Below are 144,179 nucleotides of genomic sequence, written 5' to 3'. Positions count from 1 at the left end.
TTGTCTCAATGAGCCCTCAATGTTTTAAAGATATTGTTGGTGATGTCTCGTGGGATCATCTTGACATAAATGCCGAGCATCACTCCTCCTACCTCCCGCTGACCTTTACTCTATGAAGAGTTGACCGGTTTGTGTGCATTGAATCATTAACTGGACATTCATTCAACAACTTACACTTTTCAGACCGTGCAGGGGGTTTGCGCGGCTGTGCTGTGTTTGCACCACGTGGTGTGCAACGCTCGACACAATGCGCACGGTGGTACATCCGCGACGCACATCGGACATCTCAATGACCTCCGCATCATCGAGATTAAATTAGAATTGCCATAAAAAAAGACTCCTTTGTCAAAACCAGCATTTTTTCAGCAAGCAAAATAAATCAAGAAAATCATGTTTTCAAATAATGTTGTTTTTCATCATGTTCACCATGATTGCATTTTTCTTGTTAAAACCAATACCATTTTTCAATGGAATTCAACAACAGAAAAGCGTAATTAAATTTTTTAAGCAAAAAAAATTTACTTAACGTTGACAGCTGCTACACCGCTCCACGACCGTGTCATCTCATCTGTGTCATTGCCTATATCACTGGGCCAATGCCTGGCAGTGTTGTTCCCTCAGCGGCGAACCCCAAAAACAGGGGCTCGCGGTCATGTGAGGCACAGCTGGGGTCCGTTGGTGAGAGAGGGCCCTGTCGTCACTCGTTCAGGCACCCCTCTCGCCACTCTCTCGCAAATCTGGCCCAAGCCAGGATCGCCACTCATTGATGGACGCAGCCGCTGTGGGTGTCGCGGGTATCCAGACACCCCGCATATGTTTAGATGCCATTCAGAAGACGCTCACAATATTCTTTGGATAATTTATTTTTCGATCTTTTTGAGCGCGCGTATTTCATCCTTCCACTTGGTGACATAAATGCGATTTTGGTCATGGGACCTTTAAATACACAGAAACGCTAGGACGGGAGGCTCGCTGTTGAGTCAGTAGCCAGTGGCTGCGTAGATTTATGGTGCAGTAAAACTCCACCTAACTGTGAAGTAGGGAGGAAACTTTTCAGATTCTATCTCGAATGAAACTGCTATCCCTCTTGGAACCATTTGGATAGTGTACCGATGGCTTATGTACTGATGGAGAGTGTACCGATGCACATTATAACATTGTGATGTAATTTTGTGGTCTTCTGCAAACTAAGCCATTATGTACCGCCGTCATGGTTCACATTTGTAAAATTTGTGCCATTAACTCGGAAATCACTCAATTGAGATGTTTTATATGTTTAAAAAAAACTTGGCAGGACCCTGCTGAATAAGAGTCTTGAGGCTAAGTGAAGCTTACCGGGGTAAGAAAGTATTATACAAAAAAAAACTATGCCGCTTCGAAAACTGACTTTGAGTGTTCTTGGGTCTTTCGGTAAAGTCACGTAGTTTGGTTCAAAGAAAATTACAAAAAATCATCAAAAACGACGTTTCGATTGCAACACAAGCGGTCATCTTCAGGAAAAGGGGGGTTAGCTCCCAAGGCAAACTGTTTATAAGAGGTGTGCCGACGCACACTTTGGATACATGTTTTCCAGCAGCGTTTATTTATGCTGCTACAAACGTTAGAATGGTTTTGACTTTGAGAGTCTCGTCAGCATAGTGCAGCCTTTTAATAAAAAATAATTGGCCATATATCTCCTGAAAAAGGTTTCGACACTCGCAATGAAGTCTTATTGGATACGTAGAGTTGGGAGAAGGGACGCAGTAGTTATCATACCGCTTTATGAACTGGGTTACCTGACATTGATTGCTGACCACGTGCTCTTATCAGAGGCAAGTGATCTCTGGGCCAGGCCTGGGCCCCCTACCCCTTTACGAAGACAAAACAAAGAGAAAGCGTGCTTCAAAAAATGTTAACACTTACATGAGACTATCGTTTTTAATTTAAAAAAAACGGATAATGCACTGTAACATGATAACAGATGTATGTTAATAGCTTCAAAATGTTAAAAAGTCTTTATTTGTTCGCCATCATTGTCAACACGTGCCTGGAATCTTCTCCAGGTGGTCTCCAGAGCCGGGAGGCACATTTTTTGCGGTATTGTTGCAAATTCTCAGAAGTGTTAACATTTGGTTGAAGCACCATGTATATTATTACTATCATCATCATCATAATTTATTTGTATTATTATTCTTATGCGTATTTATCCAGGAAAGCCTCGATCATCACTCAAATTCAGGTGGCCCTGTCAAGTAATCGCTCTGTCAATTGCAATTAAGAGATTTGTGTGATGAATATTCATTTATTAACGCATAACATTTATCAAAATTAAATGGCGGTTGACAGCTGATAATGTAAACGCGATCTTAAACTGTGAAATGCCGTGGCTACAGTGTGTACTTACCAGAAAGATCTGCCGTATAGCCTAAACAGTCTCTTTGTGAACATGCTGTTAGCGGGTAGCACCTATGAAGGCTGGAACGGTACACGAGGGGATGGGTGACTAGCACCACGCCGGGCCGCCTTTGTCTCCCCAGTAGCGATCTTTACACACTGCACCAGGTACGCATTTGAAGCTGAGTCGACCTAGGAATGACCCAAGACCGGTTCAGATAATCGCCACTGGTGTTGACCGTGAGCAGGAATCGAACTCGGGTCGCCGGGCTCGTAGTGCAGTGCGGCTCTTCTGCTCATAAATTCCCTCGGACAGGCACACACCTAGAAAGCCACACCTCACCACACGCCGCTCATCTCCACCAAATGGTGTCACTGAGGGCCTTGGAGGGAACCTGAGCTCGGGGCTGCCCAATAAATAAGAAAGAAAGTGATTGATGCGACCTGCTTACACCTCCTAACACCACTGTTGTCCCCTGGTGAACACACACACACACACTCGCATGCTGCGCACGCATATCCACACACCCACGCACGCACGCGTGTGGATCACTGACAAATGAACGGCTCACGAAAATGTAAAAATAACCTCTGCGACATCCAAAGCTGAGACGGGCAATTTGCTGGCACCCCTCATGCCCTTCCAATGCCTCTCCTGTGTGCGCGAGCACCTGAGCATATTGTCCGCTGGACCTTGACCTCCCACCGGTTGACCCCAGTATTCACGCTTCGCCAGTCTCAGACACATGTGGCTGGGTGACGCCATGACAAAGTGGTCGTCAAACAATCCGGTGAGCTCGAAATCAATTTCCGCCTCCGGATCTCGATGCAGCCCATCGCCTTGCTTGGGCCAGTGAAATATTTACCGAGATTACAACAAACAAAAAGGCTTTAGCTATTCGGGCAATACTGGCAGGAGGGTGTTAAGATCTTCGAACACCAAATAGACACATTTCAAGGCGTCAAGTTTGCACTAACCACACAGACTTTGTGGTAGAACATCCAAACAAAATATGATTCGATAATGTATGCATTGTCCTTGAACCTGATTGGCCTACGCCAGAGACAGCCTAATTTATGGCGTTGTCTCAACTGTGATATAGAGCACAGGATGCCAAAAGGTGTGCAGTACAAGGACGATGCAAAGCCAATTAATTAATATCTCGAGTTAAGCAATTTTATACATTTCGATTTAAAGCTTTCGTGACTGCAGGGATTCATATTCTTGGTTCTTTCGGTAAAGTCACGTAGAAGGGAAATAATAAAATAATATTAATATAAAACAATACAAATTATCACGACGTTTCGACTGCAACACAAACAATCATCATCAGGTGTGAAATATGTGGATTTAAATAAAAATTCTCACGACGTTTCGACTGAAATACAAGCAATCATCATCAGGTGTGAAATCTGTGGATTTATTGTTCATGAAACATTGATCAAAAGGGTAAAACATTTACTACACTACTTTATCTGAACACTATAAAAACACACCTGATGATGATTGCTTGTGTTGCAGTCGAAACGTCGTGAGAATTGTATTGTTTTATATTTTTATTATTGTATCATTTCCCTTCTACGTGACTTTATCGAAAGAACCAAGAATATTAATTGTATACATGTAAAATAAATGCACAGCTTTTGTGGAAAGTCATCCGTAGTTTTGCGTAACGGCAACGTTTCACCTGGCCCCGAGGTTGCCAGTGGCAACTTGAGCAAGTGCGTGCCCGTCGTTGCATCGAGCGCAGGGCCCCGTCCGCAGGGTGCCGGTTCCTCGCGACGCAGGCGACAATCGACGGCGGCGCGCCGACGTCTCGCCGCTGCGCGCGCGCGTGGGTGGCTGCACGAGCCGAGCTGCAGATATTGACCGACGCCCCTAATGGGGGGGGGGGGGGGTGGTCCCGCCGGGCGCGCGGGAGCCTGCCGCCTTCGCGCACGGATCGCTGCGTCTCTCGCCCCCTCTGGAGGCCGCTGGGAACTGTGGGCAGGAGCGAACTGCCCAAGGTCATGACCTTGAAAATGGGGGAGAGTCGTAACATTATTTTTGTTCTAATTACTTTTCAAAGACATCGATGCGTGCCCGTAAGTCGTCTCTTTAAGTGAACGCCCGTAAAGCAGTGGCATTCTTTGTTAATGAAACAAAAAGGTAAGAGCACAATGAGGTGCGTTTTTTCAAGAGATATAATGTTTGCCATGGATATGTAGAGACACGTTGTTACAATGATAGTTGTGGACTATTTTGCGCTTGGACTGAGACGTTTGCAGACGACCACATGCCCTGAGATATGTCGTGACTGCAGGAATTCATGTTCTTTGGATCTTTCGGTAAAGTCACGAAGATAGGTTCAAATTAATAAAAATGTAATCAACAAAAACCACGTTTCGATCACAACACAAGCGATCGTCATCAGGACGATCGCAAGCGATGACGATCGCTTGTGCTGTGGTTTTTGTTTATTTTATTTTTTTATTAATTGGAACCTATCTACGTAACTTTACCGAAAGACCCAAATAATATCTAATTTATACTTTGGAAGAATTTAAATAAAGCCCAGCTCTGCATTTATTGTTCATTTTAACTCATTACTTTTGTTGCCAGTGTTGGAACTTTTACCAAAAAAATAATTAAGGCTTCCATTTGCCGGCTCGTATTATTAGCGTTTCTGGCTTTGAATCTGGGGTTGAGACACCTTGGGAATAAAACCGGCTTCTCAAGTGTAGTGAGCTCTGATGTTCAACTCTCTGATCACCAATGATCGTGAAAAAACTGTATATGTATATTTTTCTACGACTAATTCCGCAACATTTCAGCTCTGAGAACTGAAATTATCCGTTTGCGGGAGACCTTTCTCTGCACCGGAGTTTGTGGCAAAGTGCACCCTCTATTGGGGAAATGAGAAATGTCTTGGGAAGGGTTTCTCGAAAGCTGTTCTGTGTGATGGCACATTTCATACACTGGATGATGCACGATTTAGTGAGGGCTCAGAATCGAGGCTGTTTTAATTTTTTTGCGTGACTAAACTTGGAAGAAATACAAGGCAGAGTGTGCCATTAACTGTTGCTCAGGAGTTCTTCATCACGAGTTTGTCAACCATATCGAGATAAATGCTTATTCTACTCTGATTTCCACACACTCCACTTATCGTGGCCGGTCGAAAACTAACAAAACAAAGGCGCTGTGTTACAATTTCTCGGGATAATTTGATACGGGTCACTTCTAAATGCGCCATTCCACCAGAGATGCCTTGAGAATGAGGTTTTGTTGTTGTTGTTTTGATCGCTCTAAATTGCTACATTCTTGCCCGCAAAAATGTATTCCGAACACAAAATAAAAATCCTATCAGGCTGTATTGATCGCAGCACTTTCCGTGAGTCCGCCATCGATGGTGGCGTGCAGCGCGTGCGCTCGCGAGTGAACGGGCCAGCGGCAGACACCTCGCACCTGATGCACAGGAGACCCCCCTCCTCCCCCCCTGCGAATGTCTGATCTGAAGTCTGTGCACCGCGGTGTCTTCTGGGGAAGCGGTTGTTAACCTCTGGGTGACCGCGGCTGCGAGCAGATTTGCACGGTCGGCTACGTGCGATAGGGAAGAAGTTGAACACACGTCCGTACGTACATACAGAGCGAAGAGTGTTGCTTTTGTGCGGTCATCAGTGTGGAAGCGGGGCTGTGCACCAATGTTTTCGAGCCGTTTCACCACCAAAGGCCCTAACTTTTTTTCACTGTGGACACACCAACTCTCTCAATCGATCACTCAATCGCAGATTAGTAACACGTCACATCTCACGCTAAAAGCTGGGACGGCAGCGTTGATGGCACAGAGAGAATGTAACTCAGTGATGTTGGACAGAACATAATAAGAAATGTGTTCAGTCCGATCTTGAAAGCACCGATTGTCACGGATTAGGGGACTTCAGTTGGCAGACTCTTCTCAAACCAGGGGGGCTGCAGATGGGAAGCTCCGTTCTGCTGTCCATCAGCAGCTGCAGGACAATTCCGGATGAGCGTAAGGTTCGTGATGGTAAGTATGGGTGGGTGGAATCGCTCTGGTCAGATGGTTGCCCAGTTGTATTTGCTATATAGGCTTTTGTTTCCTCTCTATCTTAACCCAATGGGCACATGGGGAATTTGTGGCCCTCATTTAATTAATCCTCTAGATAAGCTTAATGTTTGTGTATCCCGAGATGATCTCCAATTCACTGAAGCCCCCAAATACTTCACAAACCCAGGGTTGAGAAGCTCCGGTCCAGTGGGAAATGAGCAAAATAAAGTTGGTGGTGGGGCTTGTTGGCGACTCATGGACCAGGCTGTTACAAACCTGATCGCATCGCATGTCATAATCTGGGCAGGTTTGGACCCATTCACAATTTCATAGAGAGACTGCCAACGGAAAGACATTCCGGTTGTTGCAGAATGTGGTGGTGGTTGCTCAGTTGAGATGATGTCTCACCTATGAACTTAACCCTGTGCTCCTTATGAAGAGCTGTCCTTTAAAGAGAATTTCAAATCGAGGTCCTGGCTGTGATGTGAATGTTAAAGTTCGTGTGGCAATTCGTTGATAGAGAGCAGAGGTCGTACCCTGGTGTCTTGTCTAAAGTCCCACAATAGAATCACCAGCCTGCCCAAAAGCATTCTCGCTTGATAATATTCCAGGCAAAGAACCAAGGGCACTTCCCCATGAGAGATGGACATGCCTGTGAAGTGGAAGCATTATTCCCACTGGCTTTTACAGCATTAATTAAATTTCAATATAAATATAATAAATATAACCTCAAATTAGAATAAAAACAATAAACAAAAAGATCAAAACTCAAATTAACGTCAAAATGCAGTTCCATGCAATATAAATCGACATTTTCCTATTTAATGTTTTGCATATTCTACCGATTATACTCCAATTGTACTATCTCGATTCTGCCCAGAAGGGTAGGAACTTCCACGTGGGAATCTTGCAGCGAGCAGTGAACTACCCTGTGTCAGACTTTTTAAGTCACTTCAAAGGGCCGCTTTAGCCACGCTGGGGACGTACTTTGCTTACATCCTGCAAATAATCTTTGTCACGTGTCAAATGTGGGTGCACATTTGAATTTTGAGTAAGCGGAAACCACTTTAAATGAACATATTAAATGCGGCTGCGCAGACACTGGTGACCAGGATGAGATCATCCACTCGGGGCACGTGAGAGTCTTGCGAAAGGCAGGCAGCCGTCCAGATTCTATCTCGGGATTTCGACGGTGCCAGCCTCGGGCGCTCTGCTCCCCACGGATTCGCACTTTGCGTGAACCCGTGCACCGACTGCGCTGAAAAATGCTCGCTCGTTGGATGATGTGGAGGGAGAAAAATAAAACTCGGACGAGTGTCTTGGAAGAGGGAAGGGTAAAAGCAAAAAAAAATGTGATTGCGGCCACACGTGGTAAATCAAATGCATCGTTGCAACTGAAATTGATATCGGGTGCTCTGTGTGATAGACACAGATTGAAACTCGATTGTAAATGAGACAATAAATAACGACATTATACATTGCAAAATATATACATTCCTTATCCAGTAAACAGAGCTCCATTGTTCGCACGACCGCTTAATAATACTTTCATTGGCCGCGTTACAAAAAAGCAACTTAGTTTAATTCCACTATTTTATTTATTTACGATTGTTATTTCAAACACGAGACGAAACGTGGCTGCCCCTGGAGCGGCTGCGTCGAGCGGAATCGATGTTGCGTCCGTACCAGGTCACTGCCATCACAAGGAGAACCCAGACTCACGCGAGCTCCGCAGAGGGAGCGCGAGAAACATTGGAAGAAGATCGATATTTTAATATTCGTCTCCAATGGCTGTGCGCGCGCGGCATCGCCAGAAAACTGGCACCGCACTTCACGAAATATCAGCTGTGCTGCTCTCGCTAGATTCATTTTTTTCCCCTGGCTACAGCCTGAAAATTCTGCCCGCGCGACGCTCTCTCTCTCTCACTGACGGCTGCTCTGTGCTGCTTCCAGTGTTCAGAGGCCTGCTTAAGGCGCGGCTCCGGCTGGAGCACGCCTACCACACACATGTCGGTGGTGTGCAGCGCGTCTTCTTCGAACGCTGGGGAGCCGGAAAAGCCCCTCTCTGTACCAGCGTGGACGGCACCCTCGTGTTCACATTCTGAAGCGCTGGCTCGTCACCGTGGCGTGCGCGATGAACACCACCACCACGTGACTTTTATTTTGTGTTGTGCGCGGTGCTTTTAGCGCCACAGCGCGTCGATTTGTAGCGTTTATTTTCATTTGTTTGCTGGTGACTTTGTGTGTTTCATATCGAAATCGCCTCCAGTGTTTTTGCTGCTGGCGGCAATAAAAGTTGTTAAAAAGTCAAAGTCTCCGACAAGGGAGTGCTGAATTCCACCCGCGATTTGCGTGCGCTCCAGCGTTCACATACTATGAAGGACAGAGTGATGGGTTGGCCACCATCGTATGATACATAATACACGACGTATATAACCACGATAAGTTACGCAGACTTTGGTATATAACGCACATGGCTGTTCATGTACGTTGACATAACTGAGAACCATGGACATACAAAATATAGTTGCAGTGGTAAGGTTTAATCTTTGCTGCACACGGCTTAATAACCTTACCCCTGCGACCACCAGTTGTAGGTTATTAAACCTTATTATTAATGTTCGCACCTCCGATTAGCACGGTTGGTTACGTACGTTGCGAAAATACATAAACGGTTCATAAACAAAGACGATGTGGCTGTCCTTCACAAGAGGAGGCCACTGTGGGCAGGTGTTGTGGTCCAAATGTGAAAGATCCCACCGCAAGTTAATCAACTGGTATTGCACAGAGCAATTATCACACTCTCCTCCAAATGATAAAGTGAATTGTATCTGTGCCTCGTGAGACCTTTGAAAGAACGCGTGTCTTTCGCAAGAGAGATGTGTAAGGAATGCAGACCCAGTGGTGTACGCTACATAATTAGTACAAAGCTAAGAATGTCATGACATAGTTTGGAGAATTAGACACGAATGAAATTTAAAACTACGTGTATTCAATTACTATCATCATTTCATGAACCGGAACAGCAGAGCTAATATTAAATGTAAAAAAACATCACGAAACGGAATATTTCTGTTAATCTGCGAATTCTGCACAGAAAGAGGAACACGTGGATCGGATTCAATACGATAGTTCAAGATAGCATTATTGACTCTGAATTAAAAAAAAACAATTAGTGGGGAAGCACGTAGCTAGCAGACATTGATGAGCAGTGGTGCTCGAGACTAACGACGGAGTGGCTGCCAAAGGCTGACTGTCAAACATTGCCCGACAGAGTCGTCGACCGCGGACACGAAGCGGAACCCCATGAACTCGTCCACTGGAGCTGAGCGGATTATACTGGTAGGAACCTCCTGGTTACACCAGCCCACAGGGGATTATTGTGTCCGTCCGTCCGTCGTGTAGGGAGGGGCTGGGTGGGGAGGGAGGGGCTGGGAGGGAAGTGGAGGGTGGGGGAGGGGCCGGGTGGGGAGGGTGGGGCTGGGTGGGGAGGGGAGGGTGGGGAGGTGCTGGGTGGGGAGGGGCTGGGTGGGGGGGCTGGGTGGGGAGGGGAGGGGCTGGTTACCCCGTGGTGCCCTTATAAAACGCAACGTTTAACCTACTCACGCCGACTTGTGCCCGCCCTCACAGTCAGGCATATTTGCCGAAAACACCACGCCGCCGTTGACCCTGGCCATTGACCGAGCAACCCAACGTTCCTACCAGCTCCCTCCGCAGGAATGTGTTTGCGGCGTTTCTCAACCACGTTCGTTCACACGAGTGAGCTGAGAGGGCCCGGGCGGTGCGGGAGCTCGCTCCGCCGCCGTGAGTCATGGAGAGGGGAGGTCGGCAAGTGGGGAGGGGAGGGGGGCGGGTATCGGATCGAACCGCAGAACGGCACGCGAGGCTCGGGTTCGTCTGCTCCAAGATACGAACAGTGAGGTTATTTGATACAATTCCCAAGGCACTGCGTCACACTGGTTGTCAAGTGCTGAGTATTGCACCACGTGATTGCTGTGAACGATGGATGCGGCATGGAGAGGCCTTCATGGAGCAGGAGGTCGATCATTGCGGATGATGATAGATGATGATGATGATGACTATTTAAACAGACGCTTGGTTTATGATGTTTGTTGTGATTGGCCCATGTGAGTCTTCGGGCTGTGAGTTTCCCAGGAGCAGCAGCGGCACCGCGAGCGAGCGGCTCGGCGTTCCGTGGACGACGCACAGCTGGCAACATCATTTGAGATGGGCACAGCTGGCAACAGTTGTTGTGCAGCTGGGCGTTTCTGAACCCTAATTAGCGCTCTCATCACACAGGCGGCTTCGAGTCCACGGTTTCACAAACTCCAATCCTCGCGACCCACCACGCAACGTCTTTCCGCATTCGCCGATGTCACGGAGTCAACTTCAGTGTCACTCGAAAGCCAAGCGACAGAGGTGGGGATTGGCGGGGGCTTTAAGTGTCTCTTAGAAGCACCGTACAACACCGTGTTCGAGTTGCAACCGCTTGCCGTTGCGTGATAACAACGCCGAAGAAACCCCTCCGCAAACAGCACGGCCGCTAAAAACCAACGCAGTGGCACTTAACAAACATTGCGAACAGCAGCCGAAGTTGTACTCGCGTGACAGATCCTTTAGCAGCGGCTCACGTGCGCTGCGAACCGGGATGCTCGCCGAAGGCCGCGAGCAGCAACAACGCAGGGCAGAGGCGAGAGAGGCTTACTAGCACCGCACGCGGTTCAAGCGGGAACGGGGGCAGCTGACACGCCACGAGCCAAATTAGCAGAGCAAGCACCGTGCCGACTCGCTCTCTCTCTCTCTTCGTCTCCACTCGAGTCACGTAAAGGAGCTCAGTTTTCGAGTGCTCGGAGAGACGGGAAAGTGAGTACAGACCCGAGTTTCAAAGAGACTTTGGGATGTGAAACTTCAACGATTGAATGCGCTAAATCGTCGAAGTGTGACAGAGAGGCGTGACAAAGAAAGAGAGAGGGAGGGAGGGAGGGCACGTGGAGAGCTACTGTATGTTGTACTTGCCCGGGCGGAGTTCTTAAAGCGAGAGTCTCTGGGCGCGTGCGCAAGAGTACAGAAGAGTGTTGCTCTTTAAATAACAAGTCAAAAAAATATATCTCTGTGATGCTATTTGCCCTCGAAGCAATGTGAAGTAAGATGCACCAATTTCAGTAATTCGATTTCACGAGCGTGGGAGGGGAGAATGAAGGACTCTTTTTATATCGATTATATCAGTGGAATTGCAATTACGCTATTTTTAGAGGCCAATTATATTTTATTCTCAGCGCAGGATCACGATATAGAGCGGTAAAGCAAAGCATTCCTTTATTAAGTCTCGTGGCGCAAAGCCTATTCTAAGGGCACCTTCATTCATAAAGCAGATAAGCCATCGGTCGGGAACTTCAGTGTTGCCTTTGTACTTTGGAGGAAAATAATAAACACTGAACATTAATCATGACCGGATGAGCACTTTGCTAAATTAAATCCCTTAACTCAATTTAGAGGTAGCATCAATAAAGCAATTTAATCCATGTTTTAGTTTTCATTGTGATGTTGCAGAATTTAAAGGGTAATCGTGACTCCTTTTGCTTTAACTCACAGTAAAACATAGGATTGTTTTCATTGCATGACCAGTCACCTTGCTGCAGATGATGAAGGAATTCGATTAGCTATAAAGCTCTTTTTCACAGAAGCCCAGTAGAGGCAGGTAAGAACGTTACAATACTCATGGTCAGACAGAAACGTGGAATTGCAGCAATGTTCAGTGCACGAGGGAGAACAGATTTACACCAGAGCCGTGCATTTCATGAGCAACATCATGTTGAGATTTAGATGACGCATTGGGGTGAATACTGTACATTTATCATATTTTACAATCCTGCCATTTCTTGTTAATGCGCACACGATTTGTGATCAGTAAATTTGTCACACCCAGAGTACAGAAATTGTGTAACTTATTTTGTTTTACAATCAACCCCGTTTCCCCAGACTTGTAAATATCTCATCCGTGGACAGTGTCCCATTTTATATGGCACGCAGCTACACCACGACATTCGGTTATATTTTACATCCCTTTATCAATCCGCTGCTCGATGGAGGCCCTCCCCGATGCTGTGTCCAGTTTTGGGGGCTTTTTGACCATGCTCCATCACACTGGTCGGTCTGGGTTTGTAAAAGTGGATGAGCCCAAGTCCGTCTCTCACTGATGTTAGCCATGGCCAGGACTCAAACCCAAATCATCAAAGTCATTACGCAGCCCACTAAACTATTTACTATATTAACTATTTTTTTTTTATTTTATCAGGTAAGGTCCACTGAGCTATATAGCTCTTTTTCAGAAGCGACCTGGCCACACGTTATAGTTCTACGAAGTGGCTTGTCATGTGGAAATGTATAAATGTATAGCAGCCAAATATGCTAAATGTGGAGGGGGAAACAACGGAATATCCGGAGAAAAATGCACGCAACCACGAGGAGAATATGCAAACTCCAAATATAGAGCAGCAGGCGTCAGGGTATGGATTGAACACACGACCTCCTGTATACCAGGCGAGATAGTGAACATCTCGCTACCATGGCACGAACCACCATCCCACTGCTTCGCCACAAATTAATCCTGCGACGGAAGGTTGAATTCACTGGACTTTCACTTCTCGCAACTTCGCCCGGCCACATCGACAGCGGACACCATTTAGATTTAAATGAAGGCAAAAAATTTGAATGCAGAATTGTCTCGCATTTTGGTGCCACAGAAACTGCGTTTCGTTGTGAGAGCTGCGACTTCCCGCCTGGACTCGACGCGGTGGCGCTCTGCGCTCACGACAAACGAAACGTTGCCGGGGTGAGACGAGTTCCCGCCACGTCGTTGGCTAACGGTGCGCTGACGCATCGCCGATCGGCACACTTTTTGCTTTTTTTTTTTGGGGCAAACAATGCCGATTTGGCCACTTTTCTCGCGCCTCCAGAGATACGGGGAAAGAGGGAGAGAGGCTCAGGGGTCACATTCATCACCGAGCCACAGTGGGAGGCGGCCGCTGGGGGGGGGGGTGGCGAGAACAAAACGCGAGCGCACGTTGTTGTTGTTGGTGAGACCTCCGAGCTCGATTCTGGCATGAGCGGCTTCTGCGAAATGTTGGCCACAGGCGACCCGCGGATTTCATAACCCACCCAAATCTTCTTGGTTCTTTCGGTAAAGTCACGTAGAAGGGAAATAATAAAATAATAAATAAATAAACATTTAAAAAAATATTTTATTATGTTTTACAAAATAATAAAAATAAAACATAATAAAATAAAAAAAATATTTTATTTTGTTTTATAATAAAAATAAAACATAATCAAATAAAAAATATTTTATTATGATGTTTTATTTTTATTATTTTATTATTTCCCTTCTACGTGACTTTACCGAAAGAACCAAGAAGATGAATCCCTGCAGTCACGAAAGCTTTAAATCGAGACCCACCCAAAGTTCAGTTCTACTCCCCGCATTCTCCATCCTGCAGAGCAACCAGCCCGTGACGTGGACTACAGACGTCCATTGATTCAATTAAGGGGTTTGGGTGATTGGAGGGTGTGAGGAATGGCGTTTAGCGCCGCTAATCTGAAGACGGCATCGATCAGATCGTGATTGCCAGCCTTATAACAAATCACTCACCACCCTCGGCGATTGTCACAATTTGCGATCGCAATTAGTTTCAGGATTTCTCCCTTGTCAAATGTGGTGTGTTTTTTGTAGTTTTTTGTTGTTTTAATAGCTTTGTCCGGATATAAGAACAACCCCACGTGACTGCCAGAGCGACGGGAGGCTTTCAGCCAGCAGTGGATCGACATTAAATCAATAAAACAAATCACAGCCATTCTCAATCCGCCAATGTATGAAGGCCTGCCCTCCGCCATGTCGCTCAATGGGTGGTTTTAACCATAATTCATCATGCTGGGCAGTGTGAGTTGGTGAAATGGTAGGAATGCAGGACTGGTCCTGATATCACTCATAGCGCAGTGTGCTAAACCATCGCACCACACGCATACACACGCACGCCTGCACATCTTTAAAATGACTTTACCTCAGCTGAATCAAACCCAAAAGTCAAAGCCAAACTATCATGTTCAAAATTAAAAACACACACCAAGACAAAGATTCCCCGTAGACTCTTCACAGACTGTTGGGGCCAATTATGCTGTGAAGGCCGGCACGGCACACGAGAGGGTGGTGTGGCCAGCACCACGCCCTGCCGCTTTTGTCTCCCCAGTGGCGATGTTTACACACCGCACCAGGTACTAATTCTAGGCTGAGTCGACCTAGGGGAGACCCGGGACCGGTTCAGATAATCGTCATCGGTGTTGGCGGCCGTGAGCGGCAATCAAACTCGGGTCGCCGGGTTCGTAGCGCGGCGCACTAACCACTACACTGCCGCTCCCCGTAAAACGCACACACGCACAGACGCACAGACACTTACACACGCACATCAGTCAAAGGTACGGCCAAGCGAGTTTGATTGAAAACTAGTCTTGAATTTGACACGTTCTTGACACGTTCACACCGGTCAGCCCAGCCAAGTTATTGTTCAATTTGCGGTGCTCACATCCCTGCCAATACGACTATATATATACACGGCCAGGAAGAATCCTGGCATCGAATCTACCATGTGTGCGTGTGCACGCTTTGCGTATGTGTGCCGGGGACATTCCCAGCGCTGCTTTGGCAGCAACATTGCAGGGAGTGGTTTGATCCCTGGCTCATCGAGGCATGTTTCCACTGGGCTCCCAGTTACTCTCCTTCCAGCCCAAGCTTCCACCCAGCAGCTTTTCCCGACTTTCTCCGTGAATAGAGGTTGCGGTTTTTTTGCGTGTGTTATGTTCATGTGAGTTTTTTTCTTTCTTTCTGTAGGGCCATTAAATATGTATAGCACGGCATATGGCAATGGATATCTCCCCAGCCTCTGATGCACTTGTGGGTGGGCGATGGGGGGACTGGGAGGTGGGGGCAATGATGGGGGGACGGGGAGGGGGGGCAACGAACACAAGGCTCCCGATCACAAGGTCACGAGTTCGAATTCCGGTCAGCCTTACCCCAGCTCATCATTCCTCTGGGGTTGATAAAATGAGAACCACATGGTGAAGCGAAATCACTTGGCAGGGAGTCATCTGTGGTTGTCCGTTTGATGACATCTGGCCCCAACATCCCAACCACTAGCTCAAGGCTGGCAAAGGGCATACGTATTGTCCAGGTAACATGGCGACACTTTGATTGTGATAACTGGAGATGTGTAACACCTGTGAAATAGTTATTGCTTTTTAAGAAAACTGTGACACGCGTTTATGAATGTATATTGAAACAAGCCTCATGCCCATAATAGAGGGTTGTTTTGGGTTAGATCGCGTAAATAGATGTGTCGTTAAATCCGCCACCACCCGATGCAGCGAATCAGTAAGGGTTGTCACGTAACAAAACATGCCAATTCGTTACTTGTTCAGTACACCGGTGTGTTGGAGAATACACCCACATTTACAATTGTATTAATTGGCTGTGTCGGGTGGTGGTGGGTTTAACGACACATCTATATTTACGCGATCTAACCCCCAAAATAACCTATCGTGGATAATATTGTTCGCGAAAGCCTACGTGTTAATCTAACCCCCATGACCGTCACGCCTTTGGGCGTGGAGGCCCGATATGCAATAGATTGACAATGGGCTTACATTGCGATTATTACGTTATTGTTTTATTTATATTCACACAGTTGTTTTAATCATAAGTGACTCGATGATGACGACGATTACTTGTGCTTCTCATTTGGAGCTCACACCATGGCTTTCTCACACTGGCGACTCTCTCTCCATGCCGTCACGATCCATTCGTTCACCGTACCGGAGATGCCCTCTGCTGTCCACTTCAGCACCCTGCAAGGCAAACGGGACGAAGACGCCCATGCAAGCAATGGGGGGGGGGGTCGGGGCGGGAGGGCTTCACACATGTTTTTGTGGAATAATATTCAACAGTGACGAAAGACAAGCAAGCGTGCAATGACGTGTGAGATTTCCCGAACGACCGGGAGAAATTAACATGAAATACGAGCCGGAAGGAGTCTGGGCAGGCACCACCCACACCCCCTTTGGGTGCCCAGGTGTCGATCACGTCAGTTACTTTTTTTGGGCTGAAGTGAAGGGCAGCGATCGTCTCCGTTGCAAGCTCCGAGGCAGTGGTGGGAATTCTACATTGCTGTGCAGAGGCAAGTCCATCTGTCGGACAAGCCACATGTCACAACATCGTCGGTTATTATTTTATGAACCACGGAGGGATGACGGGCTGTCAACTCCCAGACACGATTTGTCTCTGTGATCTGAATGCGAGCTACACACTCCTAACCACTGCATCAGACAGCCAGATATGGGTGTAATATTTTTTTTTTTATAAAAATTACAATAGTAAAGAAGCGTCTGTTCTTTTTGTGGTTTCAGTAAATTGTGAAGAAACGCAGCGAGATCCTCATCTCTGGCAAATATGTGGCAATGCTCCTTGGCTATAAACATATGGTAACTGCACTGGGCTGAAGGAAGATTAGAGCTCAAATAAGAGGATGAGACCTGTTAGGATTACACCGTGTTCGGAACATGGGTGAGAACAATTCACAGCCGTTTGCAAAATATGTGGCCATGATCATGGCTCTAATTTTCTCTCTTGCAAGGCAGCTGACTGTGCCGAGTTTTTACGTTTACTTTAGAATCCCCAGATCCTTCCTTGAGGGGGACTTGTGTCTTGTAGAATGAAGTGAGTGCACTTTTTGTCTGAGGTCTGCATCAAAGATGTTGTATTTCCACGAACATGTTTTTTTATGCAACTAATTAATGAATTGCATTCAAAAGTATTTTTTGCCGTAAAAAGCTGGAAAATCAGAATGAGTTATACGGTTCCGTGACTAATCGATACTGAGTTCTGTGTATACATGTGGCAATTGGCTGAATTTAATAGAAAATACTTCGTGCCTGTATGGGGATCGCGGTAGTGAAGCGGTTAGCACACTGCGCTACTAACCCGGTGATCTGAGTTCGATTTCCGCACACCACCAATGACAGTGGCGTCTATTCAAACCGATGCTATGCCTCCCATAGGTCGACTCAACCTTAAACAAGTACCTGGTGCGGTGTGACGTTTTCACTTGGGAGACAAAGGCGGCCAGGCATGCTGTTAGCAAGCACCTATGAAGATCAACCCAGCAGGGGGTGGAATGGACAATTTGACCCGCCTATGATAGACATCTGTGAAAAATAACATCATAGCTAATCGAATTCCTCCGGTCTAAACAACGACACTGATTCGGATATCACGGGCCAGCCGGCTTTAGTCTTCCAAGTGGCGATTCAGTATGTACACACTGTATCAGCTACTCAAATTTAAGGCTGAGTCGACCTTAGGGAGAACCAGGACTGGACCGGATATTCATCATTGATAATGGCCATGAGCGGGACTCGAGTCGGTGTAACTTTGTTAATATCGCAGTGCGCTAATCACTGTACCGCAGTTCACACAACAACAACAACAACCACCGTTCACCATCAAGTGGCGGTAATCTCACCGAGGCACTTGTGCCAGGCTAGGTGTACCTTGAGGCCACGTGAAGAGTTGAAGACTGCTGGCAGGAGGTGCCATGGGTTGACTCACTGAGATGAGTGGTAGACGCACCACCTGTGCTCCACACTGTGCGTTTTAGCCGCCCGGTCCGCGCTCCGCTCGTTGTCGCGAGCAGTCGCTCCTCCGCCTTCCGTCGTCGCTGGAGGGCGACTGCCTCCAACTGCCCAGCGGCAGCAGCAGCGTCCTTCACGAGCCTCCATCCTCCACAGAGGCCGATCTTGACAGCTCCACACGCACCCGCGCCGGACACGTCTCAGCCGTGCAGACATGCGTGAGCCCTCGGCATCGGAGGGAGCGATGGGGATACTGCAGCAAGGGGACATTGCAGCACCGCATGCCCCTCCAAGATCAGCTGGCACGGAGTGAGCTCCTCGCAGCCTGCCGCGGGCACTGAGCCTTGGCCACCGTCAGTGGGCGAGCCGTCAGTCACCCATCCATCCGCACCCAGCGGGTCACCTTCAAACGCCCTTGTGACTTGGCGAAGTTTCGTGGGTGCGGGCTACGTCTGCATGGCATCAAGTTGTGGACGAAGGCATTAAATTGCCGGCATGCTGCCGTGGGATTGGAGGAAATGTCGCTTTCTTTCAGGATGTTTTATATGCATATATGCCTGCAGCTGTGTGTAATGCTCCTTCTTTTGTAATCGTTGTATATGAACACTTCGTGTAGGAATGGAATGGAAGCCAGGTAGCCGGGAGTAGGAACAAGTATGATAAAGAGGACGCTCCAGGAGGAGACGGAGAGTGATGGAATCAGGGTGACGGTGTGGTAACTAGTCCAACAGTTAACTAATGCGCAACAACGCGCATTGGGCCATGGTGAGAGTGTGGAGAAAGGCTCGTGAAATATAACGCCACTTCACCCGGGGAGAAATCCCACTCGCTTTTAAAACGTATTAACACCTATCGCATTGTATTGGGACGTTTGACCAGTTCCCTGAACCAATGAGTGTTTTGCATGAGGCAGGAAACCCGAGTGGCTGGAGGAAACCCGCGCATTCTGGGAGAGAGCGAGCGGTGGTGATTCGCCGTGCACACATTCGATGAGCTATCAGGATTTCAAGGCGACTACTCAATTCGAGAATTTCGTCGTTTTGTGTAGGACTTTTTATCGTGCTGTTTGGATAGCATTTCTATATTTTCTCGATCTTTTTTTTTTATCATATTGCTTCACTCCGTTGGTCAAAATGTAAGACTGTAAATATAAATTGCACGTAGTTTATATCAACCGTTAAACGTGAGGTTAGTATGCACGCGCGTATCGCGAGCCTCACGAATCGATACGTACCGATGCACTGCTTGGGATGGCACTCCTAAAATACAAATCCGCACGGATGGGTCTCGCAAGCCTCTTGTCATCACGTGGTAACCTCAACCAGACATCAAGTTTCGCACCTCCGATTAGCACGGTTGGCAACGTGCGGTGCGAAAGAAGTCCAACGGGTGTTACGATGTTGAAAACATCATGCATGCTTTGCCGCAAGTATGTGTGGTTAATGCAAACGTTTTGCCTTGCAAAATGTATCTGTTTTGTGTTTGAACATCTTTCTTTATTAAAACCTATTCCTATTTTTAATACAGGCAAAATGGTCCCATATAATCTTCTTGGTTCTTTCGGTAAAGTCACGTAGAATGGAAATAATACAATAATAAAAATAAAGCATAATAAAATAATTCTCACGACGTTTCGGCCACAACGCAAGCAGCCGTCCTCAGGTGAAGAACAGGTTTGTCAGAAAGACCGTCCTCAGGTGAAGAACAGGTCTTTCTGACAGACCTGTTCTTCACCTGAGGACGGCTGCTTGCGTTGTGGCCGAAACGTCGTGAGAATTATTGTATTATGCTTTATTTTTTATTATTTTATTATTTCCATTCTACGTGACTATACCGAAAGAACCAAGAAGATGAATCCCTGCAATCACGAAAGCTTTAAATCGAAATTTGGTCCCATAGAAGTCCAACATACATTCATACACGAAGGGAGACACACTCCTGCGTGATCCACCAACCACATATCTAAAGCAGTGAACTCATAACACGGCGAATGTGAAGTTTATTGGGGCATCTCAGGGGATCGCCAGGTGGTGTGAATGCTCAAGAAACTAAAGAACTGAGAGAGACTTCACAAACACGGCTGTGCTGCTGTTGCTGCTGCTGCTGCTGGGAAGGTTTCTCAAATTGTAGGTCTTCATTAGCCAAGGGCAAATATGTCCGGTACAAAAGAGCATAACAACGATAGGAATTGACTTATATATAATGTTTCACACCAACATTGGTACAGAAGTCAAAGCATGTGACACATGTGCATTGAAGTCTGGCAGCATATTTTCAAGATATATTTTAATTCCCTCGCTAAATTAGCAGGATCTATATTCACATGAACTGCATAGTTATATATGACCTCGTAATGGCAACAGTGAAAGTATATTCACGTAAGAAGCCAAATGTCCTGGCCGAATACGGGTGTGATATCAAAGGCACCTGCGTTAAAGAATCCCGGGCAAACGGTACCTCTTACGACTGAGTGGTACATCTTTCCTCGGTACATCTTTCTTAAAAGCTCGCTTATTGCTCACGTGATATTCACTGCCCTCTTTTTACCATTAAACGAGGTCCCATTGGTGGAAGCTGAGTGAAATGTCATTTTGCATTCGCAGCAGTTCATTAGATATTCACATAAATAACGAAAGAATTTACGGCCCTTTGTCATTCACTGCTCACCATGCCGTGTTGGTAATGCGGGTTGTTTGACCATACTTCACCCGGCACGGAGGGGCCAAGGACCTATTTAGATAATAATTGCCACCGATGTAACCACGACCAGGAATTGAACTTAGGTAAGCGGGTTTGCAGCGCAATGCACTAAACCACTGTGTCACCGCTCCCCCAGAATGCAAAGCATTTCCTTATTTGCATGTATGTTGAACTTAGTTCATACCGTATAACAAACTAAACACATAAAGCAGTTCTAAGGAAATGCATTTACAATCTAGATGATGAATTTAAAAGTGCCATAGCTCCCAGTGCCTTCCTCATATCGGAAGGAAGAGCGTTCCAGACGGCCGCAGAAGCGCATTTGAAAGGGTCGCGCGATGCGGTGACCACCGTCTTCATATGTACCCTGTTACATGTGTGTTACATGTGTGGTGCCACATTCCACTCGTGGAAAATCCTTAAACCCGAAGTAAGAACATCACAATTTATTTCCAACAAGGGTAAAACCAAGAGAACACAAAGCAGTGGCAGACTTTAATGTGGGGCTTTGAGATATCAGGGGCACTTAAATACGTCGACATACTTTACGACAAAAAACGCGCCCTCTATCTGAGCGCACACCTTGTTAAACAGGAACGTGAGTATCGCGTGAAGCTAATCTCATGACGCTATTAAGATGGGCAATTTATTGGTTCCACGAGCATGTTTTTTTTTACATTCTAAGCAGTACCGAATGCGTGTTGCTCCTTCAGTGCACGTAAGACTTGTAGCCATTTCATGTGTGCGGTGCTGCAATTAATACGTTCTATCAATGTTGAAGATCAATTGAATGGTTACAAGTGTGGACGTGCCCTTCCAAATAACCTGTCCTCATAAAAATAGGAAACCTGGAACGTCCATTATACTTGCTCCAATAGATGCATTCATGATGTAGTGAGCACATTTTACATACATATTCTAAACGTGGCAGATTGCATCAAACCACAGACAGTAATAATCAGGACGCCACTGTAAAATTTGCAAGTTAATCACAGAACACGACGACAGTAGTGGCTCCTAAAGAGAGACAGATTCATTTTGGAAACCCGATAAATTACTCATCATATTCCAATGGAAACTGGGAAATTTTAAATCGAATTAGCAGGGTTTTATTTCTCCGACTTATAAAAAAAAAACACGATGATCGGGTCTTTAGACTTATTTTATACCGAGGATCCTGTTTACCCGAATGAGCTGTTGAAACAGAATAAGTTTTGTCAAGAGTAGGATATCATCGTTAGATCAGAACGAGTGATGTTGGAGCATGGGCGATGACTGTCTGAACAGGGATGAGTTTTGTTGGGACAGACCACGTGTGCTGTTGGATTAAGATGTCATTAAAAAAGGGAAGCTATATTTTTTTTAATCGGAAGAGCATGAGCAATGTTGGAACAGAGCGAGTGTTGTTAGAAGCGGGCATTTCCACAGTCACGAAGCGACGTTCAGTTGTCTCGCTCCGTTTATTACTTACACACCTTCGCTTGCCCTGAACGCTGCAGAACAAAGATTCTCGGGAGAGACCACATGTTTAGACCTCATGTATAGACCTCATGTAACATGAATTCGCTCAGGAATCATTTCGGCCCCGCAAAAATTTTTGTTGTTGTTGTTGTCGTCAGCGACAGATGTCGATCCTCGGCCGATGAACGAGGCTCAGCTGCTGCAAACACGGCACGGGCGGCGTTGGAAGGGACACGGAGCGCCCCGTTCATCGCCAATGACGCCACGTGGCTGCCTCGGCAGCGAGCGGTGGGCTTGTCGCCTGATGAAAGGGCAACACAATTGCAAGAGGTCGTGGACGGATTCTCGCTTGTACATGTGTATACAAGTACACACAGGCAACATTGTTTCGCGCCCGAGATACCACATCCACTACCGCTAAATCACGCGCCTACTGCAGCCTCCCAGCGAGATGGCAGACAAAACGATTTCAAGGCATCGTGCGTGAGTTTCTCAACTAAAAACATCAACAACAATCGCATGTTGTTTTATTTTTGTTTTCACAGGTGAAGTAGCTTCGGTAGGGGCAGCGACGGCGGCTTTTTATTGCGTGAGTTACGACCCAGAGCTGGCATACAAATGTTGACGCAGAGTCCCAGTGCCCGCACGTGTCGGCTCCCGGGTGCAGACGATATTTTCTTGACCTCTTGGCTGAGACGCCCCCTGTGTTTCAGAATCCCAACAAAAGCTCCGAGCAAAGCCCAGTGCGAAAACAACCGCACAGCCGTGTGATCTGCGATTTAGTTGAGGTTGCGCGAGCCGCGGTTATCATTGCCGCGCAGAATACAGTTGGCCATCGCAACCGTACAGACACACTTCGTCACTCAAGCTATATACTTTAACACAAAAATACGTTCGCATTTTTAATTTGTACATGATTAAGAATGTGTTCTACTTCATTGGTTTGTATTGTTTGTTGTTTTCACTTTGGGTCCTGTATTATCTTTGCACGAAGCAACGCCTTTGTTTTCAAAAGGTATGTATTACCCACCGTGACACATGGATCACAAAGCATGGGACGCTCATGAATGCAATGGAACAAAAGCTGGAAAGTACACGAAGAATCACGAAAGCGATGCATGCTCGGAGTTCTACTGAGAGACAGAAACTGGCACTTAGATCGCAGAACAAAGGCATGCTAGGGACATCGTACTGACTGTTACGAAGATATGTAAGTGGGCTCGGCAAAGGGCACATCGCTAGAAGAGATCATAATCGATAGGCAGACTGGTGAAAGGAGAAAACAGGAAAGGAGGAACCCCCGTGGAGATGGAGCGATTGTATCGTCGGGGTGCTGTTTTGGAATGGTCGGATCGCGGAACCGTGAGACACGGCGGAATGACGACAGTGCGGCCGAACCACCCCTACGCTTAACAGGCAACGCTGTCAACCCATACGGTTTAGCCCGTATTCTTGTACAGGGAAATTGAGTTCTCAGGTCCATACGGCGTAAAACCGTATCAATACGGGCAACATTTATTTTTGTCTATTTCTTTGTGGTTGTCCCACGTGATGGGACTTTGTAGGACGAACGTTGAGATTTATAAGGGGGGCACAGGATGACCATTAAGGTCTGAATTGGTCTGTAATAAGGGGTTGACAGGTATGGACATGGCGCACTGAGGCCTTCATCCAGCTGTGGATGGACAATGGATGATGATGATCTCACTGGCCTTACTTCTGACCCAGGTTTGTCTTTGGGGGAAAAAATAACCCATGTTAGTTGATTTGGGCTCTCGCCTAGGTTTAATGAATAATTAACCCAATAACACTGTGTAACCATTTTTTGTTCCTTTGTACTAAGTGTTATTTTCTAATCGCTTATGCCTCAAAAGTACACAAAATGGCTATTATTCCCCACAAACTTTGCTTTTGTGACCAGGACAGTGATATTTTTTTAAAATGTACATATTTTCAAAGAGAAAACGTGGTGTGCTTTTGTGTCTTTCGTTCACCTAAAGTCCTGGTCACAAAAGCAACGTTTGTGGAGAATAATAGCCATTTTCTATACTTTTTAGGCATAAGAAATAAAATAATAACACTTAGTACCCAGGGACAAAAATTGTGTTACACAGTGAATTAATCATTGCACTTCGCGTTGTGTCTAGATTGGTGTCAATTACAATACGTGTGGTGTCACTACAACACGTGGTGTAATCTACAGCCATTTGTCGTCACACTACCGGACGAGGGCCTCTGTATCTCAAGTCAGTCATCGGGGTTGTTTGACCAAACCTCACCACACTGGCCACTGTGGTTTGCGAATGTGGGTCGGATTGGTTGAGGTGTCGCACACCACTGATGTGAGCCATGACTGGGCATCGACTTTAAGGTTTTTTTTAAAATACAAAGACGAGCGGTAACCACTGCGCTACAATGCGTTACGCTTCCACATGCGCGGGTCACGTGACAGATCTGACGTCACAGCTCACTTGCCGTGCAAAAAATATATGCATTATTGAGCCCCCCCCCCAAAAAAAAGTGTATTTGTATCATTTTTGCATGGTGTACAGTCTGGAAAGTTCCCACATGGCAAATTTCCAGTTTGTTGCATGTCGGGAAGTACGCTAAACATTTTGAACAGACACACATATTCACATGGAGATATATATAGCTCCACAATTACCACCATATTTCAAAGCAGAACTGGGCCTACATATTAACTCTAAGTACCTGCGCTAATCTATAACTGAACGTAACAACCCGAAAACCCCGTGACCTGAATTTGAAGTCTAATCGACTCACTGCAACCCCCATCCTGCCACCTCCAACACGAACAGGGAGATAAGTCCGTTTGCTGGGTGTTGCGCATGTTGTTCTGAACGCATGGAACATTCGGATGCGTGGGCCCAATAATTGCTGGTGCAGTAATACGATAAAATGTAGCTGTGATGGAGAGATGAGAACTGCCTGCCAACAAAGCAGACCCTCTCCGGTTTAACTCAGGAAGTGTGAACGTTTCCATCAAGTAATAGTATTTTTTTATTATCAACAATTAGCGGAAGTTTAAATGTATAACCAGGAATAGTGTTTCATCTGTTCAAATATCAATTGCGATTTTATGTATATTGTCCTGTACATTGTAAAAAAAAAATGCTTTTAATTATTACAACTAGCTAATGTTGGCAAGTCAGTCCTAATATATATAATAATGCATATATTATCAGAGTATGTTTTTGTCTGCATTCTGACTAAAAGCATTGTGGTTAATGCAGACATGATTCCTTGTTAAAGGTTTCACTTTGTTGTTTTAAGATCTTAACACCTGTTTTGTTGCCAGAAAAAAAGGGGAAATCTATTATCAGCTTCAAACTTGTGACTGGCAACCTGGGAGACACCGTTTGGGTGTGTAGCTGCAAGATCAGAGTGATTTGTGTAGTAGATTGTATCCGTGAGCATGCGCATGAACGTACTTAAGCATATGACCAATGGAAGATTGTTACATTTATAAAGATTGTTAAACGGGGGGGGGGGAGGGGCGGTTAAAACTCGAAATTATTCTAAGGCCTACTACCATTGTCTGCCTTAACGTGGCCGATTAATGTGATTCTGCTCTGAGAAGCGTCATCGTATGCATCTTTACCATTGTCAAGCCAAAACACTCCATGGATTTAAAATTTCATACATTACGTTTCAATAAAGAATATGAAAAAAACTCAACTTATTTAAACCAAAATCGTTATGTTCATGAGTAACTCTTCCATTTTCCACAACGTACTTGTTGCCTCGACTAGCTTCAGTGAATGTAGAGAATAATATTTTAATTTTACAGTTGCCTACTTATCATGACTGTCGATATAGTAAGACGCCATTGATCACGTGTGGCTTATTTCAACGTCAAACTTCTTGGGTGCATCCTCAACGCATTCATTCATATTCGTGTTTAATTAATCCTGTTCGAGTACAGGATACCTTTTTTGGAAGGACATACGATTTCGTATCTGTCCTGCATACTTTCTAAATGACGTGTTTATTTTATTATCATAAACGACATTAACCCAGCAGTGGGTTGACCAATGACTGTAAAGCATCACTGTTGGTATACAACACAAACTCTTTTAATTTTCAATGAAAGAGCTACAATGAGTACAACTTGAATCATCACAGTCAGGACCACGGACAGCGCCCAGTGAAGCTTGCATAACAAAGTTCCCCGTATAACCTATAACAGACTATAGGGGCAAGTGCTGTTAGCGAGCACATATGACGGTAGGAATGGCACACGAGGGGGTGGGTGGCCAGAACAACGCACAACCGCCTTTGTCTCCCCAGTGTTGAGGTTTATACAACGCACAAGATACTCATTGGAGGCTGAGTCAACCTAGGTGGATCCAAGGTCGGTTCAGATAAGTAATCGTCACTGATGAAGGCCGTGAGAAACGACCTCTGGTCTCTTACGTTCGTAGAGCAGTGCGCTAACCACTCTACCACCGCTCCTCGCAGCAGACACGCACACAGCTACGACTGATATTCAATCCAGTTGAGACTCCAGTAATATTTTACAGAGGAGTTTAACGTAGTAATCGGCTTGGGCCGAATGCATTTGGTTCTTTTAAAGACGAGGCTTGTGCGTGGCAGTCAGGGCTTTAGTCTTGAAGAGCGAGCCGCAGATAGTTCACACAGCCGCTGGTGTCAAAGGTTCCCGGCCACGGGCTGCCTCCGTTAATCACACATCTCATTGTAAATTATTGTCCGCCAATGTGCTAACCAATATTTAATTTCCCGCTGCCACGTAACTCCAGCGTCGTAAAACAAGAAGAGTGACGGCCCAAAAGGGGGGATAAATCGCGCCCGTGGCGCATGATGTGTGTACGTGACCGGTGTCATCTTGTAAGAGCCGTAAAGGTGGTAGTAACGTGGTGGAATATTGAAAGGAGATTACAGATCAGAGCCCGCCCCGGCGTTTACGGACGGCGCGTGCCAGAACGTTGGACACGTGCCACGTTGTGCACCCCCGTGACCTTTAGCGCTACCGAGTCAGCGGAGTTGGTGAAGGCGGCAGCGGTGACAGGAGAGAAACGAGAGGCCACCAAAGCCCTCGTGAAGTCGGGGAGGAGCGGGCATGTGGGTGGAGGAAGACAGAAACGAATTGATAACCCCCTCCCCCCCTCGTCTTATGTTTAACTCAACCATTATACTTTTGCTAGGGGGGTTGAACTCGTGGCGCTGGCAGGGATGGTGGGGGGTATGAACAAGGTGGGATACAAAGGTTGCTTCTACCAAAATCTAATAAATAGCCCGTGATTGGAAACCTGCCCTGTCGTTGCACACTATGGCGAGAGCAGGAGGCTGTGGCGGCCCCCTGGGGCTCCGGGCCTCTCTGTGCGTCCTCCTACTGCTGTGCGCGGCCCTGGCTCAAGGGACCACATCGGCAAAGAAGAGTCGGCAGAGGAGAGACATCTCCAGCGACCAGTGAGGGCAACAGCTGATGTTACAACGAGGGGGGTAGAGGGGAAATGAACGTGCTCAGTGCTTGCGCTATCGCTGCTACAGCTGCTGCTGCTGCGTCGCCTGGAGTCTTTCTCTCTCTCTCTCTCTGTGGCCCTCTGCGCTGCTGAGACTCTCCCTCTCTTCACGTCCAGCCTCTCAATTATTCTTTCCTCTTCATTTCTGCAGACGACTCTCTCTCTGTCGACGAAATGTCTTCATACGCACTTGTATGCCTGTTGAACTTCTTTCGCGCCGTACGTCGCAGATGTTGCTATCTCCGCTGTTGAATAGGCTCTCTCGTATTTCCAATCATAAAGCAACACTTCCTCGAACCTATGCGCAAATCGTCTTGAGATGCAGGCGCATTTTGAACGCCTATGAATCTAAATTGTATTCGATAGTGCTGTGATGTATAAACTGTGAACATTATTGTGTCATGTGCAATACATTAGCCGTGACATGATTCACCCCCGACACAGCGGACTCGACGAATTCGAATATTTATTTTGACATTATTAGATTATTTTGACATTGTTCGATTATTTTGACATCATTAGATTATGTTGACATTATTAGATTCAGGATATTATTGTATCGATGAGCCGCTTGCTTCGTTTGCTCTGGTTGATCGTACTGCTTCCGTTGTCCAATTTGTTTGATCATCCTCAGTGAACATCAGCATGTCATTAATAATTTACATAACTTGAAAATAAGAGATTCGTGACTACTCAATTATTTGCATGTACCGTGATAGTGTAAGTGGAAGTAGCTGATAAGAAGGCTTCATTTGCTTCTTCACTAAGTCAGAGCAATTGACTCAGTATAGAACAAATGTGAGTTTCCTTTCTGATACCGATAAAACAGGCACTGCATTGTGGGAAGTCAACAGTCATCGTTGTCCTCCGCCATGGGAATGCGGAATTCTCATATTCTACGTGACTTACGGTGAAGTCACGTAGATAGAATTCTCCTCACTGGCTCAGAGTGGCAGATGCAAGTGAACGCCTCCTTGAGCAGGGAGACAGTCAGTATCTTCGCGGTGCTTTGTTTTATGTCTACATTCTAGAGTTCCTTTTGCACATTTAGTGATTTGTTTGGTTGTATACTATTGTGTTGTCGACTTCTGGTGGATCAAGGAGAGCCCGTATCAAGATTTATCAAGGATATCCAGGAGCAGCGCCTGGTGAAAATAATTGGGTTAAACATTCTGGCCGGCAGAATAAACAAAAAAAGTTTGCAAACTAAAACAAATCAAATGTTATTCGCAATACCGTAGTCGGCGCGGATAAGAATAACAGGTCATAGCTAGACTGGAACGGGTCAATATGTCAACGTCAGGATCAGCTGATAGCCCCAGTGGCAACAGATGCATTGTGCTCGGTATTTAAACAAACATCAACTACGATAATGATTATTACAGGAGTCACGGTGATGGTTAGAGCAGTGAAAATGGCGATGACAGCGGAAATAACGATAGCAGTGATAACTGCAGTGATGGAGGTTGCAATGCTGGCGATGATGTCCGCTGTTGATGGTGGAAATGAAAATTGTGAATTGGACGAGGAAGCTTGGATAATCGTAATCATTATTGAGGTGATATTGATGATGATGATGATGGTAATTATAACGTTGACAATGATGGAGTAATAACATTGATGATGGTGCTGATCGTGGATATAGTTACGGCATAATATTGATGGTGGCAATCAACATTGTGGTGGTGATGAAATTGATGATTACGTTAGTGATGGTGGTGATGGTGCTAATACCATTGATGATGGTTGTGATGCTAGTGATGATCATGATAATTTTGATGATAGTAGTGTAAATGGCAATGAGCATGATGATGATGATATTAGGAATGGCGATGCCAGAAATGAACATGAATTCCAGTGACAGTGGTTTAAATTATGTCCGTGTGAATGAAAATAGTGGTCTTGAAGGCGATAATTGTAATAATGCAGATACTAGTGGTACATATGATGATTAAGATGCTGGTGATGCAGCTTCTGTTGCTACTGCTGATGATGATGATGACGATGATTCAAATGATGGTGTAGATGACGCAATGCTGATCCGGCTGATGCTGATGAAACCTGCCGATTATACTGCTTCTGACGGTGTTGTAGGATGATGCCAGTGATGATGATGATGGCGATGCTGACGATGATGAACGTGCAATGCGTAGGCCTCGCGTCTCGACGGAGAGTGGGCAGCTCGTGTTCCACACGGGAAATGGCAAAGCCATCGAGTTCCGTACGGGGACCGGAGGAGAAGTGCGGATCGGGGATATCAGCCTCTCCGAGTCTCTGGCTCAGGTGACGACGCGACTTGGGTCAAGGGCTGGGCTCAGCGGTTGGGGTGGGGAAGGGCGCAGGGTTTTTTGGGGGCCCTTGCCCTCAGCAGCTTGTCAATACACTGCTGGATGAAGGCCTAACGACATAGTGTCGGCGGTTGTTTGCACGTATGCGGAACTTCTTTCGCGCCGTACGTAGCCAACCGTGCTAATCGGAGGTGCGGGGGAAGGACCATTACGTTGGTCAGTGCAAGTTGGTGAAGGTAGATGCCACAGAGCATAGAAGTACGGTACAGCAAGTGATGCTTCTGCACTGCCCACTGTCGCCGGCCACGTGTACCCGCAGCCCCTATGGCAACCTGATCGTGCGTGGTGGTCGCCCAGCCGAGCACCATGCTTGTTGATCCCCCGCGTGGCTTCTGAGATTTGACAAGATCGGGGCGCGTCGCGCGGGCATTCACTCCGTGCAAATCCCGTATGCTGAAGGGGTCACGTGCAACGCAAACCAGAGCGAGGTTTCATCAGCCGCGCGCCGTGTGGGCGTAATGCGGAGCGACTCAGGGAAGCCGGTAGACCTCGCGAAGCCATGGGGAAATAATGAGCTTCATGCTCAACGAGCTCTTTTGTCATGCCACTCGCCATCGATATTATAGAATCCGCGCGCTACGCAGATCGGAGCCGCTCATGATTGAGCTGAGATTCAAACCACGGTGGTGGGACAGCTGCCTTAAACCCACGTGGCATCCCGTAATCACATCTACATTGACAATTGTGTTACAAATAAATGTGTGTACAATGTTGGCACATAGAATATATACTGTACACCTATACTGTGTATAGAGTACATAAACAGACGAGCATCTGTTCCACCGTGTATGAAATAAAATACAAATTTAGTCTATCGGCCTTAAGGACCCTATAGCTTTTAAGTTCAGAAATTTCATCATGGGTGGGTTTTGACTTTCGGAGTCTCATCAGCAGATGGTGAGCATGTTAAACATTTTATTTCAGGCTCGCCAGATGTTTTAGATGAAAGGTCACGACGAACACCGCGGGGACCCCGCATGCCCTCCTTGCTTCCCGCAGTGTTCTCGGTCCTCTCAATCCCCCGTCTCGCTGACCATGCAAAATACAGGCAGCAAGAGAGAAGGATATCTCGATGGAATGTTTACTTTAAAGCAGCCGCAATAGGACACACTAAACGAAACTAAAACCTTTATTTTTTTTTACTCGGTAATAACTCCCACTTATATCGAGTTATATAGCTTTTTTCCCAGAAGCGACCTGGCCACAAATGATAGCTCAACGAAGTGGCTATTCACGTGGCCAATTAGAGCAGCCATATACTCTAAACGCACCTCGATTCTAAATGTGGGGTGAAAAACCGGAGGTGCCCGGAGAAAAATCCACGCGAACACGCAAACACGCAAACTCCAAATATATATCAAGCGCCAGGTTTGGGATTGAACACACGACCTCCTGTATATAGGCGAGGCAGTCAACATCTCACCACCGTGGCGCCTTCAGTGACGCATCTCCCCACTCCTCGTCGCCCGTTCTGGCAGGTGCGGACCAACCAGAAAGACATCGTCGACCTGAAGGCCGGAGCGACGGGAGTTAATGTGACGGCAGCGATCCACCAGCTGGACGTCAAGGTGAGTGAGAGAGAGAGGGAGCCACGCGCCCACACGTGACCACCGACGGAGCACGTGGCACACACGTCAATCATTAACAGCGATCACGTTGCCCCGGTGTATTCGGTTACATCCGACCCTGGCGACGGAGTGATCACGATGCTTGAATTTACATTCGAGTTCACATCTTAATCTAGATTTGGGGGTCAACTTAGACCTTCGTCCCTGATGAATTGGTAAAAAACAAAATTTAAGTCAACAGTTATTACCTCATGGATAGATTCATGCACACCAGAGGAGTGTGGAATTTACATCACTGGTTCAGAGCGGAAAATAGGAGCACCACACGATCTGTGTGTGTACGATTTATATTTTCGAATGTATTTGGTTACGTTTAAAAAAATTTGAATGTTATGAGTTGTAATCATCTTTATTCTTCAATACAATAATACCAAATTCACGATGGGATTGATCCTCAATTATTGTGACATGTATAACGTCAGCAGAATTGAAAAATACGTGTTTATCTGACAGCAGGAAATATTAAAGTACCGTAGTTAAACAATAATACATTGATAATCAGTTTTCTTTGGGTGAGATTGTATATATATATACAAAAGTGTCGCTAAACCCGCCACGACACGACGCAGCCAATTACTAAGGCTCGTCACGTAAACAGAACATTTGCAGTCTGAGTACCAGATTGTACACTGATTGTAAATGTTGTGGCTTTGCTCTCCAACACACCGGTCTGCTGTGCTAGTATTGAATTGGCACGTTCTGTTTGCGTGACAAACCTTACTAATTGGCTGTGTCGGGTGGTGACGGGTTTAACGACACATTTTAATATTTACGCAATCTAACCCAAAAAAACCTGTATTATGGATGATATTGGTCACCAAATCCTACGTGTTAAATAATACATTTGACTGAATACATATTTGCCCATTGATCTAACCAAATGCATTCATATCAAGGTGAACACAGCTGAAAGATATCACAGAGAAGGCACACAAATAACACAACATAATCAGAATCTTCATTTATCCTGGTAAAATCCGATGAGCTATGAAGCTCTTATTCACAGATGTTCAATAGGGGCGGGTCAGAAAATTTCAACAAACATTACAAAAACCCCTTTGAGTGCAAAATATAGAAAAAGTAATCAAATCACGATGAACGAATACATAAACTTACATTATTTTATAAGTTCCCATTGCATAAGTACATCAATTCATGTAGATTTTTCAACACTAAATGCAAGCTTGGGCAAGGCAGCAAATCAACAATAATAAAAACAGTCGCAGATCACACCAAGACAACACGCGTTCAAATTTAACTATTGACTCACGGGCACGAATAAAAGTTACAAATCACATTGGCAAATGTGGTCGTATCCAGCAGCAACCTTCTCCTCTCTGTTTTTAACCCACAGATACAAACCCTGGATGGCAAGGTGACCACGATTGAGCAGGTGAGAGTTCAGTCCCTCGCTCGTCGGAGACCTGGCACGTGGGTGATCCACCCTGGCTGCCGATTGCAGAATGGTGTTAGAGTTTAACTGATGTTACTCTGCTTCATGAGCTCAGACCAAGTATTTCACTTCTCCAGTACCGCAATAGGTGGCCTAGGTGTGGCCATTAACGGTGAATTATTACGTGTTAACCGTTTGAATCGATTTGAGGTCATCATATTAGCCGCACAAACGAATCCTCCACGACGATTGCCCAATATCCGCTCTGGCCAATGGGCTAGTCGCCCGTGGCACAAGTCCCTCACCCTGCGCTGTGCCCCACGCGCCCCACTCAACCCCGCAGGACATGGGCCTCACGGCGTGCGCCTCCAGCCCCTGCTTGAACGGGGCGCACTGCGTCAACCTGTACAAGTCCTTCTACTGCGTGTGCCCCAGCAACTGGAAGGTGGGATCGTGGAGTGCTCGCTTGGCTATCGAGCGCACGCGATATCGCGACACTGTGTGATTTAGGAGTGACAATGATGATGGACTTTTTAGTCAATCCACACTCTCTTTCAGGAAGGTCCTGCATTGCGACTGTTTGGGTTTAGTTTTTTTAAAGAGTGGCTTCCTGCTAGATTCAAAATAAGAGTATGTGGAAAAACCGCACCATGCGTACGAGAGGATTACACTCAAAGGTCCGCACATTTGGGTTCATGAACCCGTTTTGCGGCAGTGCCATCTGCTGGTCACCTGACAGCCCAGCGAATTTTAGTTTTTTTTTAATGAGGGCCACAATCCGTTGCGCCAAACGTGCCATGTTACACGCGTGTATGTGATTGGGTAAGGGCTGGTGGAACTTGGTTACAGCGCTTCACTTATAAGTAAACAAGTTCAAATGCGAGTCACGAGTCGACACTGCCTCGGGTTTATAAAATTAATATCAATTGGTGCAATGTCAACAGTGGATGTTTTCTAGATACAGTCTATTGGGCCCTGCCATATTAATGTGGAATTACCACAATTGGCTTATGGCCACCCATCGAGATGAGAAATAACCCATTGCTCAATTGAGTTGAGAGAGAGACTCTATAATGGTGTGTATCATATACGTAAGTTGCAGAGAGAGCGTGGAGACGATGTAATTAATTATTAATAATACAAACAGGAACTACGTTACACTTTAATTGTAATTATTAACATCGCTGTAAGTGGTGGCTCAGTCGCACATTTCTTCCATTTTCAAGGGAGACTTGTTATTAAAAATGAAGAAGATATTTTCTCAAAAACGACAAAAACGCTAATAATGATGGCGATGCTTCTGGCTCTGCCCAGAACCATGCTGTCATGTTCACATTCCAGCCAGAGAGCTTCTCGCGAACGACCGACAGCACTTCCTGCGATGCGTTTCTGCGGCCGTCTGGAACGCTCTTCCTTCCGATATTAGAGAAGCCACTGGAGCTACGCACTTTTAAATCCAGATAGAAAATTCATCTCTTTAGAACCGCTTTTCGTGTCTAGTTTGTTGTCCTTTCCCCACACCTCCGATTAGCACGGCTGGCTACGTACGGTGCAAAAGAAGTTCAATGTACATCGAATATATGTATACATGCGATGGTATAAGCAGGCTGTGAAGGCGCTTACCAATTGCGTTCACGCCGCAGGGCACGCGGTGCAATGAGGACGTGAACGAGTGTCAGATCTACGCCGGCACGCCCATGGGGTGTCAGAACGGAGGCACCTGTCACAACACCCCCGGGACCTACAGGTGATGTCTCACGCCACTCGATTATAATCCGTGCCTCGCAGCCTCTCCGGGGCTCGTATCTCCTCCAAACCGAGGCAGACGAATGGATGGCAGTGCAGAGAGATTCGTGGTACGATTGGAGTGCAATCGGGGTGATGCCGTTTGTTGCAGACGTTCGCGGGTTCGAATACGGCAGGCCGCCCTGGTTAATACTGCGGGTGTGCTCACCACAAATAAACGCCATCCGCTTGATTGAAGATGTTAGACATCCCTTGACGTGATTTAAAACCAGTGAGCCATTGCGCAACGGCGTGGTGGTCCAAATTTATCAGGTTTCAAAATGCAACCGAAAATGAATGGATTTGGATTACGCGTAAAATTCTTCACCAAACTATTGGCAGACTAATGTCAGTGCTGAGTTACCTTGTGCCACACAGGGATCAGCTGCCACTGGGAGTGCCCTTTGAATATTTGATATGTGAGGTCATTATGAGTTGCTTAAGCACATAAGCAAACGCCATGTTGAAAACTACTGGACATCTGTCAAAAAGAGAGCTTCATCGCTGATCGGATTCCTCCAGTAAAAACAAATATGCAGATTCTGAAAAATATATATTTCTATTCAGATTAAGAATAACCCCTGCCACGAGTCGAGAGGTAACACCCCCACTACCCATTGTCTGCTCTAAAGCCCATCACTGCTTCGTGGTGTGCGTTCAAACCTAAACCTGCTCTACACTCACCCCACCCCCCTTGCTCTACACTCACCCCCCCCCCCCTTGCTCGACACTCACCCCACCCCCCCCCCCTTGCTCTACACTCACCCCACCCCCCCTTGCTCTACACTCACCCCACCCCCCCCCCTTGCTCTACACTCACCCCACCCCCCCTTGCTCTACACTCACCCCACCCCCCCTTGCTCTACACTCACCCCACCCCCCCTTGCTCTACACTCACCCCACCCCCCTTGCTCTACACTCACCCCACCCCCCTTGCTCTACACTCACCCCACCCCCCCTTGCTCTACACTCACCCCACCCCCCCTTGCTCTACACTCACCTCACCTGGAACCATCACCGCAGCTGTTCCTGCATGCCCGAGTTCACGGGTCCTCACTGCGTCACCAAGTTCGACGACTGCCAGGCCGGCTCGCAGGCGCTGTGTGTGCACGGCGTGTGTGTAGATGGCGTCAGGATCAACCCCAATGAGGTAGCCACACGGACACACGCAACAACAACCGCCATTTTCCACTAAGTGGCGGGGACGTCACCACGACGCTTGTGCTACACGGACACACACATACAGACTCACACACGCACAGACTCACACACGCACAGACTCACACACGCACAGACTCAGACTCACACACAGACTCACACACAGACACAGACTCACACACAGACACAGACTCACACACAGACACAGACTCACACACAGACACAGACTCACACACGCACAGACTCACCCACACACACACAGACTCACACACACGCAGACGCACACACACATACACAGACGCACACACGCACAGACTCAGACTCACACACGCACAGACTCGCACACAGACTCACACACACACATACTCAGACTCACACACACAGACACACACACTCACACAGACGAAGATCCCCCCGTGTACCCTATAATAGGCTGTAGGGGCAAGTGCTGTTAGCGAGCGCCTATAAAAGCCGGCACGGCGCATGGGTGGGTGGCCGACACCACGCCCGGCCGCATTTGTCTCCCCAGTGGCGATGTTTACACACCGCACCGGTTACTCTTTTAAGGCTGAGTCGACCTAGGGGAGGCCCAGGTACCGCTTCAAATATTCGTCACTCGCGTCGGGGAACCCAAATCGGGTCGCCAGGTCCCCCGCGCAGCTCGCTGACCGTACACAGACAAAGATCCCCCGTCTAGCCTTAACAGACTGTTTGGGGCAAGAGCTGTGAGCGGCAAGGTCGGACTTGCCCCCCCCGCCGCCCCCCAAACCGCTCCGGCTCTGTTCACGCGCCTCTTACCCCCCCCTCTCCACGTCCCCCACCAACCCCTGGCGACCCCCCACCCCAGCCCCGGTTCGAGTGCATCTGCGAGGGCGGCTACACGCAGCCCGGCGCGGGGGGGAGTCCCGCGTGCAGCGCCGACCTGGACGAGTGCGCGCAGCCCATCCCGCCCTGCTCCGCCAACCCTCCCGTCAGCTGCTTCAACACCGTGGGCTCCTACTACTGCGGCGCCTGCCCCAGCGGTGTGCGACAAAACCCTGGCGCACACACACACACCAGCAATAACAACAACACACCAGCAACAACAACACACCAGCAACAACAACAACACACCAACAACAACAACACACCAACAACAACAAACGTCGTTCGCCCACTAAGTGGCGGTGACGTCGCCTCGGCGCTTGTGCCAGGCTAGGTGCACGTTGAGGTTCTGACACACACACAGATAAAGATCCCCCCGTATAGCCTTAACAGACTGTAGGGGCAAGCGCTGTTAGCGAGCACCTATGAAGGCCGGAACGGTACACGAGGGAGTGGGTGGCCAACACCACGCCCGATCGCCTTTGTCTCCCCAGTGGCGATGTTTACACACCACACCAGGTAATAATTTGAGGCTGAGTAGACCTAGGGGAGGCCCAGGACCGGTTCAGATAATCGTTACTGGTGTTGGCCGTGAGCGAGAATCGAACCCGGGTCGCCAGGTTCGTAGAGGAGCGTAGCGCTACCCAACCACCCCCACTGTACCTCGTAGGACAATACAATGCGTTACAGTATTAAACTATGATGAGGATAGACACATCTTAGTAGGTTACTACTTTATGGTTGCAAATGAAGTGCTTAATTCATTAATTTGCAAGGGTGAAATTACAATTATAGCAACATCAATCATCAACACCGCACAGCGTTCTTAAACATTTCGGCCTGCACCTCTCCCGGATATTTATATTGTGATGAGACGGAGTCATTCACACAGCACTCTATATATGTTTTACTCAGTAAAAACATAGATATTTTGACTTTCATACAAAAGTACATCCCGACAGATCCCAACAGGTGACACAAAACAGTAATTTATCAATTCACTGCAGCAGGCCCAGTGACACAGGGAGCCCCCTCTTGTGTTGATGAGAGGCAAGGAACATTTGTTCCCATGTTATTCCGAGATATTTACTTCGCACTGAAGCTAAACAAAACCTTTTGTTTATTTTACCAGGTAAGGCCCACTGAGCTATAGAGCTCTTTTTCAAAAGCAAGCTGGCCACAAATGACAGCTCAACGTAGACATTAATAGCATCCAAAGACTCCAGGGGAAAAAACGGAGAACCCGCGGAAAAATCCACGCGACCACGGGGAGAACATGCAAACTGCAAATATACAGCAGCAGGCATCAGAGTTGAGATCAAACCCACGGCCTCCTGTATACCAGGCGAGGTAGTTAACATCTCACCGCCGCGGCAGTGAGCGCGCTGCTGCTCTGCGATCCTTCCCAACGGGACTCTCCATCTCACCACACGACGCCCACGGCACAATTAGAATAAAAATGGGAACACGATAAAAAGTCGTTAGGGTGCCATCGTTGGCATGTGTGTTGATTTGTTTGCAACGTGACGGTCATTTGCCTCGTATTGCGAGGATGCAGGCTGGCAGGGAAACGGCTACAGCTGCACGGATGTGAATGAGTGCGCGATGGGAAACGGGGGGTGCTCCACTGTGCCGCCCGTGCAGTGTCTCAACACCATGGGCTCGTACCACTGTGGGCCCTGCCCCTCCGGTAGGTACACTCCACAGCGGCAACACACACACGCACACACAATAGAGTCTCGCGAACTGCTGGCGAAAAGTGCCATCGCCGACTATTGTACGTACTCAGGGTGGCATAATACGCAATAATTGGCGTGGCCGCAAACAGCACCCGGCAGCCTTTGTGTCCCAAGTGCGTCTATTTGCACACCTTGCCGAAATGTCATTGAAGGCTGAGCCAACTTAGAGGAGGTGCAACTGGTGTTAGCCGTGGCGAGGAATTCAAACCGAGTTGCCGAAAACCACCGCTCGCGCACACAAAGCCACTTCGCGTTAATCGATATTTAATTACGACGATTTAAACGGTCGCAATGGGAGCGCAAGACAGCTGGGGGCAGCGTTTTCTCGGGGTGCGTGCGGCATAATGCGACGGAGCGGCCGCGTGTGTGTGTGTGCGCGTGTGTGTGTGCGCGTGTGTGTGCGCGCTCGCGCGGGGGCGCAGGCTACGAGGGCGACGGGAGGACGTGCACGGCCGTGGAGGTGTGCTCCATCAACAACGGCGGCTGCCACTCGCTCGCCACCTGCACCGCCGTGCCAGGTGAGCCGCTCTCGCCGGCGCGAGGCGACGGGGAGGAGACGCGCGGTCTTCTGAGTTCGTTCATCGTTTCTCCCGTCGAGCTGTCTCGCCGCAGGCGACTCGACGGCGTCTGAAGATGTCCCGCACACTTGAATTACAAGCGGCCGCGGGGGAACCTAGAGTCTGAAGCGGTCGCAAGCGTGCGCTGGCACTGAAATTAAGCCAAGAAGCGCACGTGATTAAGCTGCAAAGGCCATTTAAAAAAATAACGCAGGATTCTCAAGTGCACTTTGAGCCGCGTGCGATTGGTTGCGCCTGTGGTCTGGCGCCTTCCGTAGCAGCGATTGGTGGATCATCGCGCCCACCGGAGTGCGATTGATTGTCGTTAAACAAGATCGCGTTTTTTTTTCGATTTCGTTCCGGAATCGATCGGCCGCGGGGACGACGTGAACCCATTAAGCACAACGCGTACGACTAAACAACGCATTGATTCTTCCGCGTGCAATTTGACGCAGTTCTCGCGTGCCTAAAGAGTCGACGCCAATCGAGGGATCGATGCCCGATTCATTCCGGCGACAGAGTGCGAGCACTCGAGCGGATCGCTTTACTTTCAATCAAACACCAAAAGTCCGGCGATTAACAAAAAGCGGCTCTCATTAAAGCGCTCTCGAGTGGCACGCGTGCGCTTAAGAGCGCATTATCTGTTCCTCGGACGTACCGATACGCGAATTTGGATCTCGTCAGGATCAGCGGGTGACCGCTGCCAGGTCAGTGTGACTCTCAGTCAGCAGAGTGTCGCTTGAGTCAGCGGCGCATCAATAGGTAGCCGCGTGTGTGTAAATCAGCTTGAACAAAAACACCGCCGACGACGAAAAAAGATTGCTCACTTATGCAACCAAGAGCCCAGCGGAGACGTTACTTGCGATCTTGTCTCCTTTTCTCATGAGCACGTTGGTGGCAGAATCGTAGACACCCTGGCGGGCGTTAGGATGGGCTGGTAGGTGGGGGGGTGCAGGAGTTTTCATCAAAATGGCTTTGCATTTTACGACCCCCCAAAATGTTTGCTCGCTGGTGATGAGCTTCGCCGTGGGAGATGATTTACCACAATGGGGTTACTCATGAATCCGTCTGATGTCAGCTATTGCTGCGGACTTTGAAAAAATCCTGAATAGATGATGAGCGGGTAACTGGAAAAAAAACTGAGCTGTGCATTTTTAAAAGCAGCCAATCCACCGACTGATTTGACAATCGCACAAATGAAGAAGACATGTAAGGATTTAAATATAAATTGGTTTTCCTTCACGTTGCAAAAGTAGCAGCACATTACATTTGTGCCATTTGCTTAATGAGAGCACAGTCTGTGTGAAATGTACAAATATATCACCTGAAAACTGAAATTGGATCCCTGCAGTCACGAATACTTCAAATCTAGATTGAAATTGGTCTCGCACCGCATTCGAAAAAAAATGGCTCTAGTCAAGTTTTGTTGCTGACCCCTGGTCTAGCAAATGGAATGTGTGTCTCGTGTTCCCACTCAGTGGCTGGCATGAGTCAACTTTTGGCTAAACACTTGGGTCACCTGGGCCTATGCCCAGGTGTCGCACGCTCTCGGGCGAATACAGAACACGACGTGTCTGCCCTGGTGAGCGTGCCGCAGGGAGGGAAATGCTCGTAGACCATTCGCTGTGTTCAAATTAAGCCCAGAATGCATTGCAAAGGCAAAGACGCCTCATGTAGCCCCATCGAACGGTGGGGCAAGTGCTGCGAGCGAGAAGCTTGTGAAGGCTTGCACGACGGCCTACGAGGTGCCGGTGTGGTCAGCAGTAAACCCGGCTGCCTTTGTCTCTCTCGTCAGCGATTACTAAGGCCGAGTCAGCCTCGGTGGGGAGAGCCCACTATCGGTTCAGTTATGACTTGGGATGTCCCTCGCCACCGATGTTAGCCACGGCCGAGAATTGAAGTCAGGTCACCAGGTTTATAGCGCAATGTGCTCGGTAAGAATAATCATACTTTCATTTTATATAGTGTCATTCATGCTACGAGCCCGGTGCGTTACAAAACGCACACAAAGACGGACACTCGGATGACACACAAACACCGATATACAAAACGCACACACACACACGGACACACAGACACGGACACACACACACACACACGAACACACGGACACACAGACACGGACGCATAGAAACGGACACACACAAACACAGGCCCCTTGGATACGGGCCATCTGAGCGCTTTCAAAACATTCTCAAGCGCCCGCACAGAGCAAGACATTATTGACGGGAGCGACGCGATCTTGGCTAATGCCGACGACAACAACGCGATCAGCGCTCACTGACACGCACGCACCACACCGGTGAAGACCGTGCCATGGAATTCCAAATGAGAACGGGTAAAAAGGGTTTAAAGTGGCCTTTTTTCCATTCGTAACGTTCATTTTGGTGGTTGGTCATTTGCATGGCGCTTGCATGGGGAGAAGAATCTTGGAATCCACGTTGGTTAAAGATTTGCAAAGCATCGGACACTTTGAGCCAGTGTAACGCTTGTGCCGAGGGGTTCCGATGTTTTGTTTATTGTGACTCAGCATAATACGGGGGGGGGGGGGGTGAAGCTGTCCCCTTGATGTTGAGAGGTTTCATGCAGCGTTTCGTGAGCGCCACTCGCGGTTCATACAAAACTGCAGCTCAGCCGCAGCAAGGCGTGAACGCGAGCGGTGGGCGATTTAGACGATTACCAACGATGCACAGCTGTAAGGGTGGGGGGGGGGGGTGATGGGAGCGGGGGGGGGGCAAAAATAAATGAGGGCTGCAACTTTGCAGATAAGTACAAATACACGGACAAACACACACAGAGAGAGAGAGAGCGAGAAAGTTTAGAGAGACGCAGAGAGACAGAGACGTGGGGATAGAGAACGCGACCCCTTCACCGCCGATGACCGCTGTGATTACAACACGTTTTGTATGGATGGATGTTGAACTTTTTTCGCACCGTATGTAGCCAGCCATGATAATCGGGCACCCTATGTCGACCCCGTTCAGAACCGTTCACGCAATCGAGAACGCGCGCGCTATTCGCTTCCGTGGCTTAAACCAACTACGCTTCAACTTGACGCACCTCGATCCTTCATCTCGCGTGTCACCCCCCCCACCTCCCCATGCGCTGTCCCCATCACGATGCCGTTACAGGCAGCTCTCTGCCCATCTGCACGTGTCCGCCCGGCTACCTTGGGAACGGCTATGGCCCCAATGGCTGCGTGGCGAGCGGTGGCAACTGCAACCCCAACCCCTGCGTGCACGGCCACTGCATTGTGAGTTCCGCCTCGACCGTGGCGCTCGCGACGCACGGCACGACGCACGGCACGACGCACGGCACGTTCACGTTGTGAGAATTTTGTCGGTATTAGCCTCGCTAATGGGCCCCGTAATGTGGAAGTGGGAACTCCACATATTTGGTTCCCAGAGGCCAACTTTGCAGCTGTGAGCATTAGTGCCTCTAGTGTACTGATGAGTCCTAATGAGGACGAAACCTGTCCACAGTTGTCCACGTCTGTTTCACTGCTGCCTGTGAGTCGGACACATTTGCTCGAGTTTAATTTGAAGGCGATCTATAAGACGTGTGGAGCACGATGCACTCCTGTGGGACCTGCTGATGTTTTATTTTCTGCGTAATGCACAAAGGCTGAGTGCGATCGACACGTTTTTGAGTGGTGTTTGAAAGCGTCCGTGTCGCAGCGAGCGCTTGAGTGATTCCCATCGCAGAATCGAGTGAGGGATCGGGCTTTTCCGACACACTCCGGCTGAAACGTTTTGCCCACAGCATGTCAGATATTCGTTTTTTTTTACGTGGCCATGAGTTTGCAGTATGATAACAGATTACTGAATATGTGCGTAGCTTTGAGTGTTGCACCCTTCACGTGTGTGGATTTCTTGAGGAATTCCAGTTTCCTTTCACAGTGGACAAACATCCCAATGTTAAGATACAGCTCCTGAAAATTAATCTTGAAGCTCAGCAATGTTTTTCTGGGTAAATAAAAGTGTGTTCAGGCTTCCTGTAAAAAAACAAACACATCGGGCAGTGTTAATCTTTACTGGACTAAGACAATAGCGGAAGCTGCACATTCACCTGGCAGAATGCTCATGCAGTGTACCCTCCCTTTACCGTTGACAATTATCCAGTCTAAAACCTACTTGACGTACTGCTCCATTCTGGCCCTGCAGCGTGGGTGAACTCACCTTAATGGCTTCATCATTGCCTGAGTCACTAAAATCGTGCCACCGGGTCACTGGATTCCAGTCGAAGAGAAGTTTGATTTAATATAGCGTCTTAAGCGGAGGCATTGAGCTGCCCGGTGTGCGCATGCATGTTGAATTTCCCGTATCATACATGGGACGGATTAGCACCTCGGTATCTGTGACACGGGACAGAATAAGTGACAATAAAAACAGCGCACAGATCCGACCGCTTTCGAGACGCGTACGGAGAGCGGGACGTGCGGGAACATGCGCGAGGAGTTTGTAAGCCAGGTGCGACGACACACGGGCGTTCCACCACATTTGTTTTTTAATATATGTTTTTATATTTCAGTAGGAGCCGAGTACAGAGCACACATTCAAACGCTGTGCTCCTGAGTTTAGAAGAGAAAGAGATCGGGCTCGCTGCGTCCCACCTCTTCTTTAGGCGTTACAGCGTAATTTTCCGCCAGATCATAAGCGGCGTGCCGAAAGTTGCCGACATACGTGGGCCCACGTGTGGGTGTGAAGCTGCAGTTTTCGTCCGGAGTTTAGTGCCAGCCTTGCCCGGAGCCATGAGTGAACTATTTTTAATAGCTTACACACAGAGAGCCCAAGCCTTCAGACTCCCGCACAGCGGTGTATCAGATATGTTCTCTCCGTGGCAAATTGAATGATTGCTCGGCATAAAATGTTAAACTTTTCTTTTTTACCAGCCACCCGATGTTCTTTGACAGTATTTTTTACTTTTGAAATATTACTCAATTATTTATATAAATATGCGTACTCGGCATACCTGAAGTTTAGATACGGCTGCTACACAGCAGACTGCAACCAAGTCATCCTAAATGTGGCCCAATCTCGTCGGATCCTGGAAGCTAAGCAGTGGTGAGCCTGGTTAGTACTTGGATGGGTGACCCCCAGGGCTTGCCAAGTGTACTCTGGGCCTGCGACGTGGTCACGTGATGACAGTATTGACGATTAACCCCGCATATCTATTTGTTTGCCATAGCGATTCCAGTTACATTTACAGCTTTCGATAAACATCTGAAAACAGCACCCTTATTAAAGGAGTCTTGAGTAAATCATTTTCATCATGATTATACAGCTCTGCTGATGTCACGTGGCATAGATTCCACATTCCTATGGCGTGACCCACTACCAGTTTCTCCTCTATTTCATTGGAGTATCAGAACACTTCCAAAGGGTGCGCACGTTCACCGAGGGAGATGAAGCGACGAATTCAGCTCACGCGACGGATCGTTCCATCGCGTGACCGTGAGAGACAGCGACGGCTTCGGGCAAGGCCTTCACCCTGCAGCGGATTGACCACGGCTCACTGACGATGACGACGACGACCCAATCAAAAAACCCATCGTGCCGACACGCGTGCGGTGCGTCTCCTCCCCTCTCGCGCACACAGGAGCAGACCACGGGGTTCGTGTGCGTGTGCGAAGCGGGCTGGAGCGGCACCATCTGTAACCAGAACATCAACGAGTGTGCCAGCAGCCCCTGCCTCAACGGGGGGACCTGCGTGGACGGCACCGACTCCTACACCTGCACCTGCACCAGCAGCTGGACCGGCACCAACTGCCAGACGCCCACGCAGGGTACGGGGTGGGGGGGTCGGGGTCGGGGTGGCCGCGGTGAGGCTGACTGTGGAGCTTTAAAACTATAAACCAAGCTATTTTTTCATACTCTTTGGTTCTTTCGGTAAAGTCACGTAGGTATAAAATAAAGTTAATTAAATCACGACGTTTCGGGCGCAACAATTTATTTTATTTTATGCCTACGTGACTTTACCGAAAGAATCAAAGAGTATGGATCCCTGCAGTCACGAAAACTTCAAATCTAAGCTATTTTTTTCATTTTATTTTACCAGGTAAGGCCCTAATCATCCTCGTTGGTCCTGGAATGAATTACAAACGATATTTAAAACTGGAGAAGATGGGCATCACTGTCTGATTTCAAAACTCTGATAGAAGAAAATGTCATTGACCATTGGAATTGTTTTTAGCGTTCTGTATTGCACTATTTCGTATTGTGTATGTGTGTGTGTATGTGTGTGGTCATCTATTTTTGTTGACTTCTTGCCAGGCCCCCCTCGCAACAGAGATTTTAACCTCAAGGTTTTTTTACCTGGTTAAATAAAGGTTAAATAAAGAAACGGCTCTTTATCAAAAGCGAGCTGGCCACCAATGATAGCTCAACAAAGTAGCCTATCACGTGGACATTGATAGCAGCCAGCCACCCTAAATGCACGTTGATTCCATATGTGGAGGGAAAAACCGGAGGACCCAGAGAAAAATGTACACGATCACGGGGAGAGAGACACCACAAACTCCAAATAGACAACAGACGTCGGGATTGAACCCACGAACCTCCTGTATCGCAGGCGAGAGAGTTAACATCTCGCCACAGTGGTGCCCAGTTGGAATTACTGTCAACACAGCAAACCATCGCCCTCTCCTGCGAAAACCTTGGCAGGACCCTGCCGAAAAACAGGTTAACGGGTGCAATCATAGTAATAATAGTAATAATAATAGCGGGCCACGAGTGCTGACGGTGGGAGAGGTTTGACGTGCACGTGGCGACGCCTGCGCTGTGTGTGCAGTGTGCGGGGGGTGGCTGTCGGGCCCCGCCGGCTCGTTCAGCTACCCCAACACTCCGGGCTCCGAGAGCTACGACCACCAGGTCAGCTGCGCCTGGGTCATCGAGGTGGCATCCAATCAGGTGAGGCGCGCGGGCACCTGCGCGTGCGAAAGGCAAATGTAAACAACAACAACAACAAAGTGGGAACATTTTAATTTCGCCACGCTCTGAAAAAATCGCCCAAATTCCTCGCTTGGTACATACACAGTGGTCGGGACATGAGATGGCTTGTGATTTAATAATAATAATAATACATTTATTGATGTTTTCTTCTAGTGCTACCATTTATCATGTTTTGCCAGTCCTGCGAAATACATTGGCACTTTGAGAACATTGACAGATTTAGAGTGCCTGATTAGTTAAAAAGTGTACAATGATATAATGGTAGGTTTTTACCCTTTTAACTGGTACAAAACTGACACCTTTATTCAAGGCATCATGTTTGCAATGACCACAACACAAGTAGTCAATAAAGCAAACAAAAAGAAGCAACTCTGATAAGGATAATAATATGTACTGTCCTTGAAGTTGATTGGCCCACACCCGCGACGGCTTTCTTTAGAGCCTAGTCCCCATTGGTGTGGGCCAGATGACACCAGAAGGCGTAATCTGATAAGGATTATTATCCTTATCAGAGTTGCTTCTTTTTGTTTGCTTTATTGACTACTTGTGTTGTGGTCATTGCAAACATGATGCCTTGAATAAAGGTGTCAGTTTTGTACCAGTTAAAAGGGTAAAAACCTACCATTATATTTGCCACTGGTAAAAGAGATCTCATAGTGTACAATGATGGTGATGACCACTCAGCCATTCATCCCGTGGCAGTCACTCGAACGACGACCAACCTTGCAGGGAATCAGGTCGTCCTGGGGGCAATCTTGACGACCCTGCCATCCGAATGTTTTGTTCATTTCGATCCACACTCGCGCGCACCGCCGACGCCGGCAATCCCTTTTTCACGCTGACTGGGGGACACCGACCCCCACCCCCTCGAGCGGACGGCCCGCGCAGCGAGCACGGCGGTAGCGCTCAACTGCGGCGCTCACGGCCGCCCACACTTCTCCGTCTTTGCAGGTGGTGCGCATCACGTTCCCGTTCTTCCACCTGGAGGGGGGCTCCACCTGCCAGTTCGACTGGCTGCAGATCCACGACGGCAGCTCCGCGTCGACCCACATGCTGGGGAAGTTCTGCGGGACGACGGTGCCCAGCGAGCTCATCAGCTCGCACAACACCCTCTACTTCTGGTTCCGCTCCGATCACTCCGTCAACGCTGGCGGATTCACCGTCGTGTGGGAGTCCCGCGCGCCCCGTATGAGTCGCACACACGCACGTTCACACGCACGCACGTTCACACGCACGCACGTTCACACGCACGCCGGTTCACACGCACGTTCACACGCACGTTCACACGCACGCACGTAACCCACGCTTTCACGGGCATGCCCAAAAGGCCCCCGTGAGCCCTTGGGGCACCGAAGTGACGGCGCCGTGCGTCCGCCACAGTTTGCGGCGGTGAACTTTCGAACGACTACGGGGACTTCTCATCGCCGGGTTACCCTGGGAACTACCCGCCGAACCGCGACTGCTTCTGGACGGTGTCCGTCTCTCCCGGACGCCTCATCACCTTCGCGTTCGGCGCGCTGCACCTGGAGACCCACCCCGACTGCAACTACGACTTCCTGGAGGTGCGCAAAGCGCTCACGCACCTCGCCCGCGTTGTTGCCGTGGTCTCACGGCGCGAGCGGTCGAGCGTCTCGCGACAACAGACCAAGCAGGACCACCGCAAAAAAACAACAACAAACAAACAACAACAAACAAACAACAACAACAACCGCCGTTCGCCACTCAGTGGCACTGACGTCACCACGGCACTTGTGCCAAGCTATGTGCGCTTTGAGGCCACGTGAAATGTCGAACGCTCGCTGGCGACAGGTCACGGGACAGACGCATGTGCCGTGGAATGACTGACTTAGATGACTGGCAGGACCACACAACAGCCGTCACACACACACGTACCGTGCACGGCCATTTGGGGGCTGTGTTGCTGGGGTTGCGTTGCTGGGGTTGCGTTGCTGGGGTTGCGTTGCTGGGGTTGCGTTGCTGGGGTTGTGTTGCTGAATGGAAAGTGAAGAATGCGGCGTGGGGAGGCCCTCATCCAGCAGTGGATTGACAAAAAGAGCTCTACGTGTAATTCTACCACTACTACCCTATGCATTATCACCACTGTGCTTGTGCCTTGTGTTAGATCGACTCGGACACCCTGCTCCCGTGTCTCATGTCCCCGTGTCCCCGTGTCCCTGTGCGTCTCCCCGCTGCCCGGCGCTCCCCGCGTAGATCCGAGACGGCCTCCTGGAGCTGGACCCCGTGCTGGGCCGCTTCTGCAGCTCGGGGAACCCGCCGCCCGTGCAGAGCACGGGGCCCAGCGCCCTCGTGCACTTCCACTCGGACGCCAGCGTCAGCGACCGCGGCTTCCACGTCACCTACACCACCTCGCCGTGTATGCAGGCAGCGCGCACGTGCACGAGCGCGCAACAACAGGCGTTGTTCGCCCCGCTAAATTGACGGTAGTGTCAGCGCGGCGCTTGTGCCAGGCTAGGTGCACACTGAGGCGAAGGCTCGCTGGCAGGAGGTCACGTGGCAGGCCCAGGTGTTTTGGGTTGACTGCCCGAGATGGCAATTGCACCGCTTTTACTCCCGCCTGCTGTGCTAGCACATACACATACGTGCGCAAATATGCACACGTGTGCAAGCACACACGAGTCCACATGCACGCGAAATCACGTATTCACACACGAATACACCAATACAATTACACACACACACGCGTGTGCACACACTCACACACATGCAGACACGCACATGCACATATAATTCAAGAAAAGATCTCCAATTCAGTCTCACAGATCACAGGGAGCGAGTGTTGCTAGCAAGGATCGAATATTGTTGGCACAGCAGCACACAAGTGGGTGGTGTGGTCGCGAAGATGAGCTCAAAATACAACGTATTATATAAGAAGTGAATATTAGTCTGGGAAAGCCTGTTGGAAGAGATGGGGCTTTAAATGGCATCTTAAAATAGCGATTCAACATATCCATTCGCACACTGCATCAATTGTCATTCAACACGAAGCTCGCCTAGAGCAGGTCATAGACATGTCTGCATACTTACCACTCATATGCATGGCAAGGAATCAAACCCAGGTTGTTTATTCAAATTTAACAAGCACGTCTGTTTTTTTTTGTAGAATAAGCTTTATTTTATCGTATTCTTTGGGTCTTTCGGTAAAGTCACGTAGATAGGTTCAAAGACAAAATAACAAAACTACGACGTTTCGATCACGACACAAGCGATCGTCATCGTGATCGAAACGTTGTAGTTTTTTGTTATTTTTGTTATTTTTTCTTTAAACCTAACTACGTGACTTTACCGAAAGACCCAAAGAATATGAATTCCTGCAGTCACGAAAGCTTTAAGCCAAGATTTATTCAATCGTGTTCGGAAAGCAGACAAAATAATTTCCACCTGATGTCGATAACTGCTCTACCAGGACAAGCCAATTTTAAAACACAAACTGAACAGCAGGCCAATGGCTCCACCCTGTGGCTACTGGGAGTGGGGAATTTTAGTAACTAATCTGTGGATACAATAAAAATCGTCTAAAATATTTGGGATGGATTAATTTGGTTTACATGGATGAAAAAAAAGTAAGGAAGTAAGGGAAATGTCCAGTTAATGAAGATTAAGTAGAAATAAAATAGTACGTAATTTAAATTTATACTTCCACTAAATGTCGTGGGTAACAACTATAGCACAGTTTAAATCACAAAAGAAATTCAATAATCAACATCCATTAAAAACAGGATGTCAATGTCAACGCAGCATCATCATATGTGTACATATCAACAAACAGTAATGCTCCAAAAATATCAATCCTACGTGTTTTTTGTTTTAGTAAACGACCTTTGATTTTTCCAATTACTTCTGAAATTCGATTTCTTATTGGCCAACAATGCCATGAGGCAGTGGTCATCGTTTGTACGATTATGGTGATGATGATGATGGTGGCGATGTTACTGATAAGAGGTAATGATGCTGCCAGTCAACATTTGTCAGTTTGGGAGTCACAACGCAGACATCGGCAGTTTTCGTCTAATTTTTACCGTCTCATCTGCATCAACATCTCTTTTACACAGTTACGTTCGGCTCCATTGGCCTCGAATTAACACTAGCTTATCATTTGCGTAACTAAAAATAGTACATTCTTTCACACACACACGCACACACGTACACAATTCGATTGCCTGTACCATGCGCACACCAATACATTTCAACCGTTACGTGCCCGCAACGTACGCGCCTCATCCACCCACTCTCCCTGACCCTTCTCTAACCTCGTCGTCGCCGCTGCTCTGCCCGTCGTTCGCCCCCCACAGCGGACCCCGGCTGCGGAGGAACGTACACGGACAGCGACGGGGTGCTCATCTCGCCCAACTGGCCCAACCCCTACCCACACAACCGGCAGTGCATCTACCTGGTGCGGCAGCCCGTGGGGGAGACGGTGGCGCTCACCTTCACCGACATGCAGCTCGAGGGGCACAGCAGCTGCGCCTTCGACTTTGTGGAGGTGCGGGGCCCACGCGGTGCACTGAACACACACACGTGGATATGTGTGCGTGTGTGTGCACGTATGTATGTACGCGCGATACGGGAGAGCAGCATGGGCGAGTAGGCAGGCTCTCCAGTCTTGCAGCTTGGTGTACAGACAACCAAGCAGCCACAGATGCACCATGCAGCTCAGTCTACAGACAGCCGACCTGCAGCCGTCTGGAACGCTCTTCCTTCCGATATTAGGAAGAAGCTACTGGAGCTATGCACTTTTAAACTATATAAACAACTCATTTCTTTAGAACTGCGTTTTTGTGTTTAGTTTTGTTGTCCTTCCCCCCGCACCTCTGAGTAGCACGGTTGGCTACGCACTGTGCGAAATCAGTTCGGTATACACCGGCGAAGCCTCGTGTACAGACAACCGCGCAACCATAACATGCGGTTGCTCTGGGTGGGTAGCGTCACGTGGCCAGTCAGAGATTACCAGGAGCACCGTGCTGCATGTGGCAGGGCCTGAAAGGTGAAACATTAAAAGTGACGTCCATAAATTCCCCCGCGGGATCTCGAGACCACCAAGCCTCGTCTCGATGAGAAGAGAGTGGAGCCAGGGTGGTCGATGCCTGTGCACTGTCTCAAGTAACTCTGCAGTTCGGCGTGACCTCTGACCTGGCTCAATTCCCTCTGCCCGACTTAGCGCGCGTTTCACACGCAAACCGAGTGCAATTTTAAATGAGGGTGTTTGGTAAATGCTCAAAGTTGACGTATGTGTATGTCATCAGTTTATCTTCCGATTCCGTTCCGATGACGTACGCGTACGAATCGGAAGTAAAAGGCCATGCGGGAGTGTGGCACGGTTTGGCGCCAGCTATCATAGAGTGTGGTGATGTCGCTACAATTCTCTGTGATGAGTTCAATGTCTTTAAAAACAGTGGCGCTGTGCCTCTCTAAATTAAATTAACGTGAACCGCTTGCGCGTTCCGAGATTCAGCGGTGAATGGGACACCCACCCTGCAACTTGCAGACGTCTCGGTATGGGAAAAGGTTAATAATTTTAAAAAAATACTTCACCCTTTCTGGCATAATACAGGTGTTAAGATGTTAAAACACCCAATAGACACCTATTACAAGGCAGCCAATCGCAGTAACCGCACATACTTGTGGTAAAAAACACATGCAAACGAATATTCTGGTGGTAAAGGATGCATTGCCCTTGAAGATGATTGATTCTGGCAAAAGGGTCACATGGATAGTCAAAAAGTGACACCGCTTTGTGGCATAGGAAGCACCCAGCCGTACCGTGACACATTAACAGGGCACACAGGGTGCAACACATCTTTGTAATTGCAATGCAGTATTGCCAACTTTAACCACAGGCACATAAAGAAATCTGCTGGCAAAGGAAACGGACCAAAAAAAGGAAACGATAATCTTTAAGGTGCACGCACATCACGTGGCGTTTCTTTATGGGCAGAAGCTAAAGTCCGCCTGCTCGTGCGAAGTCGAACATTAAAAAAAACCCGTCCCCCCAGTCGAAGGCGGTAAACTTCACAGAAGAGCCAACACGGTCAGCTGGCGGTAGCGTGGGCCCATAAAAACGAGCAGTTAATCCGTGGAGGCACCTGAGCGGAGACAATTTTTGACGTGAGGCATGTGCTCTGTGGACAATGAAGCCCTCGCGGAAACGAGGGGTGCGGCGATTCACGAATTCGTCATTGTAAATACATTCTCACGATCGGCGCGGTCTGAAACGTCGCAGCTTTATTTGAAGGCCGTGATGCGGATACCCTTCCACTCACAGCTGCGGCCAGCAGTGCTATCACCTTCTGTCGGAGAACGGCCCTGAAACATGATGCCGCAGAACGACCACTGAAGTCAAATCACCACAAGGCCCACGTTTACACCCCCAGGGCAGATATGTCAATGGCCTGCAAAGATCTTTTGTCGCATGTCAATTTAACCGAGTCTCTTCGGTGACCCTTTTATATCCACCAATTAGAAATGTTTGTCACCTGGCATTCAAATCAGGATTTAGCCAAATTAAGTGAAAACCAAATTTAGTTCAACTTCTTTTATTTATGCGCAGTCATCATTGACCATGCCAAGACCATCAACTCACTACACTCTTAAGAACCCAGTTTTTTTTCACGTGCGGATGAAATCCAGCGTCGAACCCCGGATCTCAGCAGTGTTGACTCGGCCCTCTGACCCATTAATCAACGGAAATTTCCTTCGACCCTCCACCCTCTTCATTCCGCCATGTCCACCATGCCCACCGGACCCACCGTGCCCACTGTTACCCACTGTGCCCCACTGTGCCCCACTGTGCTGTGAGCCAGGTGAGGGATGGAAGCTCCGAGTCGGCGCCCCTGATCGGGAAGTACTGCAGCAGCGACATCCCGGCACCCATCACCTCGTCCTCGTACAGCCTGTGGCTCCGCTTCAAGTCCGACCACTCCGTGTCCCGCGCCGGCTTCCGCGCCCTCTACCAAGTCGGTACGAGCCCCCTCTGTCCTGGTTCTGATCGCATGGTCCAGGCAGCAGCTGCTCTTTCCCGTTTCGAAGGAAATAAGCAATTAGATGACGGTAGAGCAATGGATTTCACGTATGCCTATATGTACGCATGTTGCACTTCTTTCGCACCGTACGTAGCCGACCGGTGCGGGGATTGCGTCCACACGGCAACCGCTCATTCATGGGATTGGCCAACCATCCCAATGCAGGATCCTCCTGAAAAATTATTGAGACTCCGGATTTCCTGGATAAAGGGCACACTGTCTGTTATAACGTACAATGTGAACTTCACGAGTCCTTGCACACCTCCGCACTCCTGGTGATCCGTGACCTCTGCATACCCAACCCCTGACCCCCAACGGCAGCGTGCGGAGGCCAGTTCAGCGGAATGGGCGAGATCCGCACCCCGTACCACCCCAACGCGTACCCACACGGGCGCACCTGCGAGTACGTTATCTCGCAGCCGCAGGGCAAGTCGGTGACGCTCAACTTCCTCACCTTCGACATCGAGAACGCCAGCGACTGCAGATACGACTATGTCGAGGTGCTCGATCACTCACTCACTCCCTTGCTCGCTCACTCGCTCGATCACTCGCTCACTCGCGCCTCTCGCTTTTTTGCCCGCTTGCTCACTCGCTCACTCGCTCACTCACTCGCTCACTCGTTTGTTCATTTTCTTTTTGCATCCAAAGTTATACTCCAAGCTTTGTTTAAACGTTACAGTGGTTCACCTGCCCCATTGACGAATGTTCTTTTTAGAATTTTACCGAACCCATCTCTTGCCCACAATTACTTCGCCTTCAACTCGATGACCCCTTCTTGTGTGTGGCGCGTCACATGGCCTAACTCTGACCACCCCCAAAACCCCGTGACCACTTCTCCTCCGTCTCAACGGCGCGTTGCTGAACGTGGCTAACTGCTGGTCGCGTCTTCCCGGGATCAGATTCGGGATGGAGGCAGCGAGGACGCCAACCTCATCGGCCGCTACTGTGGCACTGGGCTGCCCCCACCGGCCCAGTCCACGCAGAGCCTGCTCTACGTCAAGTTCGTGACCGACGCTTTGGTGGCCAACAATGGCTTCACGGCACAGTACGACGAGTCCCGTGAGTCCGTCAGCATCGACGTCGTCATCGTTCAAATAATAATTATAAATAATAATGATATCAACGAGTAATGCGCCACGCAGTATTAGCTCGCATTATGGTGAATCAATGAGGTAATGCTTCTGTGGTTCTTTTTTATTTTCAAGAAAGTTGTGATTAAAGATACTTCTTCGAATACAATCAGTCCTTATCATCATCGTCATACGCACATCAACACCACCACCATCACGGCCACTTGGATAATCATTGCAAGTTGTGATCTACTTCACGCTACGTCAAAACAGCCAAGCTGTCTCTCAAACCATGAGCCAAGGACGTCGTAGAGATTATATTTGCCTTCTATAACAGGGACACTCCGTCATTAGGATCCACTCTCTTCGTGGCTCGGAATCATCTCGTAGCTCAGTTAAATTCGCGTAATTAAAATGTAACATTTGGGTCCAAACTTTGCACGGAATGTTTATGAAAGAAGATCAGTCAGCGGTTGACATTACATCGTTTTGTGGCTTTGTATCCTGACGCTTTGTGCTACTCTTTGCCGCGACACGACATTTGAAGCCCCCGTAATTTTCCGTGAGCCCAGTGCTGCACTGGAACTCTCAGCGTTAATGTTCAGCAGTCGCTCGCTCCCCCCAGATGTTTGACATTCGCCAACTAACTACCTCCTATACGCTGCCAAGCCTGGTGGTGCCCATTCAGACGCTGTCTTTCCGACAGACCTGTTGTTCACCTGAGGACGGTTGCTTGCGTTGTGGCCGAAACGTCGTGAGAATTATTTTATTATGTTTTATTATTATTTTATCATTTCCCTTCTACGTGACTTTACCGAAAGAACCAAGAAGATAACAACCTCCTGTCAACCGCTCACCTCCACCGCTCACCCTCTCTCTCCGTCGACCACCCCCTCCTCTCGCCTTTGCCGCGACATCAGCGTGCGGTGCCACCTACACGGCGCAGCAGGGCACCGTGTCGAGTCCCAGCCACCCGACCCCGTACCCGCACGGCGCCAACTGCACGTGGCACGTGGCGGTGCAGCCCGGCTTCATCGTGCGCCTCACCTTCACCACCTTCACGCTCGAGTACCACCAGAACTGCGCCTACGACTACGTGGAGCTCTACGACAACAGCACCACGGCCAGCGAGAGCCTCATCGGAAGGTGCGGCGGGGGCTGGGGAGGGATGGGGGGGGGGGTGGGGGGCTGGGGAGGGATGGGGGGGTGGGCGAGGGGTATGGAGTTCGGTCCGGCGACGCGGAGCCTTGCGCCCGCGTCATCGTCGTCATTGTCATCGGCGTCATCGGCAGCGGCATCATCGTCGGCGACATCATCGTCGTCGGCGTTGCTGTGTCTTGTTATATAAATTTGTTATTGACATCAAAAAACCCAGAATACAAAGTAGACTTCAAAAAGAGGGGGAACAAAACAGCTAACAGATAACGTTTGTAACAAACTTGAACGTAATCCACCCTCAAAATTAGGGATTCCTCGGGGGCGTCTAGGCCCGCTGCCCTTTCGCAGAAGAGGTAACGATCAGGAGCGGTGTATTCAAGAGGAAGGGGAAGAATGGGAGGGGGGGGGTAAGGAATAATGGAACCAAACAGAACCAGAAATAAAATAAATGCGTCATCGTCAGTCTTAATCATCGTTATCGGCCGCAATCATCGCGACCATCCGCATGATCATCATCATCACCCCAGCGCTCTCTTTTGATCACCACGTGCGTAATTATCATCGTCGTGAGCAGCAGCAACATAATCAGCAGCAAAATAAATGCTGGTCATCATCACCATCTCATTTATTAAACAATAATATATGTATTATGTACACAAGCAAGCTTCAACAAATCTCATAACTTTTTCAGATCGGTCTTATTTGGGATATTCGGCCTCTTCCTTGCTGTAGCTCTGTATTGTAGGAGGAAGCTAGAATTCCCTGATAAAAATCAGGAGAAAACGTCACACCTGCAGAGATGAAAGTGAAGCGAAAGTTCCTATACTTACCCCTGACTGCGCCGACAGCTGCCCAGCGATCGCTGAGTTCGAGGGCCCGCTGTGACCTGTTACCCGCACCACGTGTGTGGTGGCATGTCGTGTGTGTGGTGGCATGTCGCGTGTGTGGTGGTGCGTGGTGTGTGTGTGGTAACATGTCGTGTGTGTGGTGATGCGTGGTGTGTGTGGTGGCATGTCGTGTGTGTGGTAACATGTGGTGTGTGTGGTAACATGTCGTGTGTGTGGTCATGTATGGCGTGTGTGGTGGCATGTCGCGTGTGCGGTGGCATGTCGTGTGTGTGGTGGCATGTCGTGTGTGTGGTGGCATGTCGTGTGTGTGGTGGTGCGTGGTGTGTGTGTGGTAACATGTCGTGTGTGCGGTGGTGCGTGGTGTGTGTGTGGTAACATGTCGTGTGTGTGGTGATGCGTGGTGTGTGTGGTGGCATGTCGTGTGTGTGGTGATGCGTGGCGTGTGGTAACATGTCGTGTGTGTGGTGATGTGTGGCGTGTGTGGTGGCATGTCGCGTGTGCGGTGTCGCGTGGCGTGCGCCCATCGCAGGTTCTGTGGCCGCTCGGTGCCTCCCTCCATCACCACCACCACCAACGTGCTCACCATCCTCTTCGTGGCCGACGCCAGCATCAGCACCGAGGGCTTCTCGGCCTCCTACGTGGCACTCAACGCCTCCACAAGTGAGCCGCGAGCGGTGCCGCTCCGCGCGAGTTCGAACGCGGGATCTCGGGAGCAGCGGCTCGGCTCTCTGACCCCCCTGAGCCGACCGGCCAACTCGTGCCGATGATTCCTAATGACGGCGAAGCTGGTATAACCACAGCCGTGAGAGTCACCTCGCTGACAAAACTCGATGGACTTGTTCTAAAAATTAAAAGTTAAGCGACCTTCTAAGTTAACTTCCTGATCCCTTAAGGGTATGTTTTCATTTTGTGTGCGTTGTGTAACGCGCGGACTTGTAGAGTGGCACGTATTTCACACACGTATTGCTCACGGGAGCTGCACCAGATATTTCTTGAGTGTGATGTGAAAACAAATCTATAGCTTTTTTATTTTCTAGAAAGCAAACACAATACCCCCGTCTCAACCTCTCCACTCTCACGGTGCCACCTTTCACTCTCAAGCCATCGACGGGCCACTGATATGCACTGCCCGGCTTGAAGGGGGTCTGACAGTGTGTGCAGGACTTATTGAGTCAAGTCAATGCCCCCCTTTTGGAATGAGCGCAATGCCTTATTTATAGTGTCGGTAGTTTACATACGTTGTGTTTTTTTGGCATTGACGGAAGAAGGCACGCAACGATCTGCCGTTGTGAATGATGTCACCTTGTACTTCTGCCTTCATTGCAGTTATCACGCTTTAATGATGATCGCGCTCACCATGCCCGCGTCGGATAATCCAGCTTGCGAGAGTTGAACCTTTATGCAAAGCGTCCGCAACCGATGTCCTGTTACATGATGGCGAAGACATTGGACAAAACTGTCGAGATAAGCAACAAGATAAACGGAATGGAAACATCGGCAATAAGAGTATTCCATTCTTGAATCAATTCCTGACCCCAGAATCAGACGATTCATACAATGGCTATGGGGGAATAACGTATGTTGACGTATGTTGATCTTTTTTCACAACACATTTTACATAAACAGCAGTTCTAAAGAAATTATTTTACAATTTAGATTATTTTAAAGTGCTTAGCTCCAGTGGCTTCCTAATATCGGGAGGAAGAGCGTTCGAGACACCTGCAGAAGCGCGCTTCTGAAAGTGCGCGATACGGTGACCGTCTTTGTTCGATGGTGAGCCGAAAGCGGCTGTGAGGATGACCAGAGTTTGCATGATGGTTTGTGTTCCTTGACGCGAGATTAGCAAGGTCACCATCACGATCAATGGGCAGATAGCCTGGAGGTGACCACTGCACATTTCGTCATTTGTTTCAACTTTCCTCTGTCTTGTGCCACTATGCTCAAGTACTGCCACATCTTTCTGGCAGCAATCTCCAATTTCGTCGTGAAGCCATTCTTTGTTAGCTCTCCCTCTTTTTCCGGTTCCTTCCAGCAAGGTACTGTGGTTCATTTGTGGCACCACCTTATCTCCATATATGTGTCTGTTCAAAATGTTTAGCGTACTTCCCGACATGCAACAAACTTGAAATTTGCCATGTGGGTACCTTCCAGACTGTACACCATGCAAAAATAAAAAAAAATACACTTTATATTTATTTTGGGGGGGGTCTCAATGATGCATGTATTTTTTGCACGGCAAGTGAGCTGTGACGTCAATCTGTCACGTGACCCGCGCATGTGGAAGCGTAACGCATTGTAGTGTAGTGGTTAGCGCTACGCTGCGCTACGAACCCGGCGACCCGAGTTCGATTCCCGCTCACGGCCACCACCAGTGACAATTATTTTAACCGCTCCTGGGCCTCCCCTAGGTCGACTCAGCCTCAAACGAGTAACTGGTGTGGTGTGTGAACATCGCCACTGGGGAAACAAAGGCGGCCGGGCGTGGTGAATCCAAGTCCCGGGGGGTAGTACAGCTAGTGCTTAATAAAAATGAATCGCACACGTAAGGATAAGCAGCATGGTCTCAGCAGGGAGGAGGACGTCAGGCCAGGCAGGCGAAATCGACTGTGCCCCCCCCCTCCGACTGACGCTAAGCGTGCATCTCCGTGCCGCGTGCAGCGTGCGGACAGGTGTTCACCGACCCGTCCGGCGTGATGACCTCGCCCAACTACCCGGCAAACTACCCCGGCTACCGGGAGTGCATCTACACCATCACGGTGGGGGCTGGCCGCCAGATCGCCCTCAACTTCACCGACTTCCTGCTCGAGGGGCCTGGCAACGGCAACTGTCCTTTTGACTACCTCGAAATCAGGTGAGACATTTCAATTGCAAGCGAACACACGGCCAAGGCGATGGACGGTGTTCCTCTCCTATTGCAGTCCAGAGTCGGTGGTGGAAATTCCACATTGCTGCGGCAGGAGCTTTTCTACCCACAGGACAAGAAATTTTGACTTCCCACAGAGTGCAAATGCAGCCTCGCCACGCGGTGCTCATTTGACTGATGATGATGGCCAAGTCGACCGCTGGTGTCTGCTCATCACGAAGATGATGATGATGTTGAGAGGTTTCCATGGGGCTGGGGGGTCAGAGCATCCATTCGGCACCACTGAGATCTTGGGTTCAAATCTCGGTAGCCACGCATAGTTGAAACCACGAGTTCTCAAGCGTAGCAGGTTGATGGTCTTGGCCCAATCACCAATTGTTGCAGGAAAAAAAAACGTGACGTAAAATTTGAATTTGCCTACAATTTCAGTTTGACCGTCACGCAACAAGTCGTGCAGATGACAGGTCACTTGAAGGTAACTCAGAAGTACAATAGTTAGCTACAAACTCATCGCACTCGTGATGTGATACCTGCTTCTGCTGGCCCATTTTCTCTCAATGGAGTGGAGCACCACTTTAGGAGAATACTAAATGGGTTCTTCATTTTGTGATGCGTCAGAATAATATTTGCATATACGAATATATTGTATACGCAGTCATTAAACACGAAGCGCTTGCCGCAAATGAACCACAGTACCTTGCTGATCTCGTCAAGGAACCCAAACTCCAGTCATCCTCGCAGCAGATTTTATATAGCCATCGAACAAAGACGGTCACCACATCGCGCGCTTTCAGATGCGCTTCTGCGGCCGTCTGGAACGCTCTTCCTTCTGATATTAGGAAGGCACTGGAGCTATGCACGTTTAAATGAAGATTGAAAACTCATTTCTTTAGAACTGCTTCTTGTGTTTAGTTTGGTGTCCTTCCTTCGCACCTCAGATGAGCACGGTTGGCGACCTACGGTGCGAAAGAAGTTCAACATGCGTACGTACATACGGGACTCACGGTACATGCGCCGTTTACAGGAACGGCGGCTACGAGACGTCTCCGCTGGTGGGGAAGTACTGCGGCACGAGCGCACCGCCCCTCCTCCTGTCGCACGGGAACAAGCTGTGGTTCAAGTTCAGGACGGACGGCTCCGTGGAGGCTCGAGGATTCTCGGCTCACTGGGACGGCACGGCCACCGGTGAGCGGGCGTAGCGACGCGGGATCCGGACAGGTCTGGCTCGGTGGTCTGGCTCGGTGGTCTGGCTCGGTGGTCTGGCTCGGTGGTGTGGCTCGGTGGTCTGGCTCGGTGGTCTGGCTCAGTCGTCTGGCTCGGTGGTCTGGCTCGGTGGCCTGGCTCGGTGGTCTGGCTCGGTGGTCTGGCTCAGTCGTCTGGCTCGGTGGTCTGGCTCGGTGGTCTGGCTCGGTGGTCTGGCTCGGTGGTCTGGCTCGATGGTCTGGCTCGGTGGTCTGGGTCAGTGGTCTGGCTCGGTGGTCTGGCTCGGTGGTCTGGCTCGGTGGTCTGGCTCGGTGGTCTGGCTCGATGGTCTGGCTCGGTGGTTTGGCTCGGTGGTCTGGCTCGGTGGTCTGGCTCGGTGGTCTGGCTCGGTGGTCTGGCTCGGTGGTCTGGCTCAATGGTCTGGCTCGGTGGTCTGGCTCGGTGGTCTGGCTCGGTGGTCTGTTTCGATGGTCTGGCTCGGTGGTCTGGCTCTGTGGTCTGGCTCGGTGGCCTGGCTCGGTGGTCTGGCTCAGTGGTCTGGCTCGGTGGTCTGGCTCGATGGTCTGGCTCAGTGGTCTGGCTCAGTGGTCTGGCTCGATGGTCTGGCTCGGTGGTCTGGCTCGATGGTCTGGCTCGGTGGTCTGGCTCGGTGGCCTGGCTCGGTGGTCTGGCTCGGTGGCCTTGCTCGGTGGTCTGGCTCAGTGGTCTGGCTCGGTGGCTCGTGACAGTGGCGGCGGTCTATAGCGTGCAGCCCCGTCAACGTCAAAAGTGGAAATCCCACTATTTTATTATTATTGGTGCCTCGAGAGCCAAAATTGCGCTTGCTATTGTGTCTGCCCATCGTGTCTATGGACAAGTACGACATAGCAAACACGAAATGACAAATACACAAATATTATACATCTGTAACTTGTATTGTACAGCATTTATGCAGTGGGCAAGGGGTGGGTTAAGGGCGAAGCTTTATCGTGTAATAAATAAGTATGCATACCTACTTCTGACACCGTATAATGTTTGCTCACAGAAGCAGCGGTAACTTTAGAGAAACCTTAAACACGGTAAATGACAACCGAGTCCCACGCAGGTCAAGCAAGCAATCGTTCACATGACTGGTAACGACGCCCTCTAGTGAATATTACCTCACACTACGAGGCAACTCGAACGAGAAGAAATCAATCACTTCATTTGCTTTTTAGAAAAAAAAGAGAACATTGGCAACGACAAATGACGCAGTCTCTTCACGAAATATTACAGTTTTTTCTAAAAGCATTGAAGTTCCATATGGTAGTTTTGGGACATCTTCAAAGAACTTGAAATCCTTAAGACATAGACCACCACAGATATTACATTAACAGGGGGGGACATGTGCAGCAGCTACATCCTCATCGTGTCCCTCGCAGGTACCCGGTCATGTTAGCCATGTCCGGGGAAATCAAAGCTGCAGCTCGCTGGCTGAATCGTCATGATCCCGGCCGACACGCGACTCCACACCTGTAACACAATCCGGTGCTTTGACTGCGGGAAGTCGCGTGAAAAAGCATTCACTCAATAAAAATTACATGAACAGACACCCAAAGTCAGTAGCCGCGGTTAAGTTATCGTTCGGCAAGTGAGAGCGATCCCGCCGTTCGTGCTGCGTGGCTCTCTGACGAGCCTTCTGATTGTTACCGTGCGTCGCTCGTCACGGCGTCCGAACAAATGAACACTTTACTGGAGTGAAACACGCGGAGCGGAGAGCGTTGGGAAAAACGCATTCGAGAACCAGGGCACACGCACGCGCACACAACTCGCGTTCGAGTTCACGACCATCCCCCGTGCTCTTGACCAGGCTGCGGGGCGACGCTGACGGGCGCCACTGGAAGCTTCACGTCCCCCAACTACCCGCTGCCCTACACGCCCAACGAGGAGTGCTACTGGCTGATCCGCGCCTCCGCCGGCAGTCGCCTGCGCCTGACCTTCGCCGACTTCCACCTGGAGTCGCACGGGAACTGCGCTTATGACTACCTCGCTGTACGTTTGTTGAATGTTTTTCGCCGTACGGTCGTGATGTCCTACAACGCGGTAGCTGTGTTGCTGAAGAATACCGTGCTATGGAAATCGCGTTATAATAAATAATATATAAGGTTAAGGCACAGTCTGTGATAGCACGTGAGATGCGTACCCAGGCTGAACAAAGATTGAGGCACGTGTGTAGCATTTAGAAGGATCCAGCAGCATCCCAAAGCCCCGTGCGATGATGCTACGACGAGGCAGCGGTACAACCGCTTATTCCTACTCGCGCGACGTAGTTCCGTTCACTCCATCATAAAAGATGCGTTCCCCAATACATTCATTGCGTTATATCCGATTTGCTTTTTGAGAGCGTGGCAAATCCGCCAGCTCCATCTCACTCGAACCCGGTTGTCGCGCCGCGTCAACCCGGCAGCAACTGCCTCAAGCGGCGCGCCCCTCTGACCCGTCAGGTGTTCGACGGCTCGAGCGCGAACTCGCCGCAGCTCGCCAACCTGTGCCACGACGGCATCCCGCCGCCCATCGAGAGCAGCGGCGACCACATGTACGTGAAGCTGCGCACGGACGGCTCCATCAGCGCCGGAGGATTCTTCGCCACCTACACTCAGAGTACGCCGCCGCCCGCCCGCCCGCCCGCCCGGCCGGCTCGCGTGCCGCACTCGCCCGGCCCGTTCTCGCTCCGCTGCTGGATGAAGGCCTCCCCCCGTGCTGGGCCGCACGTGGCGGTTGGTTCGCCGCGCTGCTCAGTGCGGGGGTTGGCGAAGGGGGGGCAATGCGGGACCCGTCAAGACATCACCCGCCGCTGATGTTAGCCCTGGCTAGGAACTGAACTTGTTTAGCCGGGTTTGTAGCGCAATATGCTAATCACTGCAACACGGCTCCACCCCTGATCTCTAGTACGACTTTTTGGGGGTTTTTACCCTATCTCTGGCCACTCTGGCTTTGTAACGTGTAGAGAAATATTTGTTTGGGAATTTCTCGACAAGTGATTGTTTAAGCAGAATGAGAGTCTTGAGACTCGGTAATAATGCACTAATTTGGTGAATATTTAAAGCATACTTATTGCAAGAGTTGCCATTCACTGTGATGCTTTGAAGCCACGCAGAGCCGTACATTGTCTACCACTGGCTCAACGCTGCGTGCAGAGGTGATACCTGCCCGGTGCTCAACTGAAACTGTCGTGTAATTGAAACTGTCTCTTGCCTTGTCCCTGTTTCTACACTCAAACCCCAACGCCAAAACTCCCAACCACCACTCACTTCCACCTCCACACCAACTCCAACAACTCCCGACCGCCACTCACCCCGACCGACCCACCTCGATACCCCAACTGCATACAACCCAACAAAGTCTGCCAGGGCACGGTGATCGTGAACCGCTCACGCGGCCATTTGGAGAGCCCCAACTTCCCCAACGTCTACCCGCACAACAGCAACTGTAACTGGCTCATATCGGCCACCCTGGGGAACACCCTCAACTACACCTTCCTCACCTTCCAGCTGGAGCACATCGTCTTTGACTACGTGGAGGCGAGTGACGGAGGCGCGCGAGGCCACGACGCGGTGCACGATGTTCGGCGACGATTCGCTCGATAATTTGTTTGCATGAAAAACTCTGAACGATTATCTTATTTTTTTTCTGTTGTATTGTATATTCATTCAAAACTCGGTCATCCTCACAGCAGCGGCTTTTGGCGAACCATCGAACAAAGATGGTCACCGCATCGTTGCGGTGCTTTCAAATACGCTTATGTGGCCGTCTGGAACGCTCTTCCTTCCGATATATATTAGGAAGCCACTGGAGCTATGGCACTTTTAAATCATCAAGATTAACAAACTCATTTCTTTAGAACTGATTTTTTGTGTTTAGTGTGTTGTCCTTCCCCCACACCTCCGATTAGCACGGTTTACTACGTACAGTGCGATTTTGTATTTGTTCAAGTAGCCTTTTCAATATTCGTATGCTCAGTCGGTGGCAATCATTATCGATGTAATATATCACCCCCGCTCACGGCTATATGCATTGTCTCGATTCGCAGTCACAATTGTACGAGCGAATCGATTATTTGTATGTCACGGGGGTGACATCGGGGGCCGCACGTCAGGGGTCGCGACTGAAGGCCACCAGAGGCCGCCAGTGGCCTGCGAGCCTTGCAATGAAGCACACTGCTCTCGAGCATCCTGTAGTAGAGGCCCTTCCTCCTGCAGTGGCACAAGCAAGCAATTGCAGGGCCGCACCTTTGCCACCGCTCACCCTCTGCCCCCGTGCGTCTCCACCGCTCACAGCTGTTTGACGGCTCGGACGCCTCAGCGCCGCTCATTGGCAGGTTCGGGGGCACGGATCGACCCCCGGCTGGCCAGACCACGGGCCAGCACCTCTACACCACCTTCGTCACTGACTCCTCCGTCGCTTACAGCGGATTCCAGATGAGCTGGTACCAAAACGGTACGTGCAGGGAGGGAGTGTGCAGGTGGGAAGGGGGGCGCAGGAGCGAGTCCGGGATAGACGGAGGGAACGGTGGAGAAATGAAAGAGAGGGGGTGGGGGTGGGGGGGCAAAGGATGGGGGGGCCGTTTGAAGGAGGAATTGTGGGAGAAGTTGCATGTGCAGTGTGTTGCAGCGATGTGGTTGTTAAACTGCCCTCTACACAATTATGTAATCTACATGAAGCAATGTAATTGCTTGGCTCCCTTGCAAGTCAATTAATTCTCGTGGTACGGGATAGCTTTGGGATTCTAGGTTCGATTCGTTATTTTAGGAGTGCATTGGCGAATGTAGCACCTCCAGTGGCTGCAGGGGTCACGTGAAGCAAAATAGTTGATGCACCTATCATGAACCTAAGAATCGATTTTAAGCGATGAATCAATAAATCATTAGTCCATGTTGTTATCACGCCGTTCTTCGAGTGCATGGCTACCGTGGCGGCGTTAGGTTTCAAAGACAGTTCTAGTCCAGAGTAGTCTCACAGTGCCGGGCGATGTCGCTGTATGGTTTTACCCAATTGAGTGAATCGCGAGCGGTCTTCAAACATTCGTAATTCTGAACGCTGTCGACGCCGCCAACACACACACGCCCTCTCATCAGCACACGCACAATACGCACGCCACGTTGCTGCCCACCGGAAACGATCGCAGCTTCGCTCCCGCCGTGCCCCGTGACGCACGCCGGTCGACCGAGGGCTTCGGAGGCGATGGCTCGGTTGACTCGCACGGAGATGCCTCCGACCCTTGACCTCCTGCCCTGTCGCCCCCGTCTCATCCCCTCACTCCTCGCAGGCTGCGGGGGAGACCTCACGGGACCGAGCGGAGAGTTCAACAGTCCCGGCTACCCGAACAACTACCCCAACAACCGCGAGTGCCTCTGGTTCCTGGAGACGTCGCAGGGCAGCAGCGTGCAGCTCACCATCGACGTGTTCGAGGTCGAGAGCCACCCCGACTGCAACTACGACGTCCTGGAGGTGAGAGGTCGTGCCGTCGTCCACGTCGCGGTTCGCGAGCGGCCACGTCGGCCACACACTCTGGCCTCCTCCCGTTATTTCCTTTCCGTCCTTCGTGCCCTGGAGCGTTCATTCTCCCGATTAGCACGGTTGGCTATACGTGCGGTGCGAAAGAAGGTCAACACACACACATCAACATACGTACATTACTGGTCTGCCCTCCGCTGTTCGTCTTTTATCCATGTTTAAATCGCTCTCTGCCCCTCTTGGCCGATGCACATTGTTCCTTGTAGTGTTTTCACCGGTACTGAAGGTTTGCTTACCAATGATGTTGGAAAACGTGGGATAACTTTTTAGTTGTTTGTGCTTTTTCCTTTGGTGCCATTTCTTAATTTAGTTTATTCATTTTAGATTTTGCTTGGTAGAAGGGTTTTAATTTGCTTGGTATTGGCTGTATATGGGATTTGGTCCTGATACATATATAATGAGTGTACATTGTTGTGGGATGCTATTAACATCAATGACACGATATAAAATGTAAGTATTATTACAAATAATCTTTTAGAAATTCTTACCCCTCCGCTCGTGATCACCGTGCCATTCCACCGTCACTTCTTTGCCACCGTACGTAGCCAAGCATGGTGCTGCTCTCACGCATGACGTGCCTTCTGCTGCCCTTCTCCTGATGGTGGGGGGCACCTTTGTCTTTGCGCCAGGTGTACGGGGGTCCCGACCTGAGCTCGGTGCGGCTGGTCCAGCTGTGCCACTCGCAGCCGGCCGGCCAGCCTCACCACGTGAGCAGCACGGGCAACCACATGATAGTGCGCTTCAAGACCGACGTGTCCGTCAGCAAGAAGGGATTCCACGCCTCCTGGCAGGAGAGGCCTGGAGGTGAGCCCCCCCCCCTCCCCACCCCCCGGAGGGATGTCGGGACGTGGTGAGAGAGGGCATAGAGGTGCTCGTTTGATTGTATTTTTGAGATTGTGCCTTTGTGATTTTCTTTGTGAGATTGCATCGGTGAGATTGCACTTGTGAGATGGTGCTTTTCAGATTGTGTTTGTGAGAGATTAGGTAACCTATTCAATGTGGAAGAAGCAATGGAGGTTTTTAAAGATGTATCCAGGATTTTTCTCTATCTGTCTTGTGTCCATTCCGTTAGAACACCTTATTATTACAATTATTTTACCCAGGAAAGGGTCATTACTTTTATTCCGGGAGGGTTCTGCAGTGGCGTGGTTTGTCCCGTGCTGAGTCATTAGTGTTTGGCTTGCGGGAGGAAAGCGGAGGACCCTGTAAAAGTTTCAGTCGGTGGTTGGCGTGGAAACGCGGCAACCGCGATGGAGTTCGGTGCGCTCAACAGCACTGCAGCGACGACAAAATAATTGCTACTCGGATCAAATCGCGACCGAAAATTGCGACAAGACGTCAAATTGTGGGGGAAGAAGCGGCGGTGGTGAGAGGTGCGAGGGGAAGTGGTGAATCATTAAATGCCTGAAATAAACTTGAGAAACGAAGACGGCATCCCCTGTGCACCAGGTGTTTGCGCTTGTGCTGTACCGCTCTCCAGCGGGTTTTCTCGGGCTGTTGCCGCTCGCTGTCCGGCACGACGTCCGACGTTTCGGCCCCTCCCCGGCACTCGGGAGCGAAAACGTTGGCACGTCATTCTGCACGAAGGCGGGGTACAGCTCGAACACGCGTCGTCGCAGATACCCCCTCCGCCTGGTTCCTTGCAACTTTGTTTCTTTCAACTTTCCCCCGCCCCCACCTATCGTCCCCCATGCCCTCCCTGCCTCCCTCAGGCTGCGGAGGCAACGTGAGCGCCCCGAGCGGAGAGATCCACTCGCCCAACTACCCGCAGCCGTACGGCACCAACGTCGACTGCTCGTGGCTCGTGTCGGTGGCGCGCAACCACCGCGTGCAGCTCGCCTTCAACACCTTCGACCTGGAGACGCACAGCAACTGCAACTACGACTACGTCGCTGTAAGGCTCGCTCAATCGCTCGCTCGCTCAATCGCTCGCTCGATCGCTAGATCACTCACTTGATCGCTCGCTAAATCGCTCGATCACTCGCTCGATCGCTCGCTCGATCACTCGCTCTCGCGTCCATGCCCGGTTAGGCTCTGTGTGTCTAGCCAGGCCACCGTGGCTCCACCATGAATCAATCGCTCTCTCAGTAGACAATGTAACAAAGTGAGAGCCCACCGATACCAATGTTCGATTATGTTTAATTTCGATGACGACGACGGTGATGACAATGATGACGTTGATGATGCTTAGGATGTTTGATATTAACGGCAATTGCAACGACAGCGATGATGTTGATGAGAACAGTGATGTTGATGATGATGACGTCCATTATTTTGATGATTACGAAGATATTGATGTTGATGGTGATTACCGATGATGATGGTGGTCATGGTAGCATCGCTCAGCAGGTTCTTTATAACGGCTTTGGTGTTTAGTTTGTTGTCCTCTGCCCGCACCTCCGATTGCATGGCTAAAACAATTGTAACAAAAATATTTTACCAGGTAAGGCCCACTGAGGTATATAGCCGTTTTCAGAAGCGACCTGGCCACAAATGATAGGTCTACGAAGTGGCTTATCGCGTGGAAAATCTATCGCAGGCAAATGCTCCGATTCTAATTGTGGAGGGAAAACCCGGAGGACCCGGAGAAAAATGTACGCGAACGCGGGGAGAGAGAGAGAGAGAGATAGATACGCGTAAACTCCAGCTACGCAGCAGCAGGCGTCAGGGTCAGGATCGAACCCACGACCTCCTGCATACCGGGCGAGGGAGTTGACATCTCGCCACCGCGGCGGCGCCCCTGCGTCGATGCGTGCAGGTGCACGACGGCAGCAACGAGCACGCGCCGCTGCTGGCCAAGCTGTGCGGCACGGCGCTGCCGCCGGCGCTCGCCGCCACGGGGAACGAGCTGTTCGTGCGCTTCCGCTCCGACGGCAGCGTGCAGCGGCACGGCTTCAGCGCCTCCTTCAGCACCGGTGAGCTGCGGCACCGTCGTCGTCGTCCTCGTCGTTGTCGTCATGAACATCAACACCATCGTCACCGTCGTCATCAACACCATCGTCACCGTCGTCGTCAACACCATCGTCATCAACACCATCGTCACCATCGTCATCAACACCATCGTCACCATCGTCATCAACACCATCGTCACCGTCATCATTAACATCATCGTCACCATCGTCATCAACACCATCGTCGTCATCAACACCATCGTCACCGTCGTCATCAACACCATCGTCACCATCGTCATCAACACCATCGTCACCGTCGTCATCAACACCATCGTCGTCGTGGTTATCAACATCAACACCATCGTCACCATCATCATTAACATCATCGTCGTCATCAACACCATCGTCACCGTCGTCATCAACACCATTGTCATCACTGTCGTCATCAACACCATCGTCGTCGTGGTTATAAACATCAACACCGTCATCACCGTCATCATTAACATCATCGTCGTCATCGTCATCAACACAATTATCGTCGTCATCAACACCGTCATTGTCATCATCAACACAGTCATCGTTATCATCATTGTTGTTCTCGTCAATATCTGTGTTATCAATACCATCGTCATTGTCATCACCAATACCATAATCAACATCATGGGCAATCAGAGTCATCACCGTCATCAACATCAAAATTATAATCAACACCATTATCAACGTCATCATCAACATAATTTCACCATCATCAACATCAGTAATTATCAAATTGTCAACATCATTAACATGACCATTAACATCATCGAGTGAGTGTCTCCTATCGCTGAACGCCATCCGACTCCCGCCCCTCTGTCCACGGGCTGCAGGGTGCGGGTACAGGATCATCGCGGACGCCGTCGGCGGTGCCCTCACCTCCCCGCTGCACCCACACAACTACCCCGGCAACCAGAACTGCAGCTGGATCATCGAGGCGCATGAGAACTGTGAGTCACTATGAACTATTTTTATATTTTTTTGACCAGGTAAGGCCTACTGAGCTGTAGAGCTCTTTGTCGAAAGCGACCTGGCTATCACAAATGTTAGCGAAGTGTCTCATCGGGTGGAAATTTATAACAGCCGAATACTCTCAACGCATGATGGTGATTCTCAATGTGGAGGCACCCGGAGAAAAATCCACGCGACCACGGGGAGAACACGCAAACCCCAAATACACAGCAGCAGGCGTCAGGGTCGGGATCGAACCCACGGCCTCCTGTATACCAGGCGAGGTAGTTAACATCTCCTAGCCACCACGGCGCCCCATGAGTCTCTGCGCTGCCGCCCCAACCGGGGCTCAACGCTCGCGCATCGCAGCCAACCCACTCATTTGCCGTCCGCGCTGTCGCCAGCCGCACCTGCCGCTTTGACTTTTTCTGCTGCCGCTTCTGCCTCTGCCGCTTGCAGTCGGCCACGTGACCGTGTCGTTCACGGAGATGGACATCGAGAACCGCGCTGCCAACTGCAGCACGGACCACCTGGAGGTGCTGGACGGCGACAACCCGTGGGCCCCGTCGGTGGCGCGGCTGTGCGGCCGCGACCTGCCGGCGCCCATCACCTCGCACGGCAACGCCCTCCACCTCAACTTCGTGTCGGACAACGTGCTGGAGGGGGCAGGATTCCGCCTCGTCTACGGCGCCTCCTACTCAGGTCCGTGCGCCGTCTCGCGCCCGTCACGACGACCCGCGGAGGGCGTTTTAGAGCCCGAGGGCCGTCGGACGCAGGACGGTCGCCACGCCGCGCGCTCTCAGATGCGCCTCTTCGGCCGTCTGGAACGCTCTTGCTTCCAACATTAGGAAGCGCTACGCACTTTTAAATAATCTAAATTGAGAAACTAATTTCTTTAAAACCGCTTCAACGTCCACACGTACAGCACTTGGCTGTCTGTGGCCCAGCTGTGTGTGGAGGCGGTAGCGAGAGTTGGTGGATCGCTGCACACACGCGTGTGAAACTGCCTTCCCGTGAGCATCGAGGAGTAGCCGTACCCCTGGCTCGCCAGGAGAAGGAGGTGCGGCAAAAATGTTCCGTCTGTACGGGACAGAGTGATTCCCCCTCGCACGCGTGGGTTGTCTCCAGGAGCTCCGTCTCCCTCCCACATGCAAAACATGTATTCATTTGCTGATAACATAAAGAGGACCGCAGAGCTTGGGCAACTGTTGGTTCCTCGCGCCTCCGAGTCGGGTTCTCTCTCTTCGAGAGTAAGCGAATACCATGTGGCACGTTACAAGTTGAAATTATCATTATCGTTTTGACTTAAAACTTTCGTGACTGCAGGAATTAATATTCTTGTTTCTTTCGTTAAAGTCACGTAGATAGAAAATAAAACTATAATTAAATTAAATGTAAAATAAAAATAAATGTAAAATAATAAAAGCAAAAAACCCACGACGTTTCGATCGCAACACAAGCGGTCTTTATCGGGTAAGGCTCACTGAGATTCATAGATATTTTTCAGAAGCGTCCTGGCTATCACAAACGATAGCTCAACGAAGTGGCTCATCACGTGAAAATGTACAGCAGCCAAATATTGTAAACGCACGTTTCTAAATTCGGAGGGGAAAACCGGAGGACCCGGAGATAAATACATACGACCACGGGCAGAACACGCCAACTCCGAATATACAGCAGCAGGCCTCAGGGTTGGGATCGAACCCACGACCTCCTGTATCCCAGGCGAAGTGGTTAGCATCTTGACGCCACGATCGCCGTCACGGACGCCTCGTGACGTCGTTGTGCTGGTCGGTTTGGCGGCGGCTCTGTCGGCGTGTGCAGCGTGCGGAGGGACGTTCCATGGGGAGACCGGGGCCTTCAACAGCCCCAACTACCCTGAGCCGTACCCCTCCGACACGGAGTGCACCTGGGTGTTGCAGAGCTCTCCCGGAAACCGCGTGCAGCTCACCTTCAGGCAAGAGGCGCTCTCCCTGCAGCTCTCTCTACTGCTCTCCTATTCACCTTCAATCTCCCTCCTTCACACTGACACACGAGTGAAACCACACGCACACACACACACGCGTGCACTCAAATGAAACAATTTAAAAAACTACTTTTATTTTACCAGCTAAGGCCCGCTGAGCGACATAGCTCTTTTTCAGAAGCGACCTGGCGATCTCAAAGTGGCTTATCATGTTTAAATCTATATCAGCCAAATACTTTGAATGCATGTTGATTCTAGGAGGGAAACACCGGAGAACCTCACGAAAAATCCACACAACCACCAGGAGAGAGAGAACATGCAAACTGACAAATTGCGTAGACTTGTGTAGAGACCCATAGACTCACACACAGACTCATGGAGTGACTTTGGGCAGTGAGTGACATTACTGGCGTGGCCCACGGCGTAAGACCGGTGGCCGCATTTGCACCGTGGGCCACTCTTGGTCTCCCACCAGCGCAGGAGACAGCCGCACCCGGCCTGCGACCTCGACGCCCACGCCCGCTAGGCCGCCCACTAGGCCGCCCACTAGGCCGCCTGCTAGGCCATCCCCCCCTCCGACCCCCACCTGACGGGCGCCCGTGCCGGCCGCGCCGCGGTACCGCAGGTTCTTCCAGCTGGACGGTCCGACGGCCTGCGGGGCCGAGGGCGACGGGGACCTCGTGGAGGTGCGCGAGAACAACGCGACGGGGCCGCTGGTCGGGAGGTTCTGCGGCGCGAGCCTGCCCCCCGACTACACGCTGGTGGCGAGACACGTGCTCTGGGTCAAGTTCGTGTCCAACGGCCACGGCAACGGCGCCGGATTCATGGCCGAATTCTCTCACCGTGAGTGGAGCGCATGACACGGGGGGTGGGGGAGGAGGGGGGGGGGCGTTGTTACCCATAGTGCAGGGCCCATGCTCAGGAAATGTGAACGCTGGCCATGACGGTTGCCACCTATCCTGGTTTTTCCAGGACTGTCCTCTATTTGAGGTCGCTGCTGTCCTGGGGAATCTGTGAAAGTCCTGTTTTTTTGTCTGTGTCATGATGATAATGACAACACCACACCACTCAAGACAATGCATTTACATGCAGTTCCCTGCCTCTTCTGGAATTGTGAGATATTATTCTGTTTTTTATTGTAACTCAGAAGTGGCAACCCTATTGCCCACAGAGCTCTGTCATTAGCTTTAGAGGATTATAGAGTGACAGGTACGAGAGTTACAAAGTCGAACACAGAGCCATGCTCAACATCTTACTTTATGCCTGACCATTTGTAGATTTAACACCGAACACTGTGTGCTTGAGAAAACAAGCATTTCGATTGGCACTAACCTTCCTGGGAGCTTTTATTCGGGATCCATTCGGATTCACTTAGAAGCTCCCAGCACATGGAGCGAAACGTCGGACATTATGTCTGCAGCGGGCGGTCGTACAGCGGCCGTTGTGCCAACGCGCGCACCTCTCCCGCACTTGCGATGCACAGAGTTCGGGAACGACATCACGGGCACCAGCGGGCAGGTGGCGTCGCCGTTGTGGCCGCGCACGTACCCGCACAACGTGGACTACCGCTGGACGATCCGCGCGGGCGACGCGAGCGAGCGAGTGCACATCACCTTCCTGGAGATGGACATCGAGGACTCCACTGTCTGCACCTACGACAAGCTCTCAGTGAGCACTGCCCACCCCGCCCCCCCCCCCCACCAACCCCCCCGGGGAAGCTGCCCCACTTGCGCGGAGCGTCGCAGGGGAGGTGTGACGAGAACCGACGAGAGGGAAAACAATGGCGTTGTCGTCGTCGTCGTCGGGAACGCGCCGGCGAGAAAAACCATGAAGGTCTCGCGTGACCTTTCCGACCCCCCCCGCCACAGGTGTACAACGGGCTTGACTCGAGCGCGCCGCTCCTCGGGACGTTCTGCGGCTTGACGCCACCCGGCCCCCTGCGCAGCACGGGCAGCAGCATCAGCCTCTTCTTCCACACGGACTCGTCCGTCGCCGGGCGAGGCTTCCTGGTCGATTGGCGCGTCTTCCCGGGCGACATCGAACCCTCCGTGCCACCCACCATCGCCCCTGGTGAGAGCGGGGCGCGATGGTTGTCCTTGCCGTCTGGCCCAGGTCAAGATTCAAGGGTTAAGGTGTCAGTGCTCAGTGTCTAGGCCCGATCCACTGTGTTTCAGAGTAAAAGAAGATTTTCACAGTCGAGCAAGGAAAGAAATAGCGAGAGGTAGTGTCGTTTGCCGCTTGCTGCAGGGGATCATGCTTCGAGCCAGGCGGCCGCCCTGGTTAATACTGAGGGTGTGTTGCTCACACACACACTACTCGTTGTATGTTTTGCGGTGGACGTTAAATATCCCGTGGCGTTATTTGAAAATGAGCAGACCACTTATGCCGGCATCGACGTCCAAATTTGCCAGGTTTGAAAAATGACCATCACGTAATATAGATTTTTTTCTGATGCCACAGACAAACAGTATATGGTCCTGTGTCACACAGAGTACAGGACCCCATGCCATTTAGACACAGCACAGGATCCCATCCCAGTTAGACACCGTAAGGGCACCATGCCACTTAGACACAGCACAAGACCCGGTTCCACTTAAACACTGGACAGGGCCCAATGCTACTTAGACCGAGTACAAGGCCCCATGCCACTTAGACACACGAACAGGGCCCCATGCCATTTAGACAGAGCACCGGGCCCCATTCCACAGTACGAGGCCTGCCTTGGGGCACTACAACCCACGGAGGGTGCGTGCCGTGCCACGGGGTGGGAGACGTCTCGGTGGGTCCGAGCGCCCGGCCCACCCAGCGTCCACCGCGATGGGTTTGCGACGCTCCGCCGCTCTGCCCGCAGGCGCGTGTGGTGGCGAGCTGGTGGCGGGCGACGCGGCAAGGGCCATCTTCTCGCCGGGCTGGCCCGGGGAGTACGGAGACAACCTGGGCTGCGCGTGGGTCATACGTGCGCCGCAGGGCCACAGCGTCCAGCTTGACGTCCTCTTCATGGACATCGAGATGCACGGATCCTGCTTGTACGACTACCTGGGCGTGCATGACGGTGAGGGTGGGCAGGGGGCAATTAGAGGTGGGGGAGCGCTTGGCAAGGGTTGCTACGCAAAGTGGAGGAGGTCTGTTAAACCGACAGTGCGGGTTATCTCAGCTGCCTTCACTCCTGGAGAGGTCGTAGATTCCACAGTAAAATCATGAGAGGAGTAGGCCATTTGCGTGCCGTAGTCATGGACCACATTTGCCAAATTACATAAAAATTACTCATTTGTAAAAAAAAACATAGCAATCCCCGCCCCTCACTGCGAAAATTTTAGTGAGGTTTTCCTGATAAACATGCAGAATAATAATAATAATTATCCCAACAAGACCAGTGGAGCCATATCAGCCAAAGGTGATAATTGAAATGGGACTGCACAGACAATCAACTATATTTCTAATTCTACTTCGCTTTGTGAATCCGCTGCCAAAATAAAGGCCTTCTCACCCTATGTCTGAGTGCTAAGATTGATATTGCATGGATCAGTGAGTTGGAATTCGACAATGAAAGCGGTGTGAAGGAAACGTTTGTCTTTAACAGCACTTGCTCTTCCCCCCTTACGTTCCCTCGCGACCACAGGCGACAGTCTCAGCTCCCCCAGGCTCGCCCGGCTGTGTGGCCGGGACCCCCCGGGCCCTCTGCACTCCACGGGCAGGTCCATGTACCTCTACTTCTACAGCGACGTTCACACGCGCGGCCTGGGCTTCAACGCCACCTTCCGCAGCGGTGAGCGACGCCCGCTGTGATGACCGGGCGGCCCTGGGGGGGATCTGTGTGGTCCTGGGGGGGGGGGGGGGGCACGTGGTCCTGGGGGGGGGGGCCACGTGGCCCTGGAGTGGGCCGTGTCGCTCTGGGTGGGGGCTCGTGCTGTGTATGAGATCACAGAGCCACCACCGATAAGACCTCGGGGTTACAAACCGGGTTTAAATCCGTGAGGTCTCTTTGTCGTTCTATCCATTGCTGAGCGAGATGTTAACTACCTCGTCTGGTATGCAGGAGGTCGTCGGTTCGATCCTGACCCTAACGCCTCTATATTTGGAGTTTGCATGTTCTCCCCATGGTCATGCGCACGAACCGAGCTGCTCAATTCATCCACTGAGTTGCATTCGATTTTTCACTTCACGACCTACCAGAGTTCATCAAACGCCTCTCGGGCAGTCCGTGCCAATCTGTTCTAACGCCAGTGGGGAAACAGAAGTGACCGATTGATTGATAGGAAGCGATTGGGTTGTCGTGCCGAAATCGCAGGCTGCGGGGGCCGCTACAACGTCGACCAGGGCGTGATCACGTCGCCTGGCCGCCCCAGCAACTACCCTCCCAACAGCGACTGCGTTTGGCACGTGACGGCCAGTCCCGGCTACGTCATCTCCACCAGCTTCACGCCGCCCTTCCAGGTGCAGGGCACCGGGGTCAACTGCGCCGGAGACTTCTTGGAGGTGAGGACGCACACAAATATATTGTCCCCCCACAGCCCGTATAGCCTTAACAGACTGTTGGGGACAAGTGCTGTTCGCGAGCATCTTTGAAGGCCGGCACAGCACACGAGGGGGTCTTCCTGGTGGCGATGTTTACACACCACACCAGGTACTCATTTTGAGGCTGAGTCGACCTCGGGGAGGCCCAAGACCGGTTCAGATAATTGTCAATGTTGTTGGCCGTGAGCGGGAATCGAACTCAGGTCGCCGGCTACGTAGCGCAGCTCACTAACCGCTGCACTACCGCTCCCTACACGCGTGCACCCTAGGGGCCGTCCATAAATGACGTCACGCGCCTAGGGGGGGGGATCAGACATTTGTAACGATTATGTGACAAGGGGGGGGTTGAGAAATGTGACGTCACATCAAAATGCGCAACTTTAAATAAATATAGACAACTCTTTCTACTTAATTAAATAGACTTTTGAATCAATCTTTTTTCTTACAACATTAGAGTGCAGCGTCACATTAAATATGCACTACAATGACAATAGTTTAAAGCGATTTGAAGCATGTATTTTTTTTTGTGGGGGGGGGGGCAAAGCTTTGTGACGTCATATCTGAGGGGGGTCTGACTTTTTTTTTGTGACGCCGTGTGACGATGGGGGGGGGGGGGGATAAAAAATCGTCCAAAATCGCGTGACGTCATTTATGAACGGCCCCCTAGCCGTTACGCGCGTGAGTAACGCGTGTCTACTCAACGAGCTTGCGTTGCGTGGCATTCGTCGATGGCGCGAGCTGTCAGACCGTCCAAGACTCGTGTTGCTTGGTCAGCGAGTCAAGCGCCAGGATTCTAACCGGGCAAGAGCCGTGGCACGGTGCCGATCGCAGAGCTGCGTCGATCTCGATTGCTGAAGAGGCTCGCCGAGGACGTGGAGAGAATTTGCCGGACATCGTGCCCAATAACACACGGCGCAGTTAGAACATGGGGGAGGGCTCACCATGTGGCTTCCAACTTGGGCACAGTATGTCGACCACGTAGAAATAATTAGTCCACCTTTCTTGATGACAGGGAGAAGTGCTCGTAAGCTGCCACGTTGTCGAACGTAAATCGGACTGGCTGACTTCACTTCATTCACGCTGGGATGGCACACTTGCTTTCACGCTCGCCCCAAATCATCACCTTATTCCGTAAATAAGCCACATTATCTAAAACAGCAGACGACTGCGTTCAATATGACACCATATACGTATTACTATCAACATGATGACGATTTAGAAATTATGACCGTGATGTTGGTGAAGCCGCGAGTACGAGAGCATGTTGTCGACGGCACGGTGCAGCCCGTCCCACGCACCGCTCACGCCGCCGCCCCCTCTCCCCCACAACCAACCCCCCCCGACTCCTTCCCATCCCAGCTGCGCAACGGCGCGAACGTGACCTCGCCGCCCCTGGCGTCGTCCGGCGACGGCACGGGTCGCTACTGCGGCAACAGCCCCCCGCCCACGCTGAGCACGACGGACCGCGACCTCTACGTGCACTTCCACTCGGACGGCGGCGCGGAGAACCACGGCTTCGAGATGCGCTTCCAGGCGCACGGCGCTGGTGAGGGCCGCTGGCGGCGCACGGGGCGACGATTGCGAGCCTCGTTCGGGAACCTTCGGATTGGGAACTCGTTTCTTTACGGCTGATTTCTGTGTTTAGTTTTCTGTCCTTGCTCCCCGCACCTTCGATTAGCACGGTTGGCAACATGCAGTGTGAAATAAGTTCAACACACGTACGTAGATGCGTAACCGGGAACCCCAATTTAATTGTTCGGAGTATTTGGCTGCTAAATACACTTCCACGTGATAAGCCACTCCGATGTGCTCTCATTTGTGGCCAGGTCGCTTATGAAAAAGAGCAATATAGCTCAGTGGACTGTACCTCGTAAAATAAATATCAAATAGTATTCCTGACCTTGTTCTGCAGGGCGTCATTTGGCCAAAGTGCAACGTTAGCGTGAGGAAATTAATACGCTGGATTAAAGGGGCACACTCTGGTCAGAGATTGAGACCTCGTTTAGGACTTTGCTGTAATCAGGATCTCAATGACATCTCCTGTAACCAGATGGGTGGGACTCGTAGCCATGAAGGCATTAAGAAACAAAACCCCCAACATGTCTCGAGTGACCAACTGCCCAGTATTGTTCCAGCTCGTCTGCAATTCATCAGCAATTGCGAGATGCGATGTGCATGCACGACACTATATAAATTCATCATTAGATTAAGAAAAAAATATTTACATCTCAGCCCCATTTACTTGAGGAATTGTCTCCATTCCACTGCTCATGAGCCAGTTCCAGAGTTCAAACGTCTTCATGTCGTTACAACGCGACACCGATAGCTCGACCACAAGACAATCTGAACGAGGGACGAAAGACGCGAAACGGAAATTGAAACCCGCGCCCCCCCCCCCCACTCCCCTCCCCCACCGCCCCCCCACTCCCCTCCCCCACTGCCCCCCCCCCCTCTCCCCGTGTCGTGCAGGCTGCGGCGGCGTCCTCGGCCTCACGCACCAGAGCCCGAGCAGCACGGTGACGTCGCCCAACCACCCCAACAACTACCCCCAGAACGTGGACTGCGTCTGGATCATCACGGCGCCGTCCGACGAGGCCATCCAGCTGGACTTCGTGGAGCCCTTCTACATCGAGCCACACCCCAAGTGCGAGCGACGGCCCCGGCGACACGACCCGAGTTCGATTCCTGTTTACGGGCCAACGCCAGTGACGATTATCTGAAACGGTCCTGGGCCTCCCCTAGGTCGACTCAGTCTCAAATCGGTACCTGGCGCGGTGTGTAGTAGTCAACATCGCCACTGGGGAAGCCAAAGGCGGCCATGTACGTGGTGCTGGCCACCCACCCCCTCGTGTGCCACAGTGCCGGTAGCCTTCGTAGGTGCTCGCTAACGGCATTTGTCTGTTAACCTTTTTCTGTTCCAAGACAACTGCAAGTTGGTGGGTTTCCCGTTCACTGCTAAGTTTCGGAACACAGCAAGCGGTTTAGCATTAATTTTATTTACTGAGGCATAGCACCATTGTTTTTCCAGACATTGTACTCACCAAAGAGAACTGTGCCGACACGACCGCACTCCCCGATAGCCAAACCGTGCCATACGCCCTCCCGCATGGCCTGGCGGGAGCCTCGGTACCGATGAAGTCACTTTGTGTTCGTTTACGTGACCAAGACGTCCACGTGCGTCATCGGAACGGGAAAGGGTCACAGGCAACACGGGGCGACCTTTGCCTTTGCACGCGTGTGAGACTCCACGACCTCGTGACCCCCCCCCCCCCCTTTGTCCTTCCATGCCACAGCTGCGTGTACGACTACCTGGAGGTGAGGGACGGCGGCAGCAACGACGCGCCGCTCATCACCCGCCTCTGCGGCTCCCAGAAGCCCTCGACGCAGAAGTCGACCGGCAACGTCATGCGGCTTCGCTTCCGCACGGACTCCAGTGTCACCCACCCCGGCTTCAATGTCCGCTACTCCCTCGGTACTTGCCGCCCGTCGTTGTCGTCGTCGTTGGCAACTCCATCATCATGAGTACACCTGTTAACCTCGTCATCGTCGTGTCTCAGCATCGTCACTATCGTCATCTTTGTCATAATCAGCGTCGTCGTTGTCATCAGCATTATCATCTTCAGCATCAGTATCATCACCATCTTCAATATCAACATCATCACCTGCACAATTATAGCCATCATCGTGGTTATCATTGCCATGGTGATGATGTCATCATAACCTCGTCATCATCACCATGTTCGCCGTGGTTTCGCGGGCGGCGCCGTGCTGACGCGGTGTTGCCGCCGTTTGTGGTGGTGCAGCGGCGTGCGGCGGCACGGTCGTGGGCCAGAATGGCCACGTCACCAGCCCCAACTACTCGGTGGGCGAGTACCCCAACAACCTGAACTGCGAGTGGCACGTGGAGGCGCTCACGGGCCACTACCTCATCCTCACCTTCACCCACATGGCCCTGCAGAGCTCTGCCAGCTGCTCGCAGGACTACGTGGAGATCCGCGAGTACAACTCCACCGGTGATGACGGCTTGCTGCATGCCACCCCCCCACGCCATGCCACACCACATCAATCTAAGCCACGCCACACCACGCCGTGCCACGACACACACCCCACATCAATATAAGCAGCATTACGCGCCATGCCACCACACAATACCCATGTATCTTCACTCAATGTTACGTTACTCTCTGCTCCATGTCATTTCACACCACCGCATGCTACTCCACTCCACTCCATGTCACACCACTCCATGTCACACCACCCCATGTCACTCCACCCCATGTCACTCCACCCCATGTCACTCCACCCCATGCCACACCACCCCATGTCACACCACCCCATGTCACACCACCCCATGTCACTCCACTCCATGTCACACCACCCCATGTCACACCACCCCATGCCACTCCACTCCATGTCACACCACCCCATGTCACACCACCCCATGTCACTCCACTCCATGTCACACCACCCCATGTCACACCACCCCATGTCACACCACCCCATGTCACACCACCCCATGTCACTCCACCCCATGTCACACCACCCCATGTCACTCCACCCCATGTCACTCCACCCCATGTCACACCACCCCATGTCACACCACCCCATGTCACTCCACCCCATGTCACTCCACCCCATGTCACTCCACCCCATGCCACACCACCCCATGTCACACCACCCCATGTCACTCCACCCCATGCCACACCACCCCATGCCACACCACCCCATGTCACACCACCCCATGTCACTCCACCCCATGTCACTCCACCCCATGCCACACCACCCCATGTCACACCACCCCATGCCACACCACCCCATGTCACTCCACCCCATGTCACTCCACCCCATGCCACACCACCCCATGTCACTCCACCCCATGTCACACCACCCCATGCCACACCACCCCATGTCACACCACCCCATGCCACACCACCCCATGTCACTCCACCCCATGTCACTCCACCCCATGCCACACCACCCCATGTCACACCACCCCATGTCACTCCACCCCATGTCACTCCACCCCATGCCACACCACCCCATGTCACACCACCCCATGCCACACCACCCCATGTCACTCCACCCCATGTCACTCCACCCCATGCCACACCACCCCATGTCACTCCACCCCATGTCACTCCACTCCATCCCACACCACCCCATGTCACTCCACCCCATGCCACACCACCCCATGTCACTCCACCCCATGTCACTCCACCCCATGTCACTCCACCCCATGCCACACCACCCCATGTCACACCACCCCATGTCACTCCACCCCATGTCACTCCACCCCATGCCACACCACCCCATGTCACTCCACCCCATGCCACACCACCCCATGTCACTCCACCCCATGTCACTCCACCCCATGCCACACCACCCCATGTCACTCCACCCCATGTCACTCCACCCCATGCCACACCACCCCATGTCACTCCACCCCATGTCACTCCACCCCATGCCACACCACCCCATGTCACTCCACCCCATGTCACTCCACCCCATGCCACACCACCCCATGTCACTCCACCCCATGTCACTCCACCCCATGCCACACCACCCCATGTCACTCCACCCCATGTCACTCCACCCCATGCCACACCACCCCATGTCACTCCACCCCATGTCACTCCACCCCATGTCACTCCACCCCATGCCACACCACCCCATGTCACTCCACCCCATGTCACTCCACCCCATGTCACTCCACCCCATGCCACACCACCCCATGTCACTCCACCCCATGTCACTCCACTCCATGCCACACCACCCCATGTCACTCCACCCCATGCCACACCACCCCATGTCACTCCACCCCATGTCACTCCACCCCATGCCACACCACCCCATGTCACTCCACCCCATGCCACACCACCCCATGTCACACCACCCCATGTCACTCCACCCCATGTCACTCCACCCCATGCCACACCACCCCATGCCACACCACCCCATGCCACTCCACTGCATGCCACTCCACTCCACCGCATGCCATGCCAGAACACACCACTCCTTTCCCTTACAAAATCAAACCCCGTAACGGATGATGACGTTTGGAGTGGGTGACAAGGATTGGCAAAATGTTCTGGACGGACGACGTGTAGGTGCAGCGTGGAGTGACGGTGTGGAGCGCGGTGTGATGTGTGGGGCGCGGTGTGATGACGACGTGCGGTGTGGGTGGATTGTCGAGCTGTGAAGGAGTGAGCAGCTGCATCGTGACGTGACCGAATGTCGAGGTGTGGCATGGAATGACGGACCTCCGATTAGCACGTTTGGCTATGTACGGTGCGAAAGAAGTTCAACACACAGTACATACATACGGAGTGACGATGCGTACGGTGGAGTGGCGGTGACGACGATGACGACGACGATGTTGTCGCGCTGGCCGTGCCGCCCAGGCCTGCTGCTGGGCCGCTTCTGCGGACAGGACCTCCCCACCGTCGTCATGGAGACGTCCGACAGCTTCGCACACGTCCGCTTCGTGACGGACAGCGCCGGTGGCAGCGACGGCTTCGTCCTTAACTTCCGGTCGAGCGTGGACGGTGAGGAGGGCGCACGCACGACAAGTATAAAGATCCTCCACCCCCCCCCGTATAGCCTGAACAGACTGTTGGGGCAGGTGCTGTTAGCAAGCAGCACCTATGAAGGCCGGCACTGCACACAATGGGGTGGGTGGCCAGCGCCACGCCCGGCTGCCTTTGTCTCTCGGGTGACGATGTTCACAGACCCCACCAGGTACACATTTGCGGCTGAGTCGACCTAGGGGAGGCCTAGGACTGGTTCACATAATCATCACCGGTGTTGCTGGCCGTGAGCGGAAATTGAACTCGGGTCACCGGGTTCGAAGCGGAGCCTAGCGCTGACCGCTATGCCACCGCTCACCATGCACACAGACGTACAGCCGCACTTCTGGGTGACTGTTATCCACACATGAATCCGAAGGGGATGAATTGCTGCCAATTGCTTGCGCATTTCTAGAAAACGCTGACAATAATCCGATGAATTCGCCATCGCTTCTGGCCCACCATCGTGAAATTCAAAGAGTCGCGTGCCGCCCTTGGGTCCGTCAATGCCACCACAAGCGCGAAGCTACTCCCCTTCCTGTCTCGTCGCAGAAATGTCGTTGACGTCCTCCGTTGCTCGCCGCTCTCTCCGCAAAACCCTCTCCCCTCCACCGCCCCCCCCCCTCCACCACCACAATCAGAGTGCGGAGGAGACCTGGCGACCCCGACGGGCACCATCACGTCGCCCAACTACCCGAACCTGTACCCGCACAGCCGCGTGTGCGAGTGGCGCATCACGGTGCCGCTGGGCCGTCGCGTCACCCTCACCATCCACGACTTCCTCACCCAGGACCATCCCAACTGCGCCATCGACTACCTGGCGGTAGGTGCCGGCGCGCTCAGAATCAAAACCAGGAATCTGGATTTAGACTGCAGGCAGGAATCCGATGAGCTGTGAAGCTCTTCTTCGCAGGTGTCCGGTATGGGCGCGGGTCAGCAAAGCTACAGCTGCAAACGGTACGAAAAACGATAGGAGTGCAAAATAGAGGAAAAAGTGAGCAAGTCACTAATTATAAATACATCACTAATCAAACATGTAAGTCCAACCTTCAGTCACAGAAGATCGTGACACCACCCTGCCGGATATTCGCTCCACCCCACCCTGGGAACCCGCACGCACCCACCGTCAAAACGTGGAAGAGACAACGTGAGGCTATTGCTCGCGAGGTTGAACCAAGCGTGTGTGACAACAGGTGTACGACGGGCTGTGCCTTTGTGTCTACCTTCACCTTACCTGCCTGCTCCCCGTGTGAGACAACAGGTGTATGAGACGGGCTGTGCCTTTGTGTCTACCTTCACCTTACCTGCCTGCTCCCCGTGTGAGACAACAGGTGTATGAGACTGGCTGTGCCTTCGTGTCTACCTTCACCTTACCTGCCTGCTCCCCGTGTGAGACAACAGGTGTATGAGACTGGCTGTGCCTTCGTGTCTACCTTCACCTTACCTGCCTGCTCCCCGTGTGAGACAACAGGTGTATGAGACTGGCTGTGCCTTCGTGTCTACCTTCACCTTACCTGCCTGCTCCCCGTGTGAGACAACAGGTGTATGAGACGGGCTGTGCCTTCGTGTCTACCTTCACCTTACCTGCCTGCTCCCCGTGTGAGACAACAGGTGTATGAGACTGGCTGTGCCTTCGTGTCTACCTTCACCTTACCTGCCTGCTCCCCGTGTGAGACAACAGGTGTATGAGACTGGCTGTGCCTTCGTGTCTACCTTCACCTTACCTGCCTGCTCCCTGTGTGTGACAACAGGTGTATGAGACTGGCTGTGCCTTCGTGTCTACCTTCACCTTACCTGCCTGCTCCCTGTGTGTGACAACAGGTGTATGAGACTGGCTGTGCCTTCGTGTCTACCTTCACCTTACCTGCCTGCTCCCTGTGTGTGACAACAGGTGTACAATGGGCTGCGCGACAACTCGCCGAAGGTGGCGCAGCTGTGCGGGGACGTGGCCTCCGGCACGCGCGTGCAGTCATCCGGGAACACGATGCGCGTGCGCTTCCGCACCAACGCCCACAGTTCCAGCACCGGCTTCCGCGCCACCTACCACTCCGACGAGGAAGCCGGTACGGCGATGGGGTGGGGGGTGGGGTGCGGAGCGCGGCAGGGGGTGGCCGCCGAGTGTCTGCCACGCTTGGGTTTGTGGTCTAAGTTGTTGCTCTTGAGGGGAGGTTGATCTGTTCGTTTGTTGCCTAGAGGCCACATCAGAGACCGGTCTGCCAGTATATCGTCGACAGACTCCACCAGGGTCCGCTCTGTAAGTCTGTTTTCGAGAAAACCCCATCAGATTCTTTTATCCGTCAGTCTGACGGCTCTTTGAAATGCGCTGCCTTCACTACGACAAGATCGCCCTTGGCCCAAAACATACTTTGGAGGCTGTTGAAGCCTTTCCGTCTTCCCTCACGACGATGTCTGACGGCGGCGTTCTCTCCCCAACCCCCCCGCGGGACAGTGTGCGGGGGCATCCTCTCCAACCCCGCCGGCGGGAACTTCACGTCGCCCGGCTACGACGGGCAGACCAACTACGTCGCCAACCTGAACTGCGAGTGGACGATCGAGAACCCGCGGCACGCCAACTCCTCCATCTACATCGAGTTCTTCGACTTCAAGCTGGAGCACCACCAGACGTGCGAGTGGGACTACATCGAGTTCCGCGTCGGTACGAGCAGCTGTTCCGTCCACCCGCATCGCTGGCCAGTCTGTCAATGGGCCAGCTAGCCAGCCAGTCAGTTGCTCAGTTAGTCAGTCGCTCTGTCAGTGAGTTAATTGTTCAGTTGATTGCTCAGTCGGTTATTCAGCGGTCAGTCAGTCAGTCGCTTGGTCGGTTAGTCAGTTAGTCAGTCGACGATTCGGTTGGTAATTCAGTTGGTCCATCAGCCAATCGGTCAGTCATTCAGTCGGTCCGTAAGTCAGTTGTTTGTTGATTACGCCAGTCAGGTGTTCAGCTAATATGCCCATCAGTGAGTCGGTCAGTAAGTCGGTCGGTCGTTTTGTCTCTGCCGCCCTCGCAGACAGCGGGAACGGGGAGCTGCTCACGCGCCTCTGCGGGCAGTCGGCGCCCGCCGTGCCGTTCGTCATGGCGGCCCCCCAGCTGTGGGTCCACTTCCTGTCCGACCCCTTCGTGGAGGACAGGGGCTTCGCGGCACGATACGTCTTCACGGGTGGGTAGCGCCAGGGCGGGCGGGCGGACGGGCACAGGCGGCCGGTCTCATTCCCCCGTGCCAGTCCACGCTCAAGGAGGCTTCTCTCTGCTAACCCCCCAACTGCGTGAAATCTTCTCCCTGTGCTGTGCTTCGTTCTCTTCCTTACTGCAGATGATCACGGCATCGCGCTCTTTCAGATGCGCTTCTGCGGCCGTCTGGAATGCTCTTCTAATATTAGGAAGCCACTGGAGCTATGCACTTTGAAATCTATATTGAAAACTCATTTCTTTACAACTGCTTTTTGTGTCTAGTTTGTGGTCCTTCCCCCGCGCCTCCAATTAGCACGGTTGGCTACGTACGGTGCGAAACAAGTTCAACATACATACAATACAAAACAATGAGACCCTATACAAATCAATTGGACCCAATGCAAAGCTAATACATATCAATGGGGTCCGATACAAATCAACAGGGCCCAATGCAAATTAATGGGATGCAATGCAAACCCAAACCCAAAAAAGGTGTCTGTAAGTCTCAGCGAGGCTTTCCTGGACATAAAATAGACGACGTAGTTCATTCTGGACTCGTGAACCCCATTCGCCTCTTGTCTACTACGCTGAGAACCGCTGGCGTTAACGCGGCCACGCGCCCCTCGCCGTTGACAATTCGCACATTTACCCCGACACAAATTTGCTGACCCCCCCCCCCCTCAACTGCGCCTAATGGCCTTGACCCTGCTGACAAGGTCTGCAGGCCAGCAACCTCCATTAAATCATCCGGCATCTCCGGCGTTTAACAATGCGGCCGAGTGCTGCATTCCGACACCAACACCATCATCATCATCCTCACAAGCGCCGCCTTGAAAATTTGTTAGAAGCTAAAAATTCCCGACCGATGGCGTTTCTCCAGACGGGGGGAGCGGAGAATATTGCCGACGTCATCATTGCCCTTTTGAGACGTGCGGAGATGATTAGCGTCTTCCCACGAGAGCCGAGGCGTGCTTTGCTCCGACGCTTTGGGCTTCGTGGGGAGTGCGCATGCCTGCGTTGTGTACAACGTGCATGCGTATGTGGGTCTTCACTGCACGGCACCTGTATATATATGTACTCCTTGTCTAATTAGACGACTTTTTCGTACATGCGTCCGTGCGTGCGTGTGTGCGCGTACAGACTGCGGAGGTCTGCAGATCGCCGAGAGTGGGGAGATCTCCAGCCCCAACTTCCCCGCTCCGTACGGGAACAAGAACCGCTGCGCCTGGATCTTGGAGGCTCCGCTGGGCCACACCATCACCGTGAGCCGTGTGCTTCTAGCTAAGCGCCATTCCAGGGTTCCTCCATCCATCGTGTAGGGCGCCGCAGTGGTTCAGAGATGTTAAATCCCTCATCTGATACGCAGGAGGTCATGGGTTTGATCCCAACCCTGACGCCTGTATATTTGGAGTTTGTATGTGTCTCCTCGTGGTCGCGTGGATTTTTCTCCAGGACCTTCCCTCCGCTTTTAGAATGAACATCACGCGTTTAGAGTATTTGGTACGATACGTTGCCACGTGATAAGCCACTTCGTTGAGCTGCTATCATTTGTGATAACCAGGTCGCTTCTGAAAAATAGCTCAGTGGGACTTACCTGGTGAAATAAAAAAGCATAGTAGTTCATAGTTTCCTTGTGCGAGCGACCCCTTCCCCCGTGACCTCTCTCCCACCGACACCCCCCCCCAACCCCACGCCGCCGCCGCCCCCCACCACAGCTCACCTTCACGACGTTCCACCTGGAGTCGCACAGCACCTGTTTGTGGGACGCCGTCTCCATCTTTAACGGCGGCGTGCCCAGCTCGCCTGTCATCGGCCACTACTGCGGCATGGCCGGGCCCGGCACGATCCGCTCCGGCTCCAACAAGCTCGCCATCCTCTTCAGCTCCGACAGCAGCGTGGTGGCCGCGGGCTTCCACGCCGTGTGGGAGGCCGACTCGGCCGGTAATCCGCCAGCGCGCGCGCGCACGCACCCCTGCCGTCGTCGGCCCAAATGCAATCCGGTCTGAAGGTGAAACGAATTATTTAGCGGTGATGCTGCTGCTCTTGCTGCTGTGGCAGTGATGCGCGAGGGCAATGCATGCATGTATGTAGAACTTCTTTCGCACCGTACATAGCCGACCGTGCTGAGACGACTGAAAATTGCCAGGGTGGGTGTCCCCTTCACCACTGAATCTCGCTAATGGCTCGTCGAAATTTGTTGCCAAACTGTGCCACACGCCCTCCCGCATGGCCTTGTGGGAGCCGCGGTACTGATTTTTTATTCCGTTTTTTTTTTATGACGTCCACGCACGTGTACAACCACCTTGTACTATTTGCAGAAATTTACCCAAGCGTTCGGTCTCACTGTGAAGCTGACAATAACCAAATCCCATCACCTCATTCACAACACTTTGCCATTTTGCTTTGTTATTGTTATGATTTCCATAATCAATACAATTAACACATCTCTCGGGTGATGAATTTTCAGATGAAGATGTTTTTTTCTGAAAATGAGACGGCGTCTCTCGCAGAACTAATCCTGCTGAAAATTATTCCAAAAAAAAACGAACAGAAATTAGGACCTAAATTAGCGAGAGATGCCAATAACGAGCATCTGTTCTAAAAGAACGCTGCCCAGGCGCTCGCACACACACTCACACACTCGCTCACCCTTCACCAACCCACCCACCCGCCCGCTCACCAGGGTGCGGAGGGATCATCCACGCGGAGGACGGCAGCATCAAGTCCCCGGGCTGGCCAAACCCCTTCCCTGCCGACTCGGAGTGCACGTGGACGCTCGTGTCCCATGAGAGCCAGCACCTGACGCTCACCTTCGACCCCAATTTCAACATCCCCACCTCCGACTCCTCTTGCAGCTCCAGCCACGTGCAGGTGCGTCGAGGGCGGGGGGTGGGCGGTAGCGAGAGGCGGAGGCGGGCGATCCGGTCGGTCGGTACCGGTCGAAGCGTCGATTCGTTGACGTGACGAACCGTAAAAAATCATCATCGATATTGCTTTTCACCTGCATGAGCCGTACGTTTAAATGCTTCCTTATGGTCGATGCTGGAATGGATTCCTTTGCCACCCTTCCCTGACCGAGTCACCCTCCCGCCCCGTTGTCCCCCTACAGGTGTGGAACGGGCGGCGTGAGACGGACGAGTCGCGCCTGCTGCTGGCCTGCGGCACGACGGCGCCCAGCCCCGTCGCGGCGCTGGCGAACCGCGTCACGGTGCGCTTCCAGGCCACGGGCGCCACCACCGCCGCCGGATTTTCCGCCTCCTTCTCCAGCAGTGAGTCTCAGCCCCGCCACCAAGTCGTGGCATCTTTCGCCGTTGAAGTCAGAGGGATGTCGTCTCCCTCGCCTGCTTCGGCGGGAGGCCGTGGGTTCGATCCGAGACCCCCGGCGATGCCGGTTGTTGTATATTTGGAGTGCGCGTTTTCTCTCTGATTTAGCACGGTCAGCTACGTACGATAACAAAGAAGTTCAACATTCATATATACATTCCCCGCGGTGATCGTGTGGATTTTTCTCCGGGTTCCTCCGGTTTTGTCCGTCTCCTCGGTCAGAATCAACGTGGGTTCATGTTGTTTGGCTGCTGCTGTGCGTATCCACGTGCGATGATGAAGCCACTTCGTTGAGCAGTCACGTGTGGCCAGGTCGTCTTCGCACAAGAGATCATAGCACAGTGGGCTTCACCTGGTAAAAGATCAAAGAAAAAACGGAATACATCATGATCAATAAATCATCATTGTCATCATCGTGCTTAACATCATCATCAAATATCCTCATCATTATCATTCTCATGATTATTGTCATCATCATCATCATCATCAAACCTTAATCTTTTCTCTTCCGTCAGTCGTGCCAACCCACACTCATTTGAGTAGGAAACCAGCTGTGAAAGTTCCTTTATTCCATTAAATGCAATTATTATATTTATGTAAATACACAGACTTGTAATGCACTGCACCGACAAGCGCTTGGGAAGGCAGCCACGACTGGCATCAACAATTGGCCAAACTCTCTGGTCCTATGTTGGGTCAACTCCAGCAATGGTTTTTGTATGCATGTGAGAGGAAGTACCCAGACAAAGCCCACACGTGCGAGGGAAGGGCAGCACTCAATCCCCGTACACACGGAATACGAGGTGTAAGTCAGTCCCGCTCGCTGTACCGCCATCGTACTCCGGCAAAGCCGGGAGACGCGACCTCTCGGCCCGATGTCTGCGGTCTATCAACGCTTCACCGCCCGCACGGCGCTGGATGGCAGCCTCGCGCAGGCGCCCGCCTGGCTCAGTCGCGACCGCCGCTGACCTCGATTTTGACCTCACGACCTTCGGACCGAGAGGCTGCGTGGCTCGCTCCGACCACCGCCACGCTCGGACTCATCCGGAAATCATTCCCAGCGCCAGTTCTCGTTGGCGTTGTTCCAATTTAACGCAATCATTTTTTTTTTTAAGTCCCTTTGTGTGTGAGCGACATCTGGGCCTCGATCAGAGGTGCTAAATAAATGTAAGATAAGATGAAGAGAGTGCAGCGGGAAGTCAGGTGCACAAATTCTAAATGTGTGAATCATGTAAAACAAGAACAAGGAGACATTTATAAAGTGATGAATTAAAAAAAAAAGTATCACAAGAACATTTGAAACTTGTACATTTCTGCTGTGTTAGAGAGATTGTTTCAAGACGTATCATGATTCGATTTAAATGAACATCACGCTTTTAAATATACTCCCTAGACGTGCGCTGCAGGAGATGTCCCCCCATTGTGCTCACGCCTTCAAAGACAAAGATCCCCTGTACAGCCTGAACAGACTTTTGGGGCAAGTGCTGTTAGCGAGCAGCACCTATGAAGGCCGGCACGGCACACGTGGGGAGGGGTGGCCAACACCACGCCTGGCCACCTTTGTCCCCCCAGTGGCGATGTTTACACACCGCACCAGGTACTCATTTGAGGCTGAGTCGACGTAGGGGGAAGTCTAGGACCTGTTTAGATCATCGTCACTGGCGTTAGTGGCCATGAGTGGGAATTAAACTCGGGTCGCCGGGTTCATAGCGTAGCGCTAACCACTGCTCCACTGCTCACCGCTGGACAGACGGAATCGTTATAACCAAGGCACGTCTGGGGCACAAAAGCTAAATATCGTACAGACGTGGGTATAGCAGCAACAGCAACAACAAAAAACATTGACACAACTGGGATTGCCAATTTTGAGGATGAGTGTTCAATGAGTGTACGTACTCCCCGCTATCGCGTACGGTTGAGAAACACGGCCAGATTAACAACAACTATACTCTTTGGGTCTTTCGGTAAAGTCACGTAGATAGAAAAATAATTCAAAATCACGACGTTTCGATCGCAACACAAGCAATCGTCCTCAGGTGAAAAAAAATAGTGTTGCAATCGAAACGTCGTGATTTTTTCATATTTTTCTATCTACGCGACTTTACTGAAAGACCCAAAGAGTATTAATTCCTGCAGTCACGAAAGCAATAAGTCAACAACAACGTTGGAACGAAAATTTTTACGTGTGAAAAAAAGGACGGAGAGATGCTTGGGATTAGTAACACCGAGAGGCAGCTCGCAAGAATGCGTGAATCCGCGAACATGCGCAGATTAATGGCTATAATTTAAACTGTTAATAAACGAAAGTGGGCTTGGATAAAAAAAAAGTTTGCAAACATGATGGCCGTTTCATGAAGAATAATGATGGAGTGGCAGCCGGGGAATGGATAGCAAGGACGTCGACTGAGGAGATGGATCGGTGAAACCAGCGTGGGTGCAGGTGCTGGGTGGATTGTTACATTCGCTTTGGGAGGCCTTCATCCAGCAGTGGATTGTCCGCGGCTGATGATGATGACGATCTGCTAAACGCGAACGTGCCGGATGCCGAACGTGAACGTGATAGCCTCACAGTGCGGTGCCGTGGTGGCGAGATGCTAACTACCTCGCCAGGTATACAGAAGGTCGTAGGTTCAATCCTGACTAATGTCTGTATATTTGGAGTTTTCGTGTTCTCCCCGTGGTCGCGTGGATTTTCCTCTGGGTCTTCTGGTTTTTCCCTCCACATTTATAATCAACATGCGTTTAGAGTATTGCCCCCTATCAATGTCCACGTGCTAAGCCACTTCGTTGGGCTATCATTTACGGCCAGTTCGCTTATAAAAAATGGCAACGTAGCTCAGTGGGCCTTACCTGGTAAAATAAAAGTAGTTTCGTTTCGCTCAATAGCTAGCACTCCCACGACCGGCCTGCCTATACGTCCCCAACTCGCGCCCGTGACCACGGCTCGAACCCTGACCCTGCCCCATCTCCTTACCCCTCCCTCGCCAGGCTGCGGAGTGACCCTCGACGAACCCCAGGGTCAGATCCTGTCGCCGAGCTACCCGGCGCACTACGGCGACAACCTCGACTGCCACTACCTCATCAACCCCGGCAACGACTTCACCATCATCCTCTCTTTCCAGACTTTCCAGGTCGAAGGTACGTGGACTCCGCCTGCCCCTCCCACCTCCGTACCCCCCCCCCCCCCCCCACTGAACCCTCCCCCCACCCCTATAAACTTTTATTATCATAATCATTATTATTCCATTTTAACGTCGTGTGCTTAATTATTCCAGTGAGCCGATTCCAGGCCTGTCAAGGTTTATTCGAAGTCACATCACCCAGATTGCACCCCGATGTCGGAAGCTAGGCATTGTTGAGTCTGGACAATGCTTGCGTCAGAGACTGCGATGCATGCCAGGTGGTTATAGGCTGCTATGGAGGGACTCGTTTGGCAGCAGAGGGCAACGCAGCATGCTGAAGTATGGAAATGTAACCCAAATTACCCGCATGGCCTGGGGAGGCCCTCGTCCAGCAGTAGACCGGCAACAAGTCTGTAAACTAAACTGCATTTTTAATTGGCATGTTTGTAGAAAAAAAACCCACATCCAAGGAGACAATTGTAAAACATGCACACAGATGAGTCAGCTGTGCACCCGCTCTCTACGTCCTTCTGAATGCCACTTTGAGTTTCAAGCCGCACAGGTGGGGAGCTTCACAACACTTCCATCGCGATCTCCGCACGACTCAAACAGCCTTGCCTCCCAAGAGCTGGGCTAGCAGCAAAACTTGAATTCCACTAGATCTGTCCGGATCAGCGATTGGCTAAAATATGTCCACGCCAGTACACCACATCCAGTATAGGCCTCTATCCCTAGCTACAGGGATTAGACGGGTTGTGCGATAATGTATCTGCTCAGTACCTCCCCAAATCCCCACCGTCCCATCTGTCCGTCTGTCCATCTGTATTTCCTTCTATCCATCTGTCTGTCTCTCCATTTGTCCGTCCGTCCCTCCTTGTCTCCGTCCATCCAATCCGTCCGTCTGTCCGCCCGGTGCGTCCCCGCTCGTCCGGCCGTGCGGTGGCGCAGGTCACTCGACGTGCGCCTACGACTTCCTGAAGGTGTACGGCGGCACGTCGGAGAGCGGGCAGCTGCTCGCCACGCTGTGCGGCTCCACGATTCCCGGCGTGGTGTCGGCGCACGGTCCCATGTTCCTGCACTTCCACTCCGACCCCTTCGTCGAGGACAACGGCTTCCTCGCCGCCTACCAGGCCATACGTACGCGCGCACAGCCACGCACGCACCACTACAAATTGTGGCTTTTCTTGGTTACAAAAATTATCTTAGTCTGCGTCTACACCCAGGTTAGTTAATTTCACCGCTTTGGCCGTAGATTTATGCTGGGAAGCAGTCACGGTCATCGTAGCGATCGACGATTTTCGTCCACTCAGAATCATCGTTGATTTTTTTTTCTATCCGCTCCATCGACGAATATTTTGCTCGCTAATTTCATGAACCAAAAATTAATGCTGCAACCCTCCCTCCTTCCTCTCGTCTGCTCCATCCCTCTCTCCCTCTCTCCCTCTCTCTCTCTGCCGGCGTTCCGGGGCGCCAGCTTGTGGAGGGTCATTCACGAACCCGTCGGGATTCATCAGCAGCCCGACGTTCGGGCAGGTCAACTACCACAACAACATGAACTGCTCGTACCACATCCAGGTGGAGGAGAATCGCATCGTTAACCTCAAGTGAGTTACACGTGGGCAGGGAGGGGGAGGAAACTTTCAGTGAGTAGCGAGACTTTTTAGAATGGAGATTTCCAAGTCAAGTAACACCTCGAGATACGGAGTGGATGCGTTCCTGGAGCTCCGCTCGTATATTGAAACGTTGTATGAGAATAGGTTTTACCCTTTCTGCCAATAAAACAGTTGTGTTAAGATGTTAACACGCCAAACAGAATCCTTTTTCAAGGAATCCTGTCTGCATTAACCACACGCACCTGTGGTGAACATGCAAACAAAAAACATACTCTGATAGTACGTGCATTCTCTTTGGTTATTTTGGGAAAGTCACGTAGGTATAAAATAAAATAAATCACGACGTTTTGGGCGCAACACAAGCGTCCGTCATCGGGTGGGAGTATGGATTCCTGCAGTCACGAAAGCTTCAAATCAAGTATATGCATTCTCTTTGAAACTGATTGGGCCACCCCAGAGACAGCTTTCTTTAGAGCCTAGTCTCAAACAGTGTTAGGCCAGAGGACGCCAAAAGGCAAACAGCATAAAGACAATGCTCTATCAGGGCATTTATAGCTCGGAGTGATCTGCTACAATATGGGACCTTTCTTGAAACGTTGTATGTTGAATAACTTATAACATTAGTGATATGAGGATGCGTTCCCAGCCTTCGTAACTTACCATTTCATCCTATAAACACGTCATAACTTAGCATTCATATTGTAAACAACGATAAATTATATTTAAAATAATATAATATATTGTGCAGGATTATAATTTAAAACTGACATAAATAACAAAAAACTGAAGTAACGTGGTTTTTTTCTGATTTATATAATACCGTAGGTAGATCAATTTATTCTTTATTTGTTCGTATAAGTGTACTTAATAATTATTTAACTGTTAATAATGGTAAACATAATGGTAAAAAATACAACGTTTGTTCGACCAAAACTTTGTTTATTGAATATACGCACATCGAGGTATGACGGTGTATGTGTAAAACGAACTCAACAAATTCGTCAATGAATTGACCGAGCGTGTTTTGTTACTTGTAGAAGTGCACCACTGCCAAAGCTGCAGCAGCAGCATCAAATAATTTGTAATCCAAGTGTGGGGCCAGGTCATGAGCTTTGTCCGTATCAAGCGGTCTAGCCCAGAAGACGACACGTGAGACATTTTACATTCCTCTCATCAGGAATGCACCCGATTGTCAGAGCTCAGAAGCTAAGCAGGTATCAGCCTGGATAGTGCCTGCATTGGCGACCAACGTGATGCATGACCAGCATTATAGGCGGCGGATCTACGTGGGGGGCACGAATTGTGACAATCCATCGAGTCACAGGCGTTGGAGGGTGAACGTCTTACTTGGTATTGGCGATGGCTGCGCGATGTGTTTGCGTGCCGTTGGGACGTCATGCGGCACAACACCACGACATCAACGAACGTCGGAGAGCTACACACGGCACGACCGCGACCGCCAACGCGTCAACGATGGCGACGGCGGCGACCCGTAGCCGCGTGCCACCTCCCCTTTTATCACCTCCAATTGCCGCGGTTGGCCACGCGCGGTGAGAAAGAAGCTCCACGTCCATACGTCCAAAAATCGGTTGCTCATCATAATCGTTGCTCATCTCTGCAACACGTAGGTTCAACTACATGCACCTGGAGGCGCACTCGCAGTGCCACTACGACTACGTGGCCGTGTACGACGGCGCCGACACCTCCGCGCCGCTGCTCGGCACCTTCTGCGGCACCGAGGTTCCGCTGCAGCTGCACAGCTCCGCCCGGGACATGTTCCTGCTCTTCGTGACGGACGCCTCCGTCACCGCCGGCGGCTGGCAGGCGGCGTACCGCACCACGCTCGGTGGGCGCACCACGCACGCACGTTCACTCGCACGCAGGCGCTGCTCATGCGCGCACACACGCAGGCACGCGCGCGCACGCGCCCTCACACACACACCTGTTTCAAAATGTTTCTTCCATCACTATTTGCCGTTGCGAACAGACCGATGTGTTGCCGCGCACGATCTTGCCTTCCCGCAAAAACACAATACGACATATTGAACACACAACTCAATGCACAACGCCACACCGTGCAACACCCGCATGCACACTCACACGCACTACACACTGCAATATGCTTCACACCCCCGTCCCGCAATGCGCAGGCCCAGCGCAGGGCTGCGGAGGGATGCTCACGGGCGACACCGGAGAGCTCACCTCACCGGACATTAACGGCGACGGGCTGTATGAAAGTGACCTGGACTGCCGCTGGACCGTGTCCGTGGAGCCGAACAATCTCATCACGCTCACCTTCAGCGCCTTCGAGCTCGAGTCGGCCATCCAGGACACCTGCCACTACGACTACGTCTCCGTACGTCACGACCCACGCACAAACACGCACGCACGAGCGTGCAGAGGATCGGGGCGCGAGCACCGCTGGTGAACACGACAGAGGCAAAATACGCTCAGTGTAGCCGAACGGACCGAGGAGAGTGCTGATAGCGAGCGCCTACCCAAGGGCGGACTCAGCGCAAGAGATGGTCATGTGACCGGCAACTACCTGCTTGTCAAAAAACGCAAACGTTTCAAAGCAAGTCGGACGTGTGTACGGCCGGCTCCACAGCACTGTCACGTGGCGCGTGGAGTTGCATTATTCGCTATCATAGCATCCAGGGACCCATGGCACTGATCATGAGCTGTGCATGACCCTTTTATCTTTGGCCTTGGTCAACAAAAGTCTGGCCGCAATTAGTGGTGGAGATCAAAGCCTAACCAGGCATCAGGTTACCCATGCAACGCGGTGTTGTCGATGATTTATGATTCGAAATAGATTCGCCCCGTCCATAGGATGGACATTGCTTCCGGATTATTGCCCTCTGCATGAGGCGCTGTGAAGAAGGGAGAAGGGTAATCTCCCAAAGCCTCGGCCTATCTGTGTGCGTGTGCCAACTGAATGTTTCAAAGGCAGAGTTAACGATGACGGTGGACGGGAAGGTGTTTGTGGCCTGTAGCAGAGAGTATGCACGTCGAAGAGGGACACACACCGGCGGACAGACCAACGACCACAAACATGGATCAACACATGCAGACGAGACAGGCGAGGCGTGCGAGAGACACCCAGACCGCTCCATCCTCTCCCCCCCACCACCCTCCACCCCCCACCAGGTGTTCGACGGAGAGAGCGCGCTGTCCCCCATGGTCGGCCGGTACTGCGGTGCAATCGTGCCGCTGCCCATCACCTCCTTCAGCAACTTCCTGCACATCCACTTCCGCACCGACAGCTCGGTGCAGCGCGCCGGCTTCCACGCCACCTACCAGACGAGCGCCAGTGAGCCCCCGGCGGCATCGCGCACCCACACGCGCGCACGCACGCACACGCGCACATGCACGCGCACGCACTCACAACAAACTCGCACGAATACGATTACGCAGTCTCAATCTCGCCCGCACGAGGTGTCCGCATCTGCCATGGCTTGTGCGGATGCGGTTTAGCTCATGGTCCATCCTAAACCGCATAAACTGCACAAATGGAACATTTAAAACTCTTCAGTAGTGTGCGACCGTGATCATCCAGAACAGAACGTACGACGGATAACGACGCAATGCCCGAGCCAAACATACGAAGGAGACATCACGGCGACGAGACCCTCCGCCGTTGTCTTGCTTGGCCACCTCGGTGTGACATTGTAGTTGTTGTTGCTCTGCGTCTACATCGGCCGCGCGAGAGAAAGAGATCTCACCCGCAGTCTCTCCGCCCCTAACCACCCTCGTTCACCACCACCCCCCCTGCCACCGGCTCCAACTCTCAGGCGTGTGCGGCGGCGTGATCAACGCGACGGCGCAGGCGCAGACCGTGACGTCGCCCGGCTTCCCCGACGCGTACCCCACGGAGTCGCGGTGCCGCTGGACGCTGGACGCGCCGGCGCAGGAGAGCGTGCGCGTCACTGTGACGGCGTTCAGCCTGCCGGCGCACCAGACCTGCTCCAACGACTACCTCGAGATCCGCGACCAGCCCATGGTGAGAGAGCGAGCGAGCGAGCAAGCGTGCCGCGGCGCGGGAACGGCTTCGTGTCAGAATCAGAATCCTTATTTAGATTGGAGCAGGAGGAATCCGATGAGCTATGAAGCTCCTTTAAATTTCGATTTAAAGCTTTCGTGACTGCAGGGATTCATCTTCTTGGTTCTTTCGGTAAAGTCACGTAGAAGGGAAATAATAAAATAATAAAAATACATTCTATATTATTATATTATATTAGTATATTATTTAATATTATTATATTATTCTTTTATGTTTTATTTTTATAATTTTATTATTTCCCTTCTACGTGACTTTACTGAAAGAACCAAGAATATGAAGCTCCTTTCCACAGATGTCCAGTGTGGGCGGGTCAGCAAGTGTAACCATGCCACGTGTCTACCACTCCCTGTATCCCGTGCCCCCCGTGCCCCCCGTGCCCCCCGTGCCACCCGTGCCCCGTGCAGGGAGACTATGGACAGGTCCGCCGTTACTGCGGCACCGACATGCGCATCCCTGAATTCTACTCCATCGGGCGCACGGTGCACCTGGACTTTAAAGTCGACACCTACGAGCCGGGCAATGGCTTCAGCCTCTCATTCCAGACCGCAGGTATTCTCACGCACACGTACGCGCGCTCACAAACCCGATCGCTCCCTCATCGTAGAATCGTCATCAGTGGTATTCTGCACAGAGTCCATCAACGTTACCCGCTTTTAATGGGCAAGTCTAAATCTGACCGAGGTAAAGACGCCAAAACATATTTTGCGAATCACACAACGTGTGTCTCGTTCCCCTTTCCCAGCAACCCTCACCCTGTACGCTATACCACGTAGCCCATACCGCGTAACCCATATCCCGTAGCCCCATACTCCGTACCTGGTTCCTCCCACCCCATACCGCATACCCTTCACCCCAAACCGCATAAGGGGCCGTCCATAAATGATGTCACGCACCTAGGGGGGGGTCAGACATTTGTGACGATGTGACATCACATCAAAATGAGCAACTTTAAATAAATATAGACAACACGTTCTACTTAATTAAATATACGTTATAATCAATGTTTTCTCCTACAACATCAGAGTGCAGCGCCACATTAAATACGCGCTACAATGACAATAGTTTAAAGCGATTTGAAGCATGATTTATTTTTTTGTTGGGGGGGGGGGGGGCAGAGCTTTGTGACGTCACATTTGAGGGGGGGGGTCTGACTTTTTGTGACGCCGTGTGACGAGGGAGGGGGGGGGGTCAAAAATCGTCCAAAATCGCGTGACGCCATTTATGGACGGCCCCTAACCCACACTCCGTACCCCGCACCCCTTTACCCCGCGCCTGGCACCTCCGTGCCACGTGACCCTGCACGTGCCGCGCCCGCCAGGCTGCAGCCGCGAGTACACCGCGTCGTACGGCTACCTGGCGAGCCCCGGCTGGCCGGACGTCTACCCCCACAACATGGACTGCACGACGGTGCTGCGGGCGCCGGCGGGCAGCCTCATCTCGCTCTTCTTCAACGCGTTCACGCTCGAGACGCACCCCAACTGCCAGTTCGACTACCTCGAGGTGACGGCGCCCCCCGATGCCGTTATTGACGATGCGTGTTGATTATTATTTTGGGGGTGGGGGGGGGCTAAAATAAAGGAACGGTACGTGAAGTATTTTAATGTTTAAAAAATGTTAATTGAGCACGGTAATGCCGCTAGCTTTCATGTCTGTCTGTCCATCTGTCTGTAACTCTCGTGAAGATGATCCAATTTAAATCACATTTGAGTCTAAAGTTGCATTGCTATTAACCGACTTAGTCCCCAATGGAAAACCACAGACGCATTCCTCAATGGAATGCCGGGCAAACTGATCAAAGGCACTTCCTAAAACCAAAAAAAGAACAGCGCTGAAAGGATTCACCTTGCCCGACATCGCACGTCACGCGCTCACATCCGCTCACCACGACGTTGTTATTCGTGACCTCTCATCTCGTCGGAAGCTAAAGTTATTCTCGCGAACAAAATAGTTCCCAGGGACAAACCCCACGTAGTCGCAACGCGATCGGTACAGAATCCATGCAAATGCATGATTTTTCTTCCCCCCATTATTATTGTTGTTACATTTTAAAACCGTCGTGCTACCGGCCGCCGTAGGTCCACAACGGAAGCGACGCGACGGCGCCCTCGCTGGCGAAGCTGTGCGGCGCGGGGCTGCCCGACCCCGTGTTCCCGCGCGCCGACGTGCTCTTCCTGCACTTCGTCAGCGACTTTTCGCTGGCGCTCAACGGCTACGAGATCACCTGGACGTCGTCGCCCGCAGGTGAACGTGTCACGTGGGCGAGGCCGGACGCGCGAGGATCGCTCGCTCTGAACGCGGACCATCTCGAAAAGCTGAGCAGGGCCAGGCCTGCTCGGCGCTTGGAATGGGTGACCGCTATCGTGTAACAGGTGCCGTTACGCGATAAACGCGGTCAGCATACGTACGGTGCGGAAGATGTTCAACGTACGTACGTAAGTAAGTGTGCTGTAGGTCTATTGTCGTGACAGCACGGGATGAGATGGGGGGGTATTTAAAATAAAAAACCAACGCTGGACTCTCCTAGGCCTCAACATAGCTCACCTGGATAAGTAAATAATATTAATAATTAATATTGTTAATTATTTACATTAATAATTATTGTATTACTACAATGGGAGAGGTCCATAACGTAGATTTGGTCGGCTCGCTGAATTGAGTCTGTCTGTGGTATCTGCTTACATCTGGTTTCCTCTCACATGGGAGCCAAATGCTGATTAAGTGAATTGGCCGAACGTCCCAATAACGTATTTATTATTTCCTAGGAGAGTAAAAACGGATGTATCGCTCCATTAATATTGATTCTCAAACTCATGATATCATATTACACGTAAATTTTTTTTATATATTTTGATAGCGGGTTCATGTCACCACTGTAGCCATTGTGGACACTACCATTCAATGCAACGTAAAACAATTGATTCTTGATTTGAATCGTAACCCTACTGCTATGCGACAATTCATCGTATCGCCACGTGGGTGGTATCTTGCAACACCGCCATGACACACTTTATCACCACCACAACTCACCCACGCACGGCGCTGAAGCCCGCCACAGCGACCGACGCGCTGTACAGATCGTGCGGCTGCCACGTGGCTGAGGTCGCTGCTGCTCTTCCGTGCCTTAAACTCCACCCCCTCCAGCCGTTCGTGCTGTCGACCTCCTGCCCCTCTTCCAGTCCCATACTCCAAGGCCTTCCTCGTCCGCTCGTCTCCTATGGCAGACTGCCTCGTCTCTAAAAACGAAAGTATTTGCCTGCTATAAATATCCACATGACGATAAGCCACTTCATTGAAATGCCGTTTGTGATAACCAGGTCGCTTCTGAAAAAGAGCTACAAAGCTCAGTGGGCCTTGCCTGGTAAAATAGAAATAGTTTATAGTTTGATAGTTTTAGAATATCACATGCATGCACACACGCACCACGCCTGCCTCACGCCACGCGCGCAGCGTCCTGCGATACCGTGACTTTCGTACGCTCCGTAAAAGACGCCGTTTTTTTGTCGCGACAAACGGTTAAACCCGTCGCATGTGCGTACATTGAACTTCTTTCGCACCGCACATAGCCAACCGTGCTAATCGGAGGTGCCCCGTTGACGCGCAGGCTGTGGGGGCATCCTGCACGGAGACCACGGCTCGTTCACGAGCCCCGACTTCCCGGGCACCTACCCCAACAACTCAACGTGCGAGTGGCTCCTGGAGGTGGCCGTGCACCGGCGCGCCACGCTCCGCTTCCCCGTGTTCCACGTCGACGACCCGGGCGACTGCGAGCGCAACTACGTGATGGTGCACGACGGGCCCAACATAAGCTCGCCTCCCGTGGGCACCTTCTGCGGTCAGGTGAGCTCTCGCTTCCCGCGAGTTCACGTCGACGAAACTGGCCGAGTGGTTCGGCCGGATGGGTCGAACCACTCAGCCGAACCGCGCCAGTTAGCCAAGTCATAGATGGTGAAGTCATCCAGCCAGTCAACTGAGTCAACCAGCCGGTCAACCGATTAGTTAATTGGACAGCCAGCTAGTCAACTGACTAACCAGCCAGATGGGATGGTCACTCAATAGCACGTTTGGCTACATACGGTGCAAAACAAGTACAACATCAATACAATCGACCAACCAGCGAACCAGCTAGGCAACCAATGAGTCAGACAGCCAGACAGTCAACCAATGAACTAATTGGCCAGCCAGCTATTCAACCGACTCACCAGCCAGTTGCCCAGCCAGTGAGTCAAACTAATGGCCACCTCGCCAACTGCCCAGGGCATCAGTTATCCAGTCAGACAGGTCAGCCAGCCATCCAGAGAAAAAAGAGTCAGTGAGTCAATCATCTAACCAAGAAGCCAACCCCACCTGCAAGTCAGCCAATCACTGAACCAGACAAACTGTCAATATACCAACCGGCTATCCGGAAACTAGTAAATGAATCAGCCAGCTAATTCATCAGCTGGTCAAATGCTCAATCGCTCACTCATTCATCCACGTATTTAAGCACTGTCTCGCTGACGTTTAGTTAAGCAGGTAGTAGCTGATAGAAATAAAACAAATAATGTATATTTTTTATAAGGGATGTGAAAAAAAAACAGTTGTTACGTGACTGTTTTTTTATAATCTTTGCTCAGTTAATTAGACAAAATACCCATCACAGGGATATAAATTGCTAAATTAGTATCAATCATTAATGGCCAATATTTTTGCATATAAAACTTACTAGCTCGGAAAAACTATTTTCGAATTAAAACGCCGGGCGGTGAAACATTTGCACATTAATGCCAGTGCCGGCACGCAGCGTCTCATTGTTGGTTTAAAAAAAAAGATACGTACACGCATTCACACATTTCATCGCCTTGCTTTCCAAAGTCACTCTCAAAAGAGTCCTACAGAGAGAGAGAGGGAGAGAGATCTCGTGTCATCACAACAGCCCTCGTCTTCCCGTCTTTTCGTTTGGAGCTGTGTGAACGCGATCATCGTGCGCGTCTGCCACCGTATTTTGACCTGTGCGTGTCGTCGTTGGCGTCCCGACAGAACGACAACATCGCGGACTTCACATCGTCGGGCTACCAGCTCTTCGTCCGCTTCCAGGCGGAGGGCTCCTCCGTGCCGGCAGGGTTCCGGCTCACGTGGACCAGCTCCTGAGATGACAACGACGGCGATCACCACCCTTTGCGCCGTCCGTCATCATCACCACCACCACCATCATAACCACCGACCGCCACCATCATCATCACGATCATCAACCCACCTCGCCACCATCACCAACATCACCACCACCAGCACCACCACCATCACTACGATCTTCAACTAGACCACTGACGCCATTCTGATCACTACCATCATCATCATCATCGCAATCACCACTGCCCAGACCGACCTCACCACTTCTACCATACACACCGACACACGCGTACGCGCACGTTCGTACGTGCCGACACGTGCAGCCACCTCCTCCCAAGGGCACGGCACGCCCAGCCGTGCCACCCTGCACGTGGCGCAAGCTTTAGGAGGGTGTAATACTTTCTGTAAATATTAAATCCGCAAGAGAATCGTGATTGTGTTGAATTTTAAAACAATTCCTCATCCCTACCTCCCCCCTCCCTTTTTTTTTTGTACAAACTCTGTGGCCTGTGAGTCCACAATCTCTGTCCGCAAGCCCCCCGACGCTCGCACACACCGCTATCCCAGCGCGCAGTGCGGCAGCCGCTGAGCCGCTGAGCGCACGGACCACACAGTTCGAATCCCTTCACCGGCCATCATGGATCACTCGACGATTTGCACGGTTGGCTACGTACGGCGCGAAAGAAGTTCAGCACGCGTGCACATGCATACAATTAATAAACATTAAACGGCTGTGCAATCTGCTGTCCTGAGCACGGATGCGACTCTTTGATTGATTGATTGATTCGTGGCCTATATTGAAACAAGGTAAGAGCGAGTCAAGACCAGATGTTTCCCTTTCAAGGCAGGTCTGGGTGCAAACGAACAAAATAATGCATCTAATGGCACAGCAACATGCTGCTTGAATGCAAACAATTCTAAGTGAATATAAATTAATCAACCCGACAGTAATACTATACAAAACTCAATCTACATTTTAAGATGATGAATTCTGACACGCAATTACATTCGTACTTGTGACATTGTTCGCAACAGTTGACCAGCACTATGCCGGTGGGCCATCCCCAAAAACCCCACTTTAATTCCTCATTCAACGAAAAACGTTGCTTCCCAGGTCTCTCGCTAGCCGAAGGGATAATGCGATTGGGCTCGCGCCACGTGGAGCCAGAGAGAGAGGAGGGAACGAACGCGACCGTTGGAGTCGCGTCGAGAGAGGAGGGAACGAGCGCGATCATCGTAGTCGCGTTGACCCGCTCGCGTGAGCAGCTGCGACAGATGGCAGCGGCGGTCCCCGCACCCCAACTACGATCGCTACCCCCCCTATCCCTCCACGCGCAGAGATGAGCGGCGATGAGGCGTGATTACAATTTGTAGGAAGACATCAGCGAGACCGGCTCTTTGCATCTCCTCTAACTGCCCATCACACAGGCCAGAGGTGGCCCTGCACGACACACAAAGCAAAGAACCCCCGTATAGCCTTTAACATACTGTTGGGACAAGTGCTGTTAGCGAGCACCTGTGAAGGCCGGAACGGTACACGAGGGGGTGGGTGGCCAGCACCACGCCCGACCGCCTTTGTCTCCCTAGTGGCAATGTTTACACACCGCACCAGGTACTCATTTGAGGCTGAGTTGACCTAGGGGAGGCCCGGGACCGGTATAGATAATCGTCACTGGTGTTGGCCGTGAGCGGGAATCGAACTCGTGTCGCCGGGTTCATAGCGCAGCGCGCTAACCGCTGCACTATCACACACACACAACAACACACACACAACAACAACAACCAACAGTGATTTAAAATTAGTTTACATTCCGACGCCTCCACCTTTGAGTACAGCTCGAGACGCGGCTGCAACTCACCGCTTGACTCATAACAGCGTACTTTTTTTACGTGTCGTTAACCCACCGCCACCCAACACAGCCAATTGGTAGGGGATCGTCACATGAACAAAACCTGCCGATTAGTTACCACTTCAGCACTCGGTGGCGTTTGTACGACGCGGGCATAATTGCGGACTTTTCCTTCAACACATCAGCAACAGCAGCAGCTATTGCGAGTCTCGTATTGTGACTGATGCTGCGTGTCTGTGCGTGCGTGCGTGCCCACGACGCGCTGGCACCTTCCACTTGCTATTCTGTCACAGCGGGGCGCGTAAGAGACCGATGTTTTTTTTTATCTCACGTCGGAGGTTAAACCGAAACGCCTCCGTTCCCTTAATTGTGCTCTTGTGTTTCACGCTGTGCATGCTCACTTAGAGTGGGAATGTCACACGCTTCAGAAGCGCGTGTGCCAAAGCGACACCCAAATTACACCATGCCACACCGATACGGCCAAAAGGATATGAAATTATAATCTCGTAAATGCTACTTTGACTGTGCACGTTGGTACGAAAATTGGTAATGTTATGCGCTAATAAAGGTAAATGCCCATTATGGTGGTTGCTGACTTCTCAAACGTTAATTTGAGTGAAAATATAACAAAAAAATATCAAAGGAAAATTGGGTTGTGCTCATAACCGCCGTAACGTCCTTAGCCAATAGTGGAAATTCCATATTCCCGTGGACGGGTCCAGACTCGTGATAATATACTTTGCTACGTTTAATGGTCATTTTCTCCAAATTTATTACAATTTTTGCTATTACTGTATCTGCTTTCATTCCAAGGGACAAGGAATCCATTTGGAAAATCTCGCTGAACAATGTGCCCCCGTGTGTCAGGTCAGTCGTGAAAGAGACATTTCACGCGATTTTCTCCTGAAAAATCCTCCAAATTACCGGTTTATGTTCTATCCTCACACAGTACCGTTGCAGTTACACACTCTGCTACGAGTTTGTTAAATTACAATCAAACCATTATTGTTTTCTTCCCAAAGCTGAAATGTTACGAAATTAAATGAGAAACCAATTTAAAACAATGGGTGGAAGGGGGTGGGTGGGGTGGGGTGGGATTAGTGTGTGTATGTGTAGTGATTGGTGACAGGGATTATTTGACAGGTCATCAACTCACTTCAGCATCCGATGTCTTGACGGGCGGCTGGAACCCGGACTGGAACCGAGCCTTGTCAGCTCAGCGCTCTTCGACTTCTGAGCCAGCCAACCACCTCATCAGTCGCCACTAACGTCCCTCAGAGCGCTACTCATTGTTGTCAACCCCCTCAAATAAAGAGAGGGTGATGAGTTCATAGATTCCCCGTGACGATTGCCGCCCAAGAGGTCTGACGGCGATGTTTGGCGAGCACCAATGCAGCGTGAATATGCACACGTCCCACAAACACAACTCTATTTTATTTTACCAGGTAAGGCCCACTGAGCTGTACAGTTCTTTTTCAGAAACGACCTGGTTATCACAAATCATAGCTCAACGAAGTGGCTTCTATCCTGATTTGAAGCTTTCGTGACTGCAGCAATCCATACTCTTTGGTTCTTCCGGTAAAGTCACGTAGTTAGACATGAAATAACATCGAAACGTCGCGATTTGTTTTATTTTATTTATTTCTAACTACGTGACTTTACCGAAAGAACCAAAGAGTATGAAGTGGCTTCTCATTGTGGAAATTTAAAGCAGCCAAATACTCTAAACGCGTACTGTCGGCACCAGATTCACCTGGTGAACAAACAGGGGTGGAGGACTCCTCGCCTTGGTGAGGGGCCTTCACAGTGACGTGATGATGGCATCGCCACATTGTCACCTCCACCAACAACAACAACGCAAAATCACGGACGAGAAATGAGCATGCGTCACACGATGAACACGTGCCCCAATCATTCGCTTTGCCGAATTAACGATCCGTAACAGTTTGACGCTCTGGCAATATAAAGCAGCAACTTTTCTCTGCCCTGTAAATTACATGAAGACGGATTTTTTTGCGTCATCATTGTCGGTGACGGGCGGCCCGACATGACAGCGCGCATTGCATGATCACATTGGCGCTTGCATAACTGGCTCACATTCCACGCATTGTTAACTCGTGGTAACGCGTCAATTACGGCACTTTGTCAACCCACTGCTGGACGAAAAACCTTCCCAGGTCTTGTCTTCTCGACAGACCTGTTCTCCACCTGAAGACGGCTGCTTGCGTTGTGGCAGAAACTTCGTGAGAATTGTTTTATTATGTTTTATTTTTATTATTTTATTATTTTCCTTCTACGTGACTTTACCGAAAGAACCAAGAAGAATACTTCCCAGGTTTGTTGAAGGGAGCGGGGGAGTCTCCGGGAACGGGTTCTCAAATCCCTCGTCAGCGATGTAAGCAGTGGCCCGGGAATTGAACTTCGACTGGAGCGAGTTCAAAAGTCCGGTGGCAATCGCCAATTCCTCCCGGCTGTATCCGCCTGGAGCCACGAGAGGGCATGAGGAGCTCTGAGCACCGCCTTGGAGACCGGCGACAAAAAGCTGATCTCACCATTCACCTGTTTCAGTTTTTTCAGTTTCATTTATTTGGTATAGCCCTGTGAGCCATTCGGCTCTTGAATCGGGTGCAACCGCAACAAACATGAAACAAAAACATGAACAAGAAAACATCTGCAAGTGACTATGTGACGATGTGCAAACAGAAAATCCAAGAAAAGACAGCAAAATATTGCAGACCGAAGGGCACGTGGCAGTGTCGTGGCGTGGCATTGACCTGAACCAACTGGTACCAGCCCTACCATTTACCATAACCAACTAGACCACCACAGCCACTGGTACCAGCCCGTTATACCCCTAACCCTTATCCAACCACCCATCAATACTTACCCTCGCATTGACCGTCTAAACCTTAACCCAAACCGATACATTGGATTGGTCAGGTTCGCAGATGAGCATCTGTGAGGCTCGTGTGTCTGTGTGCGCGCGCGTGTGCGTATGGGGAGCGGTGGTGCAGCGGTGAGCGGCGCTGCGCTGTGAACTCGGCGAGCCGAGTGCGATTCGCCGCTCGCGGTAACGAATCCTGTGTCTGGACCTTTCTTGGGCCTCCTCAACTCGGATGGCCCAAGACGCGGCAGTGGTGGCCGTCACATCATCCTCTCGTGCGCCATATCGGCTGGCCTTAATAGGCGCTCGCTAACAGCACTTGTCTCTGGCTATTTACACACCCAGCCATACACGCGGAAATCCATCAAACTAGCCGACGAACTTAGTGTCTCTTCCTTGCAGCCAGCCACCCATTCGACACTGAGATGATCGCCCGACTAATCGGACAAGCAGGAAGATGTACACACAGTCACTCGGGCAAGGCATGCAGCAAACCCGCCGTTTGCTCAGGAACAGTTAGCCATTTAGTCAGCCATTTAGTCAGCCAGCAACCAAGACAGTCAACCAATCCCTCGCCCAGCCACCCAATCAGGCACCGAGCCTGCCAGTGATTCGAGCTCTTATGCAGGCACCAGATAGCCAGCAAGTCCAATTAACCAAACACTCAATTTCACTCCTGTATCAATGTATCCAGGCATCCAGCCAGATAACAGCCGACCTCTCATCCAGACACCTCCTCAGCCAGCCATATACCTGGCCCCCGGTCACTTATCTAATCCCTTGGCCGACAAGCCCCCGAGCCAATGAACCAAGCACTTGCCCATCTGGTCTCTTATTGAGAAAACGCACCGAACCAACGTTAATCCAGCAATCCTGAGCACACGTCTCACTGCCACACGTGTCTCTTTTTTATCCAACAGGGGGGTGTTAATGAACGCTTTGTATCTTTCCCTCGTTAGCTGCATCTTGACACGAGGCTAGGCACGGCACGGTCCAGCTCTTGCCACCGTTGCGTCAAGTGTTACCCCGCGGCAGTTTAAAAGCTGAGTCGGCCTAGGGGGGAGCCCACCACAGCGTCCGGGCACCACTTGTGACCGACTTTCTCAATGGCGAGAACCTGGGGCACGCCGAGGATCATAGCGCAGTTCACAAACCACTGCGCCACCGCTCACCTTACACAGACGAGTGCTAATTATAATGGCGACACCGGTCTATGAGTCTCTCTCTCGCGCGCGCTGTCTCATTGCTGCCTCCTTGACAGTCGCTCACATTTGCTCAAATTTAGTTTGGTGATGACCTCAGACAAGGCAGTTCTTCGGGAACCGCTGGAGGTGTTTTTGCTTTTGTTGTTGTTGTAGTTGTTGCATAACGCGCGCGAGGACGGCTTGCTTTTTAAATATTTTTCGTGCGCGTGCCTGCGCGCCGTTCGAAACTCGCACGCGCTGCGTGTCCGAACCTCTTTCGCCACCGTGCGTAACCCACCGCGATAACCGGAGGCGCGAAACTCAGAGCAGCCGTCAGTGGCGCCGCATGCGTCGATGAGGATGACGGTTTACGATTTCGCGGAGATAGTTTGGAAAGGGAGCAGGCAGCTGTCTCAGCCGCCAGCCCCGGCGAGACAGATTGCGCGTGAATAAGAAGCGACGCCGGGCAAAGCTGTAACGAGGAGCGTGGACGGCCGAGTTGAGTGTGCACGCGCGTGCGTAAAGAGTAACGTGTGTGAGTGAGTGTGTGTGAGTGTGTGTGAGTGTGTGAGTGTGTGTGTGAGTGTGTGTGAGTGTGTGTGTGAGTGTGTGAGTGAGTGAGTGAGAGTGAGTGTGTGAGTGAGTGTGTGAGTGAGTGTGAGTGAGTGTGAGTGTGTGTGAGTGTGTGAGAGTGTGTGAGTGTGTGTGTGAGTGTGTGAGTGAGTGAGTGAGAGTGAGTGTGTGAGTGAGTGTGAGTGAGTGTGTGTGAGTGAGTGTGAGTGTGTGAGTGAGTGTGTGAGTGAGTGTGAGTGAGTGTGAGTGAGTGTGAGTGAGTGTGTGTGAGTGTGAGTGAGTGTGAGTGAGTGAGTGTGTGTGAGTGTGAGTGAGTGTGTGTGAGTGTGTGAGTGTGTGTGTGAGTGTGTGAGTGAGTGAGTGAGAGTGAGTGAGTGTGTGAGTGAGTGTGTGAGTGAGTGTGTGTGAGTGTGAGTGAGTGTGTGTGAGTGTGAGTGAGTGTGAGTGAGTGTGTGTGAGTGAGTGTCTCGTGGGGAGCGGGAGTGTAGCAGTCAGCGCGCTGCGCTACGAACCCCGGCGACCCGAGTTCGCTTTCCGCTCACGTCCAACACCGGTGACGATTATCTGACCGGGTCCTGGGCCTCGCCTAGGTCGACTCAGCCTCAAATGAGTACCTGGTGAGGAGTGTGAAACAAAGGCAGCTGGGCGTGGTGCTGGCCACCCACCCCCTCGTGTGCCGTGCTAGCCTTCATATGTGCCCGCTAACAGCACTTGCCCCAACACTCTGTTAAGGCTATAGGGTGGTCTTTGTCTTTGTGCTACGAAGCCAGCGACTCGCATTCAATTTCCACTCACGGCTACCATCGGCGGTGGAGTATCTAAACCGTGCGCGAGCCTTCGATACGTCGACTCAGCCTTAAATGAGTAGTACCTGATGCGCTGCGTACACATCAGCGACTGGGAAGACAAAGGTGGCCGGGCGTGGTGATGGCCATATCGACCAGTACTAGCCCTACTCCGAACCCCATCCAACCACCCATAAATAATTGCCCTCCCATTCACTGTCTAATCTTCTAATCTAACCCAAACCGAAGCATGGCGTATATGGCAGCTGTGCAGATGAGCATTTGCGAAGCTCATGTTTCTCTGTGTGTGCACGTGTGCCTAAGGGGGGAGCGGCAGCGTAGCGGTCAGCGGCGCTGCGCTATGAAATCGGCGATCCGAGTTTGATCCCCCGCTCGCGGCCCACGCTGCTCGCGAATATTTCAACTGGTCCTGGGCCTCCCCTTCGTCGACTCAGCCTCAAATGAGCCCCTAGCGCTCTGTGTAAACATCGCCACGAGGGAAACAAGAGCGACTGGGCGTGGTGGCTGGCCACTCGACCAGTGACGGATTATCCTCGTAGCAAAAGTAGCTACAAATGCTACGGCCCCCGCACTTTCAAGGGCCCCGCGCTAAATGCTTTCAAGCTATCAATTCCGGTTCAGTGATTCCGCACTTGCTCTATTACTATAGTACTATACTGCCTTCAACTTTTATGAACGACTGGGTGTTTAAGGTTAGCGATTTGTCGTATTATCTGGCTGTATAGCAAATGAAAAAAATAAAAAATTTTACTATACAAGTAAAAAAATGCTGTTTTAATATTTTAGTTTTTCTGCCATTTAGGGCCCCTTTATAACATTTTTTCTACAGGGCCCGCCCTAGCTTCATCCGTCACTACACTCGCCATCCCTGGTGCGCCCCGTCACGGCCTTTAATAATTATAGGCTGCTCGCTAACATTACTCGGCGCAACAGCTGGCAAAACGCTACATGGGTTTGGGTTTTTGTTCGCGTGTGTGGGAGGTGTGGAGGGGTGTGCATGAGGGGAGGGGGAGTGGGGGTGGGAGGCCTCCTGCTGCTTCGCGTGCTGCTCGGATGGAGGGAGGGATGGAGGGCCATGTTTACAGGGAGAATCAGAACCCCACTTTAACGTGGCGCGGGGGAGAGAGAGAGAGATAGAAATCTCTGCAAAGGATTGGCACACGTGGACAGGTTGTTCGCACTGCCTTACCTGACGCGTAACCCGGCGATGTGAAATTACAACGCAATTAAAAAAGTGTCCGCGACGTCTCGCTAACCCGCGGCGGCGGTGCCCGCAGCGAAGGGATGGCTCACGATGACTGCCGTGCAATCTCCACTCTCGCTCTCTCGCTCTCCATGTCTGTTCCCCTTGGCCAAATATAGGCACTGCTGTGCACTCCACGCTCGTCCCTCAGCGCACCGAAGCCCAATAACCCGATGCTGCGATTGATGACGCCGCTGGCAGATTTCACTTGACGATTTCCACACCGTGCAATAACGAGAGTTAAATAGAAGTATGATTATACACCTAGGAGCTACTAGTTTTTTTTTTACCAAGTAAGGTGCGATTTGGCCACAAATGATAGCTTTACGAAGTGGCTTATCACGTGGACATGTATAGCAGCCAAATACTCAAAAGGCACGTTTCTAAATGTGGAGGGGAAAACCGGAGGACCCGGAGATAAATCCACAGGGAAAGAGACACAGCAAACTCCAAATAAACAGCAGGCGTCAGGGTCGTGATGGAACCCACGATCCTCCTGTATACCAGGCGAGGGTGAGTGTGTATGAGTATGAGAGTGAGTATGAGTGTGAGTGAGTAAGAGAGCAGGTGAGTGGGTGAATATGAGAGCGGGTGAGTGTGAGTGAGTATGAGAGCGAGTAAGTGTGAGTGAGTATGAGAGCGGGTGAGTGTGAGTGGGTATGACAACGGGCGAGTGGGTGAGTGGGTGGGTATGACAACGGGTGAGTGGGTGAGTGGGTGGGTATGACAACGGGTGAGTGGGTGAGTGGGTGGGTATGACAACGGGTGAGTGGGTGAGTGGGTGGGTATGACAACGGGTGAGTGGGTGAGTGGGTGGGTATGACAACGGGTGAGTGGGTGGGTATGACAACGGGTGAGTGGGTGAGTGGGTGGGTATGACAAGGGGTGAGTGGGTGAGTGGGTGGGTATGACAAGGGGTGAGTGGGTGAGTGGGTGGGTATGACAAGGGGTGAGTGGGTGAGTGGGTGGGTATGACAAGGGGTGAGTGGGTGAGTGGGTGGGTATGACAAAGGGTGAGTGGGTGAGTGGGTGGGTATGACAAGGGGTGAGTGGGTGAGTGGGTGGGTATGACAAGGGGTGAGTGGGTGAGTGGGTGGGTATGACAAGGGGTGAGTGGGTGAGTGGGTGGGTATGACAAGGGGTGAGTGGGTGGGTATGACAAGGGGTGAGTGGGTGAGTGGGTGGGTATGACAAGGGGTGAGTGGGTGAGTGGGTGGGTATGAGAGCGTGTGTCAGATCGTGTGATGGGGTGTGAGATAGCGTGGGTGTCTGGGTGTGTGTGAGTAGCGCCTCGTCTCTCGGCGTGTGCGTTTGAGTGCGCGTCCAAGACCAGATTGTTTTAAGGGCCCTTCAATTAATATGCGTGTGTGTTTGCCTCCATTATTTTGTTCATGCCCACCTAATTTTATTGGCATATATTGGTGTGTCCGTGTGTTTTTGTGTCTGTGTGTTTGTGTACCTTGCACTTTGTGTGTGTGCATCTGGCGGCCTGGCGTAGTGCCGTGCAGCCTTCATAGGTGCTCGCTAACAGCACTTGCCCCCAAAGTCTAAGGCTATACGGGAGGTCTTTGTCTGTGTGTGTGTCTGTGTGCTCCGACTGATCTCCTGTGGCGCTGGGTATGTTGTTCTCTGCGACTGTCTCTCCCTGTGTCCTCCCGTGCCTGAATCTATTCTGTTTCGCTCTCCGCAATGCTCTCTCTCCATTGCCCTCTCTATCACTCCGTGTCTCTCCGTCTCTCTGTATATTTTACCTCTGTATCCCTCAAAGTCTCGCCGTGTCTCTTTGCTTGTCACTTAATTATTTTTTCATTGCGACGATTTTTCTCGATCGTTGTGTGTCCCTCTTCATCTGTCACGTTGTCTCTTTTCCTGTGTGTCCATCTCTCTCTCTCTCTATCTCCCTCTGTCTCTCTCTGTGTCGTGTTTCTGTCTCTTCCTGTGTCTGCCTCGAGACTCTTCCCCCATCTGCACGGCTCTTTCTCCACGTGCAGCAGGCGGAAGGCATTTCCGCACCCAGCATACCACATCCAGTGTTCCCCTCGCTTCGACTGTGGCTGCAAGTCACGTACCTACTCCAGTCTATCAGAAACCTCTATAAAATCTTGATTTGAAGCTTTCGTGACTGCAGGAAATCCATACTCTTTGTTTCTTTCGATAAAGTCACGTAGGTAAAAAAAATAATAGATCACGACGTTTCGATCGCAACACAAGCAACCGTCATCAGGTGAGACAACCACCGCAAGAAAACTGCTGAAGCAGGCGAGAGAGCTGCCGTGACACGAGGTTATCTATATATATAAAATCGCAAATCTGTCTGTCTGTCTGTGTGTGTGTCTGTGTGTCGCCGGACCATACGCAGTTTCATTGGACGAAATGTGAGGGATTTGCGAGACACGATTGGTCCGTTTGGTTTTCCTAGTGCTGCGATTGGCCCGTTCATCGAGGCCGTGGCGGAGTAGCGCAGTTGGTAGCGCCCTCGCTTCCCATGCCAAAGGTCGTGGGATCGATCCCCGCGTCCTCCACAGGCGAATATATTTTTAAATCCTTTATATTAAGTTCTCTGCCACGCATATAAAGAATTTATAGTGAAAAACTTTGTTTTTACGAACGCGTCCACATGCAAACCACAAAATACAAAGCCTCCAACTCAGACAACACGTGAAGACCCGTGCAACGCCGGGTTTTACTGCTATTTATATATATATAAAAAAGGGAAATTTGTGAATGTGTGTCTGTTGAAAATGTTTAGCGTACTTCCCGACATGCAAAAAACGTGAAATTTGCCATGTGGGTACTTTCCAGAATGTACACCATGCAAAACTTATAAAAACATTACTTTTGTATTCTTTTGGGGGGGGGGGGGGGGGGCGCAATAATGCATATATTTTGCACGGCAAGTGAGCTGTGACGTCACATCTGTCATGTGACCCGCGCGTGCGGAAGCGTAACGCAGTGTGCCTGCTCATCACGCATCCCCCCCCTCAACCCTCCGTGAGTCAAGTGCCATGCAAATGTTTTGCAGGTCTAAGACGTTGTTCGCGCAGCATTGCTTTATTATTCCTGTCGTTTACTGCCGTACGCACCGTTAAAGATGTGTGTCTGTAGCAAGCGCGTGTATGTGTACCTATGGACGGGGGGCGCGTGTGTGGGGCGAGCGGTAGTGTAGTGGTTAGTGCGCTACGCTATGAACTCGGCGACCCGAGTTCGATTCCCACTTACTACCACCACCTGTGACGATCATTTGAACCGGTCCTGGGCCTCCCCAAGGTCGACTCAGCCTCAAACGAGTCACCGTGGTGTGAACATCGCCACTGGGGAGACAAAGACGGCCGGGCGTCGAGAATCCAAGTCCCGGGCAAAGCCGGGTAGTAAAGCTAGTCTATATATATAAAATCGCAAATCTGTCTGTCTGTGTATCGCCGGACCATACACAGTTTCATTGGACGGCGGTTGCCCCTGGCAACGGGTAGCGACGCATTCGCTGTGGGGTGGACGCCATTTTTAATTCCCGTTAAAAATATGCGCACGCATTAACACGCGACTCTGAGGTAAATTCATCAAAGTTTCACGTCCTCTTCACTCCCCCCCCCACCACAATGTGTGCAATTACTATTATAGGGTCGGTAGATTATAAAATTATAGCGATTAGACAGTATTATTGTAGCGCGGGGGTGGGGGTACCCAGCCTCAGCCGGGTGGGCAATCTAGGCGAGGCCAGAGGCTCTGCATGGTACTAGGCCTCGACACCCCACCACACTATAGGCCGTACATATTACTGCACAGCGGCCGAGGAGATCGTGCCTGGGGGGGCAAGGGTAGCAGCCCATCTGTGTATATATATATAAGGTTATTAAGAAATATATTTTTCACCCGGGCAACGCCGGGTACTTATGCTAGTATAGATATAAAATATCTATAAATATTCAATAAGAAGTTAGTTCGTTGCGAGCAGAGGGTGCGTTTCAAACGGTGTGATTTCTCTTCACGAGCGCCCATCCGCAGTCTCTTTGGCATCTTCAGCATATGCCGAATTTAATCGTTAAAAGTTTTTTTTTCCTTTTTCGTATTTCTAATCTTACATTTTTTAAATGCCAAATTTGCAGTGAGCGAAGCGGCAGCCAGAGAGTGGTGTCTACGACAACAGGAAGACTCCATGAGCGGTCCTTACAGATGGGGCAGGCGTTCACTTCGCGGAGAGCTCCGGGGATCTGGGGAAAAAAAAGTGAAGGAAGCGACGGGGTGGGTGTGGTGGCATCAACGGCACTCCGGTCGTGATGACCTATTGACCTTTATGCAGTAATCGCTTCGTTAATTGCAACACCGTGTGCGACTAAAAGTGGAGTGGTGTACTTGCATTGGTCGGTATCGACATTGTCCGCTTTCAACCGCAGCGACGTGGGGTTCCCGCGACGCACTGAGAAACGGCGTCTTCACCGAGCGAGATCCGACGCTGTCACTAAGAGAGGGACCAAAGCATTAGCCATCAAATACGTACACACACAATTACACCAGCACGCGGTTAGTTTTAACGCACTAGCTGTTGGCACAAGCGCAACTTTGCGAGCGCCGGTAAAGGCCAACACGGCGCATGGCGGCATGGCTTGTCAACACCACGCCCGGCCGCCTTTGTCTCCCCGGTGCTGATGTTTACACACCGCACCCGATACTGATTTGAGGCCTAGTCGAAGTAGGAAAGGCCCTGGACTTGTTCAGATATTGGCCTTGAGCATGGAGTCAAACTCGAGACGCCGGACTTGTCGTGTGCGTGCGCGAACCACTACTACACTACCGCTCCCCATATGCATGAGCAGATAAATACAAAGATCGCAAGTGCAGTTAGCGAGTGGCACCAAGGAAGGTAGACACGGCACACTGGGTGATGGGTAAACCAGCCACCACGCCGGGACACGTGAACAGACGAACACGTGCACACAAACACATTAACACAAAGCAATTAACAAACGAATGCACGTCAACAAACACCCACCCTTTCACCATGCTCCTGTATGGAATTAGACATCACAGCTATCCACATCTCTCAGCGCCAGCGCAAGGAATCGAACTTTTGTCCCGTTGCAAACGGGGCTAATATTGAGCGCGCTCGTCACGTGTGGCCGTGCTGGTGCCTGAGACGAACAGCGAGGGGTCATCACGTTGTTCGCGCGAATTCCTGTTGGAGATTGGGTTTGACCACGGACACACGCCAACGACCAAATTGGAAAATCGTCATTGCTGTCAGCAGCATCCGTGCCATCACCCCGACACTCGCTCCCACATCTGCCCACGTGCACAAAATCCGGCGTGATCCACCAGCCAGTCAGTGACTGTCTCCCCACACTTTTTGTCGCAGCAAAAGGACCCCCTCCCCCCCACCCCATCGATACGGAGACTTCAGCGCCAAAACTTGATGAATTTGAAAGGAAATTCGGAAAAGCTTTTCACTCCACAGGCAGTCTCCGTGAAGCCCCCCCCCCCTACTCCCCCACCCCCGTCTCCCATGCTCCGTTGAGTCACCGCCACCGTGATGGAATTTGTCTTCACTAAATTGACACTCGCCTTTGTCAATTCTATCACACGCACGCACTGACGGACGCGCGCGCGTGCGCATCGCTCCTCGGCATCGAGTGTGAATTTACAGGTTGGTCAATTTCCGTGAAGAATGCACGGGAGCCGCTTCCTCTGATCTGTTCCCGGAAAACCTTGGGTGCTGCCGCTCGCGGGGATTATAGACTTCCACTTTGCCCGTTATTGCCCAAGACAAGCCGGCGAGCTTAGCCGCTAAACAGCGGCCGGGGTTCGTAATGGCGAGCGCTTGCTTTGGTATCAAATTCCAATCGGCTTTCACTTAACCGTGATGTCCCTTCGGGGTCCGAGAACTGAGCGGCGATAATAATTGAGCCCAAAACCTTGACGAGGCAGCTCCGTCTATTTTCTCTGTATTACTAAACTCGGAAGATGGAAAAACTCATTGCAATTGAAAACGCAGCACGGGTGAGTCAAGTGTTGCTGAAACGGCTGCAGCGCATCCGTGCATCGCCTTCGCCGATGTCTCCGCCGCTGGCGATGGTAGACATCGGTGGGGTTCTGCCCAACATTGGACGACAATGAAAGTTGGCTGGCAAAACGTGTGAATCGGCCACCGTCAAAAAACGACGATTGTGTCGGAAACTCATCTGCATCGGTGGTCCTGAGGCTGGCGTGGAAATTCCACATTTCCTATGGTCGGGAAGGGTCCATCATCCCGTGGAAGGAAATTTGTCGGGCACTTTCTACGAGATAGTAAATTACACAAACTTATCATGAGCCTCTTTGTGGGGGGGGGGGGGGGGGGAGATATATCAATCACAAAATATAGACGCTGACGAAACGTCCTCCTCATATATATATGTGTGTCTCTTATGCCCCGGCTTTGTCACGATGCTGTTAGCACTATCAGAATACGATCGGGAAATAAACAAGGGGAGGAATTTATTAAGAAAATATTAAAATTGATGTTTGCTTCAAAATGGGCTTGTCTCCGTTAATCCAATTTGTGTCGTGGAATCCATCAGCCCAGGCCGGGAGTGATGTTTTTTTTCAAGTCCGAAAGTGTCCGTTGTGTGAGTGGCTGCGACGAATGCCCCCGTCCTCCCATCGTTTCACGCCTGCCACTCATGACGCTGATGCGGGTTCTCTCCAAATGGGAAAACTTTATCCAACAACGCAACGGGGAGATGGGGACCGAGGGGGCGGGGAAGGTGTCGGTGAGGGGGGGGGGTGCGGGAAGAAAGGCGACGGCGCGATTTGGAGATTGCGAGCGAAAATGTTGCGATTTGTCACGGCTGTCTGGGCGATGTCTCTCTCCTTACGCAGTGCCTTAGAAGGAAGGCGAGCGGTGCGCTATGGAAATATGAGACGTAAAAAAAAAGGTATTGTCAAAAAAAAAAAACTCGCCCGTGTGTCTCCAGAAATGTAAACGACGTATTTGCAGATGATAAACGGGTCTGCAGATTCTGCTCGTCTCAAGCTGCGCTCTCATGTCCATCGGCAGTGGCTCCCTCCTGCCCGCGTGCTCTTCAGTGCAGCTGCCACAGCGGCGCGGACCGTCGGTCCACCGAACTGTGTGTGTGTGTGTGCGTGTGTGCGTGTGTGTGCGTGTGTGTGTGCGTGTGCGTGTGTGTGCGTGTGTGCGTGTGTGTGTGTGCGTGTGTGTGCGTGTGTGTGCGTGCGTGTGCTTGTGTGTGTGTGTGTGCGTGTGTGCGTGTGTGTGTGCGTGTGTGCGTGTGTGTGTGTGCGTGCGTGTGTGTGCGTGTGCTTGTGTGTGTGCGTGTGTGTGTGTGCGTGTGTGCTTGTGTGTGTGCGTGTGTGTATGTGTATGTGTGCGTGTGTGCTTCTGTGTGCGTGTGTGTGTGCGTGTGTGTGTGCGTGTGTGCGTGTGTGCGTGTGTGTGTGCGTGTGTGTATGTGTGCGTGTGTGCGCGTGTGTGCGTGTGTGTGCGTGCGTGTGTGCGTGTGTGTGTGCGTGTGTGTGCGTGTGCTTGTGTGTGTGCGTGTGTGTGTGTGCGTGTGTGCTTGTGTGTGTGCGTGTGTGTATGTGTGCGTGTGTGCGTGTGCGTGTGAGCTTGTGTGTGTGCGTGTGTGTGTACGTGTGTGCGGGTGCGCGTGTGCCCCTTCCTTCACTCGGTAAGCACGCGCAGCCGGCGGTGATCAACCCCACACGTGGACTTTGTTGGGTTCTAAGTCGCTCACCAGTCCCCCTCTCCTCCTCGCTCCCCTACATGTGATGAAGTGATAATCGTTGAGGAGTTCTGAGCCTCGTGCAAAATTTACCGAATCCAGGATTCCACGTAATCCAAAGGATGGCTCCGGTGGTAGACTTCTAAGCCTCGGATGCTTAAAACGATGTTGCCCTTTGAATGCCGAGGATGACGAGAAGAGCTTTGGTTTGGCTCCAGGAGACATGTCGAGACTCGCCAATGCAACGCGACTGATGGATGCGTCATCGATCCAAGCTTAGGGCGCAGGGAATTGTCACTTCCTCACCACGCGTCGTCGTCATCCTACAAGCACCTTCTGTGTTTGTCATCAGCAGCACACATTGTGGATTTGTCCAGGGGCTAAATGCCACCGCATGGTCAGGACGCTGTTCGGAAACAGTGGGATATGGGAAGCCTTGGAGTAAGGAGGCGCGTTTATTGATTTACTTACGGTAATACGAAGAGATAGGTACAGGCAGGCGAAACGAGGAAGGTTGTGAGCCTGGATTTGAACGGGGGCAGTGATTATATAGCGACTAGCATAAGTACCCGGCGTTGCCCGGGTGAAAAATATATTTCTTAATAACCTTACATATATACACAGATGGGCTGCTACCCCTGCCCCCCCGCCCCCCCAGGCACGATCTCCTCGGCCGCTGTGCAGTAATATGTACGGCCTATAGTGTGGTGGGGTGTCGAGGCCTAGTACCGTGCAGAGCCTCCGGCCTCGCCTAGATTGCCCACTCGGCTGAGGCTGGGTACCGGGGCCGTTACCCCCCCCCCCCCCCCCCGCGCTACAATAATACTGTCTAATCGCTATAATTTTATAATCTACCGACCCTATAATAGTAATTGCACACATAGGGGTAGGGGGGGAGTGAAGAGGACGTGAAACTTTGATGAATTTACCTCAGAGTCGCGTGTTAATGCGTGCGCATATTTTTAACGGGAATTAAAAATGGCGTCCACCCCGCAGCGAATGCGTCGATACCCGTTGCCAGGGGCAACCGCCGTCCAATGAAACTGCGTATGGTCCGGCGACACACAGACAGACAGACAGATTTGCGATTTTATATATATAGACTAGTATAAGTACCCGGCGTTGCCCGGGTGAAAAATATATTTCTTAATAACCTTACATATATACACAGATGGGCTGCTAATGAAACTGCGTATGGTCCAGCGACACACAGACAGACAGACACACACACAGACAGACAGACAGACACACACACAGACAGACAGACGGACAGACAGACAGGCCGGGGGAAGAGAGGTTCCAGACCAACGAGGCATTCATGGAGAAAGAGGGATCTGCCACTGAGCGAAAGCTGACTGGCTGCTTTAACAACAGAAATGTATTTTGCCCCTGCAGGGTCAGTAACACAGTTGAGATGAGAGATGATAGACGAGAGAGAGGTAGGCAGAGGGGGAGCCCACGGAGGAATTGAAGGCAGCGAATGACGGATTTTGAAGTTGACTGGGGGCTGATTGATTGATTGGGGGCCAGCTGTTAATATACAAGTGGGGATGGGGCATGCACGAGGAATTATTATTATTAAATTATTTTGTGTTAATCGTTAAGCTGAATCGTGATAATATAATCGTGGTAATCGAATAGTGACAAGCGAACAGTGATTGTAGAATCAATCTTGATTTGCAGCTTTCGTGACTGCAGGAATCCATACTCTTTGGTTCTTTTTGTAAAATGACGTAGGTATAAAAAATAAAAATATATATATCACGACGTTTCGATCGCAACACAAGCGGTTGTCCTCAGGCGGAAAAAAATATAATCCAGCAGTGGAACTGCTGAACCAGCGTAACTTTACCGAAAGAACAAAATACATAGTAGAATCGTGATGATCGAATAGCGGCAATGGAATCGTGAAACTCAAATAGTGAAAATCGAATAGTTACAGTCGAATCGCGGAGAGGTGGCGTTTGATTGGCTAAGAGCAGGGTATATTAGGCAGACCTCAGGCGTGGGGTAAAACGACCAATTTATAGATGCGAGTGTTCGAAATACACGGACTTAAATAGCTCGTTACGACTCTCTCTTGCGAGCAAACGTGTTATCAGACGTTCAAGATAAAACAATAAAATTCTCACGACGTTTCGATTGCAACACAAGCAATCATCATCAGGTGTGAAAACCACAGCAAGAAAATGTTTGAAAAAAGTGCAGTCACGAAAGCCTTAGACGTTCATGAGTCTGGGTGCCGCACTGGCAAAAGCCCGATCGCCCGAGGAACATCGCCTTGACCTCGGAGGGAGCAAGACAGTGCTTAGAAGAAGGCGATCCGAATATTTGAGGGAGCTCGTTGGAATTTTGACATTTTGACGTGGATAAGTTTTTGCAAATATTATGGGGGGCTAACCCATTGAAGATGATAGCCGAGCGCTGGGAGCTTACTCTGGGAGTGTGTGGATTATTAGTGCAGTGCATTCTTCATCTGTGCCACGGGATAAAACACAAAACGTTGATGATTTAAAATAAAAGCATTTATAATTGAACGCAACATCTACAATGTGCGTAATTAGAATTTTTTATTACGATGTCGAAAACGTGTGTGTGTGTGGGGGGGGGGGGTAACCGAGCAGACCATCAAAAAAAATAACTCGCAACTTTCTTCGCTTATGAAGTAAAATCTTGCTTTGACGTTGAGACGTGTATCCGCATTGCACGTGCAGCAGCTGGAGCGTTCGAAAGAGACATCGTATTCCTCCTCTCCGGTTTTGTTAAAATCATCGCAAGGCAGAAACATCTTGTACGAAAGAGAGAAGCAAATACAAAAAAAAATTATCCCTTTAGCTATACACATGTTCTTCAGTAAAGTCACGTAGATAGGTTCAAATACAATAACAAAAAATAATGATTTTCTTTGAACCTATCTACGTGACTTTACCAAAAGACCCAAAGAATATGAATTCCTGCAGTCACGGAAGCTTTAAATCAAGATTTATACATATGTTCGCATGTGCCCGCGCCCACTTGGAAAGATCATCAATCTTCAACGTATTAATGAATGGGATCGCTTCTCCCAGCTCTCGCAACGAACTTGAGAGAGAGAGAGAGGGGAGAGAGAGAGAAAAGAAACACAAAGCCACGGCCACGAATCGAGATTGAGCGTGAAAAGCCCCCAATCTCTACGTCCAGAACATTCGCATTATATTTAAGGAGACGGGAGAGAAACACGGGGGTAGGGTGTTGTGTGTCACCCTCCGATAACACAGCCTCATGGGCGAAGCCGTGGCCTGCTGCTGCTGCTGAGTCACGGGGTGTGGGGGAGCGGTCGTGTTAGCGGTCAGCGCGTTGCGCTACGAACCTGACCCCTCCCGAGTTCAATTCCAGCTCATGGCCAACACCGGTGACGATTATCTGAACCGCTCCTGGGACCTACCCTGGGTCGACTCGAATTCAAATGAGTACCTGGTGCCGTGTGTCAAACGTCGCCACTGGGGAGACAAAGGCGGCACGGGCGTGGTGCTGGCTCATGGCCAACATCCGTGATGATTATCTGAACCGCTCCTGGGACCTCCCCTAGGTCGACTCGGCCTCAGGAGGAGTTACGGCGCTTGGGCATCGCCGTGAGCCTCGCGTTTTGTTGTAAATCCAAACAACAACAAAAACCCTGCTGTGCCCACGGGACCCATCTCTGACCTTCGTGGTTGTTGTTCTCGTTGTTTTCTGTCGGGGCAGTGTTGTATTTGACTCTTGACGCACACACCAGGGCACAGCGGAGACCCCCTGTGCACGCACGAAAGGGGCCGTCCATAAATGACGTCACGCACTTAGGGGGGGGGGGGGAGGGGTCAGACATTTGTGACGATGTGTGACGAGGGGGCGGGGGGTGAGAAATGTGACGTCACATCAAAATGCACAACCTTAAATAAATATAGACAACACGTTCTACTTAATTAAATAGACGTTTTAATAAATGTTTTCTCCTACAACATAAGAGTGCAGCGGCACATCAAATACGCACTACAATGACAATAGTTTAAAGCGATTTGAAGCATGTTTAAGTTTTCTTTTTTTTGGGGGGGGGGGGGCAGAGCTTTGTGACGTCATATTTGAGGAGGTTCTGACTATTTGTGACGCCGTGTGACGAGGCGGGGGGGGGGTAAAAAATCGTCCAAAATCGCGTGACGTCATTTATGGACGGCCCCAAAGGCAAAAGATCCCCCCGTATAGCCTTGAACAGACCATCGGGGCGAGTGCTGTCAAGCGAGCACCCTCTGAAGGCCCGGCCACGGCACACGAGAAGGTGGGTGGGTGGCGTCCGGTCGCCTTCATCTCTTCCCCAGTGCTCATGTATCGTTTAAGGATGAGTCGACCTAGAGGGGGTGCCCAGGACCAGTTGAGACAATCGTCACCGATGGACCGATGGTGTGCTGTGAGCGGGAATCGAACTCGGGTCGCCGGGTTCGGAGGACGTTAACGCGAACTGCTACACACAGACAAAGGCGCACCACACGCAAATGCATTAAACGCACACACGCTCAGGCACGGGTGCACGTGCATGCACACGAAGATGCGTGCACACTCATGTTCAAACACTCGCTCATAATGCACTCGCTCATGATCCACTCACTCATAATCCACTCACTCATACTCGCACTCACACACGCGCACTCACGCACAAACGCAACCCAAATGCCAGTAAAATACTCAACACACGCGTCAATAACACTCTGCCTTCAAAGGGGAAAAATGTATGAGAGGTGACGCGTTCATCAATGCACCTTCATGTAATGTCAATTATATACTGGGCGTGTGCTGTAAAGAAGGATCAATGCCCAAAACGTCGCCTCATGGACTGCATATTGGTTCCCCTCTGGGCATGTTTTTTTTACGAAAAAGTTTGTTTCTTCACGAATTAAATGTTTTCTTCATGAATTCGGTGGAGTGGTGGCGCAGTGGTTAGCGCACTCTGCTTTGAACGGCTTAACCGTCAGTGGCAAATATTAGAACCGGTTCCTCTGCCTCAACACTGGGGAGACAAAGACGGCCGGGCGTGGTTCTGGACCCACCCACACCCCTGTGCCAGCCTCAATAGGAGCTCGCCAACAGCAAATTGCCCTCGACAGACTGCCGAGTGCAACACACGTGGAGGAATCTGTGTCTCTGTGTGCAATGGTGACGAGGATACGGCACATGGCAAAGGCGACCTCGCGGTGCGGATCAACAAATGCGAGGGGAAGGATGCGAGCCGGGTCCGAGACGGATCGCTTAGGGGAGCGGCTCCAGTCTCCCTCCCCCGCCGCCTCCTCCACCCACCCGGGGACGTCTCCGCGTGTCGCTGCGGCTCCAACAGGGCTTACATTAACATCTCCGCTGGCACAACGAGACCAAAGATCCCACATATAGACATGACAGACGTGTGGGGCAAGTGCTGCAAGCGAGTAGCACCTACGACGGCCGGCAAGGCACACGAGGGGGTGGGTGGGTGGCCTGTACCACACCCGGCCGCCTCTCTCTCCCCACACGCAATAATATGATCGAATCGACATCGTTTTCGGCATCGTCACCATCATCATCATCAAATCGACATTCAAAACTTCCCAGAGCGCATGTCCATCGCGCAGAATCAGAATCTCGATTCATCCTCGAGGAATCCGATGAGCTGTGAAGCTCTTTCTCACAGATTGTCCGGTAGGGGCGGGTCGGCATGTCACAAACGCGCTCAGCTGATATGAGTCTTGAGACTGACTACGGCTAAGTACAGAGTGATCAACGTGTGAGCCACACCACACTGCTCTCCAATGACCCTCCGCTTAGCCAGCGTCATGTAATGCTTGTGCACAGACGGTCATAGGGGCACTATTGCGTGTGCGCCATCTAGGGTCACAAGCCGGAATTGGGTGTCACTCTGTCTCTGGCACCAGCGTAGGTAGGGCAGGGAAGCGGGCCGTTGACGGGGTGGAGAGAGGACACCTGAGGACGTGACCGTGGGGTGACCCCGAGAGGGCACGTGACCGGCACAGGAAAGCAAAGGGGGCCCAAAACGGGGCTTGAAGGACACGTGACACTGGCCCCAGATCCTTCGAGAAAGATCCCAAGGGGGGCGTGGCCAGAGGCGGAGCGAGGCCACGCCCAGCAGGGTAAGAGGCTGTCCGGAGAGCAACCGCGGCTGTATTGTGGAATCAACTCCAGAGGCCCCGCTCGTCGCTCTTTGGTGGTCGTCACGCTCGGCGTTGTGGGTCAGGCAGGCGTCGCTGGCCTGACCTGGTTATCTATGTGGCACATTAGGAATGGGTCACTCTTTTAATTATGTCCTTGTGCAGCAAAGAAGTAAAGTGTGGTTCTGTGAAGGTCCTGATGTGCTGTGCAGTGCATCAATGCATGTGTGTACAGCAGCATGCGATGACTGAGTTGGGCCTGGAGGTGGCTGGCAGGGTTAATGAATAACCGCACTTGGACACCAGTCACGTGGTTAATGGCGACTCGGAAGAAATGCTGCTGTAACACGTGCTGTTCTATTTTACAGAGTGACGGTGCTGTTCTTCACAAGATTGCTATTAACCACAATAAATGTGCTTGCCCCCGATTTGGAGCACCTGCCCACGTTCTTCATTTCGAGTGTGCAACATCTCGACAGACCTGTTTTCCACCTGAAGACGGCTGCTTGCGTTGTGGCCGAAACGTCGTGAGAATTAATTTGTCATGTTTTATTTTTATTATTTTATTACTTCCCTTCTACGTGACTTTACCGAAAGAACCAAGAAGATCTAGTTACCCCGTTAAGTGGAAAAAGTGTGCGTTATGTAGTGGCCCTGTCGGAGTCTAGTTAGCTCCGTTCTATATTAAGGAGTTACCCTGTTAGGGTCGTTAAATACACGTGGTGCCTCCGACTTCCAGTGTGTGCCTCCGTAGATCACACTACACTTGTACAGCAAATCTCACGGCAGGCTGTTAACACAGAGTCTCTCGGGAGAGTTGTCAAGAGATGGCATTTGTTTGTTGAGGTTGGTGGGAGAGAGACGTGCAGAGAATGTGGCATAACGCATGTGTTTTCTGACCTGTCTCATGCTCCCCTATTAGGTTAGTTTACAACAACAACAAAACCTCAATTCACTTGTCAACAACACTGCCTCGTGGCATATAAGGGCTCATCACCCCTGCCAGACCATTGCGATTCCATTTTATTTTTGCGCGTGATGGCAGCAGCGTGGTTCAGGAGCGAGATGCCAATGTCCATGTGCTGCTTCAGTAGAGAGAGAGAGATAGTTCGCAGTTCGCATTGAGTTGCTTATCTTCGCCCCTACATTTATGGAGCGAACACTAAAGTGGTTTATCATACGATCCATAGTTTGTGTTGTGAAGGAATTGTGGGCATTGTCCTGTTGATTCGACTCCAGATATGATTAGTAGAGCGATTCGATGGCTTGTCAAGATCCGAATGTTGCGGATTCGATTAAAAAACACAGGAGACAATTTTACTCTCTCTTTTTGTACGATTTCTATTGTTTTGCTTGCAGTCTCGTTTGTATAGTTTCATTCGCTTTATTGGCCTAAATATAGCAACATATATCAACACATTTGCAAACAATACACGCTCTGTAGTCAATGAAATGCTGGATGAAGGCCCCCCCCAATCCGTGTTGTTGATAATGGGGGTTGTTTGACCATATTTCACCTGCTAAGTGTAATTTGGAGAAGGGGGAGGCGGTGGGGGGGGCTGGATTTTCCAGAACCAGTTTGGACATATATATGTATGTTTAGGCCACATGGCCAGGAATTAATCAAACTCAGATCCCTATACTCATAGCACAGAGCACTGACCCATGCGTCACTGAAGCCCAATCCCAACAACCGGATGTAAATTCAGGGGCTGAAAGGGGTCGTGGGTAGAATTTGTGGTTGGGGGGGGGGGGGGGCAGGAAGCCAGCTCCTTGCTTCTAATAATTTAGTGGGTGGAGGAGCATCCCCTCTAGCTCAGAGACAGACCGACGGACATCGCCTCCCGCGGAAACATAATTCGCGCAGTGCCCTCTCTGCTCGTTAGCGGCGGCGTCCACATCTCTCCTCCTGATCCCCGGGGCGCGCTGTAGGAAGACAGGGCCAGGCACGTGCGTAGCAGCCTGGACACCTCTCTGGGGTCGTCGAGATCGATTCTTTCTTGCTCCAGTCCCTTGCCCGCGTTGGTCTCCTGGCCCCCAGGTCTGTGCCTGCTGCGGAGATTAAAGCATTGCGAGCGGATCTACGGAGGGGAAATAAAACAACGCATTCCTGTGTGTGTATTTGTGTGTGTGTTTTTTTTATATATAAAACTGTGGAGAAGTCGCACCGCGCAAAAAAAAAGAGAGCCGTGTTGTTCTCTGGGGTTAACTCCCAACTCGAGCCATGAATCTCACCCAAATGTTGTCCTACTTATGTGAACCCCTGACCATAGACCTGGCCTATAACTTAACCCGAGTCTAGGGCAAGTCCTAACTCGTGATCAAACCTATGTCTTCGCCATGTAGCTTGGGTTAACTAACATTCTAACATACGCATCAACTGAATACCTGTGCTAGCCCAATAACCCTTGCACAAACCATAATCCTTAAACAGATGCCAGCACTCACCCCGACCATTCATTAACTCTTGCACTGACCAAGACGAAACGAGATCACGTGTTTTGCCCTCCAGTCATCTCCTCCATCCACTGGACTCTGTCCTCTGCTCTCATCGTTCCCTTTGTCGCATTCGATCGGATGACTCAGCGCTGAGCGAGAGAACTTCGGTTTGGGAAGAAGAAATATTCCACGATTTGATCGGCTCCAAATCTGAGGTTTCGTAACATAATTGTTGAGACTTTCCCAGACACTGAGTGTTTATAGTCCTGTCTCTCCGTTTCTCAGCAGGGCACTCCGTGAGCAGTCACTGCATGCACGGAACCGATGGTTGCTCGCACAGAGGCTTAGCCCCAAACACTGAAGCTGGGATCATACTCGGGAGATTCCCACTCAGCAGTGCCCAGTGGCGGCCAGTGGGTAACGATAATGGTGGAGGGGCACGGAAGCCCACGGGAGGCCGGACGGGGACGTAGTGAAGGAATTGAGGGGGGGGGGTCAGGGGAGAATGTCGTTCAACTTCACCGGCCTCGAGTGATGAGCCGCCAATGGCGGTGCCGTTTCGTCTCTGACCTCTGCGCAGTTCCCAGACCCTCGAATCCCCATCCTCTTCCATCCCCACCGAGCCACCCCCCCCCTCCCTCTCCGCCCCTCCCCGCCAACATTGACCAGACCTTGGAGCACGTGGCCAACCACTGTGGACTCGAGACATTCAAAGGAGGCAATGGAGCAGTTCAACGCACATCAACTGAATCAATGTACCTGCCTAACCAAAATAATAATAACAACATAGAAGAACAGACACGTCCCCTCTCTACATAAACGTATTGCACAACCCATTGGCCACGAGGCCTGCTGGGAAGTGAATAATTGAGCAACAATTATGTAATAAACAATCTCTCCAATCGTAACCTATTATACGAAGCATCTCTGTTATGTATTTCGCAACACCTCTGTGTCTCTGCGCGACCTCCATGTCTCCCGACAAGTAAGCCGGCCCGGCTGATCACTACTGAGAGTTTACATCTCACAATCCCGCAAATAAGGGCGGTCGACGAATACGCTGCTCTTCACTCAGCCACGGGCAAAGAGAGACAGAGACCTCGCCCCCCCAGGTGGAGTAATAATACAACAGCGTGCAACCACCACTCAGACCGAGACAGCCTTTAACAAGAGCTGCAGCGATCCGTTCCTGGAGCCACGGTCGATCTCCCAGCCCGCGGGCCCAACCCGATCAGGGAGCTAATTTAATCCGCCCTGCGGCGGTCTGTATAAAACTTTTAGGAAATAACAAAAAAAAACCGACGCATTTCCTTCAACAGATTTGCAATGAATTCACAAAGTTGGCCGTCGTCGTCAGCATGTTTGCTACATGTTTCATTGGGGGGGGGGGTGGGGGGATGGAGATCGCAAAAGGTGTATGTGTGTCAGTGTGTGTGTGTCAGCTTTTCTTTGCATCGTAGTTCACTTCACGTGGCCTCAAGGTGCACATGGCCTGGCACAAGCGTTGTGGTGGCGTCACCGCCACTTAGTGGCGAATGGCGGTTGTTGTTGTGTGTGTGTCAGTGTAGCGGTCAGCGCGCTGCGCTATGAACCTGGCGACCCGTGTTCGATTCCCGCTCACGGCCAACACCGGTGACGATTATCTGAACCGGTCCTGGGCCTCCCCTAGGTTGACTCGGCCTCAAATGAGTACTTGGTGTGATGTGTAAACATCGTCGCTAGGGAGAAAAAGGCGGCCGGGCGTGGTGTTGGCCACCCACCCCCTCGTGTGCCGTTCCGGCCTTCATAGGTGCTCGGTAACAGCACTTGCCCCTACAGTCTGCTAAGGCTATATGGGGGATCTTTTTTGTCAGTGTGTGCTAGTGTGCGTCAGTGTGTGTCAGTGTGTGTGTCAGTGTGTGTATGTGTGTGTCAGTGTATGTGTCAGAGTGTGTGTGTCAGTGTGCGTCAGTGTGTGTGTCAGTGTGTGTGTCAGTGTGTGTGTGTCAGTGTGCGTCAGTGTGTGTGTGTCAGTGTGTGTGTCAGTGTGTGTGTCAGTGTGTGTGTGTCAGTGTTCGACACTTCACGTGGCCTCAAGGTGCACATGGCCTGGCACAAGCGTCGTGGTGACGTCACCGCCACTTAGTGGCGAATGGCGGTTGTTGTTGTGTCAGTGTGCGTCAGTGTGTGTGTGTGAAGAAGCGGCTGTTCAGTGGTCAGTGCACTGCACTTACGAACCCGGCGACCCGAGTTCGATTCCCGCTCAGGGACCAACACCAGTGACGATTATCTGACCCGGTCCCGGGGCCTGCCTCCCCTAGGTCAACTCAGCCTCGAATGAGTACCTGGTGCGATGTGTAAACATTGCCACGAGGGAGACAAAGGCGGCCCGGGTCACAGTGCCGGCCTTCATAGGTGCTGCTACTCGCTACAAGCCCTTGCCCCGACAGTCTGTGAAGTAATCGCCGCTCGTGCGTGAATGTTTCTCGTCGTTACGCCTCCATCAGCACGCACGCACCTCAAATCACTCTTCTCCGTCACATCTCTTGCAATCGTCACATTACCCATTTGCTCGCCTCGAGTCGATCTCGTCCGAATACCCCTCGAACGTGTGTCCGACGCCCCATCGCCTTAATAGGCGCTCGCTAACAGCACGGGCACTGACACAGACACGCAGAGAGACTGAACAATGTACAGATGGAATGGCGAGTGCTGCCCCCCCCCCGCCACTCCCACCAACAATTGGCAAGAGGCACCGTGACATGGACAACGGCACAATTCCGTAAGGGGCCGTCCATAAATGACGTCACGCACCTGGGGGGGGGGGGGGTGTTAGACATTTGTGACGATGTGTGACGAGGGGGGGGGGGGGTTGAGAAACGTGACGTCACGTAAAAATGCGCAACTTTAAATAAATATAGACAACACGTTCTACTTAATTAAATTGACTTTGTAATAAATGTTTTCTCCTACAACATCAGAGTGCAGCGCCACATTAAATACGCACTACAATGACAATAGTTTAAAGCGATTTGAAGCATATTTAATTTGGGGGGGGGGGCAGAGCTTGAGGGGGGGGTCTGACTTTTTGTGACGCCGTGTGACGAGTGGGGGGTGATCAAAAATCGTCCAAGATCGCGTGACGTCATTTATGGACGGCCCCTAAGCTTAACAGATTTCCAGGGCAAGTGCTGTTAGCGAGCACCTATGAAGGCCATAACGGCACACTATGGGGTGGGTGGCCAGCACCACGCCCGGCCGCCTTTGTCTCCCCAGTTGCAATGTTTTTACACACCGCACTAGGTACTAATTTGCAGTTGAGTCGACCTAGGGGAGGCCCAGAAACCGGGTCAGATAATCTTAACGGAATTTGTGTCGTGAGCGGTAATCAAACTCGGGTCGCCGGGTTCGTAACGCAGCGCGCGAACCACCACACTACCGCCCCCCACTACACGACTGGACACACATGCAAGCGGGTTTGCAATTGTACGGAGATGAAAATGACCCCACATTTAACAATCATACTCTTCTCACACTGTGTGCTCAAAGCATATAAAACTTAACACGTGGTGTGTAAGTGATTTCCGAGGTTTTTTTGTGGAATATATTTCTAAAATGATACTGTCCATACATTTTTGTCAGGCATTTGTCAATCCACTATTGGATGAAGGCCCCCACCGCATTGCAATCAATCATCGGGAAGAGAGGGGGGGGGGTTGACCTTTTTTCCATACTTCACCTCACTGGTCACAGAACGGAGTTGGCTAATGATGGGAGGTGGGGGGGGGCGAAGCCCAGAACCGGTTCAGATAATTGCTCGCCACTGACATTCGTCGTCGTCATCGGGAATCGGAGCAACCGTGACGCAAACCACTCCGCCACGCCGACTTTGTCGCTCTGCGCCTGCAATGCATGTGCCGTGCGCGTGACAAACGATTGCCCTGGCCCTTCAACTTTCTGAGATGTGAACTCCCTCGCCTGGTATACAGGTGGTCGTGGGTTCGATCCCGACCCTGGCGCCTGCTGCTGTATATTTGGAGTCTGTGTGTGTCTCTCTCTCATCATCATCACGGTGACTAGGAGATGTTAAATCTCTCGCCTTGGTAGGCAGGAGGTCGTGGGTTCGATCCCGACCCTGGTGTCTGTTCTATATTTGGAGTCTACATGTCTCTCTCTCCCCATGGTCACGTGGATTTTTCTCCGGGTCCTCCAGTTGTTTTTTCCTGCACAGTCAGAAACATGCGTTTAGAGAATGTTGCTGCTGTCGATTTCTACATGATAAGCCACTTCGTTGAGCGATCATTTGTGATATACATCTGAGTGGGCCTTTTCTGGGAAAAATTTTAAATTTAGTTTACTGAACAGGGAGCGGAAATCTAACTGGGTGGTTATAAAGCCTGACAATCAGCCTACCAAGCCTCACAAAGACAAATATACCCCGTGTAGCCTACATGGACTGTTGCGGCAAGTGCTGTTAGCGAGATCCTATTAAAGCCGGTACGGCGCCAGAGAGAGGAGGGTGGCCAACAAGCATGCCCGGTCGCCTTTGTCTCCGATATCAGTTACTCATTTAAGGCTGAGTCGACCTAAGGGAAGCCCATAACTGGTTCAGATCGTAACTCGGCATTGATGTCCGCCGTTGGGGAATCAAACGCTGCTCACCGGGTTAGCAGCACGATGCACTAACCACTACGCCACCACTCCCCACACGCGCATTCGAGCACACAGACAAAGACATCAAACACAAAGGTGAAAACACGTGTTTACAACAACGCCGTTCAATCACAGTAAAACTTTATAGCATAAAAGGTGACGGTGCCGAGGCTGCTTTTCATAAGAGCTTGAATGATGATCGCAGAGGATGGGCTGGAATGGTCCGGATATTCATATTTGTCACGGCGGGGCTAAAGAAATCTCAATATCCTTCAGCCATGCAGCCACTCACTCAACCACTCAGCCAATTCAGACACGCTCCCACCCAGCCACTCATCCACTGACACAGGCAGCCAACCGACAACCAACTCAGCAATCCAGCCACTCACCCACCCACCCGGCCAGCTACTCAGCCACACAACAAACCAATCATCTACCCAGTTACCCAGCCACATATCCAGTAACTGATCCGTTAATCCCGGTCATCACTCACCTGTCAAACCACTCTGCCTCCCACCTATTCAGCCTCCCCCCCCCCCCTGCAACCATCTACCCAGCCACCAATCAATTCATGCACTCCACCACTCATTTACGAAACCCCTCAGCCACCAACCAATCCAGCCACCGGACAGACCATCTACCCACCAGCTAGCTGCCTCCTCAGCCAGCCACTGACCCACCGCACAACCCAGTCTCTTGCGCACACACACACACTCCCAGCCACCCAGCTACCTCGGCAAGTTTCTAGTTTCATTTATTAGGTGTATCCCTGTGAGCCATGCGGCTCTTAAGTCGGGTGCAACCACAACAAACAAAATATGAACAGAGAACATCTTAAAGCGACGAAGCGCAACCGTCACCCAGTCGCTCCCGTACCCCCGAATGAGTGACAACGCGGACACGGGCGCGACACGCCATCTGGGCAGTTGCACCGTCGCCACGAACTCTTCCGCGCAATCATCGCAGCTGATGGCTCCATCTCGCCGGTCATCGCGAGGCAAGTAGATACAAACGCACAACGCGCGCCTCGACTTACTCACCCCCCCCCACCGCGCTCCACAGCGGCAGCACCCCCTCTTTGTATGATCCTCTAACCCCTGGCTATGGCGGTGCCTGCCCCCGTGCCTTTCGGGTGCCGCGGTGGCTGCCAGGGCGATGATAAATGGAACAAATCTGCGGCGAGGCGAGATCTCAATTTCTGAACCGGGCTGGGCAAGTGGGGGTGGGGGGGGCCGTCTTGTGACACCTTAAGCAAAGGCGGCACGCCAAAGGAAAATGCCAGCGCGGCTTGGCCCATAATAAATCATCGCCGCGACGTGAACGCGCGCCTGGCGTGAGCTGCGGAAGAAATCGGCCGGGCGTGTGCGAGCGTGCGAGCGAGCGGTGGCGCAGCGGTTAGCGCGCTGCGCAGCTCCTAAGGCGGCGAACATACCCCGAGTTCGATTCCTTCTCGCGGAGCAGTGGCCGAATATTTGATCCGGTTCTAGGGCTCCCTCCACCCAGGTCGACTCGGCCTCGAACGAGTACGATACTTGGTGCTGGGTGTGAACATCAGCACTGGGGAGACAAAGGTGGTCGAGCGTGGTGCTCACCTCCCACTCCCCCAACATTCTTACGTGTGCACGCCTGCGCGCGTGCGTGTGCGTGTGACCGGTATAGTCAGACAGTCTGGAAGAAGGGGAAAATTCAATGAGAGTGTACTGCACCAAGATAAACACCAACACACATACACGTGCCCTGACACAGACGTGGCACACACTGAGATCCCCGCTGCATAGCTGTGGAGATTGTGGGGATTATGGGTTTGTTAGCGAGCACCTATTAAACTACGGTACACTATTCACGTCGCCCGCTGTCGACGGACATTCGACTCGTTGTTGCGATTCAGCTCGGCAATTATCGACGACGCATAGTCCACTCGCGTGTTCTATCTGGTACGCGCACCTAAATCGTGAGTGCGATAATAATTATCTGTGAAGTCGTGGCATTACTGCAAATTGCCTAAGTTGCGTACGCCCTCTAGAACCACGACTTCCCTCTTCGTGTTTCTCGGTGCAATGACGAGCACGCATGCTTATTTGCGAACTCTTCAGCTTTTGTTTTATCGTGTGTGTGTGCGCGCGCATTAATGCCCGTGTCTCCGATACATTTGTCATAGTCGACAATCTGCACTGCTTAAACAATAGATATATAGTGGGGGGGGTTTTCCCCTCTAAAGAAAAAACATCTCATAGCATACGGTCAAACAAAGCGAGTGTTTAGGAAGGACGGTCTAATTTGCGTATGGGTCTCTCCCATTCCACTTTCCTCTGACGGGCAGATCCCTAATTGAGGTCACAACGTGATCGACAAGTCGCGTGCGTCTCCCGCCGGGGAGAAACCAAACCCCAGGCGCAACACGTCGCCTTATTTAACACCGGGCCCCAGTGATGAGGTCTCTGGAGCCCCTTTATGTAACAAACACACAGCCCGCAACCACCCACACAGCCCGCAAACAACGACATATAAATGCGCACGCATGCCCCGCACAGCCGGCAGCGAACGAGGCGATGTATGCGCGGGGCCTTTGAGTGCGAAACACTGCACGTGCACACCCATGCAAAGATCGCCCCCAAACCCACCCCCGTATAGTCTTCTACAACACGCTGCCGAGTGGCAAGCGCTGTTAGCGAGAACCTATCAGCAGGGTTTGGCGGATGGACAGCACCACACCCGGCCCCTATACGCAACGCAAAAGACAATTGATCCCCCCACCCCCTGCATATCCCGTAACAGACTGTTGGGGCAAGTGCTGTGAGCAATCACCTATGAAGGCCGCCACGGCACACGAGGGTGTGGGGGTGCAGTACCACGCCAGGCCGCCTTTGTCTCCCCAGTGGCGATGTTTACACACCGCACCAGATACTCATTCGAGGCTGAGTCTACCTAGGGGAGCCCCAGGACCGGTTCAAGTAATCGTCACTGATGTTGGCCGTGAGCGGGTATCGAACTCGGGTGGCCACGTTTGTAGTGCAGTGCGCTAACCACGACACTACCACTCCCAACACACATATACAAAAACAAAGATCTCCCAATAGCCTTAACAGACTGTAGGGGAAAGTGCTGTCAGCAATCACCTAAGAAGGCCGGAACGGCACACGAGGGGTGGGTGGCCAGCACCACGCCCGACCGCCTTTTTCTCCCCAGTGGCGATTTTTTTTCCGTACCAGGTACTCATTTGAGGATGAGTCCACGTAGGGGAGGTCCCAGGACCCGTTCAGATAATCGTCACTGGTGTTGGCCATGAGCCAACACCACGCACGTGCTTGAATCGAACCCGGATCGCCGGGTTCGTAGCGCAGCGCGAACCGCTGCACCACACGCAGAGACACGTGAGCTTTACAAATGCTCAAAATCTACAAACCTGACGTACGCAATGAATTGCACACGCTGATGCGCAACACATGATGCACGCACGCTCAGTGACGCATCATATTCTGACGCACACGCAGTGACACACTGTCATACACCCTGACTCACACACACCACACACACACACGCCTGCCTAAGCCGCAGGTCCCAGAATCAGCCCCCCGAGGGGAGTTAGCATTCGGGAGGGGTTGGGGTGACGAGGGGGGTGTCGGGGGTCACATGTCACCCCCCCCCCCCCCCCACGTAGATCACCCCACGCACATTCCCCCGTCGCTTCGGGGGCCGTGCAGGCAAGACTCCCCCCCTGCCCCCCACTCTCCCCCAACCCTCCCCAGCCGGCATCACCAACCCCCCACCGCGTTCGCATGAACAAGGTGGCCGGAGCGCCGCGGGCTCGTTCGTTCCAGCTCCAGACATCGGCGCCTGTCCCATCCCATCCGCGTCAAGCCGCGGACAATCTCACCGCACGCGCTCTCACCCGAGCGAGCGACATTCAGCCTCGTGTGGTCTTCAGCCTCCCTGCACCCCCTCCCATCACCCAGCCTCCCTGCACCCCCCTCCCATCACCCAGCACACCAACCTCCCTGCACCCCCTCCCATCACCCAGCACACCAACCTCCCTGCACCCCCTCCCATCACCCAGCACACCAACCTCCCTGCACCCCCCTCCCATCACCCAGCACACCAACCTCCCTGCACCCCCTCCCATCACCCTGCACACCAACCTCCCTGCACCCCCTCCCATCACCCAGCACACCAACCTCCCTGCACCCCCTCCCATCAACCAGCACACCGCCTCCCTGCACCCCCCTCCCATCACCCAGCACACCGCCTCCCTGCACCCCCTCCCATCACCCAGCACACCGCCTCCCTGCACCCCCCTCCCATCACCCAGCACACCGCCTCCCTGCACCCCCTCCCATCACCCAGCACACCGCCTCCCTGCACCCCCTCCCGTCACCCAGCACACCGCCTCCCTGCACCCCCCTCCCATCAACCAGCACACCAACCTCCCTGCACCCCCCTCCCATCACCCAGCACACCGCCTCCCTGCACCCCCTCCCATCACCCAGCACACCGCCTCCCTGCACCCCCTCCCATCACCCAGCACACCAACCTCCCTGCACCCCCCTCCCATCACCCAGCACACCGCCTCCCTGCACCCCCTCCCATCACCCAGCACACCACCTCCCTGCACCCCCTCCCATCACCCAGCACACCAACCTCCCTGCACCCCCCTCCCATCACCCAGCACACCGCCTCCCTGCACCCCCTCCCATCACCCAGCACACCGCCTCCCTGCACCCCCCTCCCATCACCCAGCACACCAACCTCCCTGCACCCCCCTCCCATCACCCAGCACACCGCCTCCCTGCACCCCCTCCCATCACCCAGCACACCGCCTCGCTGCACCCCCTCCCATCACCCAGCACACCAGACTCCCTGCACCCCCCCTCCCATCACCCAGCACACTGCCTCCCTGCACCCCTCCCATCACCCAGCACACCAACCTCCTTGCACCCCCTACCATCACCCAGCACACCGCCTCCCTGCACCCCTTCCCATCACCCAGCACACCAACCTCCCTGCACCCCCTCCCATCACCCAGCACACCAACCTCCCTGCACCCCCCTCCCATCACCCAGCACACCGCCTCCCTGCACCCCCCTCCCATCACCCAGCACACCGCCTCCCTGCACCCCCTCCCATCACCAAGCACACCAACCTCCCTGCACCCCCCTCCCATCACCCAGCACACCGTCTCCCTGCACCCCCTCCCATCACCCAGCACACCAACCTCCCTGCACACCCCTCCCATCACCCAGCACACCGCCTCCCTGCACCCCCTCCCATCATCCAGCACACCAGACTCCTTGCACCCCCCTCCCATCACCCTGCACACCGTCTCCCTGCACCCCCCTCCCATCACCCTGCACACCAACCTCCCTGCACCCCGTCCCATCACCCTGCACACCGCCTCCCTGCACCCCCTCTCATCACCCAGCACACCAGACTCCCTGCACCCCCTCCCATCACCCTGCACACCGACGTCCCTGCCCCCCCTCCCATCACCCTGCACACCAACCTCCCTGCACCCCCCTCCCATCACCCTGCACACCGTCTCCCTGCACCCCCTCCCATCACCCTGCACACCAACCTCCCTGCACCCCCTCCCATCACCCTGCACACCGCCTCCCTGCACCCCCTCCCATCACCCAGCACAGCGCCTCCCTGCACCCCCCACCCATCACCCATCACACCAGACTCCCTGCACCCCTCCCATCACCCATCACACCAGACTCCCTGCACCCCTCTCATCACCCTGCACACCAGACTCCCTGCACCCCTCCCATCACCCATCACACCAGACTCCCTGCACCCCTCCCATCACCCATCACACCAGACTCCCTGCACCCCCCTCCCATCACCCATCACACCAGACTCCCTGCACCCCCTCCCATCACCCTGCACACCGCCTCCCTGCACCCCCTCCCATCACCCAGCACACCGCCTCCCTGCACCCCCCTCCCATCACCCTGCACAACGCCTCCCTGCACCCCCTCCCATCACCCTGCACACCGCATCCCTGCACCCCCTCCTATCGCCCTGTAACACCAGACTCCCTGCAACCTCCCATCACCCAGCACACCAACCTCCCTGCACCCCTTCCCATCACCCAGCACACCAGACTCCCTGCACCCCCCCTCCCATCACCCAGCACACCAGACTCCCTGCACCCCCTCCCATCACCCAGCACACCAGACTCCCTGCACCCCCCTCCCATCACCCTGCACAACGCCTCCCTGCACCCCCCTCCCATCACCCAGCACATCGCCTCCCTGCACCCCCTCCCATCACCCTGCACACCGCCTCCCTGCACCCCCTCCCATCACCCATCACACCAGACTCCCTGCACCCCCTCCCATCACCCTGCACACCGCCTCCCAGCTCCCCATCCCATCACCCTGCACACCAACCTCCCTGCACCCGCTCCCATCACGCAGCACACCGCCTCCCTGCACCCCCTCCCTTCACCCAGCACACCGCCTCCCGGCACCCCCTCCCATCACCCTGCACACCGCCTCTCTGCACCCCCTCCCATCACCCTGCACACCAGACTCCCTGCACCCCCTCTCATCACCCAGCACACCAACCTCCCTGCACCCCCTCCCATCACCCAGCACACCAACCTCCCTGCACCCCCTCCCATCACCCAGCACACCAACCTCCCTGCACCCCCCTCCCATCACCCAGCACACCAACCTCCCTGCACCCCCTCCCATCACCCTGCACACCGCCTCCCTGCACCCCCTCTCATCACCCAGCACACCAACCTCCCTGCACCCCCTCTCATCACCCAGCACACCAGACTCCCTGCACCCCCTCCCATCACCCTGCACACCGCCTCCCTGCACCCCCTCTCATCACCCAGCACACCAACCTCCCTGCACCCCCTCTCATCACCCAGCACACCAACCTCCTTGCACCCCCTCTCATCACCCAGCACACCAGACTCCCTGCACCCCTTCCCATCACCCTGCGCACCAACCTCCCTGCACCCCCTCTCATCACCCAGCACACCAACCTCCCTGCACCCCCTCCCATCACCCAGCACACAAACCTCCCTGCACCCCCTCCCATCACCCTGCACACCGCCTCCCTGCACCCCCTCTCATCACCCAGCACACCAACCTCCCTGCACCCCCTCTCATCACCCAGCACACCAGACTCCCTGCACCCCCTCCCATCACCCTGCACACCGCCTCCCTGCACCCCCTCTCATCACCCAGCACACCAACCTCCCTGCTCCCCCTCCCATCACCCAGCACACCAGACTCCCTGCTCCCCCTCCCATCACCCTGCACACCGCCTCCCTGCACCCCCTCTCATCACCCAGCACACCAACCTCCCTGCTCCCCCTCCCATCACCCTGCACACCGCCTCCCTGCTCCCCCTCCCATCACTCAGCACAGCGACTTCCCTGCACCCCCTCCCATCACCCTGCACACCGCCTCCCTGCACCCCTCCCATCACCCTGCACACTGCCTCCCTGCACTGTCGTTGCAGCGCTTGTCGCTTTGAACCCAGCCACCCGAGTTCGATGCCTGGGCGCGGCTAACGTCAGTGACGCGTGATATCTTGCACCGGTCACGTGCACAAACCTCGCCAAACGTCACTGGCCACCGCCATGCAGCGTGGTCAAACAATCTCCGCGAGCGCAAGGTGCTGCAGAGGGCTTCGTGCAGCAGCGAATCCGATCTAGAGTTGAACAACGTCCCGTGACTTTTGTCATTTGATCGTGAGCGTAAATGGGTGTCCGTCGGTATCCACGACTCGATGCGCCGTGACCACGCGCCCACACCGCACTTGAAGAGAAGCACAGCAATAGGCCACACGACTCAACCTCACACCGCCGGCCCCCTCCCCAACACCCACCCCGCGACCCCACTTCCATCTGGGCCCCCCCCCCCCCTTGTTGCTCCTGCCCGATCCGAGGTTTTTTGTTTTGTTTCACGCGGTCGAGGGTTAAGATTGATGACTCGTTAAGCCTGCCCAAGAGCAGAGCTTATGGTGATGGATCAGAAGATTTGCCATTTATTCTGCAATTAGCAGCCCCTGGCAGCTGGAATTCCCCTGAAGGCCCAAACGGGCGCAATCCATCTCGAGGCTGCGAACAAATCCGGCGATTGGTAATTAATTTCATTTCAGGCGAGCGAGGGCGAGAGACAGCGGGAGCGAGGGACGCGCACACGCACAGCTCGCGCACACGCAGGGGGCGCACACACAGCTACAAAGACCGGCGCCGTAATTACGCGGCCCGTATAATAGCAAAGCGAATTAATAAATCCGCAATATTGACGCTGGGAAAGCCTCAATCAGTCCACGGACTCTTCGTGGGACGGTTGACCAAGACAATGTAGTTGCCTCGCTCACTGCACCTGCTGACGGAAGGTCTATCGAGTCGAGGGCGACTCTGCGGAAGCGACCGACGATGGCATTTGAAGTCCACTCTTCCCCGCCGGCGAGACGTCTTGGAAAGGGCGGAGAACACCCCACACTTTACCCCACCACGCACGACTTGCCGATCTACTAAACGGGCGTACCCCGCGTGTCATCCTGCTGGGTGCACAAAGGTCGAGGGGAGGGGGGGGTTATTTAATTTACTGAAGAAGATAAAGGTGCAGACCTGCATTCACTTGTACCTCTGTATGCTGAACTTCGATCGCACCGTACGTCGAGGTGCGGTAAGCCAGGGCATTGGGGTCCGGCCTCCACGACCAGGAGCTCTACATCAGTGGTGATTTGAAGCTTTCGTGACTGCAGGAATCCATACTCTTCAGCAGTTTTTACTTGCTGTGGTTGTCCCACCTGATGACGATTGCTTGTGTTGCGATCGAAACGTCGTGATCTATTATTTTTCAACCTACGTGACCTCTCTTAACTTGGGGTGCACGCACCCCATGGGTTGCGAGATGCCCTTTTTTGGGGGGTGCGAGACACTGCCAGATTTATTTTTTTAAGGTAAACGATCGCACCCTGTGTATTTGTAGGGGTCTTACGGAGGGAATATCTGTGTCGAGCTGATATGTATGGGATCCAACGGGAAACTAGCACAGTGGGCGGGGCTACGTCAGTGCACGGGCAGGTGCCCTCTACGACGTCCGCGCTTCGGACGTTACGATCCCCCGGGGCCCCACCTCTCAGGGAGGGGGATGTATAAAAGGGGAATGTATCGGGGGGCTAAGGAGAGTTTGGTTAGCTAAGAGAGAAGACGGAAGACGTCCCAGATAGAGCCCTGGTCTCCCCCTGCTACGCCGTCCTTGTCAGGACCGCGCAGGCTGGAGTCAGTGGCGTGGTGCCAGAGCCAGAGCCAGGGTTGGTCTGGACTCTGAGTACCGGGCCCGACTGACCAGTGTCGGGCCAAGATAGCCTCCCCTAGTCCACGAGAGGAGGACTCTGAGGCAGGCTAGGGTTAGCCTAGAGGTGTGTCCTCAGATAGACGGGTGAGGGGGCCGATACCCCCTCAGTGTGTATGTCACAACGTGTGGTGTTAAATAAACAAGTGTGCCTCCAACTCCGGTGTGAACGAGTCATAAGAGTACTACATCTGGCGTCAGAAGTAAACAACGAACATGGACACGCGCCGAACAGCTCGGGCCGGGGTACAGGAGGCGGAGGACACCGCGGGAAATGCGGTACCAGAGACGGCTGAGGGGGCCAACGAGCAGCCGGGACCGAATGAGTCCTTACCGGGCCATCGGGAGGAAGGGGAGTCGCTGTCCGACGGGCTGCGGCTGGCGCACGCGAGGTTGGCGGAGCTGCTATACGCTGCTGCCGCCACACTCGAGACCATCACTCGGCTGGGGGCTGCTGGACCACCGCGAGGCGAGGACAGCCGACGGCCGTTGCACCTTCCCGCCATTTCTAACGTCGGCACTTTTGAAAGTCCCGCCTTCGCCGCAGCAGCTGCCGAGGGCGTGGCCAACCTCAACTTGGGGTCCGACATCGACTCCGCTGGAGCTGCCGCGTCACCGCCTTCGGACGGAGCGTCACTATCTGCGCGACAGGCGATTACAGCTGCCGTTCTTGCTGACGCTCGGCCGAGTCGCGGGGACATCAAAGTGCGGTCCTCCACGGCGGTCGCGGCACTACACCAAAGACTACCCCCGCTGAAGGAGTTCGTGGCTGAGGAGGGCGACTGTGGGGGATTTCAGCGGCGCTTCCTCGCACATCAAGAGATGGCGGGGTGGTCAGACGACGAAGCCCTCTGCGCACTACCGGCGCTCCTGGACGGCGACGCTCTCGCCGCTCTTACGTCCGCATCGAGGGACAAGCGCTCTACTCTTCAGATGGCGCTGCAATTGCTGGCTGGGGTTTACGGACCATCGGCCGAGTGTAGGCAGCGATTCTACGACCGCCAGCGGGGTGCGAAGGAGTCGCCCCTCGCCTACCGTACCAGCCTTCTGGCGCTCGCAAAGACGGCCTTCCCTCGTATGGATGACCAAGGCGTCGACGCCATGGTCACCGAGAAGATCCTTCTGCTGGCGGACGACCTGGACGTCGCCATCGTCGCGCAGGAGGACGTGGAGATGGGTTCCCTCCAAGCGGCGCGCCTCCTCCACGCCAACCTCCTGTCGCAGCGAAGGAAGGCCAGCAGGGCAGCTGCCGGCCGTACGGTGGCTGCCGTCACCTCACCGACGGAGGAGGTCTACGCCGCCGACTTCCGACAGCAGCAACGGATGGGAGCGCAGGCGGACCGGGATGGCCCGACCCGCCCCGACCGCCCGTCTTCACCACCTGCGCTCCCGCGCTGCTATAACTGCGGCGTCCGGGGCCACGTCGCCTTGGGGTGCCGTTCTCCTCGACAGCGGGGGACGATGCCTCGCCGGGACGCCGGCCCTCCTCCTCCTCCTCCCAAGCTCCACCGACATGACCCGGCGAGTCGCGGCACCCCACATGTTTGGCCAAAGCACACACCCGTTACACATGTACACACCGCAACGAACGGGGGGCCAACATTGCACGCCATGGGGCCAACACGAACCACTATGGGGACCAAATTCGAACCAGCCCAGTGGTCCGTGTTGGCCCATCGCGTTCTAGCTGCGCCGTCGGGCTCGTCGGCCGTAGTAGGGTATATTGACGGGATCGAAGTGCGTATCCTCGTCGATACAGGTGCGTCGGCAACCATCATTTCGGAACTAATATACAACATTCTCCCTGTCCAAAGTCGTCCCTTGCTACCGGTTAATGTGCCATTCTACGCTGCTAACGGGGGCTCACTGGGTATCATGGGGCAGATTCGCGCGCAAATTTCGATCGGTGATATTAAATTGTCCGGCCCTATTTTTGTGTCCTCCTCGCTGGCGGTTCCGTGCCTGCTGGGGACGGATTTCTTGGGCAAAATGCCGATTCGGATCATGATTAATCAGGGTTGCATTGAACTCCCGTCGGGACGGCGGATGGCGTTTTTGCCTTCCCCTACTACGGATCGTTCGGCGCTCGCGACGGTACCCGCGTTTGTAGTTCAGACGGTTCGCGTGCCGCCAGGGGCACAAATGTTGGTACCCCTGAAGCTTCGT

At 51.9% G+C, this 144,179-nt stretch overlaps 1 protein-coding gene across 1 annotated transcript; it reads left to right on the top strand.

The window, feature by feature from the left end:
* Positions 1-27,547: 27,547 nt before the first annotated feature.
* Positions 27,548-103,964, top strand: LOC144724720 (cubilin-like). The gene is made up of 66 exons (XM_078604064.1): positions 27,548-27,707; positions 29,914-30,043; positions 31,587-31,676; positions 33,091-33,129; positions 33,473-33,574; positions 34,773-34,876; positions 35,938-36,064; positions 36,920-37,094; positions 38,495-38,626; positions 39,098-39,193; positions 42,364-42,485; positions 44,831-45,017; positions 46,022-46,140; positions 47,134-47,368; positions 47,563-47,744; positions 48,394-48,556; positions 50,493-50,683; positions 53,001-53,157; positions 53,541-53,719; positions 54,119-54,278; positions 55,210-55,435; positions 56,825-56,955; positions 58,954-59,146; positions 60,183-60,343; positions 62,190-62,371; positions 62,824-62,980; positions 63,722-63,900; positions 64,657-64,816; positions 65,646-65,827; positions 66,523-66,697; positions 67,606-67,787; positions 68,652-68,808; positions 69,651-69,767; positions 70,228-70,470; positions 71,593-71,725; positions 72,360-72,577; positions 73,218-73,402; positions 73,603-73,804; positions 74,586-74,786; positions 75,354-75,500; positions 76,023-76,210; positions 77,609-77,795; positions 78,719-78,893; positions 79,543-79,721; positions 80,053-80,262; positions 82,651-82,794; positions 83,457-83,638; positions 84,707-84,878; positions 85,265-85,471; positions 85,824-85,973; positions 87,125-87,246; positions 87,700-87,925; positions 88,668-88,855; positions 89,094-89,253; positions 92,297-92,446; positions 93,379-93,567; positions 93,905-94,034; positions 95,672-95,889; positions 96,194-96,399; positions 97,194-97,356; positions 97,838-98,046; positions 98,511-98,655; positions 99,425-99,606; positions 100,182-100,347; positions 101,708-101,943; positions 103,123-103,964. The coding sequence occupies exons 1-66, from the start codon at positions 27,568-27,570 to the stop codon at positions 103,231-103,233; spliced, it is 10,956 nt and encodes a 3,651-aa protein (XP_078460190.1). The 5' UTR covers positions 27,548-27,567; the 3' UTR covers positions 103,234-103,964.
* The last annotated feature ends 40,215 nt before the right edge of the window (positions 103,965-144,179 follow it).

Source organism: Lampetra planeri, chromosome 2 (genome assembly GCF_965212315.1).
Source record: "Lampetra planeri chromosome 2, kcLamPlan1.2.h2, whole genome shotgun sequence".
Lineage (NCBI taxonomy): Eukaryota > Metazoa > Chordata > Hyperoartia > Petromyzontiformes > Petromyzontidae > Lampetra > Lampetra planeri.
The sequence above is the reverse complement of the archived record's forward strand: the minus strand, read 5'-3'. Positions and strand labels throughout refer to the sequence as shown.

Bases quoted from the DNA above. Each gene is read 5' to 3' on its own strand.
- LOC144724720 (XM_078604064.1), top strand. From the start codon at position 27,568: ATGGCGAGAGCAGGAGGCTGTGGCGGCCCCCTGGGGCTCCGGGCCTCT. The intron at 30,044-31,586 runs GTGACGACGCGA...CCGTTCTGGCAG, and splicing joins TCTCCGAGTCTCTGGCTCAG to GTGCGGACCAACCAGAAAGA. The intron at 50,684-53,000 runs GTGCGGGGCCCA...GCTGTGAGCCAG, and splicing joins GCGCCTTCGACTTTGTGGAG to GTGAGGGATGGAAGCTCCGA.